The sequence below is a fragment of the Macaca nemestrina genome, chromosome 14 (genome assembly GCF_043159975.1).
Source record: "Macaca nemestrina isolate mMacNem1 chromosome 14, mMacNem.hap1, whole genome shotgun sequence".
Lineage (NCBI taxonomy): Eukaryota > Metazoa > Chordata > Mammalia > Primates > Cercopithecidae > Macaca > Macaca nemestrina.
The window spans coordinates 28,530,330-28,659,744 of record NC_092138.1 but is presented as its reverse complement, the minus strand read 5'-3'; the positions used below and the strand labels follow the sequence as shown (position 1 = coordinate 28,659,744).

Sequence of the window (129,415 nt, the reverse complement as noted above, 5' to 3'; positions counted from 1 at the left end):
AGTGGAGAAACTTTTCCTAGATGAAAGAAGGAAGGAACTGCATAGCAAATACTAGTAGTCGAGTACAAAAAAATCACCAAAAAAACAAATAATGGTTGTATCTCTGAGCTTTGGATCATAGGATAACTAGAGATTTTTACTTTCTTTTCTATACTTTACTATATGTCTGAATTCTCTTTTTTTTTGAGACGGAGTTTCACTCTTGTTGCCCAGGCTGGAGTGCAATGGTGCAATATTGGCTCACTGCAACCTCTGCCTCCTGGATTCAAGTGATTCTTCTGCCTCAGCCTCCTGAGTAGTAGGATTATAGATATCTGCCACCATGCCCAGCTAATTTTTTGTATTTTTAGTAGAGATGGGGTTTCACCATGTTGTCCAGGCTGGTCTCAATCTCTTGACCTCACCCACCTCGGCCTCCCAAAGTGTTGTGATTACGGGCGTGAGCCACCGTGCCCAGCCATCTGAATTCTTAACAATGAAAATATATTAATTTTATAACTACAAGACAACATAGTTACTTCCTCTTTTTAAATCTAGCAAAATGAATGATATGCAATAAATGGATGATGATATGATTTTTTGGCTTGAACTTGCCTCTCCTCCCCTAAAGCATTGTCCTTGCAGCAAAACCAGCTATTCTGGCCTTTTTTGTAAATTGAAAAAAAAAAAAAAAGGATCTGGTCACCGCTGGGCTTAAGGATCCTCACTATTCACAGAATCTCCTTCCTATCCGCCCTGTCTCACTTAACAATTTAGCAGTGCCTGCACTTGTTCTTCCCCGCTTCACTGTGCTATTCTGGGCCACGGTAATTATTCAGCCAGTGGAGAGTTCTCTTCTGTGACAACTGAGATACCTCAAGCTAAGAATAGGACTCTGACTGATGAAGGAAGGTGACAGCTGTGGGCTGGGAGGAACTTTGCTCTTTGCCAGGGCTTCATTAAAAGGCATAAAACTCAGCTTAATTCTTTGCTCCTCGGTTTGCCATCAGCCTGTGGTTTTGCTGTTCCATGTATTTTTGTGAAATCTTGTCAGCTGCGTAATCACACAAATGATATGGGCTGGAGATACTTACAGAGAGTTCCAAGGAATGTTTCTTCTCAGTAGGCTTCCAGCTTGGGACCCTGGGTCTAAGTTTGCCAGGCAATTCTCTATTTCACCTTTGCGAGTCTTTCCTCAGAGGCATTTTGGTTTGAGGCCAAAAGGATATTTTTGCATTTTCTAAAAGTTTCTAAGAAAAACCAATGAAGTTTTCTGCCCCCTTTGCACAGTAGGTCCTGTTGTAAAGCAGCAAATTACTTTGAAGTTAGAGGATGGGGCTCCCTCACTGCCTCACTCTGTAGCTTTGGGCACTGTAAGCTTTTCGAACCTCAGCTTTCTCATTTGTGAAATGGGGGTTATTTAACCCCCTCTCTTGGTGTTGTTATGATGATTAAATGAGTGTTTGGAGCATATCTAATGCAATAAATGCCCACCAATATTCTCCTACAGAGGAGAATATCCATGGGTTTCTCAAGAAGTCCCTTGGGCTCAAGCTCCAAGGCCCAGAGTAGCAACCTCAAAAATGCACCCTTAGACAGTACTGGTTTCCCCTTCTTCGGGATCTCATGCTCCTTCCTCCCTCTGACTCCCTCGGATCACCTCTCACATAGGCTAACCTGTATGAAGATCTTTGTCTTGGCCTCTACTTCAATGAACCCAAGGCGAGATGGCCATAAATTAACAAAAACAGCAGAGTATTCTGAATTACACTTCACAGGAGTAAGCATCATTTGGTCACATGAAAGATGATAACAACAATGCTGACAAGAACTAGGATGATTTGGTATTCAGCTCGTTAGAGTCTACAAATCTTGATTTTAGCAAACCAAGGAAGAAGGACTTGATGTGTATGAGTTGCAGGAGGCCTTAAGGGAACCCAAAAGCTGGAAGTGATAAAGCATAGAGGTATGGACTGATTCAAACTCCCCATACCCCAAATACCTTTTTTTGTTTTGTTTTTCTTTCTTAAAAACAAAAACCGTGTGTGTGTGTGTGTGTGTGTGTGTTAGGGGGATTATAAAATACCAATGCCCAAAACAGAGTTCTAGTAAACATAACACCAGGATAAGAGATGATCTGTGTCTCAGTCTGCTTTCTGCTGCTATAAAAATACCACTGACTGGGTAATTTATGTAACAAGGAATTTTATTTGGCTTAAGGTTCTAGAGGTTGGGAAGTCCAAGAGCATGATGCCAGTTTCATGCAAGGGTCATCCCATGGCAAAAGGAATCATGTGCTGAGGAAGTGCAAGTGAGAGACAGCGAGAGGAAGTTGGGTAGAATTCAGCCTTTTTATCAGGAGTCTATTCCCAAGCCAACTAACCCAGAACCTAGATAACAGCATTAGTCCATTCAAATAGCCTTCACGACCTAATCACTTTTTATTTTATTTTATTTATTTATTTATTTACTTTGAGACAGAGTCTCACTCTATTGCCCAGGCTGGAGTGGAATGGCACAATCTTGGCTCACTGCAACCTCCGCCTCCTGGGTTCAATTGATTCTCCTGCCCTAGCCTCCCAAGTAACTGGGATCATAGGCATGTGCCACCACGGCCAGCTAATTTTGTACTTTTAGTAGAGACGGGGTTTCACCATGTTGGCCAGCCTGGTCTCAAATTCCTGACCTCAGGTGATCCACTGCCTCGGCCTCCCAAAGTGCTGGGATTACAGGTGTGAGCCACCACGCCCGGCCCCTAATTACTTCTTAAAGGTACCAGCTCCTAATCTGCACAATGGCAATTTCAACGTGAGTTTTAGAGGGGACATTCAAACCATAGCAGTCAGTGTTGAGCAAATTACATTTTATTCACTGTAGAGTCAATTCCCAGTTACTCTTATGATCCTGCAAGTCTCTGCCCATTTTCCATGTCTTTGCTTCCCGCATGGCTGAGCTGGCTGTGACAGCAGCAGTATACCCTTGGTTATCCAGACAATATCCCTGCATTGCTACAGTGCCACAGTGAGTATGACAAGGAGTCTACAGATGTTGAGATAATGAAAGCACCTGGGAAGGCTCAATAACACTGTATGCTTGTTTTGCTGTTCTGGTTACTATGGCTATCTAACAAATTACCTCAAAGTTGAGTGGTAGAAATGACCATTTATTATGCTCATGCATTCCCTGGGTCAAGAATTTGGACCCAGTGCAGAACAGCTTGTCTCTGCTCCCCCTTGATGTCTGTGGCCTCGGCTAGAAGACTCGAAGACTTGGAGCTAGAATCATCTGAAGACTACTTTGCTTATCTGCTTAGCAGTTGATGCTACTGTTGGCTGAAATCCCAGTTCCTCTCTCCATGAACTTTCTTTCTTTTCTTTTTTTTTTTTTTTTCTTTTTTTTTTTTTGAGATGGAGTCTTGCTCTGTCACCCAGGCTGGAGTGCAGTGGCGCCATCTCTGCTCATTGCAACCTCTGTCTCTGGGGTTCAAGCGATTCTCGTGCATCAGCTTCCTGAGTAGCTGGACTTACAAGTGCGCACCACCATGCCTGGCTAATTTTCGTACTTTTTGTAGAGACAGGGTTTTGCCATGTGGCCCAGGCTGGTCTCGAACTCCTGCACTCAAGCGATCCTCCCACTTCAGCCTTCCAAATTGTTGGGATTACAGGTGTGAGCCACCACATCCCGCCCCATGAACTTTCTCATGTGGTTTATCTGTGAGGGCTTCCTCACAGCCCCGTCACTGGGTTCTGAAGGTCAGCAATCCACAAGAGGGAGCCAGCAGGAAACTGTGTCTCCTCTATGACGCAGCCTCACAAATCATGCATCATTATTTCCATTACCTTACATTCATTGAAGCAGTCGCAAAGTCCCACCCAGGTTCAAGAGGAGAGGAAACAGAATCTGCCTCTTGATGGAAAGAGGTAAGGTTCTGGAAGGATGTGGGACTGGAAATATGGCTGTAATCAGTTTTGGAAAATACTATCTTCCACATTTCCACATTCCTAAGGGAATGCCCTAAGGTGCTTCCAAGACTCTGGATAATGATTATTTGAAATAGAGCAAGGGTGATGGTGTTGGGAAGGAACAATGGCTGGCTCTACTGTGAGAAACAAGGATAGATGTTTGGTCTAGCTTCCTTCCACCATCCCCGAGAGAAACTCCAAGAAAAAAGAAGGTCAAAGAAGGATCCCAAGTAAAAAGTGGACACCCAGTAGGTTAAAACACTCCCTCATAACAGAGTTGTTAAGTTTAAATAGTGAATCTTCTGACAAACTTGAAGAACAGAGCTCCATAAAGGCAGGCACCAAGTCTGCCTCTTTCTAAGATGTGTTCAAAGAGCCTCCCACCTACAGCTCCAGCAACGTGTGAACAAGAGGGCCATAGAGGGGGCTGGGTACTGGCAAAGATCCAAGAATAAAGATTGTGTCCCTAACTTGCCCAGTAGGGTTACATTCCGAGTGTCCTAAGTGAGGGCTTATGCTCTCAACATGTTGACATTCCGCAGGCAGCGTAAGGATTGCAAACCTCTGGGGAGCTCTATGAAGAGGACCCTTGAGATTTGCATGTACCTTTTGGCCGAGTTCTTCCTTCATCCTTTTTCTTCAGGAAGGGACCTGAAAGTTGCAGATGATTCCATTAGAAATTCTGTCCCTGCTGAGAGGGAGCATTATTATTACTATTATGATTATTACTATTATTATACTTTAAGTTCTGGGATACATGTGCAGAACGTGCAGGTTTGTTACATAGGTATACATGTGCCATGGGGTTTTGCTGCACCGATGAACCCATCATCTACATTAGGTATTTCTCCTAATGCTATCCTTCCCCTTGTCCCCCAACCCCCTGACAGGCCCCAGTGTGTGATGTTCCCCACCCTGTGCCCATATGTTCTCAGTGTTCAACTCCCACTTATGAGTGAGAATGTGTGGTGTTTGGTTTTCTGTTCCTGTGTTAGTTTGCTTGAGAATGATGGTTTCCAGCTTCATCCATGTTCCTGCAAAGGACATGAACTCATTCTTTTTTATGGCTGCATAGTATTCCATAGTGTAAAGGTGCCACATTTTCTTTATTCAGTCTACCATTGATGGGCGTTTGGGTTGGTTCCAAGTCTTTGCTAGGGAACATTATTAATCACATGGACTTGCATGCATGTATTGAGTGATTATTTGGCACCAGACATTGAACAGGGTAGGAGCATGTCTTGCTGACTCCATAGCCCCAACAGTTGTTCAGAGTTGATAGGGAAATGCTAACACAATGAAGGAAGAACCAGAGACAAGCAAGGTTGGGAGAGGCAACCTAAAGAAAAGGAAGAGAAGAGTGGGGCTGAAGCCTCAGCTTCCTTCCTCTCACTGCAACTTCTGGGCTACCCTTTAACAATGAAGTCAGATGGAAGTTAGCATCCAGTGGAAGAGTGGTAGGCTGGGGAGGGGGTACTTCTCTTCTGGAAACCCAGGCTTTACAGACTGTTTCTTGTCTTTTTTTCCTTTTTTTTTTTTTTGAGACAGAGTCTTGCTCTGTTGCCCAGGCTGGAGTGCAATGGCGCCATCTCGGCTCACTGCAACCTCTGCCTCCCGGGTTCAAGCAATTCTCCTGCCTCAGCCTGCTGAGTAGCTGGAATTACAGGCACCTGCCACCATGCCCAGCTAATTTTTGTATTTTTTAGTCAAGATGGGGTTTTGCCATGCTGGCCAGGCTAGTCTCAAACTTCTGACTTCAGGTGATCTGCCTGCCTTGGCCTTCCAAAGTCTTGGGATTACAGGTGTGAGCCACTGCGCTTGGCCCCACTTCCTCTTTCAATACAACCAGTTTTGTTTTTCGGGAGTGCTTCCAACTGGATTCATTAGTGCTGTTCTCTCTTGCTTTAAGTATTATCTTAAATGTCATCTCCTCCAGGAGGCCTTCCAAGGCTGAGTTAAAAGGCCCCACCATGGGCTCCCACAGTAGCTTGTGCTTCTCCCTAACAAATAATCGATCAAATTGTTGAAAATGCCAATTGCTGCCCCTGTTTTGGACTGTAAACTCTGTGAGAGAAGAAAATAATTTTCTTCCATTTTAACTTCAGCTGGGCATGTGGCAGGTGTTTAATAAGTATGTGTTGGGTTCAAAACAGGAAAATATATACTTATTTATTTTCTTCCCTTTAGACTTTCCTGGAGCAAAAGAGAATGGGGAGAAATGCTGGAGAACTTCCATAAGGAAAATACACATCCTACTATATTTTGTTTCTATTAAATAACATTTGCACCAGGATTGGGCTATTATGTTGTAGTGAAATATACTTGTATTAGTCTGTTTTCACACTGCTGATAAAGACATACCCAAGACTAGGTAATTTATAAATTAAAAGAGGTTTAATGAACTCACAGTGCCACATGACTGGGGAAGCCTCACAATCATGGTGGAAAGTGAAAGGCACATCTTACATGGCAGCAGGCAAGAGAGAATGAGGGCCAAGTGAAAGGTGAATCGGGAAACCCCTTATAAAATCATCAGATCTCGGCCGGGCGCGGTGGCTCATGCCTGTAATCCCAGCACTTTGGGAGGCCGAGGCGGGTGGATCACAAGGTCAGGAGATCGAGACCATGGTGAAACCCCGTCTCTACTAAAAATAGAAAAAAATTAGCCGGGCGCAGGGGCGGGCGCCTGTAGTCCCAGCTACTCGGGAGGCTGAGGCAGGAGAATGGCGTGAACCCGGGAGGCGGAGCTTGCAGTGAGCCGAGATTGTGCCACTGCACTCCAGCCTGGGTGACAGAGCGAGACTCCGTCTCAAAAAAAAAAAAAAAAAAATCATCGGATCTCATGACACTTATTCATTACCATAAGAACAGCATGGGGGAAACCACCCCCATGATTCAATTATCTCCCACTGAGTCCCTCCCACAACATGTGGGAATTATGGGAGCTACAATTCAAGATGAAATTTGGGTGGGGACACAGCGAAACCATATCAGTAGTTAAATGGAGGCAGTCCTCAAGATTTGAGACATCAGGGTTTGAGAACAGGGAGTGGGTCATTCTAAACTGGTGAGCAGTTGTGCTGTGTGTCCCTCCACAGCAAAGAGAGAAACTGACAGGACTGGTCCTTAGTTGAGGGAGACTTTCTTGCCTAGATGTTGAGTGCTGAGTTTTCTAGATATGATTCCTAGAGAAAATGTTTTGGTTTTGGTTTGACCTTTTTTTTTATAAGAACTTAATTTTGATTGTTCTTAAAGTAATGCATGTCTATATATTTTTTAAATCAAATGTTTTGTAAAAACGTCTATAACAAAATAAAGCAGCCCCTGTCCCACCTGTCCCCATCCCCAGTTCTGCTCCCTGAGTCAATGATTTTCAAACCCAGTTAGCTGTTTTATTTTTTTCTGTTATTTACCCCCCTATTTCTAAAGAGTATGCTGATGCTGCTATTTTTTATTTATGTATTTTGACACCATCTATCTGGTGACTTCTTATTTTTATGTAGGATATGCCTCACTTAATCTCATTCCTACATAAATTCCCTTATCCCATCTTCTCAGTAGGGTTATTTTTATCAGAGATGATAAGATTCCGTTGCATATAACAGAAAATGCAAAACGACAGTGGTTTTAGCAGAATGTTCTTCTCTCTTGAGTAAAAGCAGTTGGGAAGTAGGCCTTTCAGGGCTGGGATGGTGCATCCACAGGTACCTGGAAGGAGGCTTCCCTAACCTTCCCCGCTCTGGCTTCCATCATCCAGGAGAAGGAAGGAGGAAGGGGCTGCATTAACAAGGATGAGGTAGGTTACACTGCAGTAATGAACAGGCCCAAATCTCTGGCTTGTGAGAAGCAGTAATTCTCTCACATGATACGCCTGTCACTGGTTGGCAGCTGCTCTGCTTCTCTGGCCTTCCCTCTGGGACCCGGGATGATGGAGCAGTTTCTCTCTGGGACCTTATAGATCATGATGGCAGATCAAAAAGGCACCATATACTGTGCACTACCTCTTAACACTTTCTTATTGGAAGTGACTTGTGTCATCTCTGCTCATATATCACTATACAAAATGAGACACATGGCCAAGCCTGAGTTGATGGGGTAGGGAATGATAATTTTCTCCTAGGGAGGGCCAGTGAATATTTGTGAGCACCATCTCAGACATGAGGTAAGGGGAAAGGCAGCTCATCTCAGCAAAATCGGTGCCTATAAGGAGGCTTCTCAGCGTCCTACACAGTATCCCCACTTACATCTCGGTGGCAAAACGTGGCCTAGTTAACTGCTGGGGAAGCTGGAACATGTAGTATTTTTCTCTTGGGACATTTTACCTAAATAAATAAAGTCTGGGTTCACATACTACAGAAGATGGGGACAGTGTATATTGTGTAGGCAGCTAATAATCTCTGCTAAATCTCTATCACAGTTTCGAGTTAAATCGTGTTTACATCATGATGCTCATGCCATTTTTATGGCATATTGACTTAGATAGCATTCGTATTACTTATCCTTTATCCTTAATTATTCATTTATTCCTGGAGTTAGTAATTACTTCATTTTTTCCACTTGTTTAGTTTTCTATGTGTTTCCTAATTCTCTGATAAATCTCTTAATGGGCCTATCAGCCATTTTCCCAAACGCTCAAACACTCTGCCAGCTCATTTGCTCACCAGAGTCCTCCCTCCTGTAGCTCTTTGTGATGGTGCCCCAGCAGACGGCTTGCTCCCGAGGCCTGATGCACAGCTGTCATCTGGATTTTCCCCTTCCGGGCACCCATGTTAATTCTCCCATGTCTTTCATTCTTGGTTTACTTATTCATTTTTTGTTTATTTTGTGAGAATATTACCTTCCAGTAGCTTCTTGAGACAGTGCAAGGCAGATACATGTTTAAAGACTTTGAACGTCTCAAAATAATTTTGCTCTGTCTTTACACTTCATTTTTTTTTTTTTTTTTTTTTTTGAGACAGCATCTCACTCTGTCTCCCAGGCTAGAGTGCAGTGGTGCCATCTTGGCTCACTGCAACCTCCACCTCCTAGGTTGAAGCAATTCTCCTGCCTCAGCCACCCAAGTAACTGGGATTATACAGGCGCCCCAGCACGCCTGGCTAATTTTTTTTTTTTTTTCATATTTTTAGTAGAGACAGGGTTTTGTCATGTTGGCCAGGCTGGTCATGAACTCCTGACCTCAAGTGATCCACCCACCTTGGCTTCCCAAAGTGCTGGGATTACACGTATGAACCACTGTACCTGGCCATTACACTTCATTTTGTTTGTTTGTTTTGTTTTTTTGTTTTTGAGATGGAGCATTACTCTGTTGCCCAGGCTGGAGTACAATGTCATGTTCTTGGCTCACTGCAGCCTCTGCCTCCCGAGTTGAAGTGATTCTCCTGCCTCAGCCTCCCCAGTAGCTGGGATTATAGGCACACGCCACCACACCAAGTTGATTTTTTTGTATTTTTAGTAGAGATAGGATTTCACTATGTTGGCCAGGCTGGTCTTGAACTCCTGACCTCAAGTGATCTGCCCACCTTGGCCTCCTAAAGTGCTGGGATTACAGGCATGAGTCACCCTGCCCTCCTCATTGTACTTCATTTTTAATGTGGGAGTAGAATTAAAGTTGAAAACATAGTACCCAGTGATGCTAGACGACCAGGGTCATTCTGATTCCTGATTCTTTGTGTATGAACAGTTTATTTATTTTGGATCTTGGGATGCTCTTAGGCACTTTATGTCTGATGTTTTAATATTTCCCAAGGATATATATGTGGGTGAGCACTTTTTTATTCATTGCACTGGGGCATGTTGTGGGTCTTTCAGTCTGAAGACTTAGGTTTGTCAGTTCTGACTTTAAAAAATTCTTCGTTAATTTTCTTCCTTCTTTTTTCTCTTTCTAGACCTCCTATTCATAAGATATTGGATCTCCTAAGTTCATTTTCTGGTTTTTCTCATATTTTTTCTTTTATTATCCAGCTCTTTTGTCTTTGTGTTTTTTTGTGTGAGACTTTCTCAAATTTTGTTTTGTTTACCAAAAGAGCAGCAATTTCTCAAAAAATTATTTTAATTTTTTGCTATTGAGATTTATTTTATTTCTTGCTATTTTCTCCATTTTATCTTCTAAATATTCTAGTGAAAATGTATTGCTGCTATTTCACTTTCTTGTTCTTTGTTCCTTTAAAGAAATCCTCTTCCAGTTTACCATTGTCTATCATCGCACTAAAAATAACAGTGTTTTGTTTTGCTTTAATCTTTTCCTGCTTTCTTCATTGTGTGTTTCCTCTGAGCTCCTTATTCCTTTTGTTTCCTTAATCTCCTTCTTGTGAGAGAGGCTTTCCTCAAGTGTTTGGTGATCCTTGGCTGACCACTCATGTTTGAGAATGAGTCCTAGTGAAGGAAAGTATGGAAGCCACATCCAAATGCGAAGACATGCTGAGGGCAGAACAAATGGAACAGAAATGCAGAATAATAGCCAGATTGGCACCACAAACCTGTTGGGCTTCAGTTTTGGGAGCAGGCATAGTCAGCCAGGAGTTTGACTCCATTAAGTAGGGGTAAGAAAAAATGTTTTTCATGAAATCCATAGTTTTTATATTCATCTCAACCATCAAAAAGAGTGAAAGCAAAATGTAGATTATTCAGACATACAAAAACTAAGATGGTTTAATACTGCCAGACTTTCTCCAAAAGAATTATTAAATGATGTGTCCAGTTGAAAGTAAAGTTAATCTAAAAAGATAAACAAGATAAAATGGTAAACACAGAAATTGAAACAATATGTCAGTGAATATAATTAATTATCAACTATAAATATTGTAAAGCATTTTATTTCTTCTTTAAAACAGTTTTTTTTTTTTTTTTTTTTTTTTTTGAGACAGTCTCGCTCTGTTGCCCAGGCTGGAGTTCAGTGGAGCGATCTCAGCTCACTGCAAGCTCCACGTCCCGGGTTCACCCCATTCTCCTGCCTCAGCCTCTTGAGTAGCTGGGACTACAGGCACCCACCACCATGCTCGGCTAACTTTTTGTATTTTTAGTAGAGATGGGGTTTCACCATGTTAGCCAGGATGGTCTCGATCTCCTGACCTCGTGATCCGCCCGCCTCAGCCTCCCAAAGTGCTGGGATTACAGGTGTGAGCTGCCACACCCAGCCTGAAACAGCTTTATTGAGGTATAATTTATACACCATAATATTCATGCCCAGTCCAGTGAGTTTTAGTGAATCCATGCAGTTGTACAACCAGCCCACAGCCCAGTGTTAGTGCTCTTCCAGCACCCACAAACTTCCTACATGGCTGCGTGCCCTCAATCCTGGCTTTCATTCTGAACCACAGACTAACACTGATTTGCTTTCTGTTCGTATCATTTTGCCTTTTCTAGAAATTTTATATAAGCAGAATTGGACAATACGTATTATTTGTCATCTGGCTTCTCTCAGAAACCATAATGTTTTTAAGGTTTGTAAATGTTATTGCATGCACTTACATTAAACAGATATTTTTTAGTGTACAATTTCTACTCCTCTGAATTTTTAACCACTTTACTGAGATTTAATTAACATACCATATAATTCACCCATTTGAAGTTTATAATTCAATGTTTTTTAAGTATAGTCATAGAGTTGTATATCAATCACTGTAATGAATTTTAGAACATTTTCATTACTCCAAAAAGAAACCCCTCAATCCTTAGCCATCACTCCACAATCTCCCCATCTCCCTAGACCCTGGGAACCACTGATCCAATTTCTGTCTCTATGAATTTGTCTATTCTGAACATTTCAAACATATGCCGTTTTACAATATGATGGTCTTCTGTGACTTGCTTCTTTCACTTAGCTTAATGTTCTCAAGATTTGTTCATGTTGTAGCATGTATCGGTACTTCATTCCTTTTTATGGTTGAATGATATTTCATTATAAGCATATACTGTTTTCAAAAAAATTCATTCATCAGTTGATACATATTCAGGTCGTTTCCATATTTTGGTTATTGTGAATAATGCTGCTATGAACATATGTGTATGTCTTTGCATAAACATTCGTTTTCGTTTCTCTTGGATATGTACCTCAGAGCTTAACTACTGGGTCAATTCTCTATATAAGCATTTGAGGAACTGCCAGACTGGTTACCAAATTGGTTTCGCCATTTTACATTGTTACCAGCAATAGATGAAAGCTACAATTCTGCCACATTCTTACCAACCCTTGTTATTATCTGTCTTTTTAAAAATGATATCCATCCTAGTGGGTATGAAGTGGTATCTCACTGTGGCTTTGATTTACATTTTTCCAACAACAATGAAGTTGAGTATCTTTTCATGTGCTTTTTGGCCATTTGTATATTTTTGCAGAAATATCTGTTCAGATCCTTTACCCATTTTAAAACTGTCTTTTTTATTACTGAGTTGTAAGGGTTCTTATATATTCTAGATGCAAGCTCCTGAACAGACACATGATTTACGGAAAGCTTGGTCATTCTGTAGGTTGTCTTTTCACTTTCTTGATGATGCCCTTTGAAGCACAGAAGTTTTTAATTTTGAAAAATGTTAAATGATCTATTTATTTCTGTTGTTACTCATGCTTTTGGTGTTCTCTGTTGATTTTTAAAGGTAATTTTTAAGTTATTTATTTATTTTTATTTTTACATTTTATAAGCTCTGGGATACATATGCAGATCATGCAGGTTTGTTACATAGGTATATGTGTGCCATGGTGGTTTGCTGCACCCATCAACCTGTCATCTAGGTTTTAAGCCCTGCATGCATTAGGTATTTGTCCTAATGCTCTCTCTCCCTTTGCCCCTCACCCGCCGACAGGCCCCGGTGTGTGTTGTTTCTCTCCCTGTGTCTATGTGATTTTATTGTTCAACTCTCATTTATGAGTGAGAACATGTAGTGTTTGGTTTTCTGTTCCTGTGTTAGGTGGCTGAAAATTATAGCTTCCAGCATCATCCATGTCCCTACAAAGGACGTGATTTCATTCTTTTTATGGCTGCATCATATTCCAATGGTGTATATGTGCCACATTTTCTTTATGCAGTCCATCATTGATGGGCATTTGGGTTGGTTCCATGTCTTTGCTATTGTAAATAGTACTGCAATAAAAATACCTCTGCATATGACTTTATAGTTGAATGAGTTAAATTCCTTTAGGTATATATCCACTAATGGGATGGCTGGGTCAAATGGTATTTCTGGTTCTAGATCCTTGAAGAATTGCCACACTGTCTTCCACAATGGTTGAACTAATTTACATTCCCACACACAGTGTAAAAGTGTTCCTATTTCTCCACAGTCTCACCAGCATCTATTGTTTCTTGACTTTTTCACTAATTACCATTCTGAATGGCATGAGATGGTATCTTATGTGGTTTTGATTTGCATTTCTCTAATGATCAGTGATGTTGAGCTTTTTTTCATATGTTTGTTGGCCACATAAATGTCTTCTTTTGAGAAGTGTCTGTTCATATCCTTTGCCCACTTTTTGATGGGGTTGTTTGTTTGTTTTCTTGTAAATTTGTTTAAGTTCTCTGTATATTCTGGATATAAGACCTTTGTCAGATAAGTAGATTGCAAAATTTTTCTCCCATTCTGTAGGGTGCCTGTTCACTCTGATGATAGTTTCTTTTGCTGTGCAGAAGCTGTTTAATTTAATTAGATCCCATTTGTCAATTTTGGCTTTTGTTGCAATTGCTTTTGGCATTTTCTTCATGAAATCTTTGCCCATGCCTATGTCCTAAATGGTATTGTCTAGGTTTTCTTCTAGGGTTTTTATGGTTTTGTGTTTTACATTTAAGTCTTTAATCCATCCTGAGTTAATTTTTGTATAAGGTCTAAGGAAGGGGTCCAAGTTTCAGTTTTCTGCATATGGCTAACCAGTTTTCCCAGCACCATTTATTAAGTAGAGAATGATTTCCCCATTGCTTGTTTTTGTTAGGTTTGTCAAGGATCAGATGGTTATAGACGTGTGGTGTTATTTCTGAGGTCTCTGTTCTGTTCCATTGGTCTATGTCTGTTTTGATACCAGTACCAAGCCTACAGGCTTGCAGTATAGTTTGAAGTCGGGTAGTGTGATGGCTCAGATTTGTTCTTTTTGCTTAGGATTGTCTTGGCTATATGGGCTCTTTTTTTGGTTCCATGTGAAATTTAAAGTAGCTTTTGCTAGTTCTGTGAAGAATGTCAATGATAGTTTGATGGGAATGGCATTGAATCTATAAATTACTTTGGGCAGTATGGCCATTTTCACAATATTGATTCTTCCTATCATGAAGATGGAATGTTTTTCTATCGGTTTGTGTCCTCCCTTATTTCCTTGAGGAGTGGTTTGTAGTTCTCCTTGAACAGTCCTCCACATCCCTTGTTGGCTGTATTTCTAGGTATTTTATTCTCTTTGCAGCAATTGTGAGTGGGACTTCATTATGATTTGGCTCTCTGCTTATCTATTGTTGGAGTATAGGAATGCTTGTGAATTTTGCACATTGATTTTGTATCCTGAGACTTTGCTGAAGTTGCTTATCAGCTTAAGGAATTTTGGGGCTGAGGTGATGGGGTTTTCTACATATAGAATCATGTCGTCTGCGAACAGAGACAGTTTGACTTCCTCTCTTCCTGTTTGAACATGCTTTATTTCTTTCTTTTGCCTGATTGTCCTGACCAGAACTTCCAATACTATGTTGACTAGGAGTGGTGAGAGAGGGCATACTTGTCTTGAATCAGTTTTCAAAGGGAATGCTTCCAGCTTTTGCCTATTCAGTATGATGTTGGCTGTGGATTTTTCACAAATAGTTCATATTATTTTGAGATATGTTCCATCAATACCTAGTTTATTGAGAATTTTTAACATGAAGGAATTTTGAATTTTATAGAAGGTCTTTTCTGCATCTATTGAGATAATCATGTGGTTTTTGTCATTGGTTCTGTTTATGTGATGGATTATGTTTATTGATTTGCATATGTTGAACGACCCTAGCATCCCAGGGATAAAGCCAACTAGATCATGGTGGGTAAGCTTTTTGATGTGCTGCTGGATTTGGCTTGCCAGTATTTTATTGAGGATTTTCACATCGATGTTCATCAGGGATATTGGCGTGAAATTTTCTTTTTTTGCTGTGTCTCTGCCAGGTTTTGGTATCAGAATGATGCTGGCCTCATAAAATTAGTTAGGGAGGAGTCCCTCCTTTTCAGTTGTTTAGAATAGTTTCAGAAGGAATGGTACCAGCTCCTCTTTGTACCTCTGGTAGATTTCAGCTGTGAATCCATCTGGTCCTGGGCTTTTTTTGGTTGGTAGGCTATTAATTACTGCCTCAGTTTCAGAACTTGTTATTGGTCCATTCAGGGATTCGACTTCTTCCTGGTTTAGCCTTGGGAGGAGGTATATGTCCAGGAATTTATCCCTTTCTTCTAGATTTTCTAGTTTATTTGTTTAAAGGTGTTTATGGTATTCTCTGATGGTAGTTTGTATTTCTGTGGGGTCAGTGGTGGCATTCCCTTTATCATTTTTTTTTTTTGTGCCCTATTTGATTCTTCTATCTTTTCCTCTTTATTAGTCTAGCTAGCAGTCTATTTTGTTAACTTTTTCAAAAAACCAGCTCCTGGATTCATTGATTTTTTTGGAGGGTTTTTTGTGTCTCTGTCTCCTTCAGCTCTGCTCTAGGTTTTTAATTTTAAAGCAGTTGCTCTAAGGATTATAATTGATATTTAATTTCTAATAATCTACTCCAGATTAACACTAATTCTGCTAAAATATAGCAACGTTGTTCCATGATAGGTTCATACCCCACCCTGTGCTATTGTTGACATATATGTTAAATCCATATGTGTTATAAACCCCAAAATATAACTATGTTTTGTCAGAAGAAAAGATAAACTAAAATTCAGGTCAACAGCAACATGAAAGAATGGAGGTGGGCAAAAGGATTTCTGTGTATAAATCATAGTGAGGCCTTTTTCAAGTCTTGCAGTAGCATTGAAATATTGAATAGCTTTCAACATTTACAGAAAAAAAGGCTGGCCTTAGGGTAATACTAAAAGCACAAGCCATGCAAGTATAGAATACAAATCACCCTAGGGAGAAAGGAAGGGAAAATGCAGAAAACTTTATCAATCCATCAGTCTAGAAAAGAAAAAAAAATAAAAATATTTTGAGATAAAATAGACAGTATGTGGTAGAAAAAGGTCAAAATGAATCAGTAAATACAACAAAGTTAAATATACTACATTTGTTTATTAAAGACAGACATAATCTCTTCCTAACAGACCTAACCAGTAAGCAGCTCTTCTCATTTTTCTGATGAGAAGTCCCACAGGAGAAAGTGGAGCATGTACCCCGACCAAGAGAAGGAGGCAGAAGGAAGGGGCTGACACTTCCCACACAGACCTCTGGCTCTTCCAGTCCATCCTGCTGACTTTCACTGCAGCCCAGGTTTGTGGGCGCTCCCCATAGCTACCTAGAAGTCAGCTTTGTCTTGGGAAACACTCCTGTAGTGCTCTTGTAGAACTCAGTAGAAGCTCTTTGTGGCACATCGCTTGGAAGAAGACCAACGGTCGCCTTCATCGGAAGTTAAAAATACCAATGGTCATTTAAAAACACGTTCTTCACTCAACATAATAGATGCTAGTTTGCAAACACAGCCATTTAAAGACAGACAAGGCAAGATTACTCCTCTACCACTCCAAACAGGGGTAAAAGTATTTTAAAACAAGTTATTTCTGCCAATTACCTGTCTGATTTGTTTGTTCACTTGTTTATATGTTATCTATCCCCCAAGGAGTATTTTTGTGGCTTGCAGAAATGTGAAGAGTATTTTTTTTTTTAAAGAGAGAGAACATCATCACAATGAAGAAAGCCTGGTGCAGTAAATGAAGATGGCGCCAGGGATGACTTGGGTATATACAACGTTTGCCGTGGGGTCCTGTGCTCTTTGCAGAGGTGAGATTCAGGTTTGACTCTGAACTTCCCAGCAGCTGAAACCAAAGCACACAATGGCATCAATAACAAGAGCTACACAATCATTAAAATAAAAACAGCCCAGCTATCCAGGAGAAACAGATCCTTTCCTGGAACTTCTGTTCTTATCACTACCAGGAGGCCCTTGTGTGATATAAAAGGGACAATACCTTCAAGATCACTCCTGCAATAAAAACAATAGGTGGTTTCAAGGGGCTCATTCTGAGTGTGTCTCTCAAAGGAGTAATCAGGATGTAAAGGTAATTAAGGAATCTCCAGGAATGGCCAGGAGAGTGTAGTCCGGGTACATAACTCCCAGACAACCAGACATTGTTCAAAGACAATATTTTAGGTCATCAAATGGATTGCGAACAGTTCAATGCTCCCTGGCTATTGTTTTCCACAGCAATAACTTTGACAAGAAGTACCTCACTTTGCCTCAGAGACTTGTCTATGAAACGCTGTGCCTACTCCTCACCTAGATCCCGTCCCTGGGTCTTGCAAGCCTTAAATTCAGCTTTTGTGAGCTAGTTCACTTTCTTGCACACTGTATTGGCCCAGGCTCATGCACAGTCTATGAGGCAAACCCCTTGAACCGCATAGTTGTCTTGGAACCGACAGTCTTGCAATGCTTTGATCATACTGTCAACTAAGATATTCGAAGAAATTCAGATACTAAGATATTCAGAGAAGGCTCAGCCTCTGTCTCTTGACAAAGAGATTTGTGCCAGGGTCAAGTCTACTTTCTCTAGTAGGCCCTAAATTGCTTTGTTATCTTCCCAGCAGCGGAAGTGATAAGAGAAAAGCATTCTGATTTGGAACCAGAGCAGATATGTTTGTGGGAGTGGAAAACCACAGCAGTTTTTTCTTCTGCCACCTTCATTAATGTGAACAAAAATGTTTTCACGCCAAATTTAGAACAGAAACCTTTTTTTTGTTGTTTTCTAATTTTGTTGAATCAGCGTTTTGTAGATCAGTAGTCATTAAGGAAAGTTCAATGTGAGGCCAGACTTGGGCATTTCGTTCCGCCCTGCACACTTGCTATTTTGAAGGGTCTGATCCTGCATCACCTATGGGGCTCTGAGCGGTGGGGTGAGGATGACCAGACACCACCCATTACTAGGGGGATCTGAAGCAAAAGGTTCTCTAGTGGCCAGGCACAACTGAAGCGGAACGTCTTCTTGAAAGGACCCTGATCTTAAAAATCTTGGCTGGAGAAGACTGATCAACAGGTATTAACTTGTCTTTGGGCCTTCCAAGGGTTGAAAGGAGGGTCTTAAAGGGGCCATTGCCTCTTCTACAACAGACAACGGGTTGAATCAAAGAGCATATAATCGGCTACCAGGAAATGCGATGGCTCCCGTCCCACCCCTCACAAGGGGCATGGGAATCACATTGTTGGTTCCACTTGGCCCCCTTAAGGCAGCACTTTCACATGGGGCCCACCCTTCGTGCTCTGGGTGGTCAGGAGCAGGTTGTGCAAAGGGTGTACATGACTTTCCTCAGCTCTTTGCATGGACCCATCACATAGACATTTTTATTGTGGTGGCTTCACAAAACCACCAAATTTGAAGAAAAATCACTTATTGTTTGAGCAAATGAAAATTCTGACACATTAAAAAAATTCATCTGTAGGTGCAAGTCTCACTATGTCGCCCAGGCTGGTCTTGAACTCCTGGGCTCAAGTGATTCCCCAACCTCAGCGTCTCAAACTGCTGGGATTACAGGTGAGAGCCACTAATTGGCCTAATTTCAGTGTTGTTTTGTCTCAGGTAATAGGGAAGCCTGGTGAGGGGGAGAAGGATGGGAAATGGCAAGTTGATAAAGCAGTTAAAAAATAAACAACATTTATCGATTAAGTTTGCCATCTTGTATGGGTGTGGTTCATGGTGCCCCCCAAAAAATCACAAGAGACAGATTGTAAGAATTAGCAAAATGTGACACAAAGATACAAAGTGTCTACATGCTGTTGAAAAAATGGCACCAACAGACTTGCTCAATCTAGCTTGCTGCAAACCTGCAATTTGTAAAAAACACATTATCTCCAAAGTGCAATAAAAAAGGTATGCCTGTATGTAAACTGTTACAACTCTGGCGAATTTGCTTGTTAAAAACTGTACTTTTTAAGCATTCTACACCACTGTAGTTAACAATAATATATAGTTGCAAATAGCTAGAAGGAGAATGTTGACTGAATGATCCCAATGCAAAGAAATAAGTATTTGAGATGATGGGTGAGATAATTAGCCTAATCTGATCACTATGCGTTGTATGTATCAAAATATCACTATGTACCCCATAAATATGTATAATTATTATATGTTGATTTTAAAAAGTTTACTTTTGATATGTGACTTTAATTTTCTCAGAAATTCTGACACTTGCTGTTCAACCCACAAGCTGCACTGTTACAAAAAACCTTCTAGTGATTTCTGTTGTGGTTGTTTTGTCTATCCTTCTTCCTACTGCTCTGCATCCCATTCCTTGAGCCTGGCACTTCTCAAGGCTTTTAGAGAGAAGCCTCACCACCTGGCAGCCCATATGGGTTGGATTACATTGCCTGAGTTGAATTAAAAAAATGATAGAACATTCTTAGAGGTTCTGTGTATGTGTGCTTGCCTAGCTGAGGGATGGCTCACCTTTTCCTTCTCAGAATGTAGTAGATACCTAGATCCCTCTAGGATGGAAGATGGGGAGGTAAGGAGAACTACATGAGGCCGCCTGCCCAGCTTGTAGATGGGCCTGCCTTCCAGTGCAGGGTAATGTGTGTGAATGGGCTGTGCAGCTTCCCAGAGCTGGAGTTGCTGAATGAGGAGATGGAGGCTGCAAAACCTACATAAGACAGAACAGAACTACCCACCCCAGGAAGGAGTGGGCAGCCTTAGCCCCTGCTTTGAGGGAGGCAGCAACTCCTGTCATTTCAGAGCATTTTTCTTCATTCACCCCTTCCCGTGGGTAGGAAAAAGAGTTACCTAGTAGACTTGATCTCAAGTCAGTAATATGTCATGCTAAACCTAGGGACTTCCAGATTGGGTGGACACTTGTTCCATGCTACTTCCAGCTAATGAGGCCAGTCTGACTTCAGAAATCCATACCCTTTGCTTTTTGTTAACACAAGTGTTTCCTTAACCTGAATCCTCTGCTTATTGGCTGTGATTAGGCTTGCCTTTTAAAAAAACCTTTATGTTTTGAGCTCATTGAGATTTACATGCAATTAATTATGAGATTCCACCTGCCTTTCACCCAGTTTAACCCAATGGTAAAATCTTGCATAATTATAGAACAATATCACAACCAGAAAATTGATATTGGTACACTTGATCATCTTACTCAGATTTTACCAGTTTTTCATGCACTCATCTGTGTGTGTGTGTATGTGTGTGCATGTGTGTGTGTATGTGTGTGCATGTGTGTGTTTTATTCCATGCAGTGTTGTCACACGTGTAGGTTCAGGTGATCACCATCACAGTCAAGATATGAAACAGTTCCATCACAACAAGTGTCCCTCTTGTGTTGCTTTTTTTTTTTTTTTTTTTTGAGACAGTCTCACTCTGTTGCCCAGGCTGGTCTCGAACTCCTGACCTCAAGTGATCCACCAGCCTTGGCCTCCCAAAGTGCTGGGATTATAGACCTGAGCCACTGTGCCTGGCCTCTTGTTGCTTTTTTGTAACTGTATGTACATCCTCCCTCCACTCAGCCGCTGGCAACGACTCATCTTTATCCCATTTCTATAATTTTGTCATTTTAAGAATGTTACATGAATGGAATCACACAGTATATAATCTTTTGTGACTGGCTTTTTTCCACTCAGCATAATTCCCTGGAGAAGTTGTGTGTATCAACAATAGTTCCTTTCTTTTCATTGTTGAGTAGTATACCACATGGAATCGATGTGCCAGTTTAACAATTCATCCACTGAAGGAAATTGGATTGTTTCCAGTTTGGAGGTACAAATTATGCTGCTACGAGCATTCCTGTAAAGGATTTTGTGTGAATATATGTATTCATTTCTGTAAGATAAGTGCTCAAGAGTGCAGTTGCTGGATTGTGCAGTAGTTGCATGTTTAGTTTTTCCAGAAACTACCAAAGTATTTTCCAGAGTGGCTGTACCATTTTACATTTTCACCAGCAATGTATATGTGATCTAGTTAACTGCATCCTCATCAGCATTTGGTGTTGACTCTGTTTTTTATGTTAGCTGTTCTGTAGTTGTGTAGCAATATTGCACTGTGATTTTCATTTGCATTTCCCCGATGACTAATAATGTTGAATATCTTCTCATGTGTTTATTGACCATCTGTATATCTTCTTCAGTGAAATATCTCTTCATATCTTTTGCTAATTTTTCTAATTAGATGGACATTTTCTTGACTTTTGAAAGTTCTTTATATATTCTGGATACTAGTCCTCTGTCAGATACATGATTTGCAAATCTTGTCACAGTCTATAGCTTGTCTTTTATCTTATTTTTTCCCAGCATTTTTTTAATTTTAATTTTAATTTTTTGAGATGGAGTCTTGCTTTGTTGCCCAGGCTGGAGTGCAGTGGTGCAATCTTGGCTCACTGCAAACTCAGCCTCCTGGGTTCAAGTGATTCTCCCACCTCAGCCTCCTGAGTATCTGGATTTACGGGCACCCGCCACTATGCCTAGATAAGTTTTGTATTTTTAGTAGAGACGGGGTTTTGCCATGTTGGCCAGGCTGGTCTCAAACTCCTGACCTCAGGTGATCCTTCTGCCTTAGTCTCCTAAAGTGCTGGGATTACAGGTGTAAGCCACTGTGCCCAGCTCACACTTTTTCTTTTTTTTTTAAATTTTAGATTCAGGGGTACATGTGCAGGGTTGTTACCTGGCCAGATTGTGTTATGCTGAAGTTTAGGGTATGAATGATCCTATCACCCTGGTACTGAGCATAATACCCACTAGTTAGTTTTTCATCCCTTGTCCTGCTTCCTCCCTTCCCTGTCTAGTAATCCCGTTTCTATTATTGTCATCTTTATGACTATGAGTACCCCATGTTTAGCTCCCACTTACAAGTGAGAATATGTGGTATTTGGTTTTCTGTTTCTGCACTAATTTGCTTAGGATAATGGTCCCCAGCTGAATCCATGTTGTTGTAAACGACATGATTGAATAAGCTCATCCTGCATTCCTATGCAAAGAGTTCAATGGCAATATATTCTACAACAGTAAAGAAAAATGAGCAAAATTATCCCAAGTAAACTAAATAAGGAGGCTTATCATAAACTGGGAAACTGTTGAAACCAAGCTGATATGGAGTTGCTAGCTGATTCCAGTACAGGCTCAGAATTAGAATAATAATCCAGATTATTTACATTACTCATCCCTCTTGTTTCTTCTGAGCAGCAGCCAGAGATCACTGGTTGGTTCACAGGAATAAGCAGAGTTAGTCTAAATTGCAGAAATAAACTTAAAAACAACTAATGAGACTAGAATCTAATAGGTTCTTGAAACAATTTTTTTCTCTCTCTACTTTCCCATTTTTACTAAAGACAAATCATAATAGAACTGATTTGTTTGCAAAAATAAGCTTTAGTCTTATACTTTGCCTGATTATTTGCATAATGTGCAGCAAGAATAATTATTTTTCACATAGGCTTTTTAAGTGGCTTTGATGAAACTCTACTCCGTAAGGAATTTCAGATAAGACTTTTTTTTTAAAGCCAAGACTAGTCATGGGTTCATATCCTCCAATACTTATGAGTTGAGTAAAGTCCTCTCCTCTTGAGGTCCCAAGATAACTTAAGGTTCCTGGGCCCGTTAGAAAGTGAGATTCTTTACTTACCACAGGTAAGAAACCCTGTACAGAGACTATGTAGACAAGGTATGAAGCCAGTTTTCCCAAGGGACTTTTATTGGCTCTATAAGTCAAGTTTGATTCCTTAAAGGAAAGCACACCCCTTCAGTCAAAGCCTTGGTAAAATAATCAGTGTCTCCAATTGTGTCCTGTTACAAAAGAAAACAGATTCTTATTGCACTTATGCAAAACTATATTGCTGTAAGTTAACAATACTCACAAATAGTTTCCACATTCTGGAGAAATAAGGTAGAGAGGAAAAAGTATGCTTCAAATTTTGTTCACAGGAGTGTACTTTACTCAATTGTTAAAAGCTGTAAATAGCTCAAACATTTTCTTGACTCTGAAAAACAAAACAAAGGATCAGCAACATTTTAAGCAAAAGTCAAAAATATTACTTCAGTCTTCTATTAGTTCAGTCCATGCAGTTAACTCCTGTCCTGGTTGATATTAATGAACATTCCACTCTCCATGATAGTCCTGAAGGTTTTTCTTCTATTCTAATGCCATAGTCTCCAAAGTTATCAGAAACCATTTTGCAGGAGCACCTGTCAAAGTCCTATAGCTGACTATAAACTCACCTAAAGAGAACCAAAACAAGATAATTGTCTGTGTATGATGAAAAGTTTTAGGGCAGCCACAGTCAAAGACACAGTTGACAAGGAAATTTGTTACCTCTATGGCACACAATAATTTAATGTAACAATTATAATTATTACTGATAATATACATTAAGTCATATCAGAATTATAGGAGTTTCCCATAATTTTGGGACACATACCAATAACATATTTACACAAATACAGCCCAAAGAAAGCCAAATGCCATTTCATATTTGACAAGGCTTTCTATATAATTTTAATACCAAATAAGCCAAATATGTGATTTTTGGCCTTTAGGAGACCTAATATCTAAAAGGTTAATTAGGTCAGAAAAAAGACATAATTTATAATTCGATTTTGGAAATTTTGTCAAATATCAAAGGTTTAAAACTCTTGATATTACAAAATAGAATTCCAGGTCACCATAAGTTATTCATTTAACCAAAATGATAACTCAAATATTTTAAAAAGGCAAAAACTCATGCTCACTGAGAAAGGAGAGAATGAGCTTTCTAAACAGGACCAAGTAAAGACAGCGTGAGCCAACTGAATTTGTCTCTTTTCTTTCTCTTATTGTTCCTACAGTTAATTTAAAAGGCAAGCACAAATATTTGATTTTTAAAAATATTACATGAAAATCTTTTTCAAGAGAAAAAGCAAAATTTCACCTTTACATTAATGTACTATTAATGTTAAACCCAGTTCTTCATAAAGTCTTATAGACCAATCTATCCAATTTTAATCAGTTTGACCATCAGATAAGATTCTCACAAACATTTTAAAACCCTTTACAATGTTTGTGAAAGAGCAGATTAGTGCTTTAAAAAAAACCTGTTGTGCTTTTATCCCAACGTCCAATGTACAGAAAAACTGAATAATACTTCTTTAACTTTAGCCAATGTTCACACACAGAACATTGTGTTCTTTTACAAGATTAACTTTTCACAAAACTTCCACAACTTGCTGAAGCCTTTAGCTATATCCTATGTAACTTAAAACAATTCTTTAACCCTTTAACCTAGGCTAAAAAAATCCATATTCCCATAAGTTCTTATAATCTTTCACCAGGAACACATTTTGCTTTCCTTACACACCTTGCATGTAAAAACTGTTTCTTCAGTAGTCTCAATTACCTGTCACAATGTTAACTCTTAGCAACTTTTACTTTTGGTGACAACCTTGGTAAGTAAGGGATTTTAATTATGTACTAGATGTGGAGCCTAGGACACCAGACAGAAGTGCAGGTAAGGCCTGACTCTTTCCAGCATAGCTAGGGGGCATGGCTAACTCCACACGTCCCCAGGCCTTACCTAGAATCTAATGGCTCCAAAGTAGATAAGATGAATAATTTTCAAAAGTCAAAGAAGCAATGTATGACCTTAAATTACCAATAATTCTTAAAACTGTCTTTATTTCCCAAAGCTTACTAAAGTCATGTGAAGACATTACAGTTTTTATTTTTCTGACAAAATATTTGATTTCAGTGCTTATTACTTTTAAGCTAATTAATCAGAGTTCTTTCCTATATAAACATCACACACACATGTGAATATAGACAGAAGAAGATCCAGTACTTGTAAGATTTTTCATTTGCCAGTTTTTATGTTTCTCTTTAAAGCATGCAGTTTCTAGGGCCTACTATGCAGGCACAGCTGGAAGGCAAAACAGATCCCCCAAAATTCAGGGTCCCATTTTTATACCTGATCCTAGATCCCAAAAAGGGTGAATCAGCTCATCTCCTATGGGAGTGTTATCTCTCAGTGCAGGGTGGGGACATTCCTTACTTTCCAGGTGGCCAGGAGCATGTGTCTTTAATCCAAACATGCAAAGAACCACGTATTCCCCCACTGCCATTAGCTATCCCCAAAAGTGTATTTCCTACCTAGTTATTACACACCAAAGTTCTCTCATAATGTGAAGCAATTTCTGAAATCCTCAAAAGTCAAAACCATCAGATAACGCAATGCAAAACAGAACACAGCCTTAGATTTTGAGAGGGATCTATCTGCTTTCCATTCCTAGGGTTCCATGAGAAAAACAGAGTTTTCCCCCAAAATGAGGTCTAGGGAGCTTCCTCTGTTTTTCCTAAGGAGAGCCAGGCTGTTACAGCTTGAATATCCACTTTTAATTAAGTTGACTTTTAACAATAGCATTCTAAAAAAAAATTATTTTAAATCTCTTGTTACCTGGCTTTATCCAAGCCAAATGGCCAATATTTCTGGGTTTTGAACTTCACCAAAGGTAACCTCCTAGGTCCTCAGAAAAGGAAAATTCCAGACAGTTTGTGGACAGGAAGAGAATTAACAAATGGTAAAGGTCACACAGACATCAAACCAGAAAGAACTCATCCCCTAAGCCAGGAATTGAACCCTGGATTCAGGCTGCCATTGTGAAAAAACAAGGCCTTAGTCACTAAGCTACAGCACTGGGCAGTTTCCATTGCTCTTCCTAGAAGGAGTCTAGAGCTTGAAAAGGCTTTTAACTGCTCAAGATAATTTTTAGGGCTACCTATTGACATGAACTCCATGTTTGTTGTCTGCCGGATGATGGAGACCAAGAGAAAATATCACTATGTGGTTACAAGGTCAAGCTCCCAAGGACATGAAACAAGATGAGAGGGAAACTTCATCCAGCTTTTTTTGTTTTGGGGACCTGCAGCAAAGTTTGTTACTGAGGTCCTAACCCCATGTTCTATCCTAAGGTACTCCTCTTTATGACAGAGCGATACAGAAAGACAAATTTATAGCACACAGTACACCAGGTTCACTACAGTCACCACTCCACTCAGCACCCAAAATGGAACTGGCAAGGCTCAAACTTGCTTCTGGATGGACCCTGTCAGCTTTCATCCAACCCCTGACCAAGAGTTTCAACATGAGGTCTCTGGGCAAGATGATCGCCCTGAATAGCAGAAAAGATAGGAAAGGGGAAGAAGAGAAAGGAAGAAAAGCATTGCCTGTAGCAGGGTGGGGAGGCAAAGAGCTCAGGGAGGCCAGAGAAAGACCCATTGCAGTGACACTGAATCAAAAGTTTAGGTGGCCACTTGTCAGTTGTGAAGGGCTCTTTCCCGGCAGCTCCGTCAGCTCTCAAGTTTCCCCTTTTGGGGAGGAAAAAGCTCTTACGTCTCATGATCCTGTACAGGTCTAATCCTGTTATGCACAGCAAAGAGTGCAAGGCAAATGAATCCAAAGAGAATTGTGGTTAACATCCTGTAATGGCAAATCCATTTTCAGCCAAGGGAGATTTTACTGACAGGGGCCTCTAACCCCCTAAATCTTAGGAAGAACTCTAACCTTCCTAAGTTGGGCCTCAAACCCAAGTCCGGTCAAGCATTTTTACCTTTTATTAAGAGGGTCCTTTAACCCACACTGTCTTAGGACCGAGACGCTAACTCCTCTAAGTTGGGCCTCTAACCCAATCCCATCCTTTACCCGGATAAAATGTACCCGAATACTTACCCAAAGTTGGCCCATTGGTGCTGCAGTCTATTTCCTTAGGGTCAGGGGTCTCTTCAGTATTGTCTCTTCATGGTCACCAGGAAGATGTTACCAGAAAGGGGTCCCAATCCAGACCCTAAGAGAAGGTTCTTGAATCTCACACAAGAAAGAGTTTGAGGTGAATCTGTGAAGTGAAAGTGAGTTTATTAAGAAAATTAAGGAATAAAGAATGGCAGAATGGCTACACCATAGGCAGAGCGGCAGCATGGGCTGTTCCACTGTTAATACTTATGGTTATTTCTTGACTATATGTTAAACAGGGGTGGATTATTCACGAGTTTTCCAGGAAAGGGGTGGGCAATTCCTGGAACTGAGGGTTCCTCCCCCTTTTAGATCATATAGGGTAACTTCCTGACATTGCCATGGCACTTGTAAACTGTCATGGTGCTGGTGGGAGTGTCTTTTAGCATGCTAATGCATTATAATTAGCATATAATGAGCAGTGAGGACAGCCAGAGGTCACTTTCATCACCATCTTGGTTTTGGTGGGTTTAGGCCGGCTTCTTTACCTCATGCTATTTTATCAGCAAGGCCTTTGTGACCTATATATTGTGCCGACCTTCTATCTCATCCTGTGACGTAGAATACCTAACCTTCTGGAAATCAGCCCAGTAGGTCTCAGCCTTATTTTACCTAGTTCCTATTCAAGATGGAGTTGCTCTGGTTCAAACATCCCTGACAGAAAGACTACAGTAGGAAAGGGAATGGAAAAAATTGATCTGCATACTTGTCACTAGGTGAAGTAACAATGTTGGGCTGTCGTGTGATTCTGCAGAGTGAGGGTAGTGAGGAGTAAATCAGTGTTCAGATGGGTGTTTGGGGAAGTTGTAGGCAGCTGGTGGTTAGATTTTTGGGAAGACGTGGTCTCCCTTCACAGACTACACCAGTACCAGCCCCTCTTGTAGGGCACCCTAACTTCTCCAGGACATGACCAAACTTGGCATTTCATAGAAGAGAAATACCAGGCCTGCCTCAAGTGCTCTCCTTACTGCATTTGCCCCTCTTCAACTTCCCTGTAAAGCTGGAATGTAACTACTTAAGTACTCAAGAGGCCTTGCACAAGAAACACAAAAGCTTTGCATTCCAGCTCTTGGTTCTCTGCCACATGACTGTCTCTAAGAATTTCGATGTTATTTTTGGAATGGAAAAACCAGACACAGTATGGCTTCTTTGAAAAGACAAGGTGATTGCTCTCCAGCTTGTTTTCAGAAAACAAGTACTCTAATGCTTCTGTTCAACAGGCATTTAAAATTCAAGAAGAATGAGGGCATGAGGAAAGAACTGTTTGGACACAGTTAATTCTCTGTATGTGCCTTATTAGTGGTTGTAGTGGAATTTGGAGCAGAATATAATCAAACACATTAGCACTTATGCAGAAGGAGCAAACAGTGAGATGGGCAATATGGCCCACTTTGAGATCATTTGTTTAAAACAACAACAACACTAAAAGAGCCACCTGGCTACTTCCTTAGTTCTGGAATTTTCCCCAGGTGGGCTATTCACGTGACAGAGTGGAGGAAGGGAGTATCTGGCTGGTGTTGGTTTATTTTCTGGCTTCTTTATAGATCATATTAGTGCTGCCTGTAACATATATTAAGCCATGTGCTTCTTTTACAGCTTTTTAACATGATCTTCACATGTACTTTTCGGACTGAATGGTGCCCCATCCTCACCAAAATATAGGTTCACATCCGAATCCCTAAAACCTGTGAATGTAACCTTATTTGGAAGAGGATCTTTGCAGAGGTAATTAAGTTAAGAATCTTGAGATAAGATCATCCTGGATTATCTGGGTGGACCATAAATCCAACAGGTATCCTTACAAGAGACAGAAGAGAAGACAGCCACATGGAGGAGAAGGTCATGTGGAGGTAACGGCAGAGATTGGAGTGGTACAGCTGCAAGCCAAGGAACACCTAACGCCACCAGAAGCTGGAAGAGGTGAGAATGGGTTCTCCCTATAGCCTTGGGAGGGAGCATGGCCTCGCCAACACCTTGATTTCATACTTCTGGCCTATAGAACTGTGAGAGAATATGTTTCTGTTCTCGTAAGCCACAAAGTTAGTAGTAATTTATTATAGAGACCTGACCCAGGCCTCACATTTTACAGATGTGGACTCTGAGATCCTGAGAAGAAAACTGCTCTACTTCAGGCCACATAGGCAGTTAGCAGCAGGGACAAGAAGAGATGTCAGCTCTTCTGATTCTGCCTCCTTTTGCACACAGTGAGCCACTCCACAGACCTGTGTTCACTTTTCCACACCAGATCATTTCTGCAGGAGCTAACTGCCTCCGTTACACTGTATTCTTTCAGTTTTAAGTGACAGACATCCATCAACATAGGTCAAACAATAAAGGAGTCACTGGCTCACGTAACTGGAAAGGCTGAAGGTGGGCTTGACATCAGGTGCTGAATCGAGGCCCCAAGCAATGCCACCAGGGCTTCCCTGCTGTCCCTCAGCTCTTCCTCTGTCAGCCTCAAATCTCTGTGTTTTCCCTCATCCTCTCTGATAGTGGATGTGTTTTCTCCATCGCTGAGGGAAAAGGCTGCTGACAGCTCCAAGTTCACGTCTTTCCTGCACCTTGACTCCAAGGCCAAGAGAGAGCTTCCTGTCACATCCACAGAAAAGCCCCAGGGAAGAGCTTCAAGTGGCCTAGTTTGGGGCACATGTCTAGTCCTTTGGTGGAATGCCAAGGGGCAGGGTCTGTGGGGTGGAAGCTGCCGACTGCTCCCCCAAATCCATGTTCTCCTCTTATTCCAGGGCACTCAGCCACAGTTCTGTCCCAGCCTCCTGTAGCGAGGTGTGATGACAACTCCACTGTCATCAATGGAGTGTGAGCAGATGTGATGTGCCCCACTTCTAGGTCTGGCCCCTCAAAATCTATGTGCTCCTCCATGTTCCTTTTCCCTTCTGGTTGGCTGGAAGGGAGAGGACCCCAGGGCAACCTTGGAAACTTCATATTGAATATGCCAATGATATCACCAGTTGGCAGTGACCAATCTGAATGACTGCATGGAAGAAGGCCACCTTGCTCACCTATTCATCAGCCTTCTACTGTTACGTGAAGAAAAAATAAACTTCTACTGAATCTGAGCAATTGTAATGGAGGAGTTTATGTTTTCACAGTTAACCTACATTGGCAAACACAATTTGTTACCAAGAGAAGGTGCGAGGGGCAAAACCTTTTTGACTACCCAAAACCTTACCAGCCATGTCAAAGATACTAGTCAGGTAGCATGGTTATGCCCTGGTAACCACCGACCACAGCTCTCAGTGGCTTAAAACAACAGAGGGTTATCTCTTCCTTGTGCAACCTGTTTATCCTGGGTTGTCTGGGAAGGACTTTGCCTTAATCTCATTCTCACTCAGGGACCCAGACTGAGAGAGGCTCCATCTTCAAGTTTCCATGATTACCAAGGCAAGATGAAGGTGGTGGTGATTCATTCCCTGTTTTTTAAAGCATCAGCTCCAAAGTGATGTTTAACTGGCCAGATCAAGTCACATAACCATTTCCAATGTCAAGAGGGTGGAGATGTGTGGTTTTACAATGTCCCCAGAAGGAGTATGTTTGGTAAAAGGAAAGACTGAGTATCGCTTGCCTTTGGGTAGAGGAAGTGGGAGAAAGGGAAAGAGGGGTCTCGATCTCCTGACCTCGTGATCCACCTGCCTCGGCCTCCCAAAGTGCTGGGATTACAGACGTGAGCCACCGTGCCCGGCCTGAAATGGATTTTTCTTTTTCTCCTGCATGGTTAGGCTGCAAATTTTCCAAACTGTTATGCTCTGCTTCCCTTTTAAATATAAATTCTAAGGAGATCGAGACCATCCTGGCTAACATGGTGAAACCCCATCTCTACAAAAAATTAGCCAGGCATGGTGATGGGAGCCTGTAGTCCCAGCTACTTGGGAGGCTGAGGCAGGAGAACGGCATGAACCCAGGAGGCGGAGCTTGCAGTGAGCCAAGATTGTGCCAGTGCACTCCAGCCTGGGTAACAGAGCGAGACTCCATCTCAAAAAAATAAAAATAAAAATAAAAAATATATATAGATAGATGGATGTAAATCTATATCTATATCTATATATGTTCTAGTTTCAGGTCATTTCTTTGTTTATGCAAATAAGCACAGGCTTTTAGAAGCAGCCAGGCAACATCTTAAATACTTCGTTGCTTAGAAATTTCTTCTACCAGATACCCTAAATCATCTCTCTCAACTTCAAAGTTCCACAGATTTCTACAGCAGGAGCACAACGCCACCAGTCTCTTTGCTAAAGCATAGCAAGTGTGACCTTTATTCCAACTCACAATAAGTTCGTCAACTCCATCTGAGACCACCTCAGCCTGGACTTTACTGTCTATGTCACTATCAGCACGTTGGTCATAACCATTCAACAAAGTCTCTAGGAAGTTCCAAACTTTCGCTTATCTTCCTGTCTTCTTCTAATCCCTCCGAACTGTTCTAATGTCTGCCCATTTACCCAGTTCCAAAGTCACTTCCACATGTTCAGGTATCTTTATTGCAATGTCCTACTTCTCTGGTACCAATTTTCTGTATTACTCTGTTCTTACATTGCTATAAGGAACTGCCTGAGACTGGGTAATTTATAATTGACTCACAGTTCTACAGACTGTACAGGAGGCATGACTGGGCAGGCCTCAGGAAGCTCACAATCATGTTGGAAAGGGGAAGGGGAAGCAAGCCCATCTTCACGTGGTGGCAGGAGAGAGAGAGAAAGAGAGTAGGGGAAGAAGTGCTGTGCACTTTTAAACAACCAGATCTCGTGAGAACTCACCAGACTGTCACAAGAACAGGAAGGAGGAAATCCACCTCCATGATCCAATCACCTCCCACCAGGCCCCTCCTCCAATACTGAAGATCATAACTCAACATGAGATTTTCCTGGGGACACAAAGCCAAACCATATCAAGTGGGATTACTTAAATCTGGAAATAAAGGCTGAATCTGGAAATAAAGGGTATGAGACCTGGAGCTATAGACATCCAGGCATTGACACCACGGAACTGTCGATGTTGGCTTCTTTGGTGTCTGTGATAGGGTTCAAAACTTAAAAAAAGAAATGTGATTTGGGTAGACAACTAGCTGGACTCCATTTATCCAAATACTTGAGTCACTGCTTACTCATGAAATCTACAAATCCCCACTCAAGAGATCACTTGATTGGTTTTGCACTTGTGTGGCTTTTTTTTTTTTTTTTTTTCTTTTGAGACAGCCTGTTGCCCAGACTGGAGAGCAGTGGTGTGTTCATAGTTCACTGCAGCCTCAAACTCCTGGGCTTAATGGATCCTCCTGCCTCAGCCTCCTAAATAGCTAGTACTACTGGCACAAGCCACCATGCCCATCTAATTTAAGAATTTCTCTTTTGTAGAGATGAAGTCTCTCTGCGTTGCTCAGGCTAGTCTCAAAGTTATGGTCCCAAAGGATCCTCCTGCCTCTGTGGCTTTTATGTAAAATAAAAGTCACATACAACTTTGAAATTGTTAGAAACCTAAGATATTTAAACATGCTTTTTATTTAACTTTAAATATATTTGAATTTGATGGATTCTTCTATTCATTCACGTTTTGGATATTTGGTGTTATCCTACTTTTTTTCCCCAGGCATAAGTCATATATTTGAAGTCAAATATTTGTCATTGCTTAGCTAAAAAGCCTACAAAAATATTTAAAGTGGTGATTACAGACATTCTAAACTTCTAAATTTAATGAAAACTGTTTTATATGCTCTTGAAGATGTTGAGATCAATAATAACATTAAGAAATTATGTCATCTGTTTTTTCAAGATATTTTTTTAAAAATCAAGAATACATTTTGAACAGCTTTATTGAGATATAATTCACATACTATACAACTGACCCGTTTAAAGTCTACCAGTCAATGATTTTTGTATATTCACAGATACTCGCAACCATCACCAGAGTCAATTTTAGAACATTTTAATCACCTAAGAAACCCTATACCCTTTACCTATATCCTGTTCACCCCAGTCCTAAGTAACCAGTAGTATGCTTTCTGTCTCCATAAAATTCACTTTTTCTGGACGTTCCAAATAAATGGAATCATATAATATGTGGTCTTTTCATGACTGGCTTTTTTCGTTTAGAGGAACGGATGTTAAATTCGATTTAAAAACCTTTCTAGAAAATATGAACAGAGATGTCCCACTTTTTGATTTGAACTTCTCTCACAGATTTGTCCAATTTGAGTTCACAATGATGAGGTCGTTGTGTTGGTACGAACCAACCTCTTATGGCCCACAAGGGAGATGCTAACAGGCCTTCTCAGGTCAGGTGCCTGCCTCAGATCCAATCTCTAGACAGAGAGGCAAAGGCAATCAGGAATATGGTAGCCCTGATCAGGGCATGGTTGGGGCACAGCAAAGAGTAATCCCTGGAAAGGGACAAACAGACAGAATTGAAGATGTCTTCTTTAATTAAGCCATCCAAGGGCCCTCTGCCATGCTTTCCTGAATCGTGATGAAATTACAAGCAAGATATTGCTGTGATATATGGGGACAGGGACTGAATTAAAAGTCAGAAAGCCTAGGTTTTTACTCTGGTTTTGCAGTTTGACTTTAAGAAAGTCACTTTGTCACACCTTTAATCCCAGCAACTTGGGAGGCCGGGGTGGGTGGATCACTTGATCCCAGGAGTTGGGGACCAGCCTGGATGACATGGCAAAACCTCATCTCTACAAAAAAAAAGCAAAAATTAGCCTGGCCTGGTGGCATACACGTGCCTTTAGCCCCACCTACTTGGGAGGCTGAGGTGGGAGGATTGCTTGAGCCCTAGGAAGTTGAGGCTGCAGTGAGCCATGATCATGCCACTGCACTCCAGCCTGGATGACAGAGCGAGACCCTGTCTTAAAAAAGAAAAAAGTTGCTTTGTATCTCTGAGCCTCAAATTCTTCACCTTTACGTGGGTAAAAATTAGCTGCCTACCATGATTGTTACTGGTGTTAGAAGAGATAATGTGCCTGAAGTCACATAAGACATTAACATTAGAAGACATAAGTGTCCAGTAACTATCTTCTGTCTCCCTCTGATTCTTTAATGCCCTGCATGGTTTCTCCACAGGCCACTGCTTTCTGGAGCCGTTTCAGATTTAATTCTTGGTTACGTGCACTCAGCATTTCTACCTTCCACTTTGTGCTGCCACTGGGGTCTCTGTTTTCAAGGTCTATGGTTAATGGCCTTATATTAAAATTCAATTCCTCAGGGTCTTCAGAGGTTTTCCCCAGACTGCATCCACCTGCCACTTCCAAGAAGCTGAAAACCATGCACCACTCCCTGCCCCGCCCCCACCCCTACCTTAAGCCTTCACTCACCCTCCCCAGCCCAGCAAACAAGGTTTCATCGGTAGTTACATTGGCCCCCTCAGAGGTCTTCCATAGTCAAGCTTATCCTTAGTCACATCCTAAGCTGCAAAGCCCTGAGTTGAGGAGGGGACATGGTCCCTGCTCTCTAGGGTTAGAGTTCCGAGGCGGGCAGGTAACACAGCCTCTGTGAATGGGACACCTGATATTCCAGTGGCAGGTAGCCTGACACCAGGGCTTTGGGGCCCTGAGTTCCCTTTCAGCTTCACTTACACACACGCACACAGACACACACACACACACATTAACATTTTTCTTTGTATTTATGGCGATGAGTCATAATCAGGATATTCCCATTCAAAGAAGACCAAGGAATCATTGAATGACGTCAAGAAGAGAGCAAAGATCTATGTATTCCTGGCATTTAGAAGTGTATGTTGGAGCTGGAGGGACCTTGGATATAATCCAGGATAAACCCCTCCTTACTCTACCCCCACCACACCTCCATTGATGGAAAAAACTGAAGTCTGAACAGGTGATGTGACTAGTCTAAGATCTCCAAATAAGAAAAAGGGCAAAGACTATCCATTCATTTATTCATTCAGTAAAAGTTTATTGATTCCTATTTATCAGGCACAACCCTTTAAGATGAGAATATCAGGTTATCAGCAGAAAGTCCCTGCCCTCATGGAGCTACATTTGTCATACTATCACGAGATCGGGATAAACAATGTAATGTCAGGTAGTGATACATACTAGGAAGAAAGCCAGAATAAAGGGATAGGGAGGAAAGAAGGAGGAGAAGTGACAAATTTGACAAGGAGGTCAGAAAATGTTTCTCTATGAAGTAAATGGACTGAGGTGGTGAGACATATCTGGGGGAAGAGCACTCCAGATAGAGAAAACAGCCGATACAAAGGCCCTAGTGCAGCAACGGAACCAATCTGACCAAGAGGTCTCGATTCTTCGTGCAGAGCTCGTTCATCAAACCACATGCTCTCTAAGTCATCACTGTGGCCCGAAGGGCTTCATGCCACATGCAGTGTCTAGGTTTGACAGTGACCGTGAGATCCCAGAAGGCACTATGCTGCCCAGATTGGAATAAAGCTGTGTCCCCTACATATATGACATTGACTCAGAACCTCAGCATAGTGAAATAGAAACAGCTCTGACTTGGAGATCCAGACACCTGAGGCCCTGGTCTCTGGGGTGCCTTGTGGGGATATCAAGGAAGACTTCTTGAGCAAAATGAGCTCAATCTGTAACCTAGGGATGAGTAGGAGTGCCCTGGGGAAATGTGTGTATAGGTATTGGGGACCAAGGGGTTAGGCACAGAGCTATGTTCTTAACAGATGGAACAGTAAGTTTAAATGCCCCAAAGAAAAAAAGCACCTGACACAAAAGACTGATCTATGTCAGGATGCCAATTTATTAAGTGAGAACAAGATGAAAGGCTTTCTAATGCACAGAACTCACATCTGCTATCAAGGGCAGCCCATTTCTTGGGTCAGAGTGGCTGGGAGGGTGATTTCGTATCAGAAAATCACTTGGAAAGTGTATTAGTCTATTCTTGCATTGCTATAAAGAACTACCTGAGACTGGGTAATTTATAAAGAAAAGAGGTTGAATTGGCCCGTGGTTCTGCAGACTCTACAGGAAGCATGGATGTGGAGGCATCAGGAAACTTTCAATCATGGCAGAAGGTGAAGGAGAAGCAGTTGGTCTTACACGGCTGGAGCAGGAGAAAGGGAAGGGGGAGGTGCTACATAATTGTAAACAACTAGATCTCATGAGAACACACTAATTACCATGAGAAGGGCAAGGGGGAAGACTGCCCCATGATCAAATCATCTCCCACCAGGTCCCTCCTCCGACATTGGGGATCACAATTTGCCATGAGATTTGGGTGAGGACACAAGTCCAAACCATACCAGAGAGAAATCTTGTTTTTCTGCTCTCCCAGGGACTGTTGAGAAAAGCAGATAGAAACTGTGGGTGCAAGAAACACAAAGGTGAATAAATTTCCCTCTGTTCCTTTCTCTTCTTTTCTGGCCTAATTAAAACAAAGCCCTATTTGATAGAGCTGTTGCATTAGAAATAATGTACACAAAGCCTGAATACAGTAGGCAATAAAAATCAGTAGCGAGGATTAGCAGGAGGCCCAGGCTGTTCCTACAACCTCAGCTTCACTTCCTTCAGTTCTCTTTTCCTTTCCTAGGAATAACCACTGCTGGGCCAGTTAACAGCAGTTATGCCCTCTCCTCTTAGGGGGCATCCCACCTCTCTCTCCCTGGGTGACTTTGTGACCTTCTGCAGGATAATGACCAAGATATTTTAAATTCAGCAAATTTGTACATTTCCCACAGTTAGAGTTTGTCAATCTTAAAAAAGCCTACTATATAGGGACATCCACAGCTCAGTCTACTTGTGCTGTGCAGAGCCCAAGCCAAGTCCCTCTTACTGTCTTTCCTCCAGCTTGACTGGCAGGATATCTTTGGGGGCCTGAGGTCTTCTCTTTCATGAGTAGTTGCCAGGAACAAGAACACACACAGACACACAGACACACACACACACACACACACACACACACACTGCACATATGGAGGTACTAGAAACCCCTATCTGGAAAAGGAGTATTGGTCTCTGAGACATGGCTTTAGAGGACTGTGCATCTCAAACCTTAGGGGAGATGTTACTAATATATCTGTATAGACCTCACCCCACTGCAGATCTTATACATCAGGGTATCTGCAACTGGAGGCTTAGACTTTGTGTACAGTTTCTGAAGCTTCCCCGGTGAGTCTGACAAGCACCTTAGACAAAGAGCTCCTTCGTCGGGGAATGGGTGGCTCTGTTCACATTATTACAAGACAACTTCTGTCATTAACACACAGCTGTCTCCTAAACATCTGTTTCAGGGGGTCTGTGCTTCACATTGGATTAACTAAAAGGCCTGTTCAACAGATTTCTCCAGAACAAAGAAACAGCCTCCATTCGTGAATTACAGCTTTGACTTCTACAGAAACTTGAAACTGCAGGAAGCTCTGATATAAGGTTACCCATAGATACACACACACTCACATACTTGTAGGACACACTTTATTTTATATATATATGTATGTGTGTGTATATATACGTGTGTGTGTGTATATATATGTATAGCTTATCTATTCTAGAAATTGATCAGCCATGAATAATTTTTAAAGCAGCTGGCTTGAATTATCTTTTGTGGGATTTGCATGGTAAGAAGTTTTCAGTATTTAATTTGAACAATGAGAAAAATATGGCTACAGCTCGTCTATTTGACAAATAAGTCTGTCTTGGGGCCAGAGGCATTAGGAATTCTTAACAATCAGTCTGCAACATTATTTCAGAAAAATCTGGTGCCTGATTTGCCCAGCTTTGCTCGGGGTTTCTTTCTTTCTTTCTTTTATTCTTCCCGTCTCTCTTAATTAAAAAAAACCTCACACAGCCCTTTCCCTGCAAAGTGAAATGTTATAATTGCTCTTAACACTCATCGATTTCCTCAGGGAAAATCCTAGGACCATGGAACCTGAGGCCTTAAAGTTTAGAATAGTGAGCTTTGGGTTTTGTTGGGGAATTTTGAGTCTATAAATTTATTCCACCCCCAAATTTACCTGCTATTCTTAGTCCTTGTTCTCTTGCTGGCCATCTGAGAAATCATGGCGATGAGGATGACTGAATTTCAAAATCGCAGGCCTGGGGGTATCCAAATGATTGCACAGCCCAACCTCAGGCGGATGATACTCACAAACCCGTTTCTTAGAGATGAAGCTATTGAGGCCAAGAAGCTCCTGACTGGGTCAGAGGCACACAGTGGAGGAGGGGCTAGAACCCAGCAGCTGGTTTCTCCTACGGTACCCTTCCCATTAGAATTCAGTAGTCTAACTCCTTCTGTGCATAAAGATCACCTGGGCAGTGGAGCTCTGCTGGGGGCCAGCAAAGCCCTTCCACCAACATATTTGCATGTATGTTTGCTTTCAAGTCAAATTCCCTACCTTCCTCTCCCATATAAGCATTCCCATATAAAAATTCTGGAGTCTAAATAGTACTATCTACTAATGTTTCTTTGCATTTGTTAAAATGAAGGTTCCAGGCCTTCAGTCCACAGTATCTGATCCCACAGGTGTGGGGGGAAGTGAATGAACTTGACATTCCCCTTTCCCGTCCTGGCATGATCCTGTGGTCTTTGGAGTACACTTCAAGAAGCTGCTCCAGTCAGCGTATTAACTGAGACTTCTAGAGTCCACTATGCCTTAATTCAGAGAAGCACTTCCTTTTTCTGTAAAATATAAGACCTGGAGGATCTTGCCAGGGAATAGGTTTTGAGGAAAGAGTTTCTTCAACAGCTCTCACTCCAATGTGGAACAGCCTCCTTTAATTAACTGACAGATGGAGTCTTCTGAGAAGTGTGGAATGAACTGAGGAGTTTATTTAAAGGGTCCTTGGGAGACTGAGGTGGGCGGATCACGAGGTCAGGAGTTCGAGACCAGCATGACCAACATGGTGAAACCCTGTTGCTACTAAAAATACAGAAATTAACAGAGTGTGGTGGTGTGCACCTGTAATCCCAGCTATTCAGGAGGCTGAGGCAGGAGAATCGCTTGAGCCTGGGAGGCGGAGGTTGCAGTGAGCCGAGATCATGTCACTGCACTCCAGCCTGGGCAACAGAGCGAGACTGTCTCAAAAAAGAAAAAAAAAAAGATGTCCAAGAAACCTGGGCAAAGAAACTGAACTCCTCAGTGGAGGAGACTCCTAGTGCAAGGAGTGGAAAATGAGGGACAGGGAGGGGAAGCATTAGTGGAAGGTGTATGGAACCTGCTTGGAGTTCAGCTTTGATCTTGAGGAAAACTGGCATACGGGTTCCACCAAACAACACACTTCAGCGATTGTTTCCTTGAATTTTGGCCTACATTAATGAAGAATCTGGGGCAAATTTTTCACAGGTTCTTCCTCACTTTATTCATTTTTAAATTTTTTGATAATAACTTTATTGAGATATCATTCACATACCCTACATACAATTCACCCATTAACGTGTACAATTCACTGGTTTTTAGTACATTCAGAGTTGTACAATCATCAGTACAATCAATTGTAGAACATTTTCTTTCTTTTTTTTTTTTTTTTTTGAGACGGAGTCTCGCTCTGTCACCCAGGCTGGAGTGCAGTGGCCGGATCTCAGCTCACTGCAAGCTCCGCCTCCCGGGTTCACGCCATTCTCCTGCCTCAGCCTCCCGAGTAGCTGGGACTACAGGCGCCCGCCACCACGCCCGGCTAATTTTTTGTATTTTTTTAGTGGAGACGGGGTTTCACCATGTTAGCCCATGTTGGGATGGTCTGGATCTCCTGACCTCGTGATCCGCCCGTCTCGGCCTCCCAAAGTGCTGGGATTACAGGCTTGAGCCACCACGCCCGGCCTAATTTTAGAACATTTTCACCACCTTAAAAAGAACCCACATATCCTTTAGCCATCATCCCCCCACAATCTCCCCATTTCCTCAGCCCTAAGCAGCCGGTAAGCTACTTTCTGTCTCTACAAATTTCTCTATTCTAGACAATTCAGATAAATGGAATCATATAATATGTCGTCATTTGTGACTGGCTTTTTTCACTTAGCATAATGTCTAAAAATTTTTTAATTATTGTGGATACATAATAATTATACATATTATGGGGTACATATGATATTTTGAAACTTAGTATAATGTTTTCAAGGTTTCTACATGTAGCATAGATGAACACCTCATTCCTTGTTTACTGACAAATATACTCCACTGGCTGCATATTCCATGTTTTGTTAATCCACTCGTCCAGTTGATTGACACTTGGGTTGCTTCCACTTTTTGGTTGTTGTGAATAATGCTGCTATTTGTGCACTGGTTTTTGTGTGAATATGTTCATTTCTTTTGGGTATATACCTAGGAGTGGAATTAGTGGGTCAAATAACAATAAACACTATACTTGACTTCTTGAGAAATTGACAGACTGTTTTCAAAAGTCATCACTTTTTAAAAAAATTTATTAAGACAAATGGAAATCAATGGCTCTGAATTATCCTATAAGAGCTTAGTTACATACAGCTTGCTCAGATCTAACTAAAGACTTAATGTAAGCAGGGTTTGGGAGATGCAAAGAATCAAGCTTGGTTTACAAAAATACCAAGCCCAAATACTTGAGAATTTTTATTGGCATAATTTTAAAGGTTGGGGTAGTGTTATATGGATTTGCGTTTATAACCAGAAAAAGAAACTCAGTTATAAATGTGGCCAATAACAACAACAACAACAACAACAACAACAAATGACTGTATGACAACCCTTAATTAGTAGCTTTGGAAAAGTTTTAAGTCACCTTATAAGATGAGTAAAGCCTTTAAGACGATAAAATCATCTATGGATTTCAATTACTTCTGCTATCATCTGTTTCTGCATGGGGAAAAAGGCTTTAAAAATTTTAAGAATAAAGTATTTGGAAATACTTTACAGTATTTAAGTATAAAATATACACAGAGACGCACACAAATCATAACTGTAACTCCATGAATTTTCACAAAATGAACCTTACTCATGTAATTAGCACCCACATCAAGAAAGAAATAGTCACTAGCACCCCTTGAAACCCTCTTTCCAGTCATAATCATGTCCCTCCCCAAGGACCAGAGGATATCCTGACTTCTAACAGCAACATTCTTAGACACAAATAATACATTTTTAATTGTAAGTTTCAGATGTCAAGAACTGGCCAATGAAATAGATTTGTTTAGCGGAGAGAATTTCTTAAGACTCAGTCAGACTTACTATATTGCATGGTGTAATACATGGTTAAAAATTAAATACTGTTAAGCTTGTATATAAAATAGAGTATAACTTCGGCCCAAAGAAGCTTTTCATTTAACATCAGCAGCAATTTAAGAGCATATACTGTATGGCATTTTAAAAATGAATCAACAGACTTTAAACCCTTATTTTGAAAGACATCTCCCTTTTCCTCCAGAATTTGAATTTATTCATGGGAGCAGTCTGTAAAGGAAGTCCTAGGCACCATTAATGACATGTGCTTTAATAATTTAAGAAGTGTATATGTAAACTTGGGCACATTGACAGTATATCACATTGTGGATTAAAGTGTAACGACCAATATAAATACAGCTTCCACAAACAGAGTATAAAAACTGACACACACTTTTCTTGGTTTATTGGGTGGGAGGATGTTAAATACCTTAGGATAAGATAAGTTTTCTAATACTGGAACTGACTAACTGCCAAGAACACTGCTGTGGTTCTTATCAGGAAAAAAAGTCTATTATAATCATTTTAGGTACGAAACTTTCTACGCATTAGAATTCTTCCAAGGTGAAAAGATATTACTAAGGGAATTCATTTTGCAAAGAGGAATCATCTTTTTTTTTTTCTCTAAAGATTTTTCATATATTACCAAAATAGTTTAGGATTTTATTAGGATATTTCCTCGGAAGTTTGGGGGTTCCGTGTTCTACCAGGTGATGCCTAATAGATGCCTGATACCGCTCATGAGTCAATAAGAGGAGGATAGAGCGTAATCCTTGCCATGCGCTCCGGGCTGCCCCGGGTACTTTCTTTACGGATGCTGGATGCTTCCAAGGTAACCCAGTCCTTTCATTCCCGCTCCTACCGAGATGCCGGGAAAGCATTCCCGGGCTGATGCGGGGTAGGCAGGTCCTGCGCCCTGCGAGCCGTAACTGCGCTCGGCGTCTTCCTTCCCGAAGTCCTTGGCTTACGCCTCTTCCCATCGAGTCGCCCCAAAGCCCCTCCTCCAGCCATCCCCCTCCTTGTGGGGGCAAAAGTTTAAGGGCGGGCTCCCTTCTCATTAAAGCGCGCCGGGGCCTCTTTAGTGGCTGGACTGTAAACGGGTCCGAGGGTCCACGGCGCTTTCCTCGCTCTTCTCTAGCCCCAGCTCGGCGGGTGGGGACAGACGCTGAGACTGTCGGTGGCCGGCACTGACGCGTCCTGGCCGTAGGGTGCCTCCCAGCTCGAGGGACTTATTTAAATATTTGGGGCAGGGCACCCTGCCAGGACCCCAGGAAGCCGGCGCAGATTTGGCGGGGACCCCGAGGCTGTGGTGCACTTGCCCCAGCGCAGCGCGAGCACTGGGTGCGCGTGGGTGAGAGTGAGGTTGCGCCCGGGGCCAGCGGGAGGCGGACCCGCCAGGCGGCAGGTGGGTGCGGCCGGCTGGAGCCAGGGCAGCGGCGGCGGCGGCAGCGGCGGCAGCAAGTGGTTGGGCCGTGCGCATTTCCTTCCCTCCCCCTCGGCCTCGGAGCCCGCCCGCGGTGCCCAGTGTGCGGCGCCTTCGGCTCCGCTCAGCGTCCCCTCCCCGCCACCGCCGGCCGCACCCTTCACGGTCCGTCCATGTCTCTGCCGGTGGTGCTCCCGGGCTCCTGCTGCCCCGTGGCTGGGCTTTCGGGTGGGCCGCAGACCGGGGGCCCGGGCGCCGCCGCCGCCGCCGCCCAGGAGCCGCCGCTGCCCCCGCTGCGGCCGCGCTGGCCCCGGGGCGCGCTGCAGCCGCCGTCGCGGCCTCGCTGCGCGGCCACCGCTGCCGCCGGGGTTCTGGCCGCGCCGCCGGCGCTCTCCTCCCGCCGGGCAGCCGCCGCCGCTGCCGCCGCGGCCCCGGGCTCTGCGCTGTTGCCCGCCCGCCCGCTGCTGTCACTCGGGCTGCTGCAGCTGATCCTGGGCTGCTGCATGGTGGCGCTCAGCTTCGGGGCGCTGTCGCTGAGCAGCTCTCCGCAGGTGAAGAACTCGTGCCCGTTCTGGGCCGGCTCCTCGGTGAGTACCGCGCGCGCGCCCCGCTAGCCCTGTCATCCCGTGGATAGGGGGCTCTGGTCGTACCCTTTCGTTGTCCCTTAGTTGGCCTCCAGGGCTGCAGTTGGGGGAGCCTTAACGCCATCTGAAGTTTTTGGAGCCTGGAGAAAAATGTTCCGCGACGGTCGAGTTCAGGGGTGAATTGGGCTGCACCTGGGTAGTGTCTGTTGCGCGCAGGCTGAAGGATTTTATTGTCCCAGTTAAGCTAATAGAATTAAGCAAAGACACCCAGCTCTTTGGGAGATTGGAAGGACAGGGTGTGGGTGGCAGGAAAGTGGGAGGAAAGTGATTAAACTTCTTTTGGTCGTTGAATATTTGCTGCACTGACAACGTCTGTGCTGGGAGGGCAGGGATTTTGATCATTTTTGTTCACCGATGTATCAAGAATGCCTGGCACATAGTAGGAGTATTTGTGGGATGGGACAGTTTCGGACACATCGCTTGTTTTATTCTCCATTAAGACACACATAAATGTGAAATGTGTAGGGTGGCTCGACCCCCAGACGAGTTCAGGAGGTAATGAGAGGGTGTGTGTGAACTGGCGCTTGTACCTGGTCATTAAAGGAGGGCCTTAACCCCACTTGGTTCCTGGAGCCATGCAGGCTGCTGTGCAGAATTCAGTTTGTGAGAACCGGGACCTGTCATTAGGGACGAGCTGGCCAAAGGTCCTGGAGCACGCAGCAGCTAGCTAGAGATGTCTGCTCTCCAGGACCCACTCCTCCAACAGGGAACGCTGAGCCTGGGGCCAAAGAGTGCCCAACTTCAGAGAAAAGCTGCTGCCAGCGAGTATCTACGGACACCGGGTGGTCACTCCCCTCTACCTCCTAACAATCGCACAATGTCCAAGGCATGTAACCCCCTGAAGTTCTCTGGGTGTTGAGAGACTTGGAAACACATCTTTGTGGGATGACTATGGAAGATGAGTAAAGTAAATAACCTTCCTTTATATCTTTTTTTTTTTTAATTTTTAATTTTTATTTTTTATTTTTAAGGGACGGAGTTTCCCCATGTTGCCCAGGCTGGCTTCCAACTCCTGAGCTCAAGTGATTCTCCTGCCTTGGCCTCCCAAAATGTGGGGATTAGAGGCATGAACCACCACAGCCGGCCGTAAATAACCTTTCTATGAACTCACTGTGTAAATCTGAAAGTCTAGCAATGCTGCTAGTTTTTAGTAAGATCTGTAATCAGTGTATGTCCTGAATGGTAAGAACTGCTTTTGCAGTTTCACACATACGGCAATTCAAGACCAAACTGAAAAAAAGGACTCGAAGAACTAGTTGAACCCAAAGTAATTGTTTAAATAAGAACATTAGGTTCCTTGAGACTCGCCTGAAATTGTATACTTCATCCAGTGCCAATTTGCTTTCCTTTTGAAATACTTTCATGTTGAATGATCTTATTGGGGTACATGCTGTGCTGTGGTGAGGGAAGACCACGATTTGTGCCTCATGTAGAAAAAATGCCACCCTAGTGGCCCTGCCTGTGGGCTCTTCCGCTGGCCTCCATGAGTGTTCAGGAAAACTCCAGAAGGATGGATATTCCAGATGGGGTAGGAATTAGACCTGTTATGCTACCTATTCTACTTGTCTGACTAAATCCAGCCAAAGAGTGGGTGCATTTCGTTTCTCTAAATACTATGGGCCAGTAATAATCTTGCATATATTTTTAGGAATTTGCTCTTCATAAAATCGTGATCTATTGTCTTCTCAAACATAGCTAGTTTAGAATTATTAAAAACTATTTTTTGTCTTATAAAATTAAAAGCTGATATCATTTACTATTGTGAATCATTTCAGAGGTAAATGCACTTAGATATCAGTCAAGCCACAGTTGAATTTGATGAAGTACCAAAAAAAAAAAAAAAAAAAAAAAAAAAAGAAGAAGAAGAAAAGAAAAGAAAAAAGGCCTTCAACCAGAAGGTGAAGGTTAATACTCCTGGTCTGGGCCGGGCGCGGTGGCTCATGCCTGGAATCCCAGCACTTTGGGGGGCCGAGGCGGGCGGATCACGAGGTCAGGATATCGAGACCATCCTGGCTAACACGGTGAAACCCCGTCTCTACTAAAAATACAAAAAATTAGCCGGGCGCGGTGGCGGGCGCCTGGAGTCCCAGCTACTCGGGAGGCTGAGGCAGGAGAAAGGCGTGAACCCAGGAGGCGGAGCTTGCAGTGAGCCGAGATCGCGCTGCTGCACTCCAGCCTGGGCGACAGAGCCAGACTCCGTCTCAAAAAAAATAAATAAATAAATAAAATAAAATAAAATAAAATAAAATAAAATAAAATAAATAGATAAATACTCCTGGTCTGCTGGCTGGGTATGTCCTTGTCTCCAAGTCTGGGCATAGCAGAGCAGAGAAAGAAATCAGTGATTTGGAACTGACAAGTTCTCTGCTATGTCTTTCCCCATTCTTCCCCATACCCTCCAAACCCTGGTCTATATGCAACTCTATAACTGTTGGTTATTCCTGCTTTTTGTGACTCGATCCTGAGATTGATCTCAGAATTTGCAAAGTGACAACAGAAGCAATAGATACTGTATTTGTAGAACAATTAATTAAATACAGTTTTAAGAGGATGGCTTTAGGCACCATGACTCTCTTGGTGCTTTAGGGGAAAAAGAGCCTTGTATCACATGTTTTGAATTTATGCATGTGACAGAGGTTGTTTTTGAAAAACTTCGTGTTGTGGAAAAGTTTACATTTTATGCAGTATATGTTGAACCCACATATATCTTTCACCCAGCTTCAACAATGGTTTCGTTTGTACCCGCTTCCCGGGCTCTGCTGCGGGCCTTGTGTCTTCTGATAAACTTCAGGAAGGATGAATATTCCAAGCAGGGTAGGAATTAGATCCTTCGTGCTCCCTAGTCTATTTGTGAGATTAAGTTCTCTTATTATTTGGAAGCAAATCTCAGGTGTCACATTTCATCTATATATATTTCAATGTGTGTATTTTTATTACAAGAAAATAGAACCAGCGTAGGATTGAGTGGGCAGTTCGAAGAACTACTCCCTTTAACTTTAAATCTTTTATTATGAAAATTAAAAAAATCTCAACAAATGTAGAAAGAAGGGTGTAATGATCCCTCATTTTACCCTTCACCCAGTAGCTATCAACACATGACCACTTTATACCTAACACTGCTTCCCCTTCCTAACACCCTCAGATAATTTTTTTTTTTTTTGAGACGGAGTCTCGCTCTGTTGCCCAGGCTGCAGTGCAATGGCGCGATCTTGGCTCACTGCAAGCTCTGTCTCCCAGGTTCACACTATTCTCGGTCCCAAGTAGCTGGGACCACAGGTGCCCACCACCACGCCCAGCTAATTTTTTGTGTGTTTTTTTTAGTAGAGACAGGGTTTCACCGTGTTAGCCAGGATGGTCTCGATCTCCTGACCTCGTGATCTGCCCGCCTGGGCCTCCCAAAGTGCTGGGATTACAGGCGTGAGCCACCACATCTGGCCCCACCCTCGGATTATTTTAAGGCAAATTCCAGGTATCACAACTTCAGCCATTAGTATTTTAGTATGTATTTATAAAAGAAATGGGCTTGATAGCACATTGTAACTAATTCAAAGATAGCTAAACTAAGGTTTCTATTAAAAAAAAATGCTGGAAGAGTATGAGTCGAGAACTGCAGAATTAAAAAAAAAGCTTTGACATGCCGTACAATTTACCCATTTAAAGTGTACTGGTCAATGGTTTTTAGTAAATTCACAGTTGTGCAACTATTACAGTTTTAGAAAATGTTTGTCACCCCCAAAGTTTTGAGTAGTTACTCCCCATTCTCCACCACCTCCACCTCTAGCCACCCACTGATTAACCCACTTTCAGTCTCTGTAGATATGTCTGTTCTGGACATTTCATATACATGGGATCATATAATGTGTGGTCTTTTATGATTTGTTTCTTTCACTTAGCATGTTTTCAAGCTTCATCCATGCTGTGGCAAGTCTCAGTATTTCATTCCTATTTTATTGTATGGATATGCCATGTTTATTTATTCATTCACAAGTTTTATTGGCATATGAAGCTAGGTAGTTGAATGGAAGTGCCAACTTATGTCTAAGGTTACTTTGAAACCACATAGCAACACAGTAGAAGAATATCCTCATATTTCAAGCTTTGACCATTAGGATCTTTAGCCTGCTATATCAACTGAACCCACACATCTTCTTTAGGCTTCACTGAAAAATTTTGCTTGTATATTTGATACAAAATTAGGTTCAAGAGACAAATATATTTATTTGAAATGACTATTTGTTGAACACCGTATAGTTCAAGGATATTTTTTCATACGTATTTCCTTAAGAGAGCCCTGAGCCTGAGATTTTGGAGGCTTCTTTCACTTGTTTGAACTTTGAAGGATATTTTATCTATTTTTTAAAACACTTAAGAATTAACAAATTCTATAAAGCATCTTTTCTCATAGTTTTCATTCATACTTTCAGCAACTTGAAGGGAGAGTTTTTAACGTAGTTTGTGTTTTTGAGCACTCTGAGCATTCGATTTCTTCCTGGTATCACTGGTAAATCACTCAATATATTATTATTCCCAAAATTCATGAAGCTAAAAGATGAGCCATCTTGAAAAACAACCTGACGTTTGACTGGAGGTGAGTGGCTAAGGGAGTGTCTCAGTGTCCGTCTTCAGCTGTGCTGTCCTAGCTCTCGGTTTGGGGGATGTGTTTAGTGTTAACTAGATTCCACTGGGGCATGGGAGTTAACTAGATTACACTGGGGTATGGGAGTTAATGTTAACTAGATTCCACTGGGGTATGGGAGTTAACCAGGTTCCACTGGAGTTAACTAGATTCCACTGGGGTATGGGAGTTAATGCTAACTAGATTCCACTGGGGTATGGGAGTTAACTGTTCCAATGGGGTTAACTAGATTCCACTGGGGTATGGGAGTTAACTGTTCCAATGGGATTAACTAGATTCCACTGGGGTATGGGAGTTAATGTTAACTAGATTCCACTGGTGTATGGGAGTTAACTCGGTTCCGCTGGGGTTAACTAGATTCCACTGGGGTATGGGAGTTAACTAGGTTCCACTGGGGTTAACTACATTCCACTGCGGTATGGGAGACTCAGTCTGCCACACTGCACTAGATTTAATGAAAGAGGAGAGAGAGTTGCATTGGGTTGTCTTTCCTCCTTCAGAAACAAAATTCCTAACTTCGATGACATGCATGATCCCTGGGAGATATTTCAGATGAGTGGTAGAAAATTGGTGGTTGTTTTTTGTTCCTCACTGAGTGCCGTGTTATTCTTTATCATTTGTATACTGCTTTAAGTCACTGATCTGAATTCATGATCATCCTTCTTTGAGTCCATGATTCTTTGGCAAGGTTTCACTTTCATATAAAGAGACAGACATTGGTGAACTTTAGGGTGAACCTTTTTTAAAAAAATTGCAGTGAATAAACGTAAAGAAAAATCAGTGGACCAAAGGAAAAACTAACATAAAGATTATGCTTACTACCAGTTAAATGATAGTAAATATTTTTTATCATACTAATCAAATACTACTTTAATATTTAAAGGATATTTAAAATATAATTTTGAGGATGAGTTTTGATTTCTTTGGTCCTTTATTTTGCATATCAGCAGAGTCACATTTATAAGTTCTGTGCCTCTCGGCCTCAGTTACTCATCTGTAAAATGGGTGGGATGCTGCTTCTTCAGGACTAATTTTGTGAAGGTGTAGCTAGAGTATATATGGGAGAGTGCATCACTGCTGGACCCAAGCACCAGACCTGGAATACACAGGAACCTCTATCAATGGTTTTTAAACACCAAAGTCATAGTTAATCAAAGTAAAGTGAACAGGCCAGTATTTTTGTAGGATATTATAGTTACCATCATGTTTTCATTAGAAATATTCAGTTGCCCATTTTCTCAAAAAATTTTTTTTAAATGAGCTATGCTAGACAGATAGGGAAGAAAACCACACACACACACACACACACACACACACACACACACACATTTTTTAAAAAATTGCCATCATAAGAGCTATAGGGCAGGGTAGGTTGTTGAGAAGTTTGACATGATTTTCTGCTTATTTACAAGGTAACACAGGATATTTACAACAATGGCTTTTTAAAAATTTCTGTGTTTACACACAGCAGCTTTTGATAAATGATTCAGAACATTTTTGCTCTAACACATGTTAATGGATTAGCAAAGGGAAATAGGGCAGTAGAATTATAAGCTTCTGATCTTAACGATTTGATTTTTACTTTGGAAAATGAAAGCACATTAACCATTTATGGTGGGTAACAGTGACTCTCCCCTGGGGTATCTCAGAGCCCTTCTTTGTAGTATCAGAAAAAAGGAAAGGCCTCTGCTTTTTCCTATAAGCTACAAGAAATGGGTTATCAGTGAGTGAAACAAAACTTGTAATACCTCTCATTATAATACAGAGATTGTTTGGTGTTAGAAAATAGGTTCTTACCTGTTCATTCAGGGCTAGTTCCATCTTGCGCTGGATGGAAAGAATGCTGATGGAGTTGCTTTTTGTTGCTGCTGTACTCTTTCAGGAAGCACAGGGGATGAAAAATGTGTTTAGGCTTACATAGTCATCTTTGAGCACGGTCATCTCCTGTCTCTGGCCTCCATTCATTCATTCACTTATTGACTCTTGCCGTAACTAACTGAGTGCCTTCTGGGATCCTTTAGTGGTGTGCGAGTAAGTATGCACAGGTCCAAGCCCTCATCGTGATACTGACGGTTAAACATGTAATAGCATTCCGGCATAGTGGGAGCCATGGAAGGACATTGTTAAGGGACCTTCTTGACTCATTTCTGATGGAGCACCAGCTACTGCTGCCACCAAGGGAGTGGAGGCATTGAATACTCTGCCTCCTTCTCTTCTTTTCCCAACTCCTTTCCCCATCCGTGAATTCTGCCTCCCTTTCAGATGAAATGGAAGCATCATTCCTTAAGTCTTGAGCTCTTAAAAAATTTATCCCCAACTGTAGCACCTCTGTTCCCATTAACCATTCGAGAGGCTTCTAACCATCCAGGCCTGCTTCCTCTATTTGCTTTTCTCCCCATCAACACTCACAGGGTTCCCCAAGTGCCTCAGGGCTTCACCGGGCTTGAAGAGAGGGAGAAGTTGAATAAAAGTAGGTGTGTGCCTTTGTTGCTGGGTTCAGGAATGAAGAGCCACAACTATAGCTCCCGCCTGGAGCTGGAATATAGTTTCTAAAACATTGTAAAGAGCGGTGGCTTACAGGAATCCTGGTGGGATTTAACTTGAATATGTGCTGAGTCTATATAACAACTTAAATGGAAATGACATTCTTAGTTTGTCTTCAATCCACAGACTTGGTATATGCCTTGACTTACTTGGCTATTCGTTTAATATTGCATGATAAACTTTGTATTTCTCCCCACTGAGGCCTTAAAGATCTTTGTCATATATAGTTTGAGATTATTGATGTTTCTCATTTTGTACATATATACATTTTGTACATATTTTTTAACTTACATTTTCTATAGTTTGTTGCTACCATATGCAAACAAAATACCTCCCCTCCAAAGGAAGACATACAGATAGCTTAGTTCTTTGGTTTCAGAGATATCTCATTTGAAATGACAGTTGAATCTATTAAAATAAAAAAATTAGAAATACCTTTCAACTTAGAAACTTCACTCCTGGGACTTTTTTCCGCTGAAATAAAAGCACTTGTTTTTAAAGATATGTGTTCATAGATGTTTACTGCAGCATTGTTTGTGAGAGCAAAAAACTAGACATAGAATGAATGCCCATTAATATGGAAATGATTGAATATGTTAAATACAGTCACACAATGGAATGTTATGTAGCCACTAAAGTGAAATGAATTAGAGCTGTTCCAATGCATATGAAGAGATTTCTATGAAGTATTTATTGAGAGAGTAAAGGAAGAGGCAGGGAAAGTATATCTTTTATGATTTTTTTCACAAAAATCACATCCCTGTGAGTGTGTATATATACACATAGACATATGTGTGTAGTACTAAGAATTTAGAGAAAAATACATGCATATATGTAAACATATAAACAAAAATGTAACATGTTTATATGTAAACATATAAACAAACATGTAAACAAAAATACATGTAAAATATGTAAACATGCTAGATTGTTAACATGGAGGAGGGTGGGGTGCTGTGGCTGGGTAGGCAAGGTGAGAAGAATAGTTTAGGCATATCGCTATTTTATGGGTTTTTATGGCTGGAGCTGGACACTTCCTTTTAATAATACTTTTTTTTTTTTTCTTTTTTTCTTTTTTGGAGACGAGTCGCGCTCTGTCACCTAGGCTGGAGTGCAGTGGTGCGATCTCGATTCACTGCACCCTCTACCTCCTGGGTTCAAGAGATTCTTGTGCCTCAGCCTCCCAAGTAGCGTCACCATGCCTGGCTAAGGTTTTGTATTTTAGTGGAGATGGGGTTTCACCATGTTGTCCAGGCTGGTCTCGAAGTCCTGAGCTCAGGCAATCCGCCTGCCTCGGCCTCCCAAAGTGCTGGGGGTAACAGGAGTGAGCCACCAGGCCCAGCCTGTTTTTTTCTTATTGAGATTTTTTAGCTCGTTTTTTATCGAAGTGTCATTTTGCAACATGGGCTCCTTCTCACAGTAGTTCCTCCCTCTTTGTGAAATAAATGCTGTAGAACATATATTAATTGCCAACAATTGGGGCACAATACTGGGAACTAGGACTTTAGAGAGACAAGACAGGAGTTCACAGTTAGTGGGTAATACAGAGACACATCCCTCAATTATTACAATAGAGTTTTTGGAAAAAAAGAAGTGTGTGCAGAGGGCTTCCATGAGTGTGGAGCAGTGGAATCAGTGAGGGCTTCTCAGGGCAGGTGACTGCTAAATGGGGCCTTGAAGGATGGGTAAAAGTTCTCAGGCAGCTAGGAGGGAAGCTGGGAGGACACAGCAGTTCAGCAAAGAGAAAGAAGTGCATAGCCCAGGAATGTCAGGAGCCTGGCTGGCCCGAGGGAGGGCAGGTACTTGGTAGGAAGGTGTGTGGTGGAGGGGCTGGGATATGTAAAAACCAAGCTTGAGAGTAGGTAAGAGAAAATCCTGAAGGGCGTTGTTTCCCATTTTGAAGACTTTACCTGTCCCATAGTGGATGGGTACCTGATGAATGGAAGGATACCGCCAGACATGCATCCGATGAGGCTGACCCTGGCAACAGATTGGGTGCTGCTAGGAACAGGGAGCTTGGCTGAGAAATAGTAATTCCTCGCTCACCAGGAGAGGCTAATTTCTGATTGTGTGTTCTTAATTGACATTAAGATAAAACAGGCCAGGTGTGGTGACGTGCGCCTGTAGTCCTAGCTCCTGGAGAGGCAGAGGCGGGAGGATCACCAGAGCCCAGGAAGTCAAGGCTGCAGTGAGGCATGATCACGCTATTGCACTCCAGCCTGGGTGGCAGAGCAAGACCCTGTCTTTAAAAACAAAACAAAATTAAAGTCAATAAAAAAGCTTTGAGGACTTGGAAGTAAAAGTCCAAAGTGGTCTACCAGGGTGAACCCTGTAATCCAGGAGGAATATTAAATGTTTGATTTAGAATGTTTTGAAATTTCAGTATCTTTAAAAATATGTACTTTTGTGACTGAGGATTTGTTTATTGGAATTGGTCCATTTTCTATATTTATGATAGTTTATTTTTACAGGTGATACTCTCTGGAATCATAGGATTAACAACTTGGAAAAGGCCTATGATACTCCTGGTATGTACTGATCTTATAAATTGCTACCCTTTCTAAAATGTGCTATGTAGGAAGTCTGTTCATATAAACCACTGAAGAAATGCTTAAGCTTCCTTGTTCATTAAAAAAATAAGTTAACAGTAGATAATATTAGAAGTCAGATGATGATAACAAGTAAGTAAGATAATAATTTTGCTGGTTTTCTGATTCACTTTAAGCTCCTTAAGTACCCAGTGCTATACAAGTGTCTTTAGTTCCAGCATTAAACCCATCCTAAAGATAGAATTTTTAAAAAACTACTTACTATGGGCAGTTTTAAATATACACAGTAGTGGAGGGAATAATATAATAAACTCCCTGTACCCATTGCCCAGGTTCCATAATGATTAACTTCCAGCCAATCTTTACAGCTATACTCCCACTCATTTTCTCTCATATTCCTTTTTCTCTATATTCTTTCTATTTATTATTATTATTATTATTATTATTATTATTATTATTATTTTTGAGACGGAGTCTCACACTGTTGCCCGGGCTGGAGTGCAGTGGCGCAATCTCAGCTTGCTGTAACCTTTGCCTCCTGGGTTCAAGCAATCCTCCCAGGTAGCTGGGATTATAGGTGCCCGCCACTGCGCCCAGCTAATTTCTTGTATTTTTAGTAGAGATGGGGTTTCACTGTGTTGGTCAGGCTGGTCTCAAACTCCTGACCTCGTGATCCTCCCGCCTTGGCCTCCCAAAGTGCTGAGATTACAGGCGTGAGCCACCAAGCCTGGCTGTTATTCTTTTTTTTTTTTTTTTGACACAGTCTCACCCTGTCGCCCAGGCTGGAGTGCAGTGGCACGTTCTTAGCTCATCGCAACCTCTGCCTCCCAGATTTAAGCAATTGTCATGCCTCAGCCTCCTGAGTGGCTGAGATTACAGGTGTGCACCAACATGCCTGGCTAATTTTTGTATTTTTAGTAGAGATGGGGTTTCACCATGTTGGCCAGGCTGGTCCCAAACTCCTGATCTCAAGTGATCCACCTGCCTTGGCCTTCCAGAGTGTTGAGATTACAGGCGTGAGCCACCGCGCCTGGCCTCCTCTATATTCTTTTGAAGCAGATCTCATATATTAATCATGAATATATGACTTTTTATTGTTATAATGTTTGAGTTGAACAACCTTGGAATTTTGTTGCATAGATTTGCTATATTATCTCTTTATCGCATAAATATTATATTCTCTTGGAAATATAGACATATACTGGTGATTTTATCCTTTTTTTTGTTATTGAGGTAAAATTTATACAGCAAAATGAATCATTTTAAAGAATATGATTCAGTGGCATTTTTAGAACATTTCCAATGTTCATCCTTTGTTTTTATTTGCTATGTCATTTTGATTCAGGGTCTATAAACTTATCATGTACAGTTTTAAATGGTAAGTTTAAACTTATCATTTAAAGTGAATCAAAATAGACAATGCTAATGGAGTTTCCAACTTTTAAAGATAAAATAGAGGGTCTAGGAAATTAGATTTGAATTGTGGTATACTTAAAAATTTTTTTTCTTTATAGTATCTCTTATTTTTATTTGTCTCATCCATCTTGAAATGGAGTTAAATAATTTTCTAGAGTCATTTTGTATATATGCTTAATAGTTCATCTTAAACAGATTGTTGTTTGCTAGGCAACGGGCAATTAGTGCAAAACTCCTTAAATTTTTAAATACAAAGAGAAGAAGCACATTGCGGAATCTTTGTGTGTCAGAATAATTAATGGATCCCAATACTGTGATGGTCTTGAAAAACTAACCTGAAGTGGTTTTAGGCCCACAAGATGACATAGGCAACATTTTACATCTCCATCAATGATTGTATTTCATGAAATTCCTTTAATAATTTTGGAAATAATCAATTTTTAACATACTATTTTAATATATTAAACAGTAGGATGAGAGAAAATGAGACTTTGGATGAGTTGTATAGCCTGTGTTATAAGTGGCGAAAATTTGTTTCACAATAACTCTCTAGGTTTACAGTCTCTGTGAAAAATTTTGGTTAGTGTTTAGTGTTTATACGAATATTTGGTAACAGGAATCTCCTTTGCACTGTCTTTTTCCATTGAGTCAATATTAAATTGCTCAGTAATGCAAATCTCCAGTATCTAAATTGAATTAAAAGAAGGAAATCTTCAATGGTATTTGTACTTTGAAAATTCCAAATGATGAAGAGAGTGTAAGTGTGTTCTGGATAGATTCAAGAAAGTATACTTATTAAGACATTTATTTGACCTTGTTGTCTTTTAAAAAGCTGCCTCACATATTTATTATGTAAGCTTAAGCAGCCTTAAATGAAAATGGCCCTGTCTTATTACATTCTTATCCATTTATTTCTCATCTTTGTTAAGTATATGCATTTTGTCACAAAGTTGTAACCAGTGTGTACATACTATGTCCTGCACTGCTTTTTCTGTTAATGTAAAATTAAGTTACTATCAGGTTTCCATGTATGAGGAGTCTACATGCTTATCATTTAAAACTGTAAGCAGGCTTCTGCCTTATTTCTGTATCATCATCAGTTTTTACCCTATTGTTGGACATTTGAGCTTCTGTATTTTGGCTGCTATGAGTTATGTACTTAGAAGTCATATAGAGATTGTCTTGAAATGTTAATTAGCATCAGTTTATAAAGAAGATAAATTAATTTGTAGGGATTCTACAAGGGAAAACTTTCTATCTCTTGATAATTGGAGACTTAGTCAATATCATAAATGAAAAATCCTCAGTTCATATGTATCTTTTATTTTTTTTTTGAGAGAGGGTCTTGTTCTATTGCCCAGGCTGGAGTGTGGTGGCGTGATCACTGCTCATTGCAGCCTCAAACTCCTAGGCTCAAGGGATCCCCCCAGCTTAGTCTCCTGAGTAGCTGGGACTACAGGTGTGTGCCACCACACCCAGCTAATGTTTAAATTTTTTTTGCAGAGATGGGAGTCTCACAACATTACCCAGGCTGGTCTTGAACTCCTGGGCTCAAGTGATCTTCCCACCTCAGCTTCCCAAAGTTCTGGGATTACAGGTGTGAGCCACTATGCCTGGCTCACATGAATCTTAATAGTATACCATTATAACTCATGCCAGATGCTTATGTTATGTTAAAACATGGAAAAATGCCAGTCAGATATTCCTAGCCCATCCTTTTAAGAGTGGCATCACTGTGTGCAAGCCACTGAACTCTTCTGAGCCTAGTTTTCTTTTTGGCACAGAGGGGATAATTTAGTGATACCAAGGGAAGTTCTACCCTACTCCTCCCTTAATGGATATTTTTTCTCCATTCCGCCCCCTCCAAGCCCCTCTGCCTCAGTTTCCCAAGTTTAGGGACTGTGCCAGTGCATGCTTTTTGGCTCCATTAGGGGAGCCAGAGGACCCCATGGACTTGGCTGATTAGAGTTCTGTCCCCTTCCCCTTCTCATCTATACCGTAGGCTCAGGGGCACCTTCTGACTTGGGACTTTTACCCCCTAGCTAGTTGCTTGGCTGGTGCCTTCTCTTCCGGCTCTCAGTTCAGCAGTCACTTCCTGCCAGAGGCCTTTCCTGACCACTCTGATTGCTGTGGTTCCTGCCTTGCCCCTAGCCATATCCCAGCACTGAATTACTGGCTTTGTGGTCTGTGATTAGCCTATGTACCTTACATTTGTTGCCCCTCTCCCCAGACTATAGTCAGTTCCATGAGGACAAGAGTCTTGTCTTTTTCACTCTCTTTCTCTAGGGCCAATGTGCTCAATACACATTTGTTGTTGACTGTGGAGTTAATTTGACAGCCAATAAGAAATTTAGGTCCTGGGTGAATTCTCACAGTTTCTTTTATTTTTGTCTTAAATTTCTCTCACTTGCATTTGTTCTCCAGAACCTTGTATTCATTGCTTTTGAACTTCAAGGTTGTCAGGGAGTGTTTTGGTGGTGGAGGTTTGGAGGGGAAGGATACTCTTTTTCAGGGTCCTTGGAGAGGCAAGCTGTCCTTGTTTTTAGTTGTTCGCATCAGTCTAGAACACATGAATATTCCCTTTTGAGAACCATTTGCATTTGGGCTTCCTCTTTTGTGGTTGTTACCTTGATAACATCAGGTTTTTTACTGGGTTGAACAAAGAAGGGTCGCTGTGACCTAGTTCCTTCAAACTCGAGTTTTCATGGAAATTCAGGGTTGGAAGCCTTCATTTACTGGGTCATGTTTCTTATACTAACATACTCGTGTGTTCAGAACAAAAATGATCATATTGGAAAATAGTTGCTAAATATTTGTAGCTATTTATGGCTATGACTAAGAATAAGCTAGGAAGTATGGGTGCGTGTGTGTGTGTGTGTGTGTGTGTGTGTGTGTGTAGTATTCTAGGTTGTGTGTTTTCCATGAAGAGCTAACATTTTCCATTTTTAAATAGTATTTTATTTCTTCTAGACATCATTCCTCTTTCCTTCTAAGAAAATGTTCTGTAAGTGTTTATAAATGACGGACAATGCTAGAAACAGCCTCAAAGATTGTCTAGTCTAGGCACCTCAGTTAGAAAACAGAATGGTCTTAATAAGATTTTTTAAAAAAATTTTCTTTTGTGGTACAGGCATTTTTAGTGGCAGGTATTTTTCCTTGGTGGTACATTTAGTAAGAATTGCTGCTGAGAATGTCCACCTAGCTCTTTGCCTATATTTTTGGTTCCTTCTGAAGTGGTGATGTGAGCTTTGTTATCTGTTTTCTTGTCAATTAGATGGGATAAGTATGACCTAAAAATGATAAAGGGACAGCTCCATTCTTTAGCATCAACAACGAAGGTTCTTCCCCAGTGATGTTCTCGGGGCACACACGTGTGGCTTATTCCCAACTGTGGCTCCTGTTGATTTGTACCCCAGACCAAGAATAAATAGATGAGGGTAAATGTATTGGCTATTGGTCTTTCAGTTTATTTTCTAACTTCAAGATTATAGTATTTAGGATAAAACCTCATTACCTTAAGAGACTACAAAATGGCTTAAGGTATGCTTAATTTTTTTTTTTTTTTCATCTAAGAGTCCATATAGGCTAGGTTGGTAAGATAGTTCAGCTCACAAAGCCATTTGGGGAGCTAGGAATTTTTCCTCTTATTGTGTCTTGGATGGAGAGTCATAGAATACTTACTTTGTCAAAAGTCAGAAATAGTTTTAGGTGGATTATGCTGTGAGACAGATTGTGGTCTTTTCTTTCCTGAGGATATGGAGAGCTGGAGGGGTCAGAATACCTATGTGCAGTTTTTGAAGCTCTCTGACTTTGGCAGTTGAGTTCTTTGAAGTACATTTCAATAAATCGAAATGAACCCTTGTTTAATAGTTCACAAAACCTGGATTTTAATGCTGACACGTTACCACTGATTGTCAGGTGATCTTGGGGAAATCTCTTGACCCAAAAGTCAAGAGATTTTCCCAAGGTCTAAACCAATAAATGCTTAGATCAAAATAATATTTTAAGATTCCTTCCAACTCTCATATTATAGATTTCCAGAGTCCTCTTTAGTTACCTCGATGGTATTTTAATTTCAGATGGACATTTCAACTGGTCATTATAAGCTCCTTGTATATAAACTGAAATACTATGATTATTTCACTCTGTGTTTTTTAAGGCATAAAATGGAAGACTCTTCTTACTCTTCAGAATTATTAGTAATACATTCTTGCATGTATATAATGCTTAAGAATTTTCCAGGTTCTTTCATATAACTTTTCTCATGGCAGATATTATTCCTTTTATGTGGATAAGAGAATATGAGCTCAGGAGTTAATATTAGCTCAGGCTTGTCCAGTTCACAATGAGTGGAATGATTATTAGAAAGAACCCAGGGATCTGGGCTCCTAGTTCATTGCTTCTTGCATTGTAACATTTTACCACCTCCTCCATTAGCCAATCAGTAGCCATCTCACTGTGGTCAACAGTGGCTTTTTTGTGGTGTAGAATATAAATTAAATAAGCTGTTGTCTTATTTGTGAATGTCCAATTCTTTTTCAAGATCTGAAGTGGCAAACGTTTTGGGAATTTTATCTTTCACTCAAAAGAGCCAGAGGCAGAAACGACCAAGGTAACACAAGGTGTAGTTTTGAGTCTCAGTCCTATCAATTTCAATCAATGAGTGGCCAAGGAAATGATCTAATTTGTACACTCATCTGTACAGTGGGAGTATACCCGTTCCTCAGGATCGTAATGCACATTGAAACTAAACTGTACAATGGGATTTAAGGCTGTGTAAACACATTATGAATTATTTTTTAATCGTTCATTGAGAAAATCTCCAAGAGAATATCTGGCCCCTCAATTTGATGTGTCATTATGTAACAACCCATGGTAGAAAAATGTGCACTTAGGTATTGTGAAGGCATCTTAGGCTGGGTTCAGGCTTCTCTGTGATCACAGTGCATTTAGTCTGTTGGCAACAGATCTTTGGTTTCTCCCCCGATCACCTTCTCCCAGGAACTGTGCATTGGGTAAGAACTTGGGATCCTCAGAAATTGAAAGCAGTCTTGGGTAGTTCATCTACGGTTAGAATCAAGACCTGGGCAGTACCTTGTTTTGCAGACTGACCTAAGCCAATTTGGGTAAGCTTTAATTAGTGGGTTTAATTTGGTAGCTACAGGTAATTGCCAAAGCTTAGAAGTAACCTTTCTGCCAAGTTAATTGTTCAAATGAAGTTGATTCTCAGATCAAATTCTGCTATCCATACACTTATTGCTATCCATCAGACAAAAAAATTGTTCATGCCCTTTGTTCTGAAGCTTAAAGTATAGAGAGTTGAGATTTGTATCATGCTTACAAAATAGGGTGTGTGAACAATGTTTTGTCTCTCATTTTCCTATTCACTTGTCTTGAATACCACTGTGGATTCCTTGAAAACCTGTTGACCAAGCAAAGCTAAGTTTATGAGACCCACTTCAGTAAGGGAGAGCAGCTCTTTGTCAGTTCTCAGAAGGGATGAGCCAAAGAGAGGATATTTACAGAGTTTTAGAGCCCCTGCTGGATGATTGGTTTTTTTGAGACAGGGTCTCACTCTGTCACCCAGGCTTCTAAGTGAAATGGCACCATCACAGCTCACTGCAGCCTCAACCTCCCTGGCTCAGGTGATCCTCCCACCTCAGCCTCAGCCTCCTGAGTAGCTGATGTTGAAAAGGTAATCATTAGCTTGGTCAATATCACTAGTCACTAGGGAAATGAAAATCAAAACCACAATATCAAAACATCATGTAATATACCTTTAATATAAACAATTAAACATGAGAGCCCATTTTTAACATCCATTATGCTAATTAAACAAGCTAATAATTTCATCAATGGCATCTCATTTGCATATTCACTCTGCTAATTTAGCAAAATCAGTTGGGTGTTGTTGGGAGATCAAGATAAGGGAAGCAAGCTTTTGGAGTTTGGCCTTCCTCATAAATGCTAGCTGACCATCCTGGAATATGAATTCTTGACTATCCTTGGGTGTAGCTTGGACCAACCAATGTGTACATACATAATATCACACTGCCAGTGCTAAAATGCATTATAGACTATTTTGTGATTTAAAAGTAATGGCAAAAACCGCAATTACTTTTGCACCAAATCTAATAGTAGTACATATGTATTTGGGTTGCTTAGGGGAGCCCTCTGACCAGTCCTGCATCCAGGTTGTCTGAGCCCAACAGACTACAGTGATCAATTTCTGAATATGACTATGAGAAAATTCTCAAATTATGAATGATTCAGGCCAAGAGGGGAGACTACTTTGAGTTGGGGAACATCTTAAAATTCATGTGTTGTCAAGAAATGTTGCAGAATAATGTGTACGGTCCTATCTGTGTGTGTGTGTGTGTGTGTGTGTGTGTGTGTGTGTGTGTGTAGTGTATAAAAAACACCAAGTGATCATACATGTGTGTTTGTAGTTACAGGGAAAATTTCTGAAAAGATATATGAGAAATTGTTTACAGTGGGCCCCTCTGTGGAGTGAAATGAGAATGGGAAGGAGGAAGATTTTTCTTGCTCTCCAATTTGTATTTGGAGGAAATAGTGCTGTATTGTGTGAAGAGGAGACTTTTAGTTATCTTTTGTTTGATTTTTGCCACCCTGTACCTGCAATGTCTGAATTCCCTTTTTGGAGTTGGTGTCTCTGCCTTTGTGTGCGTCTTGGTGAGCCACGGGGCCCTGCCTCCAGCGATGCAGCTTCTGAGGACACGTGCTTGTGTTTCTGAATGCCAGCAGCCAGCCTGTGAGCCCATGACCTCTACCTACCAGAGCTCTAGCCCAGGACTCTGAATCTGGAGCCGTGGATGTGCTGTAGCCCTGGGGCCACTTGGAACTTACTGGGCAAAGGAGACAGCTTGTGTCCAAGGCTGACAACAAGGGACCTGGTTTTCCTGTGGCATGACCTTCCTAGAAGTTCCGGCTCCCAGGTTCTTTGGCTCCTTCCTGGGTTCCTGGGCCTCGTTCTTGTGGATTCTGTGAGCTACCTGATAGTCTTGCAAGGAATTCCTTTTCTTCTTAAATAGCCTGAGTTGGTTTCTCTTGTTCCTAACATAATCAAGAACCTTGAATGCTTAAGACCATGATTTTTCTTCTATGAATATTACTTTTATAATAATTAAAAATACTTCAAACTAAATAGATTCATTTTTAAACATTTGGACACTTATGGTAACTCAGTTGAAAAACAAGAAATCCAGTGGGCATGCAAAGTAGATGGATTGGTGGTGAGCTCAGCATTGTTGGGCAGTGTCGGGTGAAGGAGGCTGGGTCAGGGTGTCAGGGCATGGGTGGTGGTAGAATTGGGTCTTATGAGCTGTAATCTCTCAATGATGATATCAAAGAGTTTCCTGGTAAAGCTCTTCTGTGAAGAGAAAGTAATGATCTCTAAATGGGCATTCTGTGTTAGCAGGCATTCTGCACATTGAAGGAGAGGAAAGAGTATAGATTTGGGTCAGACCCAGATCTGACCTGGGTCCTGTAGTTAGTCGTATCATTTGGCATAATACTTTACCCCTCGGAGACTGTTTCTCATTTATTTCATATTTATAGTTACATATCTAAATCTATTATCTCTCTATTTATCCATCTACCTATATCTCAAATACACCACAGTGATATTTTATAATTTAGTAGGTGCCTTTTAAGAGGGAAAACATTTTTTATTAAAAAAATGGGAGCTCATTAGTGAAGGGGTGGCCTGCCCCTCCACACCTGTGGGTGTTTCTCATAAGGTGAACGAGAGACTTGAGAAAAGAAATAAGACACAGAGACAAAGTATAGAGAAAGAAAAGCGGGGCCCAGGGGACCGGCGCTCAGCTTACAGAGGACCCACGCCGGCGCTGGTCTCTGAGTTCCCTTAGTATTTATTGATAATTATCTTTACCATCTTAAAGACAGGGGAGTGGCAGGACAATAGGATCAAAGAAAAAAGAGGAAATCGGCAGTAAGACATATGAACAAAAACCTCTGTGACATGAATAAGTTCAAAGGACAATGCTGTGCCTTGAGATGCATATGCAAACATCTCCATAAACCTTTTAGCAGCATACTTTCAGTCTATCACATGGGGAGAAACCTTAGACAATATCTAGCTTTCCTAGGCAGAGGTCCCTGCGACCTTTGGCCGTGTACGTGTCTCTGGGTAGTTGAAATTAAGAGAATGGTGATAACTTTTAACCAGCAAGCTACCTTCAGGCATTTGTTTAACAAAGACACATCCTGCATAGCCCAAAATCCAGTAAACCTTGAGTCACCGCAACACATGTCTCTTGCAAAGGACAAGGTTGGGGGTAGGGTCACAGATTAACAGCATCACAAATACAGAACAAAATGGAGTCTCTTATGTCTCCTTCTTTCTATATAGACACAGTAACAGGCTGATCTCTCTTCCTTTTCCCCACACATTAGGTTTCTTATTCTTTTTTGAAAATTTTTATCTTTTGAGATGGAGTCTCACTCTGTCGCCCAGACTGGAGTACAGCGGCACAATCTTGGCTCACTGCAACCTCCGCCTCCCGGGTCCAAGGGATTCTCGTGCCTCAACCTCCTGAGTAGCTGGGATTACAGGCACGCACCGCCATACCTGGCTTAATTTTTGTATTTTTGGTAGAAATGGGGTTTCACCATCTTGGCCGGGCTGGTCTTGAACTCCTGACCTCAAGTGACTTGCCCGTCTCAGCCTCCCAAAGTGCTGGGATTACAGGTGTAAGCCACTGTGCCTGGCCTACCTTCTTATTCTTATTAAAAATAATTAGACCTCTTCATTTATCCCACACCTAAACCTGACTTACACTCCACACAAATAACACTTTTTTTTTTTTTGAGATGGAGTCTCACTCTGTTGCGCAGGCTGCAGTGCAGTGGTGGCGATCTTGGCTCACTGCAGTCTCTGCCTCCTGGGTTCAAGCGATTCTCCTGTCTCAGCCTCCTGAGTAGCTGGGATTACAGGTACATGCCACCATGCCCGGCTAATTTATGTATTTTTAGTAGAGACGGGGTTTCACCACATTGGCCAGGCTGGTCTCGAACTCCTGACCTCAGTTGATTCACCTACCTAGGCCTCCCTGAGTGCTGGGATTACAGGCGTGAGCCTCTGCGTCTGGCCAGAAATAACATTTTAAACACTTTCTGGTTTTAGCATTCTTGGTGGTTGTCCCACCTTGTTAAAAGTGAGGAATTTGCCATGGTTAATGTTAACCCACTTCCCTCCTTTCTTGTTTTTTAAAAAGTTATTTTTGTTACTCCTATTAATGACTATTGTTGTAGATAATATTATAAGCTTCTATTTCTTAATTTCTGAACTTTGGATAGTATCTTTTGACCCTCTCTTATATAAGATAAAGAAATTATGACTTTTCTTTACTTCTTACCCTGCTTTCCCAGTTTTTGATAGTGACATTATTATTTTATGTTGTCAGTGTCTTAACATTTACATTTTGCTCTTAAACTATATTATATAATTTGAACTTTGCCTATAAATTGTTTCTCAGATAATGAAAACTGCTAATGGCATTTATTAGATTCTTTATTTCCAGATTCACCTGAGGCCTTGGTATAAGGGATGCCAACATTCCAGTGTCTGTGTTAGACTATCTAAGCAGGGCTTGCAAAGCTGCTGGGTGAAAACCAGTTTTGCAACCCTTAGCTGATCTCCATCTCCCAGCCTAGAAAAAGATTAGGGATTAAAGAGACAAATGTTTTGGTGAAACTTACTGAATTGCTGTGGCATTTTGAGTTCCACCTTCTCATGGGGGAAAGGGGGAGTATTTAAAGATAAACAATTGGAGAATATGATAGGGATTCTTTGGTGTTTGACTGGACCTTTGTTGCTATGCCTGGGGATTCTAAAGGATGGATTGGAGCACCATGTGGCCTCAGAGTTAAAGCCTATAGTTGGAAAATAACTCTATGTTCATAGACTAAGCCCAACCAGATGGGCCTCCCAGGAAATAGCAGGCGTGGAGTGAGCTCACATCCTGCCCAGAGAGGCCATAGTGAGTGAGTGGACCACAGCAGAAGGAGGCTCGGCCTGGATGCTCAGGTTAAGGGAGCTGGAAGCTCAGCAGTAGGTATCTCTGAGGAGCCAATGCAAGCTCCATTCCAGAGAGATTCCCCTGTAAACACTTGCCAAGTCCCAACATAACAGGCAGGTGAACTCTCCCTGCCCCTTACCTTGCTTACCAACATGGCTTTGGCCTTCCCCACACTCCCTTCTATCTAAAATGACCCAACTGTGTTGTAGGGGGAGCAGTAGACCCACACGGAAAAAGGGAAACAGAGCAGATTGAGGCCATTCCCTTGCCTTCCCACAGCAGGCTTGCTCCCTGCCTAGAGTAATAAGCCTGATGGCAGAGAGAGAAGCTTACATTCAAATGAAGTTCCAAGTTTTGACTGGGACACAGGCTTGGACATTGTGATTACTGAAATGAGTTGTTTTGTGACTTGAAGTGACTGGAGGACTTTTTGTACCTGATATTGATCAGAGAAGTCATGGTCCTGGACTCAAATTTCATCTTAAACAATCAGGAATAATGAGCCCTACAGAGTGGCCTTGAACAACGTTGCAGCAAGGAAACAAAGTGGTTTTCTGTTGACCTCCATAAGCCCTGCTTGTTCAAGGGACCAGCTACATTATTTACTGCAACACCAGGAAGAATGATTGACACTAAAGAGAAGGAAATGTAATTCCATGTTATTCAAAGGAAGACTGTTTCCTTTGCCAAGTCAAATGCATTATTTTTTCTTATTCTCTAGTATGTTCTTGGTATCATGCCACATTCTAGGTTGCTTCATGTTTGGACCATGACTTTGATGTATATCTTTATATTTTTCTCATAGGTTCTAAATGATTCTTTTCTTTCTTTCTTTTTGTTGACAAAAAGACACCTAATCTCGGAGATCATCTACTTGCTGCTTCTGTCTTTTTTTTTTTTTTTTTAAGACAGGATCTCACTCTCACCCAGGCTGGATTGCAGTGGCGTGGACACGGCTCACTGCAGCCTCAACTTCTTGGGGTCAAGTGATCCTCCCACCTCAGGCCAAGTAGCTGGGACTACAGACATGTGCCACCATGCCCAGCTAATTTTTTTCATTTAATTTTTTGCAGAGTCAGGGTTTCACCATTTTGCCTAGGCTGGTCTTGAACTCCTGAGCTCAAGTGATCTGCCCACCTTGGCCTCCCAGAGTGCTGGGATTACAGGTGTGAGCCACCATGCCCATTCTGCTGCTTTTTTCTTTATTCAGATGTAGTTGACATACCAAAAAGTTCACACATTTAAAGCATACAATTCAATGGATTTTTCACATATTCCCAGATCTATGCAAACTTCACTACTATCAATTATGGAATATCTTCATCACCCTCCAAAAAAATCTGTCATTCCTGATTTCCTTTCAACACTTTCAGCCCCAGGAAACCACTAATGTACTTTTTGTCTTCATAGATTTGCCCATTCTGGATATTTCAAATAACTTGAATCATACAGTATGTGATCCTTTGTAACTGACTTCTTTCAGTTAGCATATTTTTTAGCTTAATTTTTTTTTTTTTTTTTTTTTTTTTTGAGACGGAGTCTCACGCTGTTGCCCAGGCTGGAGTGCAGTGGCGCGATCTCGGCTCACTGCAAGCTCCGCCTCCTGGGTTCACGCCATTCTCCTGCCTCAGCCTCCTGAGTAGCTAGGACTACAGGCGCCCGCCACCGCGCCCGGCTAATTTTTTGTATTTTTAGTAGAGACGGGGTTTCACTGTGGTCTCGATCTCCTGACCTTGTGATCCGCCCGCCTCGGCCTCCCAAAGTGCTGGGATTACAGGCTTGAGCCACCGCGCCCGGCCTTAGCTTAATATTTTTAAGGTTCATCCATGCTATAGTATCTGTCAGTACTTTTCCCTTTTTTATCGCTGAATAATATTCCATTATGTGGATATGTCACATTTATTTATTTATTCATCAGTTGATGGACATTTCCACTTTGGCTATTAGGAATAATGCTGGGCCAGGCATGGTGGCTCATGCCTGTAATCTCAGCACTTTGGGAGGCTGAGGTGGGTGGATCACCTGAGGTCAAGAGTTTGAGACTAGCCTGGCCAACATGGTGAAACCCTGTCTTTACTAAAAATACAAAAATTAACAAGGCATGGTGCGGGCACCTGTAATCCCAGCCACTCAGAAGGCTGAGGCAGGGGAATTGCTTGAACCCAGGAGGTGGAGGTTGCAGTGAGCCAAGATTGCACCATGCTACTCCAGCCTGGGTGCCAAAAAAGTGAAACTCCATCTGAAAAAAAAAAAAAAAAGAAAAGGAAAGAAAAAAAAAGGAATAATGCTGCTATGAATATTAATGTACATTTTTTTTTTGTGGATATGTTTTCATTTCTCTTGGGTATATGTATAGGGGTGGAATTGCTGACTCATATGGTAACTACATGTTTAACATTTTGAGAAATTGCTAAACTGTTTTCAAAGTGGCTGTCATTTTATATTTCCACCAGCAGTGTTTGAAGGTTCTAGTTTCTCCACAATTTTGCCAACACTTATCGTCTGTTTTTTTTTTATTGTGGCCATTTTTTGGAGTGTGACGTGGCATCTCATTGTGATTTTGATTTGATGTTCAGCATCTTTTTATGTGTGTATTGGCCATTTGTACATCATCTTTGGAGAAATGTCTACTCAGAGCCATTGCCCATTTAAAAATTGGTTACTTGTCTTTTTATTATGAGTCCTTATCAGATACAGAGGCTCCCTACTTACAGTGGGGGTTATGTCCAGATAAACTCATCATAAATTGAAAATACTGTAAGTGAAAAATGTGTTTAACACACCTAACTTACTGAGCATCATAGCTTAGCCTAGCTTACTTTAAACAAACTCAGAACATGTACATTAGCCAACAGTTGGGCAAAGTCATCTAACACAAAGCCTATTTTATAATAAAGTATTACATATCTCATGTAATTTATTGAATACTGTACTGAATATGAAAAATGGAATAGTTGTATGGATATTTGAAGTACAGTTTCTACTGAATGGGTATGGCTTTCACACTATTTTAAAGGCAAAATATTATGGGGTGAACCATTGTCAAGTTGGGGACTGTCGGATATGATTTGCAAACATTTTCTTTGATTCTCTGGATTGTCTTTTTACTTTCTTGATGATGCCCTTTGAAGCACAAAAGTTTACAATTTTGAAGTTCAGTTCATCTATTTTTAATTTTGTAGCTTACACTGTTGTATTTAAGCCGGGCTTTGTCTAGCCCAAGGTCATGAACGCTTACTCCTATAAATTTTTTCTAAGATTTTTCTTTTTTTTTCTTTTTTTTTTTTTTTTTTGAGACGGAGTCTTGCTCTGTCGCCCAGGCTGGGGTGCAGTGGCCGGATCTCAGCTCACTGCAAGCTCTACCTCCCGGGTTTACGCCATTCTCCTGCCTCAGCCTCCTGAGTAGCTGGGACTATAGGCGCCCGCCACCTCGCCTGGCTAGTTTTTTGTATTTTTTAGTAGAGATGGGGTTTCACCGTGTTAGCCAGGATGGTCTCGATCTCCTGACCTCGTGATCCACCTGTCTCGGCCTCCCAAAGTGCTGGGATTACAGGCTTGAGCCACCGCGCCCGGCCAAGATTTTTATTATTTAGCTGTTTTGCTAAGGTCTTTCATTTTTTTTTGAGTTAATTTTTGCATATGGTGTGAGGCAGGGGTCCAAGTTTATTCTTTTGCATGTGGATATACAGTTGCCCCAGCACCATTTGTTACAAAGACTCTTCTTTCCCCATTGAATTATCTTGACACCTTTGTTGAAAATAAGTTAACCCTAAGTGTGAGGTTTATGTATCCGGCTTCTTGAACATGTTCTTTTTCCTAGTTGTTCCACTTTCCCTTTTGGATGTTTCTTGTTAAGACCACTCACTTCCTGTTCTAGTCTGGACTTAATTGTTTTCTGGCCTGCTGCACAGATGTCATCTGAATATTTCTTTTCATTGTATTCTTAAATTAGATCCATTGTTTCTTAGGTCTCATGCATTCTTTTTCTTTGGGTTCCTTTTTCATTTGCCAGAGAACATTCTCAAATAATAATTTTCAGAAAGAATTGAGAGAAGACAGCTCTCTCAGGGTTTGAACACCTTGATGTGTTTTTGTTTTCACCTCTCACCTGAATAATAGTTAGGCTGGATATAGAATCCTGGGTTCAAAATAATATTTCTTCCAAAAAATGAAGTCATTGCTTGATGCTTTTGCCATAGATGAGAATCTTGATGCTGATCTGATTGTTGTTCCTTGGTAGGAAACCTTTTTCTTTTTCTATCCGGAAGCTTTTAAGATTTTTTTTTTTCCTTGAAAATCAATAAAATTTGATTTTCAAAAAGATAAAATCATGAGTCTCAGGCAAATATAAAATGAACATGACTGATTAACGAGGGAGCACTGGTTCAAAGAGCATTTGAGAAACTAAGCATTTATTGGCAATGTTGGGAGAAGATTGCTGGGATAGACACAAAACTGGTTAATGTACTGCAAAGCCATAAACTGTAACTTCTGAAGTTCCAATTCAACAGAACCTTATTTTCATCTCTACTGAAATAACATCTACAACTTAAACTCTGTTCCTACAGATGTTAAGTAGCCATTTCAATAAGTAGATTACCCAGTAATCTCTTCTACCTGTTTTCAAGTTTCAGATAATTTTTCGGAGTCTTCTGAAGTTACATGAAGTTATGTCTAGGTGGAGTCTTTTCTCCTTCATCCTTTTGAGTATTTGGTGAGCTTTTGTGATTTGAATATATGTGCCTTTCTTCAACACTGAGAATTTTTCTTGTTTCTCTGATGATGATGATGATGATGATGATATGATGATTGTGATTATTATCATTATTTTGAGACCGAGTTTCACTCTGGCCCCCAGGCTAGAGTGTAGTGGCATAATCTTGGCTCACTGCAGTCTCTGCCTCCCAGGTTCAAGCGATTCTCCTGCCTCAGCCTTTGGAGTTGCTGGGACTACAGGCATGCACCAACACACTCAGCTAATTTTTGTATTTTTAGTAGAGACGGCGTTTCGCCTTGTTGGCCAGGCTGGTCTCAAACTGCTGACCTCAAGTGATCCATCTGCCTCGGCTGCCCAAGTGCTGGGATTACAAATGCGAGCCACCGTACCCAGCCTCCTTGATTATTTTCTTCCCTCCATTTGCTCTGTTCTTTCCTTCTAGAACATCTAAAAATCAGATGTTGGACCTCTTGGATTGAACCTCTTTGTTTCTTAACTTTTCAGAGTTTCACATTTCTGTTTGTCTTTTAAATGTATTATCTTAATTTTTGCTCCTGCCATTCTATTGAAGTGTTTGACAATTATTTTTTTTAATGTTCAAGAACACTTTTTTGATCTGATTTATTCTTTTTCTTAGCAGCTGTTCTTGTGTTATTATGCTGTATTTTTTTTCCTATTTGAAGATACATATTACATATATTTAACATTTTTCTATTCTCTGAGTAATCTGTTTTCTTTTTTGGGGTCAGTGATTCTGGTTGACATCTAGGTCCTTCTTTTTTGTATTGTTAGTTTTTTTTCTTTTTTTGAGACAGAGTCTCGCTTTGTTGCCCAGGCTGGAGTGCAGTGGCACCATCTCGGCTCACTGCAACCTCTCCACCTCCCAGGTTCAAGCAATTCTCCTGCCTCAGCCTCTCAAGTAGCTGGGATTATAGGCATGTGCCACCACACCTGGCTAATTTTTGTATTTTCAGCAGAGACTGAGTTTCTCCATGTTGGCCAGGCTGGTCTCGAACTCCTAACCTCAGGTGATCTACCCTCCCGGCCTCCCAAAGTGCTGGGATTATAAGCGTGAGCCACTGCGTCCAGCCATGTTGTTAGATTTTTGAATGTCTGTTGATCCTTGATCATTCATTCTAGTCATAACTAAAGAGCTAGATTGGTAATATTTACAATAATATTTGCAATCATAACAACAACACATAACTGAGATGCACGTACTAAGCGACTAATCACATGAGGTGTTATTAGTATCCTCATTCTGAGGAAACCAAGACACAGAGAGGTTAAGTGATTTGCCTAGGTCATATAGCTAGAAGTGGCAGAGCTGGGCTGCGGTTCCAGCAGGTCTGTCTCTGGAGTCTTTCTTCTAATCACTACCTGGTTCCATAGCAGGCTTGTTTGGGAGGCCAGCTAGCTGTCTGAGAGCTCTGTGCAGCTTAATGGGCCATAGCGATTGATAGGCTTCATTTTAGTGTGTGCTTGAGAGAAGCAAGCCGATGACCCCCAGTATGCCAAAAAGAAGAAGACAAGGCTGGATGTGGTGGCTCATGCTTGTAATCCCAGTACTTTGGAAGGCCAAGGTGGGAGGATCATTTGGGGCCAGGACTTTGAAACCAGCCTGGGCAAAAGAACTAGACCCCCATCTCTACAAAAGCTTAAAAAATTAGCTGGACATAATGACACATGCCTGTAGTCCCAGCTGCTTAGGAGGCTGAGGCAGGAGGATCACTTGAGTCCAGGAAACTGAGGCTGCAGTGAGCCATGATTGCACCACTGCAGTCCAGGCTGGGTGACAGAGTGAGACCGTACCTCTAAGAAAAATAAAAGTAAAAGAAGATAACACCGCACCAGGACCCCTGTACCCCAAGGCAGATTATTTCACTCTCTCAGAGTGAAGTTCACTAGTACTTGCTGGTGGACAAATGCTTGTACTCTCTATTACTTTTGCATCTTTGAAAGTCTCTTCAATATTTTTTCAATGTTTTATTAGGAAAATTCTCAACAGAACAGTTGAGCAAATAGCACAATAAACTCTGATATGCCCTTCACTTGAATTCCAATGCCATTAACATTTTGCCACATTTGCTATGTCTCTATATAAATAGATATTCTATATTCAACTATTCAAAGTTGCAGATTTTGTGGTGATTCACCCCTATATGCTGTAGGAAGCACCTTCTAAAGATAAAACGTTCTCTGCATCACCATAATAACATGATCATGTTATTAAAATCTTTCTTATAATTTTCCTAATAAATTTCCTAATGTCATCTAATACTCAGCCTACGTTTAAATTTCCCCACTTGGTTCAAAATCTTTAAATAACTTTTCTTAATCAAAACCTTTGTAACTGAAGTATGATTTGTGCACATTTCTGTAGGTATAATGTGCAAAAAAGTCCACGATTCTATCAAGGTTTGCTTATGGCATTTTATTAGTCTGTCTCTTTAGTCTTTTGTGTTCTAGAATACTCTTCTTTTTCCTTTTTTTCTTTTTGTAGGAATTAGTGAAGAGATTACTCCAGTTGGCTTATATGTTATTGTTGTTCTTCTTTTTCTTCTTTGATATGAAAATTTCAAATATACTCCAAAGTTGAGAGAAATACAAAAATCCCCATGTACCCATTGCCCAGCTACAGCAATCAACACATGTCCAGGCTTGTCTCATCTGGACCCCTATTTTCCTTCTCTTTTGCCACTGGATTATTTTGAAATAAATTTAAGCCTTGATGACATTTAATCCTTAAATATTTTAGTATATATTTATAACAGATACATAATTTGTCAGACTCATCAAGTATCTAGGCATTGCCTTACATATTTTTTTAATAATTGGTTTGTTTTAATTTGACCCACATTGCTACTTAGCTGATATGTCTTTTAAGTTTCTTTTAATCAGTAAGTCCCTCTCTCTCTTGTTTTCTCTGTTGCAACTTTTTTTTTTTTTTTTTTGAGATGGAGTCTTGCTCTGTCGCTCAGGCTGGAGTGCAGTGGTGCCATCTTGGCTCACTGCAACCTCTGCTTCCTGGGTTCAAGTGATTCTCCTGCCTCAGTCTCCCTGAGTAGCTGGGATTACAGTCTTCCTGAGTAGCATGCCCACCACCATGCCCAGCTAATTTTTGTATTTTTAGTAGAGATGGGGTTTCACCATGTTGACCAGGCTGGTCTTGAACTCAGGTGATCCACCTGCCTTGGCTTCCCAAAGTGCTGGAATTACAGGCATGAGCCACTGCGCCTGGCTCATTGCAACTTATTTGTTAAGGAAACCGAGTCCTTTGTTCCATTGAGTTACATTGCATCCCCATGGTGCTGTTCAACATGTTTCTCTGTCCCCTTTATTTCCAGTAACTGGTAGTTAAATCTAGAGGCTTGGTCTGATTCAGGTTCGGTTCTGGGGTCAGAACACTTCACCAGTGGTGGTGTGTATTTCCAACAGGAAGCACCCATTGTTCAGTTGTCTCTCTTTTTGTGATATTGGCAGTCAGTGATGACACTTCCTTAGATCACTTGAGTAACTTGAATCTTTTATGTTAAAAAGTGTCAATAAATAACAGTTGCAAGCAGGAATCTTTAAACCATTGATCCCCATACCATATCCATTAAACCTTCTGTCCTTTGAGATATTAGATTGGTATCCTTGGAAAAGGGGGGCCTTATATAAATTCAAGGAGTGCCATATACTGTGATGAATTATTACAATGTAAATACTCCCATGTAGCCTTGCTTTAAAAAATAATCTGGGATGTTATCAAGGTTCACTTATGGCATTTAATTATGATAATTTAGTTTACTGTAAAATTATAATGGCTCTTGGAAGTGCTAATTGTTTAACTTTGTTTAACTTAAGGTTTCTCAGATTTATCTCACTTCATGCCTCTTTCTCCACAGACTACGTATTAAGCCCTCCCAGAAAAGTAATCAATGGAAAGTTATTTGGGAAACACCTTAAATCATTTGTTCAGTCACTCAGTAAGCATTTTTCGAGCACCTGCTTTATGTCAGGCATTGTATTAAACACATATATAGAAATGGACTCTCAAGCTTGATTGGTTCTTTACTTGTCTGGTGTTAGAATATTTCAAATGTCACGTGGAGAGAAATACCTGACTTAGAAGATTATAATGATCTGATCACTGGGGCATACAATATCTCAAAATAGGCAATATCCCTGTCTCTGAAGAGTCATATAATCTGGCTTTCATTCCACTGCTCAGTCAGGAGTTGAAGAGGGGAGAGACAGGGTGAAGCACTCCAATTATCCATGACTGACTGCATCACGAACCACCCGAAAACCTAATGGTTTCAAGCCACAGCTTATCATTGTCTCTTACGGTTTTGTGGATTGACAGGATTCCTGTTTGGCGTCTCTCATGTGATTGCAGTTAGATGGCAGCTGGGTTGGGAATCATCCGGAGGTTTGACTGCCCCAAACCTCCCTGATGGCTCTTTCACATGACTGGCAGGTGGTACTGGCTGTTGCCTGGGAGCTCAGCTAGGTTTGGTGACTAGAGTGTGACCCTGTGACCTCCTCATGGAACATGGTGGCTGGTTTCTGAGACGGAGTGTCTCAAGTGAATAGTGTTCCAGGAGGCCTACTTTTGTGTGTGTGTGTGCATTTTTTATTATGGTAAAACATACATAACCTCACATAAAACTTACCGTTTTAAACATTTTAAAGTGTACAATTCAGTGGCATTTTAAAGTGTACACTTAGTGGCATTAAGCACATTCACAGTGTTGTGCAATCATCACCACTGTCCATCTCCAGAACTTTTTCATCATCCCAAATAGAAACTACACCCATTAAACAACAATACCCCATTTCCTTCTCCCCCCAAGTCTGTGGCAATCACTATTCTACTTTCTGCCTCTATGACTTTGCCTGTTCTAGGTATTGCATATAAGTAAGTGGACTCATACAATATTTGTCCTTTTGTGTCTGGCTTATTTCACTTAGCAAAATGTTTTCAAGGTTTATCCATGCTGTCGGAGCATATGTTAGAACTTTATTCCTTTTCATGGCTGAATGAGATTACATGGTAGGTATCGGACCTCACCTCTTGATGTGAGGAACGCCCTATGAGTACAGAGAGGGAAGGACTTGCTGTTGGCCATCTTCGGAGACTGCTGACCCTGGTTTGCAGATTCTTCTTAGGAGCTGTGATCTTTGTGACTGGGGAGTCATATGACCTGACTCTTGAACCTGCTGAACCTTGAGAAGCTAAGAGCAGCAAAGAAGGGGCCAGAAGGAGGGAAAGAAAGAAAATTAGAGAGGCACAGAGGAAAGGATAAAAGAGGAATGAAGTCAGAGAAGTGGAGTCTCAGGAACCATGGATATGCAACTTTGTTTACAATGAGCTTTCTGCTGCCTTTCTAATCTTCACATCCAAATTGATTTTGGCCACCTTATTCCCAAGGGGCATAGCAGATTGGGTTCCTGACCAGTTCACCTATTGGAACAATAAATCTCATGTGTCACATGATTCACTTACTGTTTCTCTTGTGACTCTTCCCTGGTCTTGGTCATATTCCTAATGAGAACATGTTAATGTAGGGGTGACAGTGATGCCCAACTTGAGTTGAGGAATTGTAGAGCTAGATATGTGCTGAGGGTCCCCTCTTCTCTGCAGAGGCTGATTGCTTGGCTTATAAGAAGTCACTTTTGAGCTGGGTGTGGTGGCTCACGCCAGCAGCCCCAGTGCTTTGGGAGGCTGAGGTGGAAGGGTCAGCTTGAGGCCTGGAGTGTGAGACCAGCCTGGGCAACAAAGTGAGACCCTGTCTCTACAAACAAACAAACAAACAAAATCACTTTCCTGAGAAATGAGAGACAATGTGCTAAAAAGAGGGACTGAGGGACCCGGGAGAGGGCAGAATTTGCTTTTCACAAGAGGCTTGAAAGTGCCCTTGAGATATGTGTGTTTTCACTAGGACTAGGCAACTCTGACTTATAAGAGCTTTAAAGTTGTGTCCCCAAATGATAAATATTTGTGTCTGTCTCATTCTGGTAGGAGAAGCAAGAGGCCTTTCACCCCTGTTGAAAGAGGAATGAGAAAGCAATGGTTATTATTATATCTTAGACACTTTATAAAAAGAAAATCAGGGACTTCCGTGATATGAGTAAACCTGGCACTTCAGCGTGCTGGAGAGGAGAGAGAGACAGTCGGTTCTGTTCACAGCAACGGGCCTGTGTTTGGCTTGTTGGCAAGGAGAGCTGGTCTGGGTGATGGTAATGTATCTGCCAAACTTCTGGCAGAAGTTTAAAGGGTGTCAAGGGACTGAAACTGGGAGTAGGTTCTGTGGGGGTCTAAGAATTAAAGGCACATAGGCAAACCAAGTCAGTGCATGTGGGAGCTCCTGAAATAGGTTGACAGTGGTGAGAATGTGGGCTTTGTGAGTGGTTGTGATTTATGATGTTTTGTTGGTTGCTGTGGTGCTGGGCTGTCAATCCAAGCATTCGTTTTGCTAGACCAGTTCAGAAAAATTTTAGTTTGGTGCCTTGTCTTTAATTACTTTTTTTCCAGTGCAATTGTGTTGTGTTCAGATGACTTGCTCATGATTCTAGATCTTTATATTGAAATGCTTCCCCAAATTAAATTGAAATGTAAAATGTTAAGAGTTAAATAAGTGGTTACATCAACTGTCATGGGTCCTGTGCCATTTGTCTTATTAACCAGTGACTAATCAGATTTTTTGGTGCTTGGACTCCATGGCACTGAGGACATACATGTTAAATGGCAGATTCACAGCAAGACCACACAATTGTTCTTGTTTTAGTGGGAAAATGGAACTTGAATTCTAAGGAACAGGTATTTTGTTCTCCCACCCACCCACCATTCTCACTTCTTCCTTTGACATAATGGAATTGAAGTCCCAACCCTTCCTATCTTCTTTCTTGGGGAAGTGATGAGTTCTCAGCAGAAGCAATGGTGGTAGCCATTTTCATGCTAGCAGTGATAGTCAATCAGGTGTTTGCCTTTCAGGCCTGTCTATATATGTCCTAGAATATTAGTAAGAATGTATGATACCTGTATATAGCACTTATCAGAAAGAATAGATTTTCTTTCATTTGTCCATTGATTGGTTGACTGATTCATTCAGTATTATTTACCACCACTTATGTTTTTGTGTTCTTGTTTCAGATTTTCTACCCCACGGGAGAAAAGCATTTTTTTAAAAATTTATTTTTGAGAGTATCAAAAGGCTGCATGTGAGGGGGATAAAAGGGCACAATGATGAAATGAGGACCAGTAATATTTTCTTGGGGAATTAAAAGACAAAACAGAGTGTGAAAGCGAAGAATTCTAGGGTGGGATTAGCACCTTTTGAAGTAAAAGTTCCTGCTTTCTTAGAAGTTTCTTCTCATGAGGAAATAATTTGGTGAACTGCTCATATTTAAATGAAAACAACACATATACCTGCACAAATTCATTGTTAACATTTAGGAAAAATATGTGTTATTTCTGATAATTTAAAAAGAAGCATCACATTTGATGAACATATTTAATTGTTAAGAAAATTTTTTAAAAAGCATTAATAAAGCCTTTTTTTTTCTTTTTTCTTTTTTGAGACGGAGTCTCACTCTGTCACCCAGGTTGGAGTGTGGTGGCGCTATCTCGGCTTACTGTGCAACCTCTGCCTCCCGGATTCAAGCAATTCTCCTGCCTCAGCCTCCTGAGTAGCTGGGATTATAGGCGTGTACCACCATGCCTGGCTAATTTTTGTATTTTTAGTAGAGGCAGGGTTTCACCATGTTGGCCAGGCTGGTCTCGAACTCCTGACCTCAAGTGATCCGCCCGCCTCAGCCTCCCAAAGTGCTGGGATTACAGATGTGAGTCACTGCACCCAGCCAGAGCCTTTCTTGATTAGAATACTGCATGTGATGCCAGACAGATGTGATAGAGGCCAAACCCAGCTGGGAAGTTGCTTTATACCAACATCCACCTATGAGCATACTAAGAAGTGGAGGTGAGATGGTGATATGGGTTAGGCTTTTTGTCCCCACCCAAATTTCATCTTGAATTGTAATCCCCATAATCCCTACATGTCAAGGGAGCGACCAGGTGGAGGTAATTGAATCTTGGTGGCATTTTCCCTCATCCTGTTCTTATGAGATCTGATGGTTTTATAAGGAGCTGTTCCCCATTCACTTGGCACATCTCCTTCTGCTACCTTGTGAAGAAGGTGCCTTGCTTCCCCTTCACCTTCTGCCGTGACTGTATGTCTCTCCAGCCACGCTGAACTGTGAGTCAATTAAACCTCTTTCTTTTATAAATTACCTGGTCTTGGGCAGTTCTTTCTAGCAGCATGAAAATGGACTAACACAAATGGCAAAGGTCAGGGACAGGTGTGAGGACTGAGAGTGGGACAATGAGGACAGTTACAGGCTAGATGGGGAGGACAACTGCACGAAGGGAGAAGTGCTAAGCTGGAGTGATGGGCAGGAAGACAGAGAGATGGCCATAGTTCCCGATCTATTAAAAGTTTGTGAATTGACAAGTGCATTTGTTGAGGAGAGATGTATTGAACGTATTATACGTGTTGGGCACTGCTGTGGGCAGCTTTATAGACATGTTCTTATTTTGCTTTTATTTTTTTTGGTTGTTCCTTTCAACAGCCATTTGAGGTATTACTCATTTTTTATAAGTAAATAAGTGAGACCCAGTGAGTTTCAGTAATTTGCTCAATATTATTCATCCAGTAAGCCAATGGGCTGGAAATTAAACACACATTTATCTCACTCTGAGTTCACGTTTTTTATTCCATTTTATGCTTTAAATTTAGTTTTTCCATTTATCAAGGTTATGTATGCACATAGTTTAAAGGGTCAAATAATGCTGTAAGTCTGAAGAAGAAATCCTCAGTTCTTTATCCCATTTTCCAAACACAATCACTTCAACCAGTTTCCAAAGGCAATCAGTCACTGAGGCATTGTAGACAATTAGGAAATCTTTCTCTTTTACATTTCACCTCTCTGCCCCAATACATACTTTTATAGTCCTTTTCTCTATAAAGTTCTATCATGATTTTGGTCAGAGCTATTTTCAATGCTTATTTTATTTTGACTATCCCTTTCCTCTCCAGTAAAATATTTTATTTTTCTTCAAGTTAACAAAGGTGCTCCTTCTTCATTTGCTTCATTTTTCTGTGTATTATTGATTCAAATGTCAACCATCCTCTTATTGTTTAAGTTGCTTTTCGTATATTCAAGCACATCTGTTGGATATTCTATCACTTTCATCCTTCCTGGAGCCTTTTGACTTGCTCTATCTGGACTAGCCAGTCCAGTAGGCTCTGCATATGTTACTATCATCTTTGTCATCCTTCCACCATTATCCTGGGCGTTCCCTTAACCTCTCTTGAGTTGGATCCCTGTTTCCTAGATTCCATAGCTTCTTTTTTTTCCTAACTCCCCACAAATTTTGGTGGAGCATCCTGTAGTAAATTTCTGAGAAAAGGGTATGTTAAAAACACATTTTAAAAATCTTATATGTAAATTGCAAAAAGAAAAAGTGAAAATATTTTTATCCTATTCAAACTTGATCAACATTTTTAGCTAAGTATAGAATTCCAAAATTGGAATTCTCTCTGAAAATTTTGAAGGCATGGCTCCATAGAATTTTGGCTCTCCAGCGAAAAAATCTTTCAACCTTAAACTGTGGTTGAGATTTTTCTTCTGGGTCCAAAGGTGTGGTCAGAAAAAGGAATCAGGAGTTCTAAGTGACTTTTTAAAAAAAGGGATAATTTATATATGGTACCAGACACAAATCTTAAATGTATAGATTGCTGGATTTTTATACATGTATACACCTGTGTAATCATTATCCAGATCAAGATACAGAACTTTTCCAGCAATCTATAAAGTTTTCTTATGCCTCTTCTCAGTCGATTGCTCTCTCTCCCTGCAGGAGTAACCACTGTTCTGATTTTTTTCTACCATAGGTTATTTTTATGTGTTCTAGAACTTTTTTTTATATGACATCATACAGCACATGCCCTTTTGTGTCTGGCTTCTTTCAGTCAATATAAGGTTGCTGAGATTCATCCATGTTTTATATGCATCAGTTGTCTGTTTCTTTTTATTGTTGAGCTTCATTCCACTTATGAATGTAGTATAATTTGTTCATCCATTCTTCTGTTATTGACATTTTGGTTCTTTCCAGTTTTGGGCCATTAGGAGCATGTGCTATGGACATTCTTGTCTATGTTTTTTTGTGAACATATGCAAAGGTCATAGAATGGTATAAATTTAACTTTGTTAGAAACTGCTGATCATTTTCCATTGTGGTTGTACCATTTTCTAATTGTTTTTTAAATAGACTCTTGTCAGTTCTATTTTGAGGCTCACTTTCATTCCAAAGAGTATCTGGTGCCACCATTTCTGAACATCTGGGGATTCTGAAGAGTAAATCCTGTTGAGTTTTGGCTTTCTACATTGCTTTTGTGGGATTCACTTTTCTCAGGACCACTGAGTCAATTCATTCTTGTCCACCAACTTTCTACCTTCTAAAATTTTGTTGCTGTTCTCATGTTCTCTCTGTCCTTAAGGATTTCTGCATTAAAAATATTTTCTTTTCCTGTCATTTTGGTGAGTTTTCAGGAACTAGTAGAGCTAAATCCTTACGCTCAATTCACCATTTAAAACCTATTGACTTTTAAACTATTCTGTCTTCCCACAGTTACTGGAACTATTTATGTAAACCTGCACAGTAAGTTTAAGTCGCATCTAGAGATTGGAGCAGTGGCGAAGCAAGGAGCAAAGTAAAAGTCCTTAGGCAGTAGGGAAAGGTCAGCCTATTTAAAGAATGAAATCTTGTATCAAACAATACCAAGCTGTGATAGGCATAATTATTTAATGGTACAGTGTGACAGGGATTATGAAGAAATCTTAGCAGGAAGGGATAGGCAAATTGAAGGTGATGTTGCTTCTTGATAGCCTCAGGTTCCCCAAACATTCTTTCATTGGGTCAGTTAATTGAGACCTGGAATGAACTGGGGGCACAATTACCAGAGATCAGAGCTGAGGTGAATTCAAAATACTGAACTGAAAAACATAATTTGTTTTGCATAAAGGCACCTGGTATAAGTATCATAAAATAGTCATGATTCAAATGAATAACAAAAAATAAGAAAAGCATAGAAGACTTAACTCATTGTGATGGTTAATACTGAGTGTCAACTTGATTGGATTGAAGGATGCAAAGTATTGATCCTGGGTGTGTCTGTGAGGGTGTTACCAAAGGAGATTAACATTTGAGTCGGTGGGCTGGGGAAGGCAGACCCACCTTTAATCTGGGTGGGCACCATCTAATCTCTGACAGTGAATAGAAAGGAGGCAGAAAAATGTGAAAAGGCTAGACTGGCCTAGCCTCCCAGCCCACATCTTTCTCCTGTGCTGGATGCTTCCTGCCCTTGAACATTGAACTCCAAGTTCTTCAGCTTTGGGGATCAGACTGGCTTCCTTGCTCCTCAGCTTGTAGACAGCCTATTGTGGGACCTTGTGATTGTGTGATTTAATACTACTTAATAAACCCCCCTTTATATATTGATCTGTCCTATTAGTTCTGCACATCTAGAGAACCCTGACCGATACGCCCATGTCGCCAGTCCCTGTGAGAGCACTAGCTCTTTGGATCTTGGATTTTGCAATGTATCCTTAAATGGTTGGATTTTGCATCTTACTCTTAAAGACTACAGGGCAATGTGGGGCAAGCCCTCTAATTTTTGGCTCCCACCGTCTCTCACGGTCTAAAATACAAGTTCTAGAAAGACAGTTCTCTGTCAACTTTGTGTTTTTCTGTTTCTCGAGAGTAAACCTCAATGATGCATTGGCTTTGGTAGAATTCAGGAGCAGTAATCCATAGTGTTCACTTCACTGGGCAAGTGATGATTAATTTGAAATGATAACAATAGGAATGGGGCTTAATGAGCAGGAAGAACATTAGGTTAAATATTAATATAAGGAACAATTTTATAGAGAAGTTGGATCAGTCAAGCTCCCAGCAGGAAACAGATGGCATAATACAATTACAATTGACAAGTGGTTAATAAAGGGACGACTCACAAAGGTATGTGCAGGGTATGGGGAATGATGAAATTAGAAAAAGATGAACATTTTCTAAGCCTGCAGGGAAGAGTGGGGGTGGTGGCAAGAATCTGGGAGTCAGAGTCATGTACAGAGGACCCCTGAGAGCCTGTGTGGCTTTCCTTTAAGGGACACAGCCAGCCTGAGGCTGCAGAGAAGGAACCAGGAGAATAACTTCCTCAGCCTCACTCTCTTCCCTCCCTGTGGTCTTCTTTCCATCAGGGGTCCCTGTTGGTTGAGCTTCACTGGAGACCAGAGGGCAGAGGAGCCCCACTGAGCCAGTCTGCATAGCTCAGCCTTCCCCATGGGTAGAGTAAAGGGAGGGTAAGTGTGGAGAGAGGCTGTGGCAGGGCAAACAGGGAGATGCCCCACTTGCAGATGTCAGTGGTCCAGTGTAGAGCGAGTTCCTAAAGGAGGCTGCAGACATCATTCTTTTTGGACAAGTTCTGGAAATAATATAACTGCAGATTTATCTTACAATTTGAATGTCCCTTCCAGCTTCCATAAATTCAGGTGTCACAAGCAAAAGAATGAAATTCTGGTACCAAACCTAATGAAATGTGTTTTGTGAAATTCACTTTGTAATAACAAGCTGCTCCTGCAAAGAGGAAATTCCCATTAATAATAAAGCTGTGTACATTGTATTTTGCAGTTTATAAAGGACTTCCATATAAATAAGCTAACATGACTCTCCTAATAATCTTGTGAGGTAGGTGGGAAGATAGACCCACTTAATGGATGAGAAAAATCTCACAAAATTGGCCTAAGATATCACAGCAAACAAGTGGAAAAGCCTGAGTTTGAGCCAGGTCTTCAGATGTCAAATTCACATTTTAACCAGGTTAAAGCTAGAGGGGTCCATTCTGAAGGTCCCTGTAAACCCTGAGTTCTTTAGGACTCCAATATTTTGTATCCTGGAAGATGATCCAACTTCTGAAAGAGCTATGTCTGATTTATGCCACAGTTATCTGTGCTAGGGTAATTCAGGTGACCATTTGGCTAAGTTTGACCAGAGTTTTAATAACATAATAGTAAAGTCATATGCAGGAATAAAGTTGAACAACAGTGCATGGCGATTTTGTACAGAGTCTATGTGTACAAGTGAAACCCCAGGTCTTCCTTCTGGGCTTTGCAGGAGAGGCATTCTAACGATTTGACTTTGACTTGTACTTGGCAGCCCCTCCAGTATAGGAGGGAAATGAAGCCTACCAGGCAGTGACTCCCTGGAGCCTTCTCTCAGCTTGTTTGCCAATCAGACATTTTAGAAGTAGCCACATTCATTGTATGATCTCACAATCCTGCCTTGACTGCTGGATTTAGGATTTTCTTTTAAAAAATAAGGTAAGTATGATTTATCTACAGTCCTATTCCAGATTGCAAGTGTTCAGTTAGCTAAATTTTGACAGTTTGAATACTGCATGTAACTACCACCCAAAACAAGAGGTGGAACATTTTTATCACCCCAGAACATTCTTTCATGTGTTTCCAGTCAATCTTCTCCCTCCCTGCCCTCTTCCCAAGTAGGCAATTGCTCTTCTAATTTCTATCACTATAGGTTATTTTGTCTATTCCTTAACTTTAAGTAAGTGAAATCATACAGTATCTGGCTAATTTCACTCAATGCAGTTTTAAAACATTGATACATAATATATGGACATATGGGTTAAACGTGCTATTTTGTTACATGGATAGCAACAAAATAATGATCATATAATGATCAAATCAGGGTATTTGGGATATCCCTCACCTTGAGTGTTTATCATTTCTATGTATTGGGGGACATTTCAAGACTTCTAGCTATTTTGAAATATACAATATATTTTTGTTAACTATAGTCACCCTACTCTGCTTTCAAACATTAGAACGTATTCCTTCTATCTAATTGTATGTTTGTATCCATTAACCAACCGCTCTTCCTTGATCCTATCCCCCACACCCCACATGCACCCATCTCAGTCTCTGGCGACTATAATTCTACTCTCTATCTCCGTGAGATTAACTGTTTAAGCGCCCACATGTGAATGAGAACATGCAATATTTATCTTTCTGTGCCTGACTTATTTCCCTTAACATAAGGGCCTCCAGTTCCATTCAGGTTGCTGCGAATGACTGGATTTCATTCTTTTTACGACCAGTTAAACTTTTCAATATGTATATATACCATATATTACCATATATTCTTGATTCATTCATCTGCTGATGGGCACTTAGGTGGCTTCCATAGCTTAGCTATTGTGAATAGTACTGCAATAAACATACACACACACATATATATGTGTATATATATGTGTGTATATATATATTTGTAGCTATTGTAAATGGGATTGCCTTCTTTATTTCTTTCTCAGCTCATTTGTTATTGGTGTATATAAATGCTACTGATTTTCTAAATGTTGATTTTGTATCCTGAAACTTTACTGAATTTATTTATCAGATTTAAGAGTCTTTTGGGGGAGTCTTTAGATTTTTCTAGCTATAAGGTTATGTCATCTGCAAAGAGGAACAATTTGACTTCCTCTGCACTAATTTGGATGCCTTTTATTTCTTTCTCTTTCTTGATTGCTCTGGGTAGGACTTCTAGTACTGTGTTGAATAGAAGTAGTAAAAGTGGGCATCCTTTTCTCGTTCCAGTTCTTAGAGGAAAGGCTTTCAGCTTTTCCTCATTCAATGTGGTGTTAGCTGTGGGTTTTTCATTTATGGTCTTTATTATGTTGAGGTATGTTTCTTCTATGCCTAGTCTGTTGAAGGGATGTTAAATTTGAGGATCATGTGCTTTCTGTCCTTCATTCTCATGATGTGATGTATCACATTTATTGTTTGGGTATGTTGAACTATCCTTGCATGAATGGGATAAATTCCATTTGATCATGATGTATATCTTTTTGATGTGCTGTTGGATTCAGTTTGCTAGCATTTTATTGAGGATTTTTGTGTCTATGTTCATCAGGGACATTGGATATTTTCTTTTTTTTGTTGTGTCCTTGTCTGGTGTTGGTATTAGGATAATGCTAGCTTTGTAAATGTGTTAGGGAGAATTCCCTCTCCTTCAATTTTTTGGAATAGCTTGAGGAGAATCGGTGTTAGTTCTTCTTTATAAGTTTGGTAGAATTTGGCAGTGGCTTCATAAATTATTTGCAATTCTTCTGCATGGGAGATTTATATTTAATTTTTAAGAAACTGACAAACAATTTTCTTTTTTTTTCTTTTATTATACTTTAAGTTCTGGGATACATGTGCAGAACATGCAGGTTTGTTACATAGGTATACACGTGCCATGGTGGTTTACTGCACCCATCAACCCTCATCTACGTTAGGTATTTCTCCTAATGCTCTCCCTTTCCTAGCCTCCCCAGCCCTGGCAGGCCCTGGTGTGTGAAGTTGCCCTCCCTGTGTCCATGTGTTCTCATTGTTCAACTCCCACTTGTGAGTGAGAACATGTGGTGTTTGGTTTTCTATTCCTGTGTTAGTTTGCTGAGAATGATGGTTTCCAGTTTCGTCCATGTCCCTGCAAAGGACATGAACTCATCCTTTTTTATGGCTGCATAGTATTCCATGATGTGTATGTGCCAAATTTTCTTTATCCAGTCTGTCATTGATAGGCATTTGGGTTGGTTCCAAGTCTTTGGTATTGTGAATAGTGCTGCAATAAACATACGTGTGCGTGTGTCTTGATAGTAGAATGATTTATAATCCTTTGGGTATATACTCAGTAATGGGATTGCTGGGTCAAATGGAATTTCTGGTTCTAGATCCTTGAGGAATCACCACACTGTCTTCCACAATGGCTGAACTAATTTACACTTCCACCAACAGTGTAAAAGCGTTCCTATTTCTCCACATCCTCTCCAGCATTTATTGTTTCTTGACTTTTTAATGATCGCCATTCTAACTGGCATGAGATGGTATCTCATTGTGGTTTTGATTTGCATTTCTCTAATGACCAGTGATGATGAGCTTTTTTTTCATATGACAAACAATTTTCTAAAGTGGTTGTGCCATCTTATACTTGCACAAGCAGTGTCTGAGAGTCCAAGTGTTCCTCATTCTCACCAGCACTTGGTTTTGTCAGTCTTTTACATTTTAACCATTCTAGTTGGTGTGAAATTGTATCTCATTTGGTTTTTACTTTGCACTTGTGACAACTAATTATGTTGAACACCTTTTCATGTGCTTTTTGGCTAGTCTTATATTTTTTGTGTGTCTGTATGAAATGTCTATTTAAGTCTTTTGCCCCAATTTTTAATTGGGTTGCTTGTCTCTTTATTATTGATTTGAGGAGTTACTTGTATATTCTGGACACAAGTTGTTGTTGAATGTATGCATGAAAATATTTTCTACCGGTCTGTAGCTTGCCTACTATTGATTTTCCTAACTGTGTCCTTCAGTGGGCTGGCTTTAAGATTTTAGTGAAGAGATTTTGGGTTTGGTGTTAGGAGTAATGGGCCCTCACCCATTTTATAGCTGATGATGTTAATTTTTATTGGCGTGCTGATGGGCATTATAACCACACTTTCTTTTCAAGGCATTGTACATTGTCTTAAAAGAAAACTTCCAAAGGAAAACTCAAGACTTTTCCATAGGAACAGTGACTGTGTTATTGGGTATGAAGATTCTAGATATATTAGATCTCTCTGAGTAGCAACTGCTAGTGTGTAACAGAAGCCCATGTGGGAAGATCAAGCCCTGTCCTTTGCCAATTATGTATTCTCCTTTTCCAAGAAACTGTGGCATAATCATAAATGATACAGTGCAGGAGGGGACATATTCTATATGCTGCTCAAGTTAAGTCCAGTAGACACCGAGGAATCCAGCCTGGGAAACAGTAACAACAGCAGCTTCCATTAGTATTTTCCCCAAAATCTGATGGCAGGCTGTATCCCAATTAACAATAAAAGGAAAGAAGCCAAACTTCTCTTGGAGAGAAGAAGGAATTCCCCCTAGGTAAAGTGGCATCATGTGATATTAAACACTGACTCAAAATGGGTCTTGGGAAATGCTTTCAAGCTTGACTTGGAATAACAATAGTTAAAGAACAAGGTTTCTTGTTCATATGTGAACTCATTTACCAGCCAACTCTGACATATCAGCTACCTGAATTGACGCTTGGTTCTAACACTGATAATTATTTCCTCTAATCTTTTGTATTTGCAGTAAGATTTAATTTTCTTAATAATCATGGCTCTCAAGTTGAAAAGCCTGCATAATCTCTAACTTGTACTAAGTAAATACTGGCTTCTCAGTTGACTACTATCAATTTTTTAATTATTCGGAGTAATATTTGTAATAATTAACTTTAGAGAAAAGCACATGGAAAATCTTTGTGTACGTATTCTTTAGTACCTAAAGTGTTCAGAACTGAAAAAAGGACCCATCTTTATGTCCATTTGCATACTGTGATTTCTGGATAGTAAAGGCTCTGAGCTCCTTGATGTACCTGGGTTTCACTTATATTCCAGAGTTCTCCATTTGTTTATTTGCTGCTGATCCCACAAAACTAAAAGAAAAAAAATAAGAGTGGCTCAAGAAGGAAATAGCTAGGGCTTAATGTAATGTGTGGATGAAAGATAAGGGAGTAAGAATTATTTTCAAAGAGGAAAAAATAAGGACTTGAGGTTATTGAGAAGACTTAAGAGTCAGTGGCATCCCTCAGCACAATTTTAACAACTCTAAAATGTGAAAAAAAGTTTGTCACATTAAAAACACGGTTCTGATCTTTTTGAAAAAAATTTCATCTTGGAAGAGAATATGAGGTTTTAAAATTAGATAAAACTTTGTCTGAATTTAGCTGTTATCTTTTACTAACTGTCCATTCTCTTACCATTTCAGGTAAACCTCTTTGTGCTGCTGTCTGTGGTTTGCGTCCTCTTAAATCTAGCTGGATTTATCCTAGGCTGCCAAGGGGCCCAGTTTGTGTCCAGCGTCCCCAGGTGTGATCTGGTAAGCAGTCCTAAAACATCACCGGGCATCTAGGCAGACCCTGGCTTGTCAGGGGTTCCTGGCGAGACTTGCAACATTCAGCACCAGGCAACTGTCCTGAAGTGAAACCTGAAATGGGTAAAAGGAAGTGGGAAAACAAAACAAAGAGCTGCCTGCTGATTATTTCACCCAAGTTGTCGATTACTTTTTCCACAGCAGGGACCAGCCAGCAAAACCCCGGAACCATAGTGATATAATGCATCATTAGTTAGTGAATAGATGGATCAGGTGTCCACAAGCAATCAGTCTCTGACTGTCCTCATCTAAAGAGAAAAAAAATGGATATTTGGATATTGGCAGAATACAGGTCAACAGTCTTTTATCTGAAACCTTTGGAGGCCAGGTGTGTGTCAGCATTTAGAGTTTTTCCAATTTTAGAAGATTAAATATTGTGCATATACTATTTATTATATAGCATGCCAGTGGAGTCTGGGACAGCAGGCTGTTATCATGATTTCTGGTTTTCAGAGCTTTTTGGATTTCAGCATTGTGAGTAAGAGGTTGTGGACTTGTACCATCTCTGAACTTAAAAGAAAAAAATTTTATTGTAAAATACACATAGCATGAAATTTACCATCTTAACCATTTTTAAGTTTACAGTTCAGTAGAGGTAAGTATATTCACATTATTATACAACCAATCTCTAGAACTCTTTTCATTTTGCAAAACTGAAAGTCTATGCATATTAAACAACAACAGCTCCCCATCCTCCAGCCCCTGGTAACCATCACTTCACATTCCCTTTCTATGAATTTGAGTACCCTAGGTACCTCATACAAGTAGGATAATACGCTGTTTGTCTTTTTGTGACTGGATTATTTCACTCAGCATCATCTCCTCAAGGTTCATCATGTTGCAGCACGTGTTAGAATTCCCTTCCTTTTTAAGACTATGTAATATTCCATTGTATGTACATGATACCTTTTGTTTATCCATTAATCTGTGATGGATATTTAAGTTGGCCCCTACTCTTGGTTATTGTGAATAACATTGCAATAAACATGGGCATGCAAATATATCTCTGAGATCCTGGTTTTAATTCTTTGGGATATGTAACCAGAAGTGATCATTTGGTAATTCTATTTGAAATTTTTTGAGGAAGCTTTGTATCGGTTTTCATAGCAATGGCACCATTTAATATTTCCACCAACAGTGCACACAGGTTCCAATTTCCACACATCTTCAGTGACAGTTGTTATTTTCTGCTTTTTTTTTTTTTTTAAGTGGCCATTCTAATGAGTATAAGGTGATACCTCATTTGGTTTCGATTTGCATTTTCCTTATTATTAGTGATGTTGATAGTCTCTTCATATGCCTGCTGGCTATTTGTATGTCTTCATTAAAGGAAGAACGTCTATACAAGTCTTTTGCCCATTTTAAAATTGAGTTATTTGTTTTTTTGTTATTGAGTTGTAGAAGTTCTTTATATATTCTGTATATCAGAATATGGTTTGCACTAAGTCTATTTTTAATAAATTTTTTTTCTACCACAAAACCAACTCTGTGATTATTTCTGATGATATAATTATAAAAGTTTGGGCAAGCCATGAAAGTATAAGGCAGAACTTAAATATCATTTGAATTCCCACTATCCCTGGATAACAGTTTGGCCATGTGTTAAGCATCTCTTTATGCACAAAAATGCACATAGTCAACAGGATCATGTTATAAGTGTTGTTTTCCTTTGGGGAAATTATTGACAAATGAAACCTTTTCGGGCAAGGGGTTGTTCTTTCCTCTTTCCCGCTCTGCCTGTATCTGTCGCCCCAAATCCTTAGTAACAGGCTGGGAAATTATATTTCTTAATGTTTTCATGGTCATGTAATATTACATAAGTATGTATGGGGTGGGGTTGTTCATGATTTTTTAAAAATGGGCATATTGTATGTACTTCCCTGCATCCTGTTTTTATTACTTAAAGATATATCACTTAGAGAAGAGTAAATACAGACTAACACCCTTAATTTCTTCTACCAAGTTAGTTCCTTATTTTGTTATTGCCTGCTGTGGCTTGGGTTTTGACCAATAGACACAGTGTTGCCATTAATATCATTCTGTATATCCTCAGGGAGATTTTAGTTCTAAGCAGAGTAGGTTCCCAGGACAAGGAATTGTTCTCAGCAGTATCTTGTCTCCTGCCTGTCTCATTTATTATTACAAATTCAACCATTTTATTGTTCTATCCATTGTTTTTAAATTGGGGTAAAAGTTATAGTGAAAAACACAAATCTTAAGTGTGCAGTTCATTATAAGTTTTGACCAATGTATACATTTATTTTGACAAATGTATACACTCATGTTATACTCCAATCTCTATAGTGCCAACAAAATATTGTTTGTTATACTCCAAACAGTATTTCTATCACCTTAAAAAGTTCTTTAGTTTCTCTTTTCAGGCAGTCTCTACTCTCTTATAGGCAACCACTGTTCCTATTTCTTTCACCATAGGTTAGTTTTGCCTGTCCTTGAACTTCATATAGATGGAGTCACATGGTTTGAACATTTTTGTGTCTGACTTATTTTGCTCAGTAATGTTCTTGAACTTCATCCATATTTTTATATTGTATCTGTTGTTTGTTCCTTTTTTTCAGGACACTATTTCATTTTATAAAAATACCAGAATTGTTTTTTTTTTTTTTGTTCTCCTGTTGATGGACATTTAGATTGTTTCCAGTTTGGGGGTATTATGAACAAAGCTGCTGTGAGCATTGTTGTTTTGGGGAGGCACTTTTCATTTCTCTTGAGTGAATACCTAGGCATGGAGTTGCTGGATCATGTGGTGCTAAAGAATTTTCCAAAGTGGTTGGGGACGTAGTTTTAATTTAAAATGGATAGTCAGTTCCTTCATTAAAGGGCTTAAACTCCCCAGTGACTGGTGAGTTTCTACTAGTGGCTCTCCACATCTCCACCAGCAAAGAGAGTTTCTCTCTCTTTAAAGTTTTGCCAGTCTGATGAGGCCAAAGGGAGAGCTTGCTGTCACTTTAATTTGTAGTTCCCTGAGTGCTAAAGATGGCATCATCGGTTTTTAAAACGCTCTCCAGAAAATTCAAATGTGCTGGTAGGGTTAAGAATGCTACTGTTGAAAGGCGACGGGGGGAAGACAAGGATCTGACCTCTTCAGGCAATAGCATCAAGAATGCAGGGTGGATGTTCATTATTTAGGATCAGCGAGACTTCTACAGATTTGTTTGTGGATAGGCTAAAGTGACTGATGAGAAGCAAGAGTAAGTTTTTAGAAATATTTGGGCAGAGATGGGATTAAGAATGGAGGTGAAGGTATTAGATTCTGCAAGGATCGGGAATAGGGGAGCAGGAACGCACAATGCACAGTTGCCTGGAATCGTTTTGTACAGAGTCTGAGGGCTTCTTTGTATCCAGTGGGAAAATTAGTTGGTATTCATGATCATTTGTATAATGAGTAAACCTTCAAATAGGTTTGTTTAAAGGGATTAAATTTCACCCATCTGGAAAATTTTGCCATCCAGACTGGCTCACTGCAGAGGTTCTAGGTAGCTGAAGTTTCTGAAGAGCTGGACATCTATGTTATATGGATAAAGCACTCACATGGGTGCAGCCCACATAGGCCTGGTTTCCCACTTAACTAAACGCTTTGTATCAAGAATGGACTTGGTTGGGAAGGGAGTACTTTGTAAGATGATGCCTAGCATTGTCTGAGAGAGAGAGAGAGCTTTCAAGTTAAGATCTTGAGGCTTGCACCAAGTCCAAAAAATGAAAATCAGAGTGCATCGTGTTGGAAAAAGAAAGTGAGTTTGGTTCTTTTTGGGGAAGAGTGGGACTCGTGTACATGAGCAGAATGGAGGCTGATACTTCGTCTCATTTAGCTGCTTATTTGTTAGCACTAAACGGGATTAGTGTAAAAACAGGAAGTTCTCAGCTGGAGACTTTAAAGGAGAAAGGAGGAATATTAAAATTCCCTTTGTTTTGGGAAAGCCACTGAAGTGTAGGTTTTGGTTGTTACCATGCCATACCCTAGCCCATCCTGACCGAGAGAGGCATTGCCTGACACAGAACCCTGCCATAACCTCATTCTACAGGATTGGTGCTCCATGGTGGAGCCGGGGTGGTTTTCTTAATAATTAAAGTATTTTTCTACCTTTCCTCCATTAAGGTGGACTTAGGTGAAGGCAAGATTTGCTTCTGTTGTGAAGAATTTCAACCAGCCAAGTGCACAGACAAAGAAAACGCCTTGAAACTCTTTCCAGTTCAGCCCTGTAGTGCTGTTCACCTTCTACTTAAGGTACCTCGAACAGATTCCCACCCCCACAGTAAATACACCACGGAGCCCCCAAAGAAGGCAAAATTACTTGAAATATTCCTGTTCTGTTACCTGCTTCAAATAGTTAAGCTGCTGAAAGCACATGTGAGTGACCCCAGAGACAGAATTGAATGCAGAAGGAACCACAGATCATTGTGTGTGTTAAATTATGTATGGACAGCCTTCTTTGTGCTGAAGAACTGTAAGATAGTAAAAAATGGAAAGGAGCCTGACTATATATATGTATATGTATACACATACACACACACATATGCATACGTACGTATGTATACATACACACATATATATGGTGTAGCTGTTAGCAAAACCTTTAAGTTGCACACTCATGTGTCATTGTTCTGATGCTCATTTGTTTGCTTATGTGGGTCATATGCACCACTGAGTACTACAAGTCTGCAACACATAGACTAAGGAGAGAGATTGGCCAGAAAATATGGGGGAATTGAAGCACCTTAGCTCTTGTTTCATAGGCAACAACTATAATAAGCAAAAGAGATTAAACAAACAGATGATCCCAGTTGAAGAGAAGTACAAAATTAGCCTTCATCAGGGAGTTGCATAAAATTTGTGCCCTGACTTAAGGAACATTAGCTCAGTGAGTGACAACATCGGCTGGTGAACCCTGAGGCATGGCTTTTAGAGAATCCACTTCCACCGGTTTTCTTTAGATATTTGTTTTGGGTTTCATTTTGGTGGGGAGGAAGAGTCTCCAAGCAAAGAGAGAACTGTTCCAAGCTACCAGCTCTGGGTTGTGTGGGATGTAGAAATGGCCTGCTTTCCATGGCTTCTGCATTTTTGGTAGCTGAGTCACCCCCAAACTTTCGGAGCCAGGACTTAGCTTGGGGAAAGCCCCACTAAAGGAGCCAGGACTGTACCAACAGAAGTGTTTGGAATGGCTTTTGCTATTTTGAGATGTGTGTTTAGTGGAGAGAAGTCCTATTTCCACTCTGGCTGGGCCGGCCCCTGCAGCGTCCTCGTCGTGTGCATGGGGCCGCACAGCCAATTGCTCTTGAAATAGAATCAGTGGCCACAAATGAAGCAGTGTGCTGTGCGGGTGGGAGGCTGTGGGAGGGAGGAGGCTGGGAATTGCTATCCCTAGGGAAATCAGCCTCAGAAGAGAAACTCACTGCTCTCCTGGAAGGAGTGTTTCCTGACAGTATTCTGATGCTTGCAAAAAGAAATACTGTCAAACCAGGTCGTTCTGTGACAGGGAGCTTCTAAGAAAAGTTTTTGGAATTAAGAAGTGAGCATTATTGCATGAAGGTCATAATAATAGCCAGCATTTATGTGGGTGCTTTCCATGAGCCAGACACCACCTAAATCCTTTACATGCAGCCTCTCCTGAGAATTGTCTTATGGAGGCAGCGTTACTATTATTTTTAAGATTTTCTACATGATATTCTGGTGATGTATGTTGAAGGACTTAGTGGTGCCCTTGTTTCCTTGCCCCAGAAAGTCCTCTTTGCCCTCTGTGCCTTGAATGCCCTGACCACCACCGTCTGCTTGGTGGCCGCCGCCCTCCGCTACCTCCAGATATTCGCAACCAGGAGATCCTGCATCGTAAGTCATGGCTATGTTTCCCCTGAGCCAGCCCATGGACCCCTTCGTGTCCTCCACTGCCTCTCTCCCCGTGCCTTTGTAATGAAGACCGTTGACTAACCGAGCTGCTGTTTAATTAGGATGAATCCCAGATTTCTGCTGAAGAAGTGGAGGATCATGGACGCATCCCGGACCCTGATGATTTTGTGCCGCCTGTGCCTCCCCCTTCCTATTTTGCCACATTTTACTCGTGCACACCCCGGATGAACCGCAGGTATCGTTCCTGAGTTCACCTGCAGTCTCAGTGGGGTGCTGTAGGTTCTGAAGACTGAAGTGTCTCCGGAACTCACAGCATGAGATCTCACTTTGCTTTGAAAAAGAAAAAGAAAAATTGTTCCTGACTTAAGGAATATTATTAGCCCATTGAGTGACAAAATCAGCTAGTGAACCCTGAGGTATGGCTTTTAGAGAGTCCACTTCTGCCAGCCTTCTTTAGAAAACTGAAAAACAATTGTGCTGTTTTTCAGGGGTTTCTATTCTCTCTGTCACTCTCTGTTTTCTGTCTTACTTTGTCTGTCTCTTTTTGTCTGATAAAGCAGATGGATCCAAAGAAAAGTTAAACTTTGACCTAAAGGTAGACATTTTCAATTTGAATTAGCTTTCTAAGGGAAACTGACACCCAGGGAGATAACAGCTGTAATTTGACATGATTTAGAGTCACTGTTGCCTTGGAAACACTCCCAGTTAGGCCAAATCGATGTTTCATTGTAATACCATCAGCAGGTCTCAACAATCGTGAAATTCTTCCTAGCCATTAAAAAGAGATTAATTATTAATTGTCTCTCCCTGGTCTAGAAAAAATAGATACTGTACTTACTTTCCTTTTCAAATTTCAAACTCAAAATTTTGACCTTCTTAAATATCAAGGATTTTTATTGGTACATTGAAATGCCACATACATTTGTCTGATTGTTAGCAACTTCTAGAAACAAACCTTTTTTAAAAGAATGACTTCATTTATTCATTCAACAAACATAGAATCCTCGGTTACTGGAATTCAAAATGAGCTAGACCTGCTTCCTCCCCTACCATTAAGGAGCTCACAGTCTAGGTCATTAAAATGTGTTGGAAGGATCACAGTAGTATTCGAAAGAGGGACTTTGGGTGCACAGAGAAGGTCCAGCTCACCCAGAGTGGCGAGGCAGTCAGAGGTGGCGTCCTGGAAGAAGTGACGTTAAGCTGAGTTTAAAGGATAAGCAAACCTCTGTTGAACTTTCTGAAAGAGAATCTCTCAATTCCACAGAAATACTAGTGTCTTTGGCTTCATATTCAGAGGGCCAGAAATTTCTATTTTTTTAATCCCTGTAGTACATGTAGAGACTTATCAAACCAACTTGGTGCTGAGCTTGAGGTTTTTAGAGAAGTATTTTCTAATGTCCAGGGTGACTGTATGTGACTTTGAGATGGGTCACCAGTGGGGCTGCCACCCAGACACTGTTAGTGTTCTTTTCAGTGACTTAGCTGCTGACTCGTCCCTTAGAGTTATACCTGAACCCTACCTCTATACCCTCCCCAGCTCACTTGCCCAGGCAGCGGCAGAGATGACCGCAAAGCTGGAGGGGGTGTCAGCTGGGTGACAGGTGGCTTGGGCTAGGCCTGTGGGACAGCTTGGCCTCTGTGGTGTTCAGGGAGTGGCCTCTACTGGAATTTCACAGCCTCAGGGGCTGGGATGACTTCCCTAATCTTTTGGGAAATGAGCCAAGAATGACAGAGGATGAAGAGATACAGCAGCAAAACACATGTTCTTTCTGTACCTGAGGACACATTTGCGAAAATCTTAGCACCATCTCAGGCTGTCTGTAGAGGGTACATTGGAGGATAGTAAAAATGACTGATATTTCTTGGTGGGGATGAGAAATACCCTCTCCAATAAGAGGAATTCTTTGACGCTGAGGTTGCAGATGAGCACTCTGTTGACCTAGGAGGAGGCAACAGACAGATTTAGTTTCTGCAGTGGCAGAAGGGGAAAGTGACTCATGTGGGTTTAGGAGCTGAGCCATCCAGCAGTGTGCTCTGAGCACTCCCGACCTTCCTGTCTCCTCGCTTTCCTTTCTCTTCTCTGCTTCACTGTAATAGTGCTCATCACTGCAGATATTTCCATTCTTTAAGATCTAGGTACATCCTCGGATTTGTCTCTCTGAGTCTTGAGACTACCTCTGGCCACATCTAGGTTGGAAGACAACAGACAAGCTTCTCATCAAGGGCTTTATCATTCAGAACTTTCTAGAAAGAAGGCAGAAGGAGGGAGTTAAATCTAAACAGTCTTGTGAGAAAGAAGACATTGCCCAGTCTAAAACGTGCCCAGAGCCCTATAATCATATTGCCAGTGGGCAAACACCTTAATTTTTGGAAATTTTACCAATATCAGAGTGCAGTCCACATTCCTTTTCAAAAGGGCTGAATTTATTCACATTTAAATACATGTCCGATCAAAAAATTTTAAAATGTGACCAACTTTGCTAGATTCACAGTATAAATCAACTTTATACACACTAATGGCTTAACCTCAGCTGGTAATTTTCTTTCTCATAAGCAGGCAGGCAAGAATATTCACGAATGTTTTTGTTACTATTTCTACGATCAGTTTTATCCAGAGTTTTCACACAACAGAGGCTCACCATTTCCTGTAAGGTATTATGACCTCTCAGAAGAGGTTGATTTAACTTCTATAAATACAACCACTTCATGCGTTGGCATCTCCTTGAGAAAAGGCTTCTCGAGTTACTGTCATAAACGGAAGCCTGACTGCAGTTGAGGTTTCTGTCCAAAGATGGATTCACTACTTTGTGAATTGATTTGTGATACAGGAGGGGGCCGTGCACCCCACCTCCACTACTCCGGGGTGTCTTTCTTCTCAGAAGTTGGCTTGAGCCAGGAATCAAGGAGTCTCCAACCTATTTCTTGAACATGGACCTGGTTTTTACTCTGGGGATGTACCCTATTAAAGAAAACTGAAGACTGAGGGGGTCTTGGGCATTGACATGGTTGACATGGGCATTTCTTAAAGCAGAGCCCCCACAAAACCCCACTCATTTCCTTTCCTAAGAATTTCCAAATCCAAATTCAAGCGGAGTCCGGCAATGCTGGGGTTGAATCTGTGCTCAGCTCTAGAGAGGGGGCGGGAGGGCCCTTCCCTGTCTCCCACTCCGCAAGCAGCAACCCTGTACCCAGTCACAGGGCACAGTTTTCTAGTACAGGAGGAGGAGGATTCTCTGCTGCTGCTGCATTCCCCCTGAGTAAGTCTTCAGGGCCTATTTGTAGCCTGAAAGCAGAACATGCTTTGCATTTCCGTCTTCAGTGCTCCTGAGTCTGCACCAGTGAAGGCTTCCTGGGGACTTGGTGATGAATTCGAAAGAGCCCAGGCTCTAGAGTCTCTGCAGAGGGTGACCCAGGATGAGTCTCTCACCATTTCTGAGCCTCAATTTCCTCATTCACCTTCGTTGTCATGTGGCTGCGGGGAGTATTGTTATGAGAGAATGGACTTAAGAAGCTTTCTGAAAAGAGCATCTTAGACTGGGCTTTCCCAGTGTTAGTTCTGGGTTTTAAAATGCTCTCAGTATGTGTCCTGCTCTTAAGAAACACTTAGCTCTTAACCTTAGCCTGACCTTATTAGGCAACTGTCTTCTGAAGACCCTCATTCTTAATAAAAATTTGATCAACTTTCCCAGTAGAACAGGGCTTTAATTTCAATCACCGTTATCCATTTGCTTTTGCAATGGTGCTCCATCTTGGCGGTGTATTAGAATCCCCTAGGAGCGCTGACAACAGGCAGATTCCTGGGCCCCACCATAGGCGATGAGAGCAGAATTTCTAGAAGTGAGGCCTGGGCCATCCAGAGTTTTAGAACCTCCCAAGGTGATTCTACCCACCTTGCCAGGACTGAGAGCCATGGGGATCTGGGGAAAGAAACAGTAGTCAAAAAACACACAAAAAACAACCTGCCAGTATGAGCAGACCCATTTCCCTCCACAGACCCTCGTTAACACAAACGAGGTAAAACAAGAAATTGCTTAATTGGAAAGGAACTTTTCTTCTATGTCAACTCTAGCAGCATCTTCCTTCAAAGTGAGGCTTTTATGGGCATTATCAAAACTACCATAGAAGCTGTTTATTTTGTGGTCAACTTGGATAAAGTATGCCCCCTCTTTCTCAAGCTATTCTTCTGGAAGAAATTCTACAATAGTTTAGGATCTAAAACAGGGCCTGTTCCTCTGACCTCTTGGCCCTCAGCAAGCCCTCCTCTCTCTCTGGACACATAGGTACCCATTGTGTTGGGACTGCCAAACAGGGACCATCAGAGCTAAGAAACAGGTAACAAAGCTGGGGATAGAAACTTTCCAGGCAGGGGACACAGCAGCAAAGAAATACAGGTGTCATTTGTTGGAGAGAAAAAGTCAAGTGTTTGTAAGTGCTAGGAAGATGGCTTATGGGGGCTATGCTCATTAAAGATGGAAGGCTGGCCCTCTAGAGAGGATAGAAGTCCATAGGTCTCATTGATGAAAACAAATTGCACTGTTCATTTGCCAGGAAAGAATCTTCACTCTTAGATCCAAGAAGGGTCTGGCTTCTCAGAGTCACTTAGCACATATAGTTCTTAAACAGTTTCGGTGGAGTATGGGAGTTGGAATGAAGCCTGTTGGCAAGTCCTGCTCTAAGGGGAGAATCTCTCTTTCTTGATAACTTTGCTAGGACCCCTCCCCCATGAAGGGACCCTTTGTGCTAGTGCCTCACATTCAACTGGAGGCTTGACATGTTGCGTGCTGAACCTGCAAACATCTCCACGTCAGGCGTTAGCACATCACCTTCTGCCTTCCCTTTCAGGTCAAGCAAGGGATGAGAGCCTTGCTTATGAACAGACAAATATAGGTGAAAATGAGGGAGTGCATTCTCATCTTTTCACTCAGGTTGCAGAGTCTCGTTCTTCTCAGTCCCAGATTTATTGTTAGGAAGAAAGAAGATGACATCCTTTTCAAATGTTTTCTTCCACCAATCACATTTTGTACATGGCCACAAAGAATAAAATGAAACAACTATAAATTCAGAGAACACCGCTCCCCAAAAGGCAGTGCCTGCAAGCAACTAGCCCCAGAATCTGTTTACTCATCCATTTCTTTTAGCTTTTTAAAATCCTGTTTTTGTATTTCAAGAACAAACTTTTGCTGGTTTTTGTTTTTTTTTTTTCATTCTTTGATACTCCATAGTGGAATACAGGTTTTCTGGCTTTTATATGTATTTTATAAATTATTTTAAAACTTAGGTTCATCATTATCTAGATCATCTAGCACCTTGGGCAGAGATTTGTGGAATTTTCTGTCAACACTAGTGAGAAATCTTGTGGAAGATTTTGCTATTATTTTGAATTTTGCTGTTGATGGTTCTTTACCCACAGGACAAAAACAAGAGCCATGTAGAATGTAAGAAATAATTGAATTTTCCTGAATCCTTACTTGTTTTTTAAATTGAGGTGAAACTCATATAAAATGAAATTAACCAAAGTATATGATTCAGTAGCATTTAGTACATTCAAATTATTTTGTAACCATCTTTATCTAGTTCCAAAGCATTTTCAATACTTCAAGGAGGCCCCATACCCCTCAAACAGTCACTCCCCATTCCCTTCTCCCCCATCCCCTGGCAACCACTCATCTGCTCTGTGTCTCTATGGATTATTTGCTTTTGACTGATGGGTTTAAAAGGAATGATGGGGTTGCATTTTATACACTGTCATTTGCTTAAGGAACTCTGGCCACTTCGTCAGAGAGCAGCTTCTGTTATTCTCCCTCTCCTGGCCAAGCAGACCATGGTACGGAGAGGTGAGTGGTTTTGCCCATGGTTTAGAGTGAAGCCAGTATCCAGGCATCACTGCAGTCACGTGGCCAGTCTGTAGAATGTGCTTTCTGACGCCGAGTTCCTTTTCCTAGGATGGTTGGTCCTGATGTTATTCCCCTGCCACACATCTACGGAGCTCGAATCAAAGGTGTGGAAGTGTTCTGTCCTCTGGATCCCCCGCCGCCGTATGAAGCTGTGGTGAGCCAGATGGACCAGGAGCAGGTACTGTCTGTCCCACATCTGTCTAAGTACATTGACTGCAAGTGGGAAACACAGCATCTCCCCAACCCCTGCCCCCAGAGAAGAGCAGGGAGACTGGGCCCCACACATCTTTTTAAGGAGTTAACTGGGTCTAATGAACGGTGAGTTAAACATCAACAAAATAACCCTCTTTTTCCTGTGATGCAGGGATCTTTATTCCAAATGGCAGAAGGATCAGAAGCTGCTATGATCCCACTGGATCCGGGCTGCACACAAGTGACTCAAGGTAATAGATACATTGTGACATGATTCAGTAGATTAAAACATGATAAAATAGGCTGTGCAGGGTGGCTAATCTCTGTAATCTCAGCACTTTGGGAGGCCGAGGTGGGAGAATCACATGAGGCCAGGAGTTTGAGGCTAGCCTGGACAACATGGAGAGACCCTGTTTCTACAAATGAATAATAATAATAATAATGATCTTGTCTGGTATTGTGCTGGAGGGCAGATATTCTCGGAGCAAATAGTTCAAGCTCTACCTTTTTCTCCAGGTGCAAAAATGCCATCAACTATTAGGGCTTATAAATGGGAGAAAATACGTGAACTGAAAAAAGATATCCTTAGACATTTTTATGAACCAGACTATTCTCAGGAACCATGAAATAGGTTACAGCGTTTGATTTGGTATTCCTGTGTTTTCTGATCTATAATTTTCTTCCTCCTATTAAAATTAGCTAGACTTTTGGCAGGGGGAATTTGCAGTGAGATTGTGCTGTGTCATTTATAACCTAGGGCCCATGTCATGCTGCCTGAGCAGTTAGTGAATTCTGGTTTTCAGTACTATAGTAAGTACTAGAGTCAGTTTACATTTATCCTTGTAATTTAAGGGAACATTGTTATGGCCTTCTCTCTTTGGGGAGGTTTTAAGTGGCCCAGAAAATTGTTCAGCAGGACAAAATCGCAAATGGCAATAAATAATGGATCAACTCTTAGCAATTTTAGATGAAGGTAATTTTTCAGCAGTACTATGTGTAATGTAATACTTTGTGTTCTGTTCACCTTCCATCCCAAGTAGAATTATGAAGCAGTGTCCTGTCTCCTAAGTATGTTCATAATTTTTCCATTTTTTATTTTTTCACTTTATTTTTATTTATTTTTTCTGAGACAGAGTTTTGCTCCTTTTGCCCAGAGTGGAGTGAAATGGCACAGTCTCAGCTCACTGCAACCTCCACCTCCTGGGTTCAAGTGATTCTCCTGCCTCGGCCTCCCGAGTAGCTGGAACTACAGGCGCCCGCCACCAAGCCCAGCTAATTTTTGTATTTTTAGTAGAGACGGGATTTTGCCATGTTGGCCAGGCTGGTCTCGAACTCCTGCCTCAGGTGATCTGCCCGCCTCGGCCTCCCAAAGTGCTGGGATTCCAGGCATGAGACACTGTGCCCAGCGAATTTTTCCATTTTGAAAAGTTTCCCGAATTGCAACTCAGGCTCACGAATGATGCAATTTTTTTTTTATGAGCATAAATTATCCAGTTCCTGCGGGGTTTTACGGATTTGTTTAGTGGATACTTGACTCTCTAACTCAGCCTTCTGGGAGTTCTGCAGCCCACAGAGCAGCCACCTCACCTGTGCAGGTATTACTTTCCCAGAACCAGGCTCATCCTGATAGGTCAGGGTGCTTCTCCGTACTGCCCCAGGATGCTTCCCTGGAGACGAGTCTAAGCACCTTTGGGAAAAACAGCCTGACATTTTGGCATGGCTCCTTTATTTTGCTGTTGGATGTAAATTTTTCTGTTTGTTTGTTTTAGGTGTGGAGGGGTGGTTTGGAAAGGCAACTTTTCCCATAGCGCAGTGATATAAAAACCTACTGGGCCAGCAGCCTGAGTAAATGTTATTAACTGCGTTACCCTTGCCCGGGCAGGTTCAGGCTCACAGGTGTTTCCTGTGCATTTTGAGGACTACAGCTGGTGAAATAATTTATGTTTCGCCTCTTTTTTTTTCTTTTTTTTAATCAGGTGGGGCCATTCCTAACATACCTGCAGAAGAAAACGCATCCATGTCAAGTCCCAGTTCAACCCTGGTGCGTCCTGTGAGAAGCCGGAGAGCCCTCCCACCCCTGAGGACGAGGTCAAAGAGTGACCCTGTGCTCCATCATTCCGAGGACAGAGGTGACGTCATTCCCCAAGCTCTGCGCGGGGCTCTGTGCTTATTTGCTTAAAGGAGCCAGGTGAAGGCGGGTGGCTCTGGCCAGCTCAAGACCCTGCAGTTTAAGTGGTCATTTGAAGGCGTTTATGAGGTCTTGGGAAAGTAAAATATTCTACGTCTATGTTAGGATTATACATCTACCATGTCTTTTAAGGATGGTAGGGGCTGGGCGCAGTGGCTCACACCTGTAATCCCAGCACTTTGAGAGGCCGAGGCGGGCGGATCACGAGGTCAGGAGATCGAGACCATCCTGGCTAACACAGTGAAACCCTGTCTCTACTAAAAATACAAAAAATTAGCCGGGCACAGTGACAGGCGCCTGTAGTCCCAGCTGCTCGGGAGGCTGAGGCAGGAGAATGGCGTGAACCCGGGAGGCGGAGCTTGCAGTGAGCCGAGATTGCGCCATTGCCCTCTGGCCTGGGCAACAGAGTGAGACTCCCATATCAAAAAAAAAAAAAAAAAAGATGGTAGGGTTTTTTTTTTTGTTTTTTGTTTTTTAAGTCATTGTCATCAAAAGAATTTGGTTGTACATGATACTATGCTAGGTACTACATGAAGACAGTTATGCACACCTAGTTCTGACTTCTAGATGCTGCAATCCTATGGGAATATGCATTGTCTTAAAAAAAGTCAAAAAGATTTTTGTATACTCCCTCTTTTATAATTTGTTATATATTTAATATGTATGAGTAGATGATTAAATTATTGAAATCTGACCTTGTTTTTAGAACTTTGGATAGAATGAAATACACACACCCACACACTTCACCTCTCTCTCTGTGTTAAGTTTGTTTGTGTATAGCTGTTACCTGAATAATTAAAAATTAAAATGACAACACTGAGTTTTTCCTGAATATATGAATACCTGAACATCTCCAAATATCTCTTCATTGTAGAAAATTATAAAAAATAAAGAAACTAAAGGGAGAAAATTAAAACCTCCTGTAACTCCACCAGCACCAGCTTCTTCCTGTGAAGTAGTCTAGCAGAGTTGACCTCTGCTCCTCTAAAACACCTATGCAAATAAAACTTTGATAATCCTCCACCCTGCTCTCTCCAGGGTCCTGTCTTGAGCCCTTGCAGTCTCGGTTCTGCCTGTCTGACAGTGTGTGTTATTTGCCACAGCTCTGGACTGACCATGTTCGAGCCAGAGAGAACATTCCTCTTGTCTCTACAGCAGCTTCTGAGTGGAGAGGAAATCCTGCCGCCTGGTACTGAGCGTGTCTCTGAAGCACAGTGGCCGGGCAGCCTGGCTTCTGATTCCCAAGACCTGCCTTCACTGTGGGTCTCCTACACCCTACCTGGCAAGTTGAGGACTCCAGCCTCAACGGGAACTTAGCTGTTTTGCACAGCTTAGGGAAATCTTTCTGGAACCCCTTCTCATTCTGCAGACCTGCAGGGGTGAAGACAGCAGCTGCTGGAGCCCTCCATTGTGGAAGGTGCCAGGTTGCCTTCAAGTGGAAGAGTGGAGACACTGACTCTGTCCTCACACATGAGTGTCTTTGGCGAGTGCTTCTGGAAGACTCTTGCTCTCTGTGACATGCATATGGCTGCCTGAGAGGACAGTCTTGAATCCTGGTTTAGAGCTCCCCGTGCCTGCCTTTCTCCAGAGGAAAAGGAGTGCTCCCCTTCTTCCACCTGCTCTCTCGCCCCCTGCTTCTTGTCTTCTTTGAATTTCTAAATTTCTGCTTATCAGGCCTTCATAGACTGATGCCAGTGTTGTGTATGCTGAAGGCTGCTGGCTGGCTTCTGGACACATAATGACCAGATCTGAGTTTTGCTTCACCCACTTCAAAGTGCAGAAGCATTCTGCTGGTCTTTACACCCTTGCTGATGTAGGTAGCCATGGAAATTAGAGCCTGCGATGGATTTCCCAGGCCCTGTGTTGACTTCCAGCATGATGTGTACTTTTTCTGCATCTAAATTTCTCTTTCTGTAATAGCTATAGATCTACCTCATATCCATGGTGTGAGCATCGATAGCACAAGTCAGTACAATGTCCTTGAGGACGTTTGGGACAAAGGTATAGTCAAAGTGATCAGAGCATTACATTCATCTGACAAGTCTTGTCTCTTCAGCCCTTTCCTCTCTTAATTGACTACTTCATCCTTGCTCCTTGGAACATCCTTTCATGGGTCAGCCACATTTTTCCTGCTTGGCCCATCCATGCCCATCTGTTTGTCATACCCCATGAAACTTAACTTCATTATGGTTTGCATTCTGGATTCTCCTCTCCACCATCTGGCTTTACCTTGCAGGTGATGTCACATGGCACGATGACATGTTTTGGGCCATATCCTATTGGAACTGGACATCAGGGAATAACCTTGTGTCATAATTGTTTTCCCCCCTTCTGCAAGATGAAAAGCAGGATGTGCATGGCTATCAGCATTTGTCAGATGCTTTCCATGTTGAGTTTTGTGGTCTGTGCTTTCAGGTACGGGCATGTGTTCAAAAGGGGTTGGCCAATGGGTTCGCGTTGTTTGTTTCTGCCCACAGCTGCCCCGGTGCTCAGCTGTGAAGCTGCGACACAGACTGAAAGGAGACTGGATCTGGCTGCGGTGACTCTGAGGAGAGGCTTGAGATCGAGAACTTCGCGATGCAGACCGCGGTCTTTGATAGATTACAAATCCTACCTGGACACCAAGCTGCTGGTGGCAAGGTTCCTGGAGCAGTCCTCCTGTACCATGACTCCAGACATCCATGAACTTGTAGAAAACATTAAATCTGTTTTGAAGTCTGATGAGGAACACATGGAGGAAGCCATCACAAGTGCCAGTTTCCTAGAACAGGTAGTTCTATTATTAATCTCAGATGTGAATCAGATAACTCATTTTTATAGCAGCTAAAGTGGCTTCTCTGCTTTCCTGCCCAAGGCAGAGTAAATTCATGGTCACAGTCTTCAGGGAAATGGGGTTGGGAGGTCAGGGGAGGGAGAGAGAGAGAGGAAGCCATGGAGCTTTCAAGTGTGGTAACTTTCCCACGTCATTCTTGGCTCAAGGGAAGAGAACCCAGTTTTCCTGGGATGTGGAAGCATGTCTGCAAAAAGAAAAGAGTGCATGCCAGGAATAGAAGCGGAGGATATGGACAATGGGGAGTGCATTCAACATTTGATTTCCTGAATTGAAGGTTTCCTTTGATAAGGCATGTTTTCTCAGCCCTTTGAAAATGATGACATAGGTGAATTTTAATATTGACAAGATTCTAAGAGGCTGTTCACATTCCCATGAAATGTTTGGCAGGATAAGCCAACAGGTCCTGAGGGAATAAACACCTTTCTTCTTATAGATTAAAAAATACAAGGCAATCCCCGAAACTGAAGCCACTTGGAGAAAAGATAGAATTGGGCACGAACATAATCCAGTTGGGTCTCAGGTTTCTCCTCTTTAAAGTAAAGGGTTGGACTAGGTAGTCTCTATATCTCTATTTCTGAATGAATGGTGTTTCCTTCTGGAAGGATCCTTCTCTCCACCTTTTTAAAAAGCCATTCCCTTTTAGGTGTTGGCTTCATTGCTGCAGGTAGTGGGGTAGATGTCGTAGACAGCACCCCACAATGACGTATGGATGTTATGTGACTCTGTGTCTTTGTGCATTAAATGTCCAACAAATACTTCTTCAATTGAAGTGGGCTAATTTCTCAGGGTAATTACCAACTTCAGGATGTAGGTAAATTTTTAATTCAGATTGAGTAAATACCCTTCTCACTTTCCCTTCTGTTCCCCCTTTCTACCTGCTGGCCTCTTCTTACAGAAGCCAGAAGCCAAACTCTCTCCCAGTCCCTCAGGGGATTCAGGGAGAGGAATGATCTGATTCCTTGCATGAAGAGATACACGAACCACAGACCGTCTTGCGTTTGCACTCTAAAAGAGTGATCAGTTACGATTCCGGGTCAGGCTCTAGTTACTAACCTGTGTGGGGGAAACATTTTACATCCTCGTGTCCCTTAGCTACTCCAGATGTCATTCTCTGTCACCTTCCCTCTCTGTGGCCCCAAGAGCCCAATAAACAGGAGCTGCTTCTGGAAGGCTGCCAAGCTCTGTCGAGCTAAGAGCTGGAGCATTCACCAGGCAGTGGGCCTGGACCTTCTGCAAAGTCTTGCTCCCTGGGAAATAACTCTGGGGAAAAAGAACAAGCGCTTATACAGTTCACTAGATGCTATCATCACAAATGGTTGCTAGATCTTTGTGCCCCAGGCAGTTTAAAAGTTCAGGTGCTGAGATTGTTGTGATAGATTTTGGGTCATCTGCAGGGCCTTCCAGGACTGGACCCTAGAGGTGAGGTTTCACAATTCCATACCTTTTCCCAGGCAGAAGGAGGTAAGGACAGCAGAAGGAGACCGGTTATTTCTGACTCTAGTTGGCTTCGCATATTGGAGCTTTTAGATCCATTTTAATTTTCACTGATATCAAAACCACTTGTCCTAACTTACTGTGTAGCACAGTCAACTTCTATGAATGTTGAACTTTTCTTAATCGGGAGACAAGGACAGACCTCAAAGACAGATGTAATTAAGTAGATTGTTAATAAAATTTAATTTCCCATCTTTGGGGGAATAATCTTTTAATGACCTTAAAAGCTCAGAATGGTACAAATGAAACAAAAAGTCATCCAAATGATTGTGCTGTGATGTTAGGTAACAGTAAAGCCCCGAGTTTTCCCCGAGCTGCTGACACTATTACAGGTCAAACAGACATGGCTGTGCAATTTACAAAAAATTGACGGGACAGTTTTCTCCTCTTCAATCCCAGTTGGATGAGGAATTTTTCATATTTTTGCCATTTTTACAGAGTAAGTGATTTTATATATTCAAAATTATGTTTGTGACACATTGCAAAATAGAGTTAGCGAAAAGAATCATTCTTAAAGACTTTTTACAAATAAATTGGCCTAGTTTTTATATTGTTTATTAAAGGATTATCAGATCCATTTGAAGCATCATTGGATGCTTTGAAGATCCATTGGGTTGACTTTGAAGATCAAAGTCAACCATTTGAAGATCATTTGGGTTGACTTTTTCTCTTTTGAAACAGGGTCTCCATCTGTCACCCAGGCTAAAGTGCAGTGGTGTAGTCATAGCTCCCTGCAACCTTGAAATCCTGGGCTCAGGTGATCTTCCTGCCTCACCCTCTCAGGTAGCTGGGACTACAGGCACACACCACCACGCCCAGCTAAGTTTTCTTATTTTTAGTAGAGACGAGGTCTTGCGATGTTGTCTAGGCTGGTCTAGAACTCCTGGGCTCAAGTGATCCTCCTGCCTCAACCTCCCAGTAGCTGGGACTACAGGCATGAACCACCATGCCCAGCTAATTAAAAAAAAATTTTTTTTTTTTTTTTTTCTGTAGAGATGGAGTCACACTATGTTACTCAGGGTGGTCTCAAACTGCTGGGTTGAAGTAATCCACCTGCTTCAGCCTCCCAAAGTGCTGGGATTACAAGTGTGAGCCACTGTGCCTATACTTGGTTGACTTGGTTGACATTTTATAAACCCATCACCTGGTCCCAATCCCATACCAGTGGTTTTTACTTGGATTCTTGTTAAAAATGCAGGTTCTTGAGTCCAGGCTAACTGTTCCCATTGCTATGGGAATTCTGTGGCAATTCAGCAGGGAATTCATGTTTCTGACAATACCCGTCCCTCCCTGACCCAGTAATAATGTTCAGATGCCAGTGAGGATCACTGACTTAGGCTTCAGAGAAATTAGAGAAAAGCTATGAGAAGAATGTTAAAGCAAGAAATTGCAGTGGACAAATCAGTTAAGTGTGGTTTATGGGTCTACAGCGGAAGTGGTAGAACATTTGGAGGATTTACAAAGAACCCCTGGAATTCCAGGTGAGTTCCACATTGGGAAAATGCGTTTTTTTCTTTTTTTTTTCAAAGCAATTACACATTAAGATAGGTGGATGGACCTAGGAGGTAGGTCAAAGGGCCACATCTGGTAAAGCTTACTTAACTTCTCCCCACCCTCTCTTTTCCCAAAGATAATGGCCCCATTGCAACCCAGCACATCCAGGGCCCGCACGCTGCCCTCGCGGAGACAGCCTGGCCTGCTGCACCTCCAGAGCTGCGGCGACCTGAGCACCTTCGCACCGGCGGGGAGGCCCCGAGCCGAGAGGAGGTCCCGGCGAGTGGAGGCTGAGCGGCCACACAGCCTCATTGGGGTCATCCGAGAGACTGTCCTGTGAACCCTGGAAGACAGAAGGCCACTCCAAGGGAAAGGATCCACGTCCTCTCTGCCATTTCCTGCCTGGGACCTGGGTCCCCCTCAAAAAAAGGAGCACTCTGGAGGACACGTTTTCCCACCTGTTGGCTCCCGTGTCTGCTGACCGAGGACATTCAGGAGTAAATGCACAGGTCGGTCCAGGCCCGTCTGGGTTTGGGATGCACCGCGTTGGAGGTTACGAAAGCGTTGATCCTCTCCTTCCCCTGCTGGGCCTCGCGGCATTCCCAAGGGTCACATGCCCTGGCACGGGCAGAAACTGGGCTAATGATTCTTTGCCCGCCTCACCCCTCGCGTCTCTCTTTGTTGCTAAGTTCTTTCCCTCTTGGAAGGACAGATCTGCCTGACCACTATTTATAGCTGCCTGTGGCCTTTCACTGCTCTGTGAATTGGCAGGAAATAAGGCGATTAACCCTATGTGTCCACAAGCCTCAAGCCTTGTTTCAGGTCACCCTCAAATCACACTTTCTTTAGGCAAAACCAGAAACTTTTTAAGTGACAAATTTTAATGCCAGACATTTAAGGAGAGGATTATTGTTGATTCCATTTACTCATGCTTGCAAAACTAGACACCCCTAAGGCAGAACTGAGAATAAAAATGTTTACTTTGGGCCACTGGGCTTGATGTGTAATATTTGTTTACGCTTAGGTAGCCAGGCCTTACCGTACAGAGGGCTGGGAACTTGGAACTGTGGTGGTCAGGCTCACTGGGCAGGCCACTGAACCGGTTTAATTTATAAAGCACCTAAAACCCGTGGATAACGCGTCCTTCATTCCTTCAGCAAGCGCTTGGCTGGATGGCTTCATGGAGCTGCCTTCTCATGGGATCATGAACAATAAATCAATGAAGTAATTACAGATTGAGGATTATTGCTGAAAAAGAGCAGTAGGTGGTTAGAGGGGCTTCTTTGAGAAAATGACACTTGAGCTGAGTCATGACTTAGCGGGTCAGGGAATAATGTTCCAGGTAGAGAGAGGTGAAGAACAGCAGAGGCTACTGTGACCACAGCCCCGAGTCAGGGCGGCGGTGGGCAGTAGCTGCACAGGCTGCCTGCTGTGCTAGCAATGAGATACTGTTAAGGAGTTTTCATCAGGAGAGTGATGGATGTCAGCATATTTTCAAAAGATCACCATGCTGCATGGAGAATAGTTTGGGCCAGACACGAGTGGAGGTGAGGAGCTGAGTAAAGAGGTTACATAGGAAATGGAGTACTGCTTCTTGCTGGGCACTGCCTGTGCACCAGTTACTATGCTAAGAGCTTTGCACACACTCCTATTTTGTGTTTATGACAGTGTAGGTGGTGGAAGCTGTTATTGTCTGTATTTTACAGGTGTGGAAAATGAGGTTCAGTAATGTGCCCATGGTCTCTCCGCAGCTAAGGGGTGGAGCTGCATTCACACCCAGGCAGTCCAGCTCCAGAAACTGCTCTGTTCCTCGACCTCCCGAACATGAAATGGATTTGCCATTTCATGTTCCTGTGAGAAAGGGCTGTTAAGACTTCTAGCTTGCCTCCCCAGACCACAGATTCCCTGGCTCCAAGCCAACAAACAGTGCCAGAGTGGGAACTGTGGTGGGGACAAGGGATGGAGGAAAGGAGGGGAAAGACACTTATGTGGAGGTGCTGAGCTGGGGTGGAAGGGGGCTGTGGAAACAGCCCTGGAAACAGGGGAGAGATGGAGGGCTGTGAACAGGCTGGGGTCTGGCCTCTTGCCTGGGGTCAGCTGTGTTTGGGGAAGAACTACAGTGACATCTCAGAATGACATTTTCTCCATTCTTATCTGCCCATTCCCAGAAACTGAATTCCCCTTCAGGCTCATGATCTTTCCATTTCTCCAGGAGTCCTCCTGTCGGCACCATAGCTGTCCACTAGGGGCTGGCCCACTGCCCCGGGTAAGCCCCTCCCTTGTTTGAGGGCCTCACCGTAGCTCTCCAACGTTCCGTGGACTGCCTACGTGGCCCGGTCTGGTTTCTTCTCTCCCTCACAGCTGCTTGTGTACCCTCAAACTGCTTTCTCCAAGTGAAGCCCTACAGCTCTTAGCCAACCACTTTGTCCCAGTCCCATAGCCAGGCAAGAGAAGGGACTGGCCTTCCCTTCCCTCACTCAGGCCTGGCTGCACCTTTCTTACAGCTCTGGAATCAGTTTTGTTTTGTTTTGTTTTTTTCCTAGCTGCATCCCTCTCCACCTTCCCTTCTGAACCCTATTGCTCACCTCCACCCGCCACCACAGGCCTCCCTATGTACCTGAAAGGCTCAAGGAAGACAGGTCTGCACCACAAGTGTGGACAGTGTCTGGCTTCTAGTCTTGAGGGGACAGTCACAGAGATGGCCTCAGCCATCTCGAGGAATGAGAAATTGCCAGCAGCAACTGGAAGAGGAAAGGAGGCATAAAACCTGACAGCATCAGTTAGATGGACACCAGGAGCAAGTAGGGGCCTGGCTTAGCTTCACAGAATTGTCCCTGCAACTTGAGAGATGGTGAAATCTGAAAACCTTCCTTCCCTGACTTTAAGGAGTATTAAAGGGAAAAAAAAAAAAACAACACACACACACACAGAAACATATATATATATAGTTATAGTTTTATATATATATATATATATATATATAGTTATATATCTTAAAGCCTTCCTTCCCTGACTTTAAGGAGTATTAAAGGGAAAAAAAAAAACAACAACACACACACACACAGAAACATATATATATATGTTTTTTTTTTTTTTTTTTTTTTTTTTTTTTGAGACGGAGTCTCGCTCTGTCGCCCAGGCTGGAGTGCAGTGGCCGGATCTCAGCTCACTGCAAGCTCCGCCTCCCGGGTTTACGCCATTCTCCTGTCTCAGCCTCCCGAGTAGCTGGGACTACAGGCGCCCGCCACCTCGCCCGGCTAGTTTTTTTGTATTTTTAGTAGAGACGGGGTTTCACCGTGTTAGCCAGGATGGTCTTGATCTCCTGACCTCGTGATCCGCCCATCTCGGCCTCCCAAAGTGCTGGGATTACAGGCTTGAGCCACCGCGCCCGGCCTATATATGTTTTTATATATATATAAAATACAATAGTTTACATATATTTAGCATGGGAGGGAACTCAGAAGTCATGTGATTTATCTCCTTGCTGGTTCATCTGGGTAGTAATATACTTTTAAATACTTAGGCATTAATAATACACATGCTCATAGGTTAACTGAATATACATAGGGAGGGCAGCTGTTTTGCCTTTGGAGTTCTTTAGGAATCCATAGTCCAGAGGTGTTGACAAAGCATTTCAAATGTGGTCATCAACATTACACCCGAGGGTTGATTAATTAGCATAAGGGATGTTTGAAATAAGTTTTCACTGGCGAAGTAAATAATGTTTTTGAATGTGGACAGCTAGGAGCCCTGCACAGTCATCGTTGCCTCTGTATGAATGAGGCATCAGAATCTGGTCCCCACTTTGTGGGACTGTCACAGGATGGACCGAGATGCAGGCTGCTCCTTCAGAACCCCAACCTTTCAAGCAAGCTACATGTCTGAGAGTCTGAGGACAGCTAAGACTTCCCCAAGCGTACACCCTATTTTGTGCAGCCTTGCCAATGAGCGTGGCTGGCTGGCAGAATTCCCCAAGACCTGCTTTTATTGGAGCATCTTGATGGTGAGGTTTGGAGGGGGAGTCTATGGCCCCTCATTGCCAGAGGCTGCCTGTACTTGTCAAAAGAACCAGACATTAGCTGAACTGTCAAATTGGGTAGGTCAGATCATGCTACCCCCTCAATTTGCAGAAAAGGAAACTGAGGCCCAATGCTAAGAATGCGGCAGGGGTAAGAGACCAGGACTTCCAGCTGGAGTTAACCTTTGGTGTCGTCCATTCTATGAATTTGAACAATGCGTAATGACGTGTATCCACCACTGTAGTAGTATACAGGGTAGTTCCACTGCCCTGAAATCCTCTGTGCTCCACCCAGCCATGCCTCTCTCCCCTAACTCCTGGCAACCGCTGGTCCTTTTACTGTCTCCAGAGTTTTGCTTTCCCCGGAATGTCATACACTTGGAATCAGGTACTATACAGCCTTTTCAGACGGACTTCTTTCACTTCTTAGTAACATGCATTCAAGTTTCCTGTATCTTTCCATGGTCTGATAATCCATTCAAACCCTTGAAAAATTATTTGATTCAATAGTCATAAAAGTACTCTATCATGTTAACATCTCCAAACACTGACCCTCCTTTTCTGAATTTACTCATGTCGGGGACCAGGGAAAAGCAGGTCTGCAGGCCACACTGGATTAGTGCTCACCTGGGTTCCACTCTAGATGGAGCCTCCCAGTTTCGTTTCTCTTGTGTGACAGGCCCTGGGGACACTGAAGAAGAGGACTGGGAGGGAACAGGTGGGGACCCCCTCTTCTCTCTGCACCCATGTCCATCTCTGAGGCTACCTGTGAGGTGAGGCCCGTCCTCACAGTGAGACCCACGGTGTGGGTCTCCAAGGCTTTGGCGAATCCCTCAGGATTAGGAAGAACTGGCAGAGGAAGTGGGGGCTGCAGCCAGGCCTCCACCCCGCGGGAGCGGAATTCTGGAAGTAGAACAAAGGGGTCCATTTCCACCTCCCCCCAGGCCACTGTGGGATGCAGAGGAGGACGGTGGGGCGGGGAGGGAAGGGCCCAGGACAAGGCCATCTTTGTTTCCGTGTTGTTCCTCCCTGAGGCCTCTGCCAGGAAAGCCAAGTGTGAAGTCCAAAGACGCCTTCCACTCCTCTCTCTCTGCAGGAGCCTCCATCCTCTCATTCACTCAACAGGTATTTATGGAGCTCCAGGGAACCAGGCTGTGAACAAGGAGCTGAGGGTAGAATGCTGAGCAAGGAGCGGGGACACACAAATCACAAATTACAAACGCAAAGCCATCTTCCTCCTGGCTGCTGAACTGTGCCCAGGCCCCAGCAAGGAGGAGGAGCCAAGAGAAGGTGACTTTGAGACCAACAGGCACACGCCTGGTTTCTTAGAGGCTGCTATGAAGGATCCCTCATCCCTGATTATCGAACAGGCTCACGTGGCAGGTGGTTCACCATCCTGGGAATTCTTCATGAAAAGTTATTAATGACCATTGTTAAAGATGGTAATTGGCTGGGCACCGTGGCTCACACCTGTAATTCCAGCACTTTGGGAGGCCGAGGCAGACAAATCACCTGAGGTCAGGAGTTCGAGATGAGCCTGGTCCACATGGTGAAACCCCATCTCTACTAAAGATACAAAAATTAGCCGGGTGTGATGATGGGCACCTGTAATCCCAGCTACTCAGGAGCCTGAGGCAGGAGAACTGCTTGAACCTAGGAGGTGGAGGTTGCAGTGAGCCGAGATTGTGCCATTGCACTCCAGCCTGGGCAACAGAGCGAGACTCCGTCTCAAAAAAAAAAAAAAAGATGGTAAGGAAGACTTATTCAAGCAGGAGCCACCGCAGTGGGGTTCTGCAATAGGGGAGAAGGGTCAAACTCAACCCCAAACGTAGCAGGATAAGTGGAGATTTATATAGCCAAGGAGCAATGTTGGGGTCAGTGGATAGAAAAGTACTAAGAGGAAACATGAGGGCTGGGGCAATTCTTGATAGACCAACTCACTAGGATTCTTGTTGAAGGCAGGCCAGGGTGATAAGCTATCAGGGTAGGGAATGAGGAATGTGATCAGATATCAAGGATAGGAGATTTTTGCTAAACTGACTCAGCAGAATTCTTGCTAAAACTGAACTAAGAGTCCAAGAGTCAGAAAGAGGACTCAGGTAGGGTGCAATAGCTCATGCCCATAATTCCAACACTTTGAAAGCTAAGGTGGGGGGATCACTCGAGTCCAGAAGTTCAAAACCAGACTGGGTAACATGGTGAAACCCTATCTTGACAAAAAAGTGTAAAAATTAGCCAGGCATGTTTGTAGTCCCAGCTACTCGGGAGGCTGAGGTTGGAGGATCACTTGAACCCAAGAGGTTGAGGCTGCAGTGAGCCATGATTGTACCACTGCACTCCCACCTGGGAGACAGAGTGAGACACTTTCTCAAAAATACAAAACAACAACAACAACAAACATCAAAAAAGAAAAAGAAAGATGACTCGGAGGAGCCCTACTCAAGTTTGGTCAAGGGGCAAGTTGGTCAGACTCCAAGGAGCACCTCTGTTTCTGAGTGGGAACTCTCATCACACTGTGTCCCTTGCCTCAGGCTTGTCACTGTCTAAAGAAAAATGCTCCTTTCATTCCAAGAGCTGGCAGGATCTCTGTGTTTTGCCCTAACAAAGAAGCTAGAGCCAAAATTCAGGATGATTCATCGTTCTTCTCTGGCAAAGTGGCTGTAGGTCCCAGGTCTATGGAGGCTTTCCCAGAATCTTTCAGACACTGTTCACGAATTCTGATCCAAAAGGAACATTTCATAGTGGGGGCAGGGCCACATATTAGGCAGAAAAGAATTCCAAGCAAGGAGAGTTGCTGGGATTATTCTGCTCTGGTCATGAGCTGTTTTTCCCGCCGCCCTGTATCTGCTTGGTGGAGGCAAGCAGGTGTTCAACAGTAATCATACACCAAAATATGAGAGATGTCAGGCACAGAGGCCTCTCGTCTCAGACGAGGAGACCAGCATCCAGAGTGGTAAACAGATTTGCTTGGTCTCATACGAGCTGCAAGTGTCAGCATGCCACAACTTTAGCCTGTGTCTTCTGCCTTCCATTACAGCCGACTGCTTGCTCTTCTCTAGACTGCCGAGGCAGGGAACTCTGGGGAGGCGAAAGAAACACACCGCTGGAACTCACAGGGAGCTGAAATGGTAACACCAGTGTGTCACTTACAAACAGTGACAATGAGGCCAGGCACAGTGGCTTGCACCTGTAATCCCAGCACTTTGGGAGGCCAAGGTGAGAGGACTGCTTGAGCCCAAGAGCTTGAGACCAGCCTGAGCAATATAGTGAGACCCTGTCTCCACAAAAAATAAAAAAGCCAGGCATGGTGGTGTATACCTGTGGTCTCAGCTACTTGGGAGGCTGAGGTGGGGGGGTCGCTTGAGCCCAGGAGGTTGAGATTGCAGTCATCTGTGATAGTGCCACTGCACCCCAGCCTGGGTGACAGAGCGAGACCCTGTCTCAAAAAAAAAAAAAAAAAAAAAAAAAGATAATGACTAGCATTTATTGTGAGCCCTTCCAGAGCTGTCTTATTAACTTAAGATTAAGTTCAAGTAATCTTCGTAATAGTCTTCACAATTCTTTACCGATCTCTTATGACTCTACTTGATTTCTCTTGTTTAATTACATTTGGCGGACATCTCTAGTACAATGTTGAAGAGTAGTGGAAATAGAACATCCTTGTCATGTTCCTGATCTTAGAGGAAATGCCTCTGATGTTTCTCCATTAAATAAGATATTAGCTTTAGGACATAAATAAATACATAAGTAAATAAAATATAAAGATAGCATACCTCAGTTCCTGTGTTCTTGAGGGTTTTTGTTTTGTCCTAGTTGACTTTTGTTTGTTTCATGAAGGGGTATTGGATTTTGTCAAAGGCTCACTCAGTATCTCTGGAAATAATCAGATTATTTTTCCCCCTTAGGTTTATTAATGTGGACTATGGTATTAATGGATTTTGAATAGTGAACCAACCTTGGATTATTGAATAAATCCCATTAATTCATGGTGTATTATTTTCTTAATGTGATATTGGATTCTGTTTGCTAATATTTTATTTCAGAAAATTTCAATGCTATTTATTAATGATGCTGGTCTGTATATTTCTGTATACTCTTTATCTGGTTTGGGTATCAGTGTTTTATTAGATTCATAATATGAATTGGGAACTTTTCCTTCTTTTTCAGTGCTCTGAAATATTTTAGAGAACACTGGTCTTTGGAGGCATGGTAGAATTTCCTGTCAAAGCCCTTGGTGCTTTTGGGTAGAATAGTTCCTTAATAAATTTCTCTATTTCTTCTACTAAAATTGGTCCATTTAAACTTTCCAACTCTAGTGAGGGTCAATTTTGGTAATTTTTATCTCCCCAGGAAATCCTCTATCTACTTCACCCAGTTTTTCAAATTCATTTGCATAGAAATTTGTCATCTCTTATAATTAAAAAAAATTATTTTGTTCCAATGGTTATCCCCCTTGCCATTTTAAATTTTATATATTTATGGTTTCCCCTCTTTTTTCTTGTTAGCTATTTTTTTAAAAAACCTATTTTTATTTATTAATTATATCCACTGTTTATTCGCTTTCTCATTAATTTTTGCTTTTAGTTCTTTTTTTCTTTTTTGAGACAGGGTCTCACTTTGTCACCCACGCTGGAGTGCGGTCATGAGACCATGGCTCACTGCAGCCCTGACCTCCCCAGGCCCAGTGATCCTTCTACTTCAGCCTCCTGAGTAGCTGGGACTACAGGCACATGCCTCCACGGCCAGCTAATATTTGTGTTTTTTGTAGAGATGGGGTTTCACTGTGTCGCCCAGGCTGGTCTGGAACTCATGGGCTCAAATAATCCTCCTACCTCAGCCTCCCAAAATGCTAGGATTGCAGATGTGAGCCACAGCGCCTGGCTGCCTTTAACTTTATTATTTTCTTTTTTGTGCTTTCTTTTGCTTTACTTTGTTGTTCTTTGTTTGGTGCTTTGAGCTGGAAATTGAATTCATTTCATGTTAGTTTCTTACTTTGATAAAGTGTTTAGCGCAATGGATTTTCTTATCACTGCTTGAATTGAGTCCCATAGAATTGGATACATTTTCATTGTGATTAGGGACCCCCTTGGAAAAAAAAAGAACACAAAATTAGGTACAGGGCATTGAAAGGGGCTAATTATGGGACAATCTATGATACTTGAATTTCAGTGGCTTCACAATAAATCCACCGTTGTTCAAGAATAAGGCTTTGGAGTTTACACCTGAGTTTTGGGTAAGTGGTTGGCATTTTTGAGATCGGCAGCAGTAAGAAAAGACTCTGAGACCATGAGTAACAGGAAAAAGGAACTGGAAAGAGAATGAACTATAATGTGTATCTTGTACCAGGCACTTGGCAGAATTAATCTCAATATAATCTTACCATATTGATAGTTTTACTATCACCAGTTGCAAATGATTAAAAGGAGTTTCTGGGTGTTAAGAAATGTGTTTCAGATCACACATGTGGTTAAGTGCGGCTATATCCAGCCCAGTCCAACCCTGAAGCCTATGTTTTCTTCACTACATGCACCATATTGCTGGTGCCAGAAAGGACTGGCTACAGTGCTCCTCCCATCTTCTTCCACAAGCCGTGAGCTGAGGAACTTCTTGTAGAAAGTCACCTGGAAAGACAAGTACTGGCAGTGTGGGATTACTTATTGCAGGGAATTTGACAAACCATGGTGACCAAATTATTAGTCATCTATTGCTGTGTAATGAATTATCCCCAAGTGACAAACATTTATTATGTCACAGGCTCTGAGAGTCAGAAATTCAGGAGCAGCTTACCTGGGTGCTTCTGGCTTAGGTTTTCTCATGAGGCTGACATCAAATGTTTGGCTAGAGCTACACTCATCTCAAGACTCAAGTGGGGCTGGAGGATCTGCTTCCAGGCTCGCTGATGCAGTTATGGATGGGCCTCAGTTTCTCACTGGTTACCAAGACTTCACCATGCAGAAATTCTCACCATGTAGACCTCACTATGTAGGCTTCTCCACAGGGCTGCTCCTAACATGGCAGCTTGCTTCCCAGAGTGAGATGAGAGAGAGAGAGAGAGAGAGAGAGAGAGAGAGAGAGAGAGAGAGAGAGGATAAACCAGAAAGTGCACCCAAGATGGAAGCCACAGTCCCTTTATAACATATCTTAGAAGTGATATAGCATCATTTATGTTTATTAGAAGCAAATCACTAGGTCCTACCCACACTCAAGGGGAGGGAAATTGAGCTGTACCTTTTGAAGGAAGGGGTATTTAAAATATGTATGGATGTTGATGAGGTTCAGGACACATATCTCAGTCTGTTTTCTGTTGCTATAACCGAATACCTGAGACTGGGTGATTCTTTTTTGGATAGAGTTTTGCTGTGTCACCCAGGTTGGAGTACAGTGGTGTATCTTGGCTCACTGCAGCCTCCACCACCTGGGTTCAGGTGATTCTCCTGCCTCAGCCTCCTGAGTAGTTAGGATTACAGGCACATTGTCTGGCTAATTTTTGTATTTTTAGTAGAGACAGGGTTTCACCATGTTGGCCAGGCTGGTCTCGAACTCCTGACCTCAGGTGATCTGCCTGCCAAAGTGCTGGGATTACAGGAGTGAGCCACCATGCCCAGCCTGAGATTGGGTAATTTACATAGGAAAAAAGTTTATTTGGCTCACAGTTTTGGAGACTGAAGTCCAAGAGCATGGTGACAGCTTCTGGCAAAGACTTGTACTGTGTTGTTACATACAGAGAAGTGAACAGGGAAGTGGGCATGAGCAAAAAGAGGGCAAAACACGAGGGGTGGCCTTGCTTTATAACACCCTGCTCTCACAGGAACTAATCCAGTCCCTTGAGAGCAAGAACTCACCTCCATGAGCATTAACTCAGTCCTGAGAGAGCAGTGTTAATCCCTCCTAAAGACCTCATCACCTCTTAAAGACCCCACCTCCCAATACCATCACACTGGGACCAAGTTTCCAACACATGAATTCTGGGGAACACACTCAAACCACAAACCACAGCAACACACTACCCCAAAATATGCCACCTTGGCATTTGAGAAAACAGCAGAAGCAGGAAACTCACTTTCACCTTCTCCTCACTCTTCTCTCCTAAAGCAGGTCACAAAACCTTCATTCTAGAGGTTCCCTTCCTATACCCGAGGAAACGAATGTCTTTATCTCCGAAGATGCCAGGACACAGAGAGCAACATGAACAACCAGGCCTTGCTTAAGTTTTCCTCAGTTTATTACCATTAGACCATAACTTCTTTGTCCAAACATACTTGTCAACACCTATCCACTACTTCATCATACTTAGCATAAAAATACACAATTTCTCCGTTCCTTTGGGTCTTCAGTTTTGAAGGCTTTCATGTCACATGAACTTTATATGTTAAATAAATTTGTACGCTTTTTCTCTTGTTAATCTATCTTTTGTTACAGGGTCCTCAACCATGAAGCTAGCCATGGGTGAAAAGAGGCATTTTTTCTCTCTCACAATGTGTTTTTAAACCCATCACAGTGATACTGGCTGCGTATGCAGACCTTTCAGAATTTATTCCTGCCATGAGATTTGTAATAAGGGGATTTTGCCTAGGCTAAAGCCATCCTCCAAATCCCATTCCTTGCTCTCCCTGTAAATCTAAGCCCCATCATGCCCTGTGGCATATAGAGAAGAGATCACCTTCATTCATGCCTGCATTCATTCACTCACTCAGCAAATATTCATCAAGTGACAATGAAATGTTGGGCATAGCCCCAGGTACTGGGGGTAAAGAAGTGGAAAAAGCACATGAAGTCTCTGCCCTCATAGAGCTGATATTTGAATGGGAGGAGTCAGACAATGAATAAAAAGATAATTGAAGTAACAGCAATGGTAATAAGGGCTATGAAGAAAAATAATGGATAGGAGGTGATGGGCACTGCTACCTTAGAGTGACCATGGTAGGTCCTCTGCACTGTGTTGGAGGAGGTGCTCAGAGAAATCCCCTTTGATGAGGTGACATTTTAGCAGAAATTTGAATGAAATGAGAGTCAGCCACAGGGATATTGGGAGAAAGTACAGCAGGGACAAAGGTCCTGAGGCAGGAGTGTTCTTGGTGTGTGTTCAGGGAGTAGCGTGGTTGGAATGGAGTGAGCAAAGGAATGATGAATAGGAAATGAGATCAGAGAGGTAGCCAGGCATCAGATCAGGGCTTTGCAAGGTCCTAGGTTTAGTCCAGTGTGATGGAACTCACTTGGAGGGTTTTGAGCAGAGGAAAGATGCAATCTGACTTCATCATGTTATTGGGGTCACTCTGATTGCTAAATGAGGGATGGGATGGGGGAGAAGAGAGGAAACGGGGCCAGTTAGGGGACTGCTACAGTCATTCAGGTAAAGAAGGTAGTGGCTTGTTCTGAGGAGAACACAGTGGAGGTCATGAGACATGGTCAGATTTGGATGTGATACCTCCCACATTGCTGTTTCCGGGAAGTAGTGCTGATGACTTAAAACAAGGATGTTTCTGCTACTTTTGTATGTTTCTAGCTAACTGGTGGTCATTCTTTTAACAAAATCCCATGTTATGTACTATGTTCCAGGTGCTATCCTGGCATAATGGGTAAAGAAGTGAACCAGACACCGTCCTACTCTCATGACAATCACAGAACAGCAGAGAAGAGAGGCAGAGCAGATACATCACATTCCAATGTGCTAAACACTGGAAAAAATACTAGAGGCATCACAAAGCAGCAAGTCATTCACCCCATGAGCAGGCAGGAAGACTGAATAGGATTTGCATGGGCAGGAATGGGGTGGCAGGTGTTGCAGGTGCAGGATAAAGCTATCCGTGTCCGGGAGCAGTGAGGGGCCACAGATGAGGCAAGACAAAAGTTAGAACCAGGCTTGCAAAGACCCTGGAATGCCAAGCTAAATCCATTAGACTTTACTCTTGGAGGCACATGAAGAGGCGCTGAGTAAGCCCAGTGACAGCAGAGAGTATGAGCTGGAGTGGAAAAAACTGGAAATATGAACTCCTTTTGTGATGCTATTGTTAATACCATTAGGAAAGATTTAGGAGGGGTGGAGCAAGATGGCCGAATAGGAACAGCTCCAGTCTCCAACTCCCAGCGTGAGCGACACAGAAGACAGGTGATTTCTGCATTTTCAACTGAGGTACTGGGTTCATCTCACTAGGGAGCGCAGGACAATCGGTGCTGGTCAGCTGCTGCAGCCCATCCAGCGAGAGCTGAAGCAGGGCGAGGCATCGCCTCACCTGGGAAACACAAGCGGGAAGGGAATCCCTTTTCCTAGCTAGGGGAACTGAGACATACAACACCTGGAAAATCGGGTAACTCCCACCCCAATACTGTGCTTTACCAAGGATCTTAGCAAACGGGCACACCAGGAGATTATATCCCACACCTGGCCGGGAGGGTCCCACGCCCACGGAGCCGCCCTCATTGCTAGCACAGCAGTCTGCGATCTACCGGCAAGGCAGCAGCGAGGCTGGGGGAGGGGCGCCTGCCATTGCTGAGGCTTAAGTAGGTAAACAAAGCCACTGGGAAGCTCGAACTGGGTGGAGCTCACAGCAGCTCAAGGAAACCTGCCTGTCTCTGTAGACTCCACCTCTGGGGACAGGGCACAGCTAAACAACAACAACAAAACAAAAAAGCAGCTGAAACCTCTGCAGGCATAAACGACTCTGTCTGACAGCTTTGAAGAGAGCAGTGGATCTCCCAACACAGAGGTTGAGATCTGAGAACGGACAGACTGCCTGCTCAAGTGGGTCCCTGACCCCTGAGTAGCCTAACTGGGAGACATCCCCCACTAGAGGCAGACTGACACCCCACACCTCACACGGTGGAGTATACCCCTGAGCTTCCAAAGCAAGAATCAGACAGGTAAACTTGCTGTTCAGCAATATTCTATCTTCTGCAGCCTCTGCTGCTGATACCCAGGCAAACAGGGTCTGGAGTGGACCTCAAGCAATCTCCAACAGACCTACAGCTGAGGGTCCTGACTGTTAGAAGGAAAACTAACAAACAGGAAGGACACCCACACTAAAACCCCATCAGTACATCACCATTATCAAAGACCAGAGGCAGATAAAACCACATAGATGGGGAAAAAGCAGGGCAGAAAAGCTGGAAATTCAAAAAATAAGAGCGTATCTCCCCCTGCAAAGGAACGCAGCTCATCGCCAGCAACGGATCAAAGCTGGACGGAGAATGACTTTGATGAGATGAGAGAAGAAGCCTCCAGTCCATCAAACTTCTCAGAGCTAAAGGAGGAATTATGTATCCAGCACAAAGAAACTAAAAATCTTGAAAAAAGAGTGGAAGAATTGATAACTAGAATAATTAATGCAGAGAAGGCCATAAACGAACTGACAGAGATGAAAACCATGACACAAGAAATACGTGACAAATGCACAAGCTTCAGTAACCGACTCGATCAACTGGAAGAAAGAGTATCAGCGATTGAGGATCAAATGAATGAAATGAAGCGAGAAGAGAAATCTAAAGAAAAAAGAAGAAAAAGAAATGAACAAAGCCTGCAAGAAGTATGGGATTATGTAAAAAGACCAAATCTACGTCTGATTGGGGTGCCTGAAAGTGAGGGGGAAAATGGAACCAAGTTGGAAAACACTCTTCAGGATATCATCCAGGAGAACTTCCCCAACCTAGTAGGGCAGGCCAACATTCAAATCCAGGAAATACAGAGAACGCCACAAAGATACTCCTCGAGAAGAGCAACTCCAAGACACAGAATTGCCGGATTCACCAAAGTTGAAATGAAGGAAAAAATCTTAAGGGCAGCCAGAGAGAAAGGTCGGGTTACCCACAAAGGGAAGCCCATCAGACTAACAGCAGATCTCTCGGCAGAAACTCTACAAGCCAGAAGAGAGTGGGGGCCGATATTCAACATTCTTAAAGAAAAGAATTTTAAACCCAGAATTTCATATCCAGCCAAACTAAGTTTCATAAGTGAAGGAGAAATAAAATCCTTTACAGAGAAGCAAATGCTTAGAGATTTTGTCACCACCAGGCCTGCCTTATAAGAGACCCTGAAGGAAGCACTAAACATGGAAAGGAACAACCGGTACCAGCCATTGCAAAAACATGCCAAAATGTAAAGACCATCGAGGCTAGGAAGAAACTGCATCAACTAACGAGCAAAATAACCAGTTAATATCATAATGGCAGGATCAAGTTCACACATAACAATATTAACCTTAAATGTAAATGGACTAAATGCTCCAATTAAAAGACACAGACTGGCAAATTGGATAAAGAGTCAAGACCCATCAGTTTGCTGTATTCAGGAGACCCATCTCACATGCAGAGACATACATAGGCTCAAAATAAAGGGATGGAAGATCCACCAAGCAAATGGAGAACAAAAGAAAGCAGGGGTTGCAATACTAGTCTCTGATAAAACAGACTTTAAACCATCAAAGATCAAAAGAGACAAAGAAGGCCATTACATAATGGTAAAGGGATCAATTCAACAGGAAGAGCTAACTATCCTAAATATATATGCACCCAATACAGGAGCACCCAGATTCATAAAGCAAGTCCTTAGAGACTTACAAAGAGACTTAGACTCCCATACAATAATAATGGGAGACTTCAACACTCCACTGTCAACATTAGACAGATCAACGAGACAGAAAGTTAACAAGGATATCCAGGAATTGAACTCATCTCTGCAGCAAGCAGACCTAATAGACATCTACAGAACTCTCCACCCCAAATCAACAGAATATACATTCTACTCAGCACCACATCACACTTATTCCAAAATTGACCACATAATTGGAAGTAAAGCACTCCTCAGCAAATGTACAAGAACAGAAATTATAACAAACTGTCTCTCAGACCACAGTGCAATCAAACTAGAACTCAGAACTAAGAAACTCAATCAAAACCGCTCAACTACATGAAAACTGAATAACCTGCTCCTGGATGACTACTGGGTACATAATGAAATGAAGGCAGAAATAAAGATGTTCTTTGAAACCAATGAGAACAAAGATACAACATACCAGAATCTCTGGGACACATTTAAAGCAGTGTGTAGAGGGAAATTTATAGCACTAAATGCCCACAAGAGAAAGCTGGAAAGATCTAAAATTGACACTCTAACATCATAAAAGAACTAGAGAAGCAAGAGCAAACAAATTCAGAAGCTAGCAGAAGGCAAGAAATAACTAAGATCAGAGCAGAACTGAAGGAGATAGAGACACAAAAAACCCTCCAAAAAAATCAATGAATCCAGGAGTTGGTTTTTTTGAAAAGATCAACAAAATTGATAGACCGCTAGCAAGACTAATAAAGAAGAAAAGAGAGAAGAATCAAATAGATGCAATAAAAAATGATAAAGGGGATAACACCACTGACCCCACAGAAATACAAACTACCATCAGAGAATACTATAAACACCTCTACGCAAATAAACTAGAAAATCTAGAAGAAATGGATAATTTCCTGGACACTTACACTCTCCCAAGACTAAACCAGGAAGAAGCTGAATTCCTGAATAGACCAATAGCAGGCTCTGAAATTGAGGCAATAATTAATAGCCTACCAACCAAAAAAAGTCCAGGACCAGATGGATTCACAGCTGAATTCTACCAGAGGTACAAGGAGGAGCTGGTACCATTCCTTCTGAAACTATTCCAATCAATAGAAAAAGAGGGAATCCTCCCTAACTCATTTTATGAGGCCAACATCATCCTGATACCAAAGCCTGGCAGAGACACAACAGAAAAAGAGAATTTTAGACCAATATCCCTGATGAACATCGATGCAAAAATCCTCAATAAAATACTGGCAAACCAGATCCAGCAGCACATCAAAAAGCTTATCCACCATGATCAAGTGGGTTTCATCCCTGGGATGCAAGGCTGGTTCAACATATGCAAATCAATAAACGTAATCCAGCATATAAACAGAACCAAAGACAAAAACCACATGATTATCTCAATAGATGCAGAAAAGGCCTTTGACAAAATTCAACAGCCCTTCATGCTAAAAACGCTCAATAAATTTGGTATTGATGGAACGTATCTCAAAATAATAAGAGCTATTTATGACAAACCCACAGCCAATATCATACTGAATGGGCAAAAACTGGAAAAATTCCCTTTGAAAACTGGCACAAGACAGGGATGCCCTCTCTCACCACTCTTATTCAACATAGTGTTGGAAGTTCTGGCTAGGGCAATCAGGCAAGAGAAAGAAATAAAGGGTATTCAGTTAGGAAAAGAAGAAGTCAAATTGTCCCTGTTTGCAGATGACATGATTGTATATTTAGAAAACCCCATTGTCTCAGCCCAAAATCTCCTTAAGCTGATAAGCAACTTCAGCAAAGTCTCAGAATACAAAATAAATGTGCAAAAATCACAAGCATTCTTATACACCAGTAACAGACAAACAGAGCCAAATCATGAATGAACTTCCATTCACAATTGCTTCAAAGAGAATAAAATACCTAGGAATCCAACTTATAAGGGATGTAAAGGACCTCTTCAAGGAGAACTACAAACCACTGCTCAGTGAAATAAAAGAGGACACAAACAAATGGAAGAACATACCATGCTCATGAATAGGAAGAATCAATATCATGAAAATGGCCATACTGCCCAAGGTAATTTATAGATTCAATGCCATCCCCATCAAGCTACCAATGAGTTTCTTCACAGAATTGGAAAAAAACTGCTTTAAAGTTCATATGGAACCAAAAAAGAGCCCGCATTGCCAAGACAATCCTGTCAAAAGAACAAAGCTGGAGGCATCACGCTACCTGACTTCAAACTATACTACAAGGCTACAGTAACCAAAACAGCATGGTACTGGTACCAAAACAGAGATATAGACCAATGGAACACAACAGAGTCCTCAGAAATAATACCACACATCTACAGCCATCTGATCTTTGACAAACCTGACAAAAACAAGAAATGGGGAAAGGATTCCCTATTTAATAAATGGTGCTGGGAAAACTGGCTAGCCATAAGTAGAAAGCTGAAACTGCATCCTTTCCTTACTCCTTATACAAAAATTAATTCAAGATGGATTAGAGACTTAAATGTAAGACCTAATACCATAAAAACCCTAGAAGAAAACCTAGGTAATACCATTCAGGACATAGGCATGGGCAAGGACTTCATGTCTAAAACACCAAAAGCAATGGCAACAAAAGCCAAAATTGATAAATGGGATCTAATTAAACTAAAGAGCTTCTGCACAGCAAAAGAAACTACCATCAGAGTGAACAGGCAACCTGCAGAATGGGAGAAAATTTTTGCAATCTACTCATCTGACAAAGGGCTAATATCCAGAACCTACAAAGAATTCAAACAAATTTACAAGAAAAAAACAAACAACCCCATTGAAAAGTGGGCAAAGGATATGAACAGACAGTTCTCAAAAGAAGACATTCATACAGCCAACAGACACATGAAAAAATGCTCATCATCACTGGCCATCAGAGAAATGCAAATCAAAACCACAATGAGATACCATCACACCAATTAGAATGGCAATCATTAAAAAGTCAGGAAACAACAGGTGCTGGAGAGGATGTGGAGAAACAGGAACACTTTTACACTGTTGGTGGGACTGTAATCTAGTTCAACCATTATGGAAAACAGTATGGCGATTCCTCAAGGATCTAGAACTAGAAGTACCATATGACCCAGCCATCCCATTACTGGGTATATACCCAAAGGATTATAAATCATGCTGCTATAAAGACACATGCACACGTATGTTTATTGCGGCACTATTCACAATAGCAAAGACTTGGAATCAACCCAAATGTCCATCAGTGACGGACTGGATTAAGAAAATGTGGCACATGTACACCATGGAATACTATGCAGCCATAAAAAAGGATGAGTTTGTGCCCTTTGTAGGGACATGGATGCAGCTGGAAACCATCATTCTCAGCAAACTATCACAAGAACAGAAAACCAAACACCGCATGTTCTCACTCATAGGTGGGAACTGAACAATGAGATCACTTGGACTCAGGAAGGGGAACATCACACACTAGGGCCTATCATGGGGAGGGGGGAGGGGGGAGGGATTGCATTGGGAGTTATACCTGATATAAATGACGAGTTGATGGGTGCAGCACACCAACATGGCACAAGTATACATATGTAACAAACCTGCACGTTATGCACATGTACCCTAGAACTTAAAGTATAATAATAATAATAATAGAAAAAAAAGGAAAGATTTAGGATTTAAAATAGCAAGAAAAAAATGGAAGTAGGCCTAATACCCAGTAAGAAGAATAAATTATTTTGCATTAACATTTTAAATAGTTGTATATAAGCAAAAATTAGCTGGGAGTGGTGGCACAAGCCTGTAATCCCAGCTACTCGAGAGGCTGAGGCACGAGAATCGCTTGAACCCAGGAGGTGAAGGTTGCAGTGAGCCAAGATTGTGCCACTGCACTCCAGCCTGGACCACAGAGTGAGACTCGGTCTCAAAAAACAAAAAACAAAAAACAAAAAAAAACTGTATATAAGATAGCATAATATATTGCTATTAAAAATGTTTTTAGGCCAGGTGTGGTGGCTCATGCCTGTAATCCCAGCACTTTGGGAGGCCAAGGTGGGTGGATCACTTGAGGTCAGGAGTTTGAGACCAGCCTGGCCAACATGGTGAAACCCCGTCTCTACTAAAAATACAAAAATTAGCCAGGCGTAGTGGCAGATGCCTGGGAAATACACATGATCCACACAGTTTAAATGGAAATATATTGAAAGACCACAGTGATTCTCTCCGGATATTGAAATTATATGTAAAGATTGACGTTTGGTTCTGACTATGTCTCATGATCTCCAATGTGTCCTCCTCAGAACAAGCCACCACCTTCTTTACTCAAAGATTGCTTTTTCCCTTTTTACCACGTTTCTAAATTTTTGTCAATTTTCATGTGAATATGCGTTTGTTTTACAGTCAGAAAAATTGTTTCTAAATCAAGATAGAAAATTGATTTAAAATAAGGATCTGCCCAATATGATGGAGAACGGTGGCCTGAAGAAGCCGATTTCGAGCAGAGGACTAACTACTTTGGAAGCAGGGGGCAGAACTTGCTCTCTGATTGGGTGTGAGAGAGACGCAAGAGTCAAAGTTCAATTTAGCCTCACCTCTTCAGCCCTCCTCACCCCTTAACCGCCCGAGCGGTCCTGTTAAAACAAGTCAGATCACATCCTCCTCTGCTCACTGCCCCCCAGTGGCTCCCATCTTGCTTAGCATAAACACCAGTATCCTTAGAGTCACTTCATAGCATCAACTTTCCCACCCTTCCTAGGGTTCTCTCTCAGTTCAGGGCCTCTTCCCCTCTCCCTCTCACCCTCCCTCCCTCTGCTCTCACTTCCTGGACCAGGCCTAGGAGTTCTTGCCTCGGGACCTTTGTACCTGCCAGCTGCCTGCCTGTATTGCCCTCTCAACTCCTTCAAGTCTTGACTCCAATATACCCTTTTCAGTGAGGCCTTTTCTGGCCACCCTCTCCAAATAATCCCTCTAGAACTCTTTCTTTTCCCTGCTTATTTTTTTTCTCTTTGCACACTCCACAACTTAATACAACGATCTCTTTTACTTATTTAACTTGATTTTTTGTCTCCCTCGCTGGAATATAAGTAGCAGGAAAGCAGAGATTTTGTTCAGTGAGGTCTTCTCAGCTCCCGGCACAGAATTAACCTCAGTCAGATGTTTGCTGACTGACTGAATGACCATAATCTAAGAACCCAAACATTCTATTTACCACAAAAAGACCATCAGATTTACTCATCGCTTAGTGAAAGGCATGTATTTGATGGCTAGACTTCTTTCAATAGTAAACTCTCTTGGTACATTTTCACATTATTTCTTGGTTACTTTGTTTTCGGGGACAGCATAATTTAGAGACTAGAAATTGCGGGGAGGTGGTGGTAACCGGGTTCCGGTCTCCGGCCGACAGGAGGATGGGGGCCACTAGGGCCGTCAGATCTCGCCGTGAAGGTGCCGCGCTTGGCTAGATGGTTCCAAGCGGGTGCTGGGGGGCGGCGCTACTCACCGGGCGCTGGCTGCTCCCGTGGTGGTTTATGGCCTGTGTGGCCTGGACGTTGTCCATGACATTATCATTGTCCAAGACATTCTCCTAGCCGCCGTGGCAGTTCCGGTTCTGTTGGCAAAGGCGCGGGTCCAAGGGGCGCAGACCGTTTTCCCCTGGGGGCTTCTGGGGATCCAGCGCCCACCGGAGAGGCGGCTGCAGGCTGACTCCACGCGCCACTCGGGCGAGCTGTGCTCGTGTCTCCCTGGGCCCTCCCTGCTTATGGTGCCGGCCGCGAAAAACGCGTCCCAGGCCGGGAAAAACGCGACCCCCATCGGATTGGCTGGGACCTCCAGGATCCCAGCTAGTGGCAGCCGCTGTGCTGGAGGGAACGTTCTGGAACGCAGGGTGGGGTCGGTGGACGCTTCCCTCTCTGCCTCTGGGCTCTAGCCTCATGTCTCCTCCCTGCCTAATTAATTTTCGAATGGAAATAACCTGAGGAGTAAAGCAGCAGAAGCAGGCGTCTTATTCCACGCCCACCCTCGCCTACTGTAGATCAGCCGAGAGACCACAGCTTTCTCTATTACTAAAGGGAACTGAGGATGGAGGGGGAAGGGGACTGGGAAGTCCCGGGGGAGGGAATCTAGACCATTCCAGGCCCCAGACTCCTTTCCCGGCAGGGCCGACGTCCTGGCCGACGTTCAATAAGGGGCTTATTGAAATCGTTGCTGTATTCCCCCGCGGCCCACCAGGTGGCTGTAGCGGGTCACACATTGGGCTGGAGAAGGCAAGGAGAGCCAGGGCCAGAGAAACTCCTCGTCCACCTCCAAGCAGGGCGAGTCCCAGTAGCCTGTGGGGACGCCAGACTAGGACGTGGGCCACCGAGGCTTCTAGAATCATCGTGGCTAACAGCCATGGAACGATCGACACGCGCCTTGCATCCGCAGCTCCCAGCACCGTGGCTGGCACCAAGCAGTGCTCCGAAGCTCCTTTCTTGGAAGGAAGGCTGAAGGGTGAGAATGCAAGCGAGCAATGAACAGCAGTTTCCAGTTGCCATCACCCAGAGCTCTTCTTTAGTCAAGAGTGAAATAAAATAGAATAAAATGGAACTGAAAATGGACTTGCTCCCTCGGGCCCCACGTCTAACTCTAGCCTACCTTTCCTGTCAAACTGTGGGTTGGCTGTGCTCCCCACGGCCAAATTTTCCCTCTCCCTGCCCCCTGCTCCCAGGTGCAAGCCAGCAGACCAGCAACAACGTGTGTGAGCTGCGCCTGCCCCTGGCTCTGCGGGGACCCACAGTGCATTTTGGCTGATGCTTCCTATCTGCCCTCCAAATCTCACCTAAACCTCTCCTACAGCCCTCATTTGGAATCATACAGGGAGGGAAGTCTGGAAAACAAAGTTCTAGCCTAGTTAAGTTGACTTGATGGAATGCCACCA

At 42.0% G+C, this 129,415-nt stretch overlaps 1 protein-coding gene and 2 long non-coding RNA genes across 7 annotated transcripts; 2 read left to right on the top strand and 1 right to left on the bottom strand.

The window, feature by feature from the left end:
• Nucleotides 1-14,987: 14,987 nt before the first annotated feature.
• On the top strand, nt 14,988-29,868 carry LOC105491776 (uncharacterized). Its single transcript, XR_011612479.1, has 4 exons — nt 14,988-16,344; nt 16,741-16,851; nt 28,402-28,725; nt 28,895-29,868. It is a non-coding gene; the product is annotated as an uncharacterized lncRNA (long non-coding RNA).
• An 11,871-nt stretch (nt 29,869-41,739) lies between these two features.
• Nucleotides 41,740-107,936, top strand: ENTREP1 (endosomal transmembrane epsin interactor 1). 2 transcript variants are annotated; one of them, XM_071077696.1, is made up of 11 exons: nt 41,740-41,758; nt 52,645-52,701; nt 86,827-86,937; nt 91,106-91,234; nt 92,726-92,833; nt 92,953-93,086; nt 98,794-98,923; nt 99,110-99,188; nt 100,914-101,066; nt 103,603-103,895; nt 107,083-107,936. In XM_071077696.1, exons 1-11 carry the CDS (start codon nt 41,741-41,743, stop codon nt 107,284-107,286), a joined length of 1,416 nt encoding a protein of 471 aa, XP_070933797.1. In that variant the 5' UTR covers nt 41,740; the 3' UTR covers nt 107,287-107,936. The 2 variants fall into 2 exon arrangements, with proteins under 2 accessions (XP_070933797.1, XP_011756742.2); XM_011758440.3 differs by lacking the exon at nt 41,740-41,758 and adding an exon at nt 42,443-42,936.
• Nucleotides 107,937-110,151: 2,215 nt separating this feature from the next.
• On the bottom strand, nt 110,152-128,771 carry LOC139358115 (uncharacterized). Of its 4 annotated transcripts, none has more exons than XR_011612477.1 (3): nt 128,000-128,771; nt 116,752-116,982; nt 110,152-116,585 (listed from the first exon to the last, which is right to left on the bottom strand). It is a non-coding gene; the product is annotated as an uncharacterized lncRNA (long non-coding RNA). The 4 variants fall into 4 exon arrangements; XR_011612475.1 differs by having other exon boundaries at nt 116,752-116,986; nt 128,000-128,770; XR_011612476.1 differs by having other exon boundaries at nt 110,155-116,049; nt 116,752-116,986; nt 128,000-128,770.
• Nucleotides 128,772-129,415: the final 644 nt, after the last annotated feature.

Bases quoted from the DNA above. Each gene is read 5' to 3' on its own strand.
- ENTREP1 (XM_011758440.3), top strand. From the start codon at position 42,523: ATGTCTCTGCCGGTGGTGCTCCCGGGCTCCTGCTGCCCCGTGGCTGGG. The intron at 42,937-52,644 runs GTGAGTACCGCG...TTATTTTTACAG, and splicing joins CGTTCTGGGCCGGCTCCTCG to GTGATACTCTCTGGAATCAT. The intron at 52,702-86,826 runs GTATGTACTGAT...TTACCATTTCAG, and splicing joins AAAGGCCTATGATACTCCTG to GTAAACCTCTTTGTGCTGCT.